The sequence below is a fragment of the Poromitra crassiceps genome (genome assembly GCF_964638095.1).
Source record: "Poromitra crassiceps genome assembly, chromosome: 7".
Lineage (NCBI taxonomy): Eukaryota > Metazoa > Chordata > Actinopteri > Beryciformes > Melamphaidae > Poromitra > Poromitra crassiceps.
Window position 1 is genome coordinate 49424200 of NC_139628.1, and position 143769 is coordinate 49567968.

General features: G+C 46.4%; 8 protein-coding genes and 3 pseudogenes across 11 annotated transcripts in view; 9 read left to right on the forward strand and 2 right to left on the reverse strand.

The window, feature by feature from the left end:
* Positions 1–5512, reverse strand: part of mllt3 (MLLT3 super elongation complex subunit) — a gene marked incomplete at its 3' end in the record, with an annotated part of 55841 nt that extends 50329 nt beyond the window's left edge. Inside the window, exon 1 of the mRNA XM_083640456.1 lies at positions 5401–5512. Within this exon, the coding sequence (XP_083496582.1) occupies positions 5401–5497 (97 nt within the window). The 5' untranslated portion in view covers positions 5498–5512. The remainder of the gene's footprint in view (positions 1–5400) is intronic.
* A 13556-nt stretch (positions 5513–19068) lies between these two features.
* focad (focadhesin) lies at positions 19069–90150 on the forward strand (the record flags this gene model as incomplete). The annotated part of the gene is made up of 44 exons (XM_083640590.1): positions 19069–19125; positions 19579–19653; positions 23749–23903; positions 25310–25408; positions 33526–33627; positions 34080–34296; positions 35848–36057; positions 36278–36368; positions 42811–43004; positions 44443–44595; positions 45178–45294; positions 53324–53428; positions 54026–54127; positions 54792–54919; positions 55677–55803; positions 56634–56768; positions 57709–57759; positions 58512–58595; positions 59830–59968; positions 65238–65426; positions 65589–65710; positions 66151–66243; positions 66788–66876; positions 67171–67212; positions 67388–67496; positions 69446–69562; positions 69735–69973; positions 70928–71017; positions 72224–72371; positions 73984–74103; positions 75862–75984; positions 76971–77048; positions 77288–77359; positions 77735–77837; positions 79413–79493; positions 80571–80699; positions 80828–80943; positions 84055–84315; positions 84923–85012; positions 85891–86068; positions 86293–86390; positions 88119–88370; positions 88852–88927; positions 89694–90150. The coding sequence occupies 44 exons, from the start codon at positions 19069–19071 to the stop codon at positions 89765–89767; spliced, it is 5430 nt and encodes a 1809-aa protein (XP_083496716.1). The 3' UTR covers positions 89768–90150.
* On the forward strand, positions 37054–39222 carry LOC310780251 (outer dense fiber protein 2-like; the record flags this gene model as incomplete). The annotated part of the gene is made up of 1 exon (XM_083640820.1): positions 37054–39222. One exon carries the CDS (start codon positions 37054–37056, stop codon positions 39220–39222), a length of 2169 nt encoding a protein of 722 aa, XP_083496946.1.
* LOC310780252 (NFU1 iron-sulfur cluster scaffold homolog, mitochondrial pseudogene) lies at positions 41283–42089 on the forward strand (annotated as a pseudogene). The gene has a single exon. The product of its transcript is annotated as an NFU1 iron-sulfur cluster scaffold homolog, mitochondrial pseudogene (transcript).
* On the forward strand, positions 46636–49976 carry LOC310780253 (cyclin-L1 pseudogene; annotated as a pseudogene). The gene is made up of 2 exons: positions 46636–46719; positions 48477–49976. The product of its transcript is annotated as a cyclin-L1 pseudogene (transcript).
* On the forward strand, positions 51016–51873 carry LOC310780254 (small glutamine-rich tetratricopeptide repeat-containing protein alpha pseudogene; annotated as a pseudogene). The gene has a single exon. The product of its transcript is annotated as a small glutamine-rich tetratricopeptide repeat-containing protein alpha pseudogene (transcript).
* On the forward strand, positions 61960–63357 carry LOC310780255 (centrosomal protein kizuna-like; the record flags this gene model as incomplete). Its single annotated transcript, XM_083640821.1, has 1 exon — positions 61960–63357. The coding sequence occupies one exon, from the start codon at positions 61960–61962 to the stop codon at positions 63355–63357; it is 1398 nt and encodes a 465-aa protein (XP_083496947.1).
* A 153-nt stretch (positions 90151–90303) lies between the features above and the next one.
* hacd4 (3-hydroxyacyl-CoA dehydratase 4) lies at positions 90304–97433 on the reverse strand. Its single transcript, XM_083640591.1, has 7 exons — positions 96954–97433; positions 95791–95897; positions 94788–94915; positions 94546–94655; positions 93980–94086; positions 92180–92290; positions 90304–90646 (listed from the first exon to the last, which is right to left on the reverse strand). The coding sequence occupies exons 1-7, from the start codon at positions 96956–96958 to the stop codon at positions 90564–90566; spliced, it is 651 nt and encodes a 216-aa protein (XP_083496717.1). The 5' UTR covers positions 96959–97433; the 3' UTR covers positions 90304–90563.
* Positions 97434–107890: 10457 nt separating this feature from the next.
* Positions 107891–114869, forward strand: cUnh4orf54 (chromosome Un C4orf54 homolog; the record flags this gene model as incomplete). Its single annotated transcript, XM_083640185.1, has 3 exons — positions 107891–111880; positions 113535–113828; positions 114645–114869. 3 exons carry the CDS (start codon positions 107891–107893, stop codon positions 114867–114869), a joined length of 4509 nt encoding a protein of 1502 aa, XP_083496311.1.
* A 13602-nt stretch (positions 114870–128471) lies between these two features.
* On the forward strand, positions 128472–134411 carry trmt10a (tRNA methyltransferase 10A). The gene is made up of 7 exons (XM_083640758.1): positions 128472–128926; positions 129578–129731; positions 130050–130121; positions 130269–130343; positions 132342–132491; positions 133405–133510; positions 133653–134411. Exons 1-7 carry the CDS (start codon positions 128718–128720, stop codon positions 133985–133987), a joined length of 1101 nt encoding a protein of 366 aa, XP_083496884.1. The 5' UTR covers positions 128472–128717; the 3' UTR covers positions 133988–134411.
* A 717-nt stretch (positions 134412–135128) lies between these two features.
* spata6l (spermatogenesis associated 6-like) overlaps positions 135129–143769 on the forward strand; it is a gene marked incomplete at both ends in the record, with an annotated part of 14337 nt that continues 5696 nt past the window's right edge. The window contains 6 exons of the mRNA XM_083640186.1: positions 135129–135176; positions 136306–136443; positions 136550–136598; positions 139777–139818; positions 140652–140776; positions 142700–142792. Of these exons, the coding sequence (XP_083496312.1) occupies positions 135129–135176; positions 136306–136443; positions 136550–136598; positions 139777–139818; positions 140652–140776; positions 142700–142792 (495 nt within the window). The remainder of the gene's footprint in view (positions 135177–136305; positions 136444–136549; positions 136599–139776; positions 139819–140651; positions 140777–142699; positions 142793–143769) is intronic.

Here is a 143769-nt window from a genome sequence, read left to right on the forward strand (position 1 = left end):
CATTAGTCCCACGGACTTCATAGGGATCGGAGGGCTTCTCATGGCATGTGTCATCCCCTGAAGACTTATGGAGGGGTAAGTATCCTCCCGCTGGGCGTGAGGCCATCTTCTCTCCCAGCCCGCACGTTACATTCATCAAGCTCAGGTTGGAGAAGAGAAGGAAGCCAAAACTCATTTGGTCCAGCTTGTAATCAAAAGGACCTTCTAGAAGGTGCTTGAGCTTTGAAGGTTCTGTATCAGCAGATAGGGGATTTTTATGTATGGAGCTGCTGCATGCCATTCCTTCAGGACCTGCACACCGCCAGGACGCTGAGGCGCTCTCGGAGGATCATGGCCGACCCCTCCCACCCGGGTCATAAGCTGTTTAAACCCCCCCCCCCCCCCCCCCCCATGGCAGAAGACTGATGTCGGGCAGTACCAGAACCTCTCGTTACAGGGACAGTTTCTACCCAACTGCCATCCATCCGCCTCTTCAATCAGACCCGAAAGCCCCCACAAATAAGGACTTTATCTAGGGATGCACGATATATCGACAATCATGACAATAATGTCGGCCCGATGTGCCAATGTTAATATCGGCGGTTATCGTATCGGCCAAAAGTTTCACGTTGAGAGGAGATTTATGATTTATGGGCTTTTCCAAATGTTTTGGAAATAAAGAAATGCATTACTTTTTCAAATTCACAGTGTTTACATGTGTTTTTCAGTATGTATGAAATTTGATTCTCATAGATACAGTATGTGTTTTTATGATACAGATCATATCGGCATCTGTAAATATCGGTTATAGGAATCGGCCAAACTTTTAGGTGCATCCCTAACTTTATCACCCCCGGCCCCGCCCCCTGAGCACAACCGGCTCAGTAATGGGCGGAGCTCCCACATTATCCCACGGACATTGTCCTACCGCCCCCATTATATGTCACTTTAAAGTTGAAAAGGACTTTATATTTTGCACTTTCATAATTTTGTTTTTCTGCATTGTTGTCTTCTTCGACTACTGATGTGACCGCTGCACTGCATACTTGCACTGAGTCAAATTGCTCGTTTGTAATCTTGATTACTGACTGTGGTTATTAAAGTGAATCTCGAATCAGTTTCCAGGGAGCGTCCGTCTCACTGCACGTCTCCCCCCCCCCCCAGATCTCTGGACAGTCGTTGGAGTCCGTCGGTTCCCCGGGCCGTTCATAAATCACAGGTTGAAGGTGAGGAATACACTCTGTACCTTCAGCTAAGTGCATTTGTCTTGTGGCTACGTCAGGTGTTCCTGCCGGGCGAGGAGATCATTTTCACATGTTCTCAGGAATTCACTGGGAGGGAACACTCTCGCCGATGGAAGGGGGGGGGGGGAGGTGACTTGGGGGCATTGGACATTAGCGACACATCATGAACTCATTGGTTAAAATCCCCCTCTAGTGTATGTTCACACGCAGAGGTGGGACGTACCATTATTTCAGATGATAGCCCCTCCCCCGTTTTCTCTCCAATTCTACTTGTCCCAATTCCCCCTGCTGTCCCCGGTCGTTGCTCCGCCCCTTCTGCCGATCTGGAGAGAGTTGTGTCGACTCGCACGTGCTTCCTCCGATACATGTGCAGTGAGCCGCACAGCCGCTTCTTTTCACCGGACAGCAAGGAGTTTCACCGGCAGGACATCGCGTGGGAGGATCACGCTATTGCCCCCCAGTTCCCCTCCCCACCAAAAGGGCACCCCGACCGACCGGAGGAGGCGCTAGTAGGGATGTTAATGATTAACCATTAGTCGATTAACTGCCATTAAGAATGTAACCGATTAGGGCTCTAATATTTTGGCGGCAAGGGACTCCTGTCAATTTAACTCTCGGGGCCCCCCTGTGGCTGTAAATAGAGGCCAGCTCTATTGCCAACTCCTCTCTGCCAGCCATGTTATTTTCTAAGCTAGAGAAGCCCGGGACTTTAAGACAAACATCAAAATTTTTGTTTTGTTATGAAAAAATCTGTCAGAGTTCTAAACCAAGTTAGGAGTGTTTTGAGCGGCCGAGCTGCGTATGTGAGCTACAGGGCCAGCTCGACGAGCTGCAGGGCGGGCGAGGCCGCGTAGCATCCGAGCTAGCATCCGAGCCCAAGACTTGTCATTACTTGGATTTTCCAGTAATTATAATATCACAAGCGCGCCCGCTCGATTCCTAGGTTCGCCCGCTGTGCCTCATTGGCAGCCGCCCTGCAGGCTGTCCTGTGTAAAAACACTGACAGGGTCTCTCGTTGGCACGCCGCCCTGCAGGCAGCCCTGTGTAAAAACACTGTGACAGGGTCTCTCGTTGGCACGCCGCCCTGCAGGCTGTCCTGTGTAAACACACTGTGACAGGGTCTCTCCTTGGCACACTGCCCAGCGCCTGTCGAGCCCAACAACCCTCAAACTCAGCAGAGGCTGAGGGGGTCAGCGCCATATTTTAATTGATCCCTTCCCTGCCAGACGCTCCATCAGGACCCCGTTACCTCGCACACCCCCAGCAGGGCACACCACAAAGACTCCATTTGGCCTTTTTCCAACTGAGTGGAAGTAGTATTAACCCTATGTATGCTACAGCCCTGCATGTGCACAGTGGAAGTAGTATTAACCCTATGTAGGCTACAGCCCCGCGTGTGCACAGTGGAAGTAGTATTAACCCTATGTAGGCTACAGCCCCGCGTGTGCACAGTGGAAGTAGTATTAACCCTATGTAGGCTACAGCCCCGTGTGTGCACAGTGGAAGTAGTATTAACCCTATGTAGGCTACAGCCCCCCATGTGCACAGTGGAAGTAGTATTAACCCTATGTAGGCTACAGCCCCGCGTGTGCACAGTGGAAGTAGTATTAACCCTATGTAGGCTACAGCCCCGCGTGTGCACAGTGGAAGTAGTATTAACCCTATGTAGGCTACAGCCCTGCATGTGCACAGTGGAAGTAGTATTAACCCTATGTAGGCTACAGCCCCGCGTGTGCACAGTGGAAGTAGTATTAACCCTATGTAGGCTACAGCCCCGCGTGTGCACAGTGGAAGTAGTATTAACCCTATGTAGACTACAGTGTGCACATAGGGCAGTGTCTGTCTGTGCATATTATGCAGACATCCGTTTGGAGCGGGTGGAGACCTCTAAAGCAGTTCACGATAAAAATCAAATTATCAGTGTAATCTTGAATTCACCGACTTCATATGTTGCAATGTGCTCAGTTCAGGAAGTTATTGGCTTGTGTGACTCAGAGCCGTATAGATAGAAGAGTCGTGACATCTCCATTCACTCCAATGGACCAGTTTTTTACTCTCAAGAGTTCCAGGAAGTGAGGTCCTGGATTAAGCAGCACTGTCTAGTGAGTTGCAGCAAAATAGACAAGTTTGTGTTGTACTCTGAAAGGGTTTTTCCCCCCTTGAATCAAATTGTACATTATCAGCTTTATTTTAGCATGCAAACGTAGCGCGAGACCCATTCCTGGCTGTTCACTGTTCACAGTTTTGGGATATACTGCTGATGTTGTAATGATACAAAGATGGTTGAAAATCAGCGGGGTGTTGCTTTAAGCTCCCAAATTAAATCGCTCTCTTACACACAAGGCTGGTCTGTCCAGTGGCCTAATATCTAATCAGTGTTCCTACACATTTTCATGGATGAAATTTTCAAAACTTTTCCAGGACTCTTCAAGGATCCATAATAGAATTCCCATGTAATGTGAGGCAGTGACTTTGAATCGTGACCAAAAATTATTACTACACTGGACAAATAGGACACACCTCTTTCTTTATATTGGATTTTAGTGCTTTGAGTCACTTGCTTCATCATATTGCATACAAGCTTTTCAAATAAAATGTGAATTTTCCATAAAAATATTAATATCAAATCCAAGAAGCACAAAAATCCGACCAATACCACATATTACGTTACTACTGTAAGTTGTGTCATCAGCGACAGAAAATTAATTTGCTGTTACCTTACATTACCGTACATGGAAGGTTATTCACAGAAAATTGCTGTAACAATTAATTTAATTAGACACACAAAAACAACGACTTTTCGAAAACTTTCAATGATTTTCCTAATTCCATGACTTTTCCAGGCCTGGAAAACAATAGAGAAATTCCACAACTTTTTCAAGGTTTTCCATGACCGTGGGAACCCTGTCTAATGGCAAAGTTAAGGATTAGAAGCAGAGGAGTAATGAAATGAAGAGGTATCTGCACGACTGACATCTCATCATTATGAGATCAACTCATCATCTCATCATTACATCAGATTTCTCAGCACCAGCAACATCACCGTTATGAAACATATGACACTTCAACAGGCACCATAAGGAAAGGCTCTTTACAGAAGCAGGGAGGAGGTGGACAGGCTCAGCTAGACCAACAGGGATCCTTGAGGGGGTTCCAGGGGGTCCCCAGCGAATTGCTAAATTGTTCAACTTCAACATTATTTCATTTAAGAAGTAAACAATTAGACAATGTAGAAGAATGACTGTTCTGATCATAGTTTCTCCATCTGTTCTACTGTTCTCCGTTCCTCTGCGATGCACTCTGAACTTAGCGTCACACAGAATTCCATAAGGAAATTGGGGGGGGGAGTCGAGTGTTCAAAATGCTCTCCTACCCGTATCCAATGTCCGATCGCAGATCCGAAGATATGGTAATCTCCCTACGGAAGCCAGTAGTTTAGGCAGGGGGGTTTAAATGATTTTCCTGCGTGAAACAACCGTTTAAAAGCAGTCTTTCCACAGCCTGTGCCGAATTTAGGAGAGGAGAATCGTCTCAGTGCTGACAGGAACCTTGGGAGTTTGATTATTTCATGACATGTTTTGCTTCCCAGGTGCGCTGGATTTGATCACTGTGCTGCCGTATCCGTGTGACTGCAATGTTGTTTGCTCGCCCCTTGTAAGCGGTGCTCCATGATAGTGAGATCAAACACACCTGACCCTGCTGTAAATTTAGTACAGGCTGTGGACAGACTGCTTTTAAAACGGTTGTTTCACACAGGAATATCATTTTAATATCTAAACTACTGGCTTTCGTAGGGAGATTATTATTATATCTCCAGCTCTGCGATCGGACTTCGAAGACGGGTAGGAGGGCGTTACTACTCTAGTTCAGAGTGCATCGCAGAGGAATGGAGAACAGCAGAACATATGGGGCTACGTTTCTCTGTCACCTATCTACCTACAAGATTACAGAAATTACACTCAGATTTGGGTTTGAGAGAGGGTTTGTTTGTGGCTCGAATGTGGACTAAATTAGGGGGTCTGTGATATGAGAATCACTGATCAAGACAACAGCAGCACCACACAAGAGCTGTTAGGGAATCTGTGTCTTGCTCAAGGGCACTTCAGCAGTTTCAAATGTGAAAAATTCAGGTTAAAACAAAGCGCCAAAAAAAAGAGCAAAAAATAGCCAGCCTTACCTCTTTTTGGTCTGGGGAAGCTTTCGTGCAGGTGAAAAACAACCTTCTCCACGAAGTGCTGAATGTTGCTGTGCTCTGGTCCTCGAACAAACACCATCCAGTCGTGGGTAAAGCCGTCCACTGTGGGCTTCTTTCTGACCTGGGCACGGTGACCAAGTTCGAGTTTCACCTGGACAGCACCCTGTGGAACGTCCACAGAATATTCCATCAAATAAGACTAGTCATCCCAAAATGACATTTCGATGACTGCTTGGATTCACCCAACAAAAAAAATGGTGTAAAACGGAGTGACAGTACTTACTAATAATATACGATACGTGTATTTTCATTTAGCACAGAATGTCATCCGGGTTTAAGAATCGAGGGTTGCGAGTGAAGAACACCAAGCCTGTGGTTTTGATATGCTTCCACCTTCTACGCCACGTTTTCCATCAGCTCTAACGTTAGCCTCGATACGCTGCGTTCTCTGTCTGTGCAGGAGAGAACCTCACGCAAAACTCCATTCAAAAATATTGAAATTCACTCTGGTATGATTCAATGGAAAATGCATAGCTACACCTGGAAGAACAGGACAAGACCCAATAGCTGCTACCAATGGTGCTGCTAAATTGACACACGAAGCAGCGCGTACTTCAAAAAACTCACATTTTATAATGAGTTCACGGGGCTCGCCATCTCCCACCATGGTGTAACATCGCGTTACTAAAGTGGATGAAGATAGTGGCAGTTAACAGGCGAACCAGTTATAAAAGTTGACATTTTGTTGGACTCAAGTCCTGCTTTGTGCAATGGATATGTTCCGAAATGAAGAGCGCATCCTACAGACTGAGCAAAGCTCTTTAGTCATGTTCTACTTTGCCCACGAGCAAGGCAGCGTGTCATTGCCTAATTTTTTGAATGGAGTCTAGCGTTCCCCTCTGCCCATACGTTACGGAGTGGGGGAAAAGCCGACTCCTGCGTGAGAAAACAGCCGAACGGGCCGACACACACACACCCCGCAGACAGTAGGCCGGGCCAGCGTGCAGGTCGTCGTCCTGGCTACTCACCGAGCTGGCCATCCTGGAGGCCGGGCAGCGCTATCTCATGGAGAATGAGTTGGAGATGAGAGCAGAGGGGAGGACAGTGTGCAGGCGGCGGACATGGTCTCTCTGCTGGACTCTGCAGCTCACACACCGCACTCTCAAAGCCTCACCGGCTGTCAAGCCCGCCGCTATCACAGACACCACTTCCGGCCGGGACTTTCAAAATAAAGTCCAGGATGCTGTATCTGTTTTCTTCATATTCCCCATACTTCTCTCATTGTCATGTTTGTTTAAACTGGACTTTAGTTTGACTTTGAGGACGTTTGAAAATCTCCTATTCTATTTCGTTCTGTTATGTTCTACTATAGGCTACTTAGCCTTAGCCCCATACCCAGCACGCTGGTATATTCAGATGACCCCACAGTCACACACACAGTCACGCACACGCACACGCACACACACACACACACACACACACACACACACACACACACACACACACACACACACACACACACACACACACACACACACACATCCTTTTTTATATAAAGTGAGCAAGTGAGTCTGTTTCAATTTTTGTCCCACTGATGATGTCACAATGTCTATGACATCATCAGTGATGTCATCAGTGACATCATTATTGACCAAAATCATCTTCTTATGACATCATCACTGATGATGTCATCACTGATGATGTCATAGGTACTGATGATGTCATAGGCATTGTGACATGATCCGTGACCGTGACAGTGATGTCATCATGCGAACTTGAGCAATTAATTGTGCGCAGCGCATGCCAATAACAGGGCAATTGTGCATTTAAGTGAAATCCCCATTCTAAAAGCCCATTCACTTTTCCCCCATAGGACGAATCAGCGTGACGTCACAGCAACAACAAATCCCCCAGAAATGCGGAAGCCCACCACACTTAGCTAGTATGAGTTGTGCCAAACAAACGTTAATATCTCAAAAACTATAGCCTACATGACATTGCTTATATTTTGACATTCTGAGTGAGAGCAGAAGTAGCTCAAGAGTTTGATGTATAATGTTGTGTTAAAGTTGTGTGAACTGTGCAGTTTTTTAAATGTACACTGCACAGCCGGGGCTAGAGTGAGCACTCCAGGCTGGCTCCATAGGGTCCCATTGCCGTTTCCCCCCGGAAACGCAGTTTGTTTATTCGAAATTGATCAAACATCAGTGGTGTATTATAAAGTACTCGAAAAGGTTCGTGGTCTCACATTCAGACAAGCCATAGGCCAGGGCACACATCGGGCTCGGGGCAGCAGCTGAACCATTAGCTGAACTAATCAAGCAAGATATTCTTGTCTATTCTATTATTTTGAAGGAGAGATCGCTTTACTTCCAGTATTTTCCCTGCTTCTTCCAGTTGGCTTTACGCAGTGAGGTGAAGAGCACAGCGCATGTGCCCGCTGGAGCCGCAGACGGAGCACGGGGGGGAAAGATCCAATGGGAGACCAGCAGACACGCACTGACTGCCAATCAAGTGGCCGTAACCTACCCGTATGTCTTCGATACGGCTCTGGTTCAAGTCCCATAGGACAAACTGTAGAAAGGAAGGACTTTTTGACGGTTCAAAGCATCGACTTGGAGGTGTTCAGGGTTCGAGTTATAATCAAACTTGTCTGCAAAGAATTACTCAAAATTAATATTACAATAAGGGTTTTATTTTCAAGCCTTTTACATTCTGGTTGTCTTATTGACGCTCATTGAGGAGATGAGAAGAGAGGAGTGCTGTAACTTATAGGCTACAACATGGCTTTTCTCCCCATTTCTGCTGATTTACGGGGCTCTGTGGGCGGACATGCTCCACCAGAAACATCTCTCGTGCAGAGTAGCCACTAGCCAGTAGAGGAAAAAGCAATTGGCAATCTCTTCCTTCACCAATGAATAGCCTGCCTAGCCTATATGATTTGATCGCCAATCGGTAAGCCTAATGGAGCACACAGATAAGGCAAACTTGATTACAAGACTGACTTGTATTGTAATAAAGTATGTTGCCTATAATCAATAAAAATGGGGTTAGAGAGCCACAGGTGTTCTTGTTCATGGGGCCTTAGGGAGGCAAGACCCCCCATAACTCGAATCCTGGATGTGCACGGAAACACCGTTCCTAGCTAGCGGCTGTAGTTCGGTCAAAAGAAAATAGTTCATACGTGAAACTGCTCTTTGGCACTTTGAGCACCACAAGCCGAGTGCCATCCAGTTCCATTGTATTGGAGAGAAGGCAGAAACTCTGCGGCCGATATCTAAAAAACTCAGGCGAGGCAACTAACACAAAACAAGATAGTAGATGGATAAATAGCACTACATGTGAAAGGGAATATGTTTTTTGGATTTTAGGGTGAGCTGTTCCTATAAGGCAGTAAATTCCTGGTTATCATTTTTAGACTACTAGGCCAATGAGACCAGCATCACTGATGATGTCAGATTTATTACATCACTGATGATGTCATCAATGGGATTTATGACATCACTGATGATGTCACAGTGGGATTTATGACATCACTGATGATGTCATAGTGGGATGTATGACATCACAGTGGGACAGAGAAACAGAGAAACAAACAGACAGACAGCGCCCTAGCTCCCATTTATATACTGATGATGATGATGATGTAGATTAATTCATCAAGGATTTGCATGGAAACGTGGTTTACTTTTCGACTACCATGTGAAATAAAATATATGATTTATTCTGACGTGACGTGAATGGAAGTCAGGCTACAAATAGCTATCCACTAAAAACTAAAGCTAATTCTAGTAGTGAAAAATGCTTTTACTGCAACCATTTTATGGTAGCCTACTTTGATGTTAATCAGTCATATCAATATCAATAGTGATTTCATAGTGACCTTATTCCATACTTATTTATTTTATCCCTTATGGGATAGGATTTGTGATATAGGCTAAATAATGTAACCTATAGGCTATGTCTAGCCCCGTTACTCCTCTTTCCGGAAAGAGGCGTATGACGTCATCGTCTAGTCTAGACGATGTGACATCATAACGTCATCATGACGTCATCATTCCTGAATAGTTAATAGGTAGTTCCTTAATGGTAGTTACTTAGTAACTGACCATTAGTTACCATGTTAACGAACCAGTAAGTAATGATTACTTCCTTAAAAATATATAGCCTATATATTTTATATTTTATTTCGCTAGTTCATGAGTAATTAATGGGTAGTTCCTTAATTACCCTTAATGGTAGTTCCTTAAAGATCCTTAAGGGTAGTTACTTAAGAACTGACCATTAGTTACCATGTTAACGAACCAGTAAGTAATGATTATTTCCTTAATTTTTTTCTGCTAGTTCATGAGTAGTTAATGGGTAGTTACTTAAGAACAGACTATTAGTTACCATAGTTGTTACTAGGGAATTAATCATTAGTTCATGATTACTTTACCATTAGTTACCATGTCTGTGCCCCCTCAAGTAAAGCAGGGCTTCATGCTTAGTTGTTACTAGGGAATTAATCATTAGTTCATGATTACTTCATAATTACTTACCATATTTGTGGCCCTCAAGTAAAGCAGGGCTACATTAGTTGTTACTAGGAAATGCATCATTACTTCATGATTATCTTATCATTAGTTACCATCACCCTACCCTATAACAAATAGATATCTCATTTGGGTAGAGACTAATAATCTTGCATTCTTGGGGCCAAGGGTTCAAACCTCACCTGGAACAACTCTTGTATTTATTTGTTATAGGTAGGGTGATGGTAACTAATGGTAAGATACCGTAATCATGAAGTAATGATGCATTCCCTAGTAACAACTAAGTATGAAGCCCTGCTTTACTTGAGGGGGCACAAACATGGTAACTAATCATGAACTAATGATTGATTCCCTAGTAACAACTAAGTATGATGGCCTGCTTTACTTGAGGGGGCACAAACATGGTAACTAATGGTAAAGTAATCATGAAGTAATGATGAACTCCCTACAACTAAGTATCATAGCCTGCTTTACTTGAGGGTGCACAAATATGGTAACTAATGGCGAAGTAATCATTAACTAATGATTAATTCCCTAGTAACAACTATGGTAACTAATAGTATGTTCTTAAGTAACTACCCATTAACTACTCATGAACTAGCGGAAAAAAATTAAGGAAGTAATCATTAGGCCTACTTACTGGTTCGTTAACATGGTAACTAATGGTCAGTTCTTAAGTAACTACCATTAAGGAACTACCTATTAACTATTCATGAACTAATCATGAACTAATGCTTCGTTCCTGACTCGTTCCTTAGTAACTACCCAATTTTTGTGTTACAGTATTGTAAAGTGTTACCACAATTTCTTATAAGCATTTTACGAAATGTCTATGGGAAAAAATCCCTTGGTTCCTAAGCCTAGCGGAAGAGGGTGTGACTTTGGCTCTCTTTTGGTCCTCGCTGCACACCGTAGTTCCATGTGGCTTGAACAAGTTTTGCAGGTGTTTGGTTTGGACCCAAGAGGTAAAGTTAGCACTGTAGCCTACTAACTACGCAAATATGCATTTAATGTAGTTTAAAGGACTGTCTGATGAGTCCGTTAAGTTATTCAGCTTGGTGACATGGACAGCAGTTGTAGCTACCTCTCTAGCTGTTGACAACTCCAGTGTAGCCATTAGCTGCTTTAGCTACATTAATTAGCTTGTGTTTGTTGTACAGCGAGTTTTTACATTACCGCAGTCACCCTTACGTTAGCTCATTTGGCAGTAGGTACATAAACCGCAGGATTTGGTTGGTGCTAGAGAGTGCTAACGTGACTGTTTGGTGTGTGTGACTACTGACTACTAGCCATGCAGGTCCAGCATCAGGACCACGACCAGGCGCGTTATCGCAGGGAGGCGACTCCATTGACAGAGGTGTCAATTTTAATTTTTGCTTATCGGCGAAATACTGGCTTTCGCAAACGGTTTCTGAATTAAAATAATTCGGCATGTATATAATCCCCCCAGCAGCACACATAGCATTTCAATCTTTTAAGCACAAGCTTTTAAAATGGGTACGTCTGTTATCCCCACATTGTTTTGAAGACATGCTGCTGAATGATATCAATGTCGAATTGAAGAGTGGCTCCTATTTGGTCCTTAAAGCATCTGACTGATGGAGTTTGGTTTGACAGTCTGGACCACGACTAGCAAGTTACCGGTAGTTGGCAACACATTCAAGTTTTTGACTTTGCATCACTGATGACGTCATAGACATTGTGACATAATTGTGATGTCTATGACATCATCAGTGCCTATGACATCATCAGTGATGTCATAAGATGTTTTTTTGTGAATAATTATGTCACTGATGATGTCACAAATGTCTATGACATCATCAGAACTTTGAACGTCACCAAGAGCCCTCCACATTAACAAAGCCGCTTGCCTGCTACAACAACAGCTGCTACAGCAACAGGTTCGTGAACACTTTATCGCACTGGCCATATGCTAGGTTACGACCTAGCCTTGTTGTAATATTGATAGTAATGTTAATGATGCTGGCTGCTGGTGTGGTGATGGTGATGATGATGATGATAATGCTGCTGTGGCTGCTGCTGCTGATTATATAAATGTAATGGACATGGTCATATTTATGGATCCATGGCAATTTGATAGGATTTGCATTAGTTTACTTTGTACATGTGATGCATTTATTACAATTTTGAATTTTTGGTCTTGCGCAGTCGGGCAAATGCTGGACTTCAGCTTGAAGTGGTCCGTTTCTGAGACGTGCAGACTGGCCCTCCCTCAGATTTGAGACGTGCACAGCAAAATAACACAGCGGCTAGTTTGACCGTGATATTTCGGAGTGGAGGCTGGCTTGACCGCAGTCGGATTGCAGGCAGTCTGCAGTAGAAGGGCATAAAAAACTGTAAATGGATGATGAATGGATGAAAGCGAACAAATCATATCTGTTTGAAGTTACAATTGCCGTGAAGTTTTCTGAAGGTTTAATCTTGCGGTTAAGGCAAAGATTAGGTTAATAAATAACTTTTTAGGTGAGCATTTTGCTAGCTTGCTAAACTAGCAGAGTGGCGTGGCGTGGCGCTTCTTCCGGTCGCGTCATGCGGTCATGGCTGTGGTTTCACCTTAACTGGGTTGCGAAAAGTATACACACCACCCGTCTATCACATGGATTTGTTATTCCCAACTCCCAAGCGACAGGACAAGCTACAAAACATCGTCCACGATCATCTACAGTGTGGGAGTATTTTAGACCGAGACCCAACAATGTGCTGCGCTGATGATGTCATACCCGTCTAGACGATGACGTCATATCCGTCATACTCCTCTTTCTGGGTATGACATCATCGTCGATGAACGGAAAGAGGAGTAACGGGGCTAGGCTATGTCCATCACTGGTCCGAGTGAAATGTCCATTTGCTATAGCTAGCTACCTGTGTGCCTGTCTGCCACATGTAGTTTGCTATAGCTAGCTACCTGTGTGCCTGTCTGTCTGTCACATGCAGTTTGCTATAGCTAGCTACCTGTGTGCCTGCTGTCTGGCACATGCAGTTTGCTATAGCTAGCTACCTGTGTGCCTGTCTGTCTGACTGCCACATGCAGTTTGCTATAGATAGCTACCTGTGTGCCTGTTTGTCTGGCACATGCAGTTTGCTATAGCTAGCTACCTGTGTGTTTGTCTGTCACATGCAGTTTGCTATAGATAGCTACCTGTGTGCCTGTTTGTCTGGCACATGCAGTTTGCTATAGCTAGCTACCTGTGTGCCTGTTTGTCTGGCACATGCAGTTTGCTATAGCTAGCTACCTGTGTGTCTGTCTGTCACATGCAGTTTGCTATAGCTAGCTACCTGTGTGCCTGTGCCTGCTGTCTGGCACATGCAGTTTGGTATAGCTAGCTACCTGTGTGCCTGTCTGTCTGCCACATGCAGTTTGGTATAGCTAGCTACCTGTGTGCCTGTTTGTCTGGCACATGCAGTTTGCTATAGCTAGCTACCTGTGTGCCTGTCTGTCTGCCACATGCAGTTTGGTATAGCTAGCTACCTGTGTGCCTGTTTGTCTGGCACATGCAGTTTGCTATAGCTAGCGACCTGTGTGCCTGTCTGTCTGCCACATGCAGTTTGCTATAGCTAGCTACCTGTGTGCCTGTTTGTCTGTCACATTCAGTTTGCTATAGCTAGCTACCTGTGTGTCTGTCTGTCTGGTAGTGGCACATGCAGTTTGCTATAGCTAGCTACCTGTGTGCCTGTTTGTCTGTCACATGCAGTTTGCTATAGTGAGTGAGTGCCATGCAGTAAAGCCACAATCCGGTCATTTCTAAAGCACTGTTGGCTCAACAATGTCCAGTCATTGTCCCCTCTTCTATCACGAATGCAGAGCTAGCAGTACAGGCCAGCCTACATTGTTGTGGCTGTAAGGTAAAATAAGCTGCAGAAACCACCGGAATAGTTTGGGATATTATAGCCACTCCAAGGGTTTAGCTGACCATTGCCAATCTTTAAATGAGAGAACGAGCTATGTGTACTGTATTTTTCCTACAGTAAAAAAAATGTGACAGAAAATGGGTTTGTTAACTTTCAAATGTCTTTTATGTGAATTCACAGGAAATGAAGTTACTACCTCCACCATTTACTACAAGCTCAATTCATATAAGACATTTCAAAGCTGTTAAGCTCGAGTATGCTACAGTACATATAGATATATGGAGTTAGAGTTTTGTAAATAGCCACATTACCTTCCAACATCAACGATTCGGCACTTTAAAAAGTTTGGCATCCGTTTGACAGCTGTATTGGGGGCCAGTGTTGGTGACTTACCTGTCTATGTGTCCATGCAGATGAGAGCGTGCAGACTGAGGGCTGGACAGTAGAGAAACGCAGCCCGGCTTATCAGTGAAATGACAGCAAGGGGGTGGGGTCGGGTTGGGTCGGGTGTCTCTGTGTGTAGTAGGCAGGGAGGGGGTTACATTGTCTCTCATATTCCCTGTGTTTATAATAGGCTTAGACCGATATATGCGTTTGCAGATATTTGACATGACAGAGGTTTCCGGCTCAACAGCGACTTTATTTGTTTATTATTTTAGCGATATTATATGATCGATATTGTGATAATGCGACTAGATATCGTCTTCGATTTTAGATATGGTAGTATGGCATAAGTGTTGTCTTTTCCTGGTTTTAAAGGCTGCATTAAGGCCCAATTATATTTAATACGAAAATAAATGTGTCCGTTTCAGACGGTGTAATCGTCACTGCCCACCAGTGTTGGGGGTCGTTACTCAAAAAAGTAATATATTACACACTACACATTACGTTAATGTAATATAACGTAATGTACTTTGTTTGATGACCAAACAAAGTACTAAATGATGTCACAATAAGAGCCAACTACTATGTAGAGGTGGAGGCTGCAGCTCCTTGGGAGAGTTGCCAAGAGCTCTGTCTGGTATCAGTATCGGTATCGACAGATATCCAAATTCAGGTATTGGAATCGGATCATAACTGGGGGGAAAAAGTGGATCGTGCATCTCTACCAGAATATCAGTATCATCCTAAGAACCCATATCAGTCGGATCCTAATTTATGGAGAGCAACCTGCCCTGGCTGGTGGCCAGCTGTGGAGTGGACCCAGACAGCTGGTCAGCCCTCATGGCATATTGTCATGCCTAATGGGACAACCTGAGATGGGCCACTTCTCTGTGTAGCAACCTGCCTGTGTTTGTGCTGGGAGCAGGCGGAGGAGGGTGACTGGTGAATAATTTAATGCAAAACTATGTGGTGGCTACCAGGAGTTTTGAGAACACATGGCCGGGCTTAGCTTTCAAAGGGGGTAGTCCCCGAATACCTCCAAGCAGTGCTTTTCAAAGGGGGTAGTCCCCGAATACCTCCAAGCAGTGCTTTTCAAAGGGGGTGGTAGTCCCCGAATACCTCCAAGCAGTGCTTTTCAAAGGGGGTAGTCCCTGAATACCTCCAAGCAGTGCTTTTCAAAGGGGGTAGTCCCTGAATACCTCCAAGCAGTGCTTTTCAAAGGGGGTAGTCCCCGAATACCTCCAAGCAGTGCTTTTCAAAGGGGGTACTCCCCGAATACCTCCAAGCAGTGCTTTTCAAAGGGGGTAGTCTCTGAATACCTCCAAGCAGTGCTTTTCAAAAGGGGGTAGTCCCCGAATACCTCCAAGCAGTGCTTTTCAAAGGAGGTAGTCCCCGAATACCTCCAAGTAGTGCTTTTCAAAGGGGGTAGTCCCTGAATTAGGGCTGTGCGATTTTGCCTAAAACTAAAATTGACGATTTTTTCTCTCAAAACTCGATTTTCGATTTCGATTTATTATACTATTATACTTCTCTAAACATTTGTTGCCCTGCAGAGCTCTTTTCCCCCCTTTTTTCCATAATTGACAATTTACGCTTTTACTCTGAAGGTAGAACAACTCAACTTCCTGTTTTAGCTTGCCACTGCTATGCTTAACTTCCTGGCTGTTGCTTGCTAACTTGACACTGGTGGATTTGCGTGTTCCTCCGTGAGATAATTATATTAGTGTCTAAGCGACCACCCGTGCTCGGAGTTATATCTGTACTAGAATAACACAAAGTCACAACAGGAATGCGTGGAACTGCGATAGCAGTTAGGGGGAAATTCAGACACACAGGGACAGGTGAGTCAGCTGAGGCAGCCATGAATACAGCCAATCTATCAGTACTCGGTGGCCTCACGTGTTGTTTTGTTATTATGTGAACTGGCAACGTTTCATCGTCCGGTGATAATGTCTGTGTTCGTGTGCGCGCGTGAGTGTGTTGTGGCAATCGTTATCTTGTAGGCTACAGCCTGCAGTGCAACAAGCTGCTTTTTGGTCGGAGGTGTTGAAATAAGTCCATTGTGCTGCTGTTTTTAGTAGCCAGTATCACAGCCTCTAGAGAGACTTTACACAAGTAGCAGCATGCGTACATGAGAGAGAGCCACCCCGCGTAACGTACTTACCCTAGTTAAAGTGAAAATTAAATTTAAATTAAAAAAAAAAAAAAAAAAGATTTTACGATTTTCATTTTTTTAACATCGTTCTAACTAATTAATTCGATTACGATTCAAAATCGATTAATCGCACAGCCCTACCCTGAATACCTCCAAGCAGTGCTTTTCAAAGGGGGTAGTCCCCGAATACCTCCAAGCAGTGCTTTTCAAAGGGGGTAGTCCCCGAATACCTCCAAGCAGTGCTTTTCAAAGGGGGTAGTCCCCAAATACCTCCAAGCAGTGCTTTTCAAAGGGGGTAGTCCCTGAATACCTCCAAGCAGTGCTTTTCAAAGGGGGTAGTCCCTGAATACCTCCAAGCAGTGCTTTTCAAAGGGGGTGGTAGTCCCCGAATACCTCCAAGCAGTGCTTTTCAAAGGGGGTGGTAGTCCCCGAATACCTCCAAGCAGTGCTTTTCAAAGGGGGTAGTCCCTGAATACCTCCAAGCAGTGCTTTTCAAAGGGGGTAGTCCCTGAATACCTCCAAGCAGTGCTTTTCAAAGGGGGTAGTCCCCGAATACCTCCAAGTAGTGCTTTTCAAAGGGGGTAGTCCCTGAATACCTCCAAGCAGTGCTTTTCAAAGGGGGTAGTCCCCGAATACCTCCAAGCAGTGCTTTTCAAAGGGGGTAGTCCCCGAATACCTCCAAGCAGTGCTTTTCAAAGGGGGTAGTCCCCAAATACCTCCAAGCAGTGCTTTTCAAAGGGGGTAGTCCCTGAATACCTCCAAGCAGTGCTTTTCAAAGGGGGTAGTCCCTGAATACCTCCAAGCAGTGCTTTTCAAAGGGGGTGGTAGTCCCCGAATACCTCCAAGCAGTGCTTTTCAAAGGGGGTGGTAGTCCCCGAATACCTCCAAGCAGTGCTTTTCAAAGGGGGTAGTCCCTGAATACCTCCAAGCAGTGCTTTTCAAAAGGGGGTAGTCCCCGAATACCTCCAAGCAGTGCTTTTCAAAGGGGGTAGTCCCCGAATACCTCCAACCAGTGCTTTTCAAAGGGGGTAGTCCCCGAATACCTCCAAGCAGTGCTTTTCAAAGGGGGTAGTCCCCGAATACCTCCAAGCAGTGCTTTTCAAAAGGGGTAGTCCCCGAATACCTCCAAGTAGTGCTTTTCAAAGAGGGTGGTAGTCCACGAATACCTCCGAGCAGTGCTTTTCAAAAGGGGTAGTCCACGAATACCTCCAAGCAGTGCTTTTCAAAGGGGGTAGTCCCCGAATACCTCCAAGCAGTGCTTTTCAAAGGGGGTGGTAGTCCACGAATACCTCCAAGCAGTGCTTTTCAAAAGGGGTAGTCCACGAATACCTCCAAGCAGTGCTTTTCAAAGGGGGTGGTAGTCCACTAATATCTCCAAGCAGTGCTTTTCAAAGGGGGTAGTCCCCGAATACCTCCAAGCAGTGCTTTTCAAAGGGGGTAGTCCCCGAATACCTCCAACCAGTGCTTTTCAAAGGGGGTAGTCCCCGAATACCTCCAACCAGTGCTTTTCAAAGGGGGTAGTCCCCGAATACCTCCAAGCAGTGCTTTTCAAAGGGGGTAGTCCCCGAATACCTCCAAGCAGTGCTTTTCAAAAGGGGTAGTCCCCGAATACCTCCAAGCAGTGCTTTTCAAAGGGGGTGGTAGTCCACGAATACCTCCAAGCAGTGCTTTTCAAAAGGGGTAGTCCACGAATACCTCCAAGCAGTGCTTTTCAAAGGGGGTGGTAGTCCACTAATATCTCCAAGCAGTGCTTTTCAAAGGGGGTAGTCCCCGAATACCTCCAAGCAGTGCTTTTCAAAGGGGGTAGTCCCCGAATACCTCCAACCAGTGCTTTTCAAAGGGGGTAGTCCCCGAATACCTCCAACCAGTGCTTTTCAAAGGGGGTAGTCCCCGAATACCTCCAAGCAGTGCTTTTCAAAGGGGGTAGTCCCCGAATACCTCCAAGCAGTGCTTTTCAAAAGGGGTAGTCCCCGAATACCTCCAAGCAGTGCTTTTCAAAGGGGGTGGTAGTCCACGAATACCTCCAAGCAGTGCTTTTCAAAGGGGGTGGTAGTCCACTAATATCTCCAAGCAGTGCTTTTCAAAGGGGGTAGTCCCCGAATACCTCCAAGCAGTGCTTTTCAAAGGGGGTAGTCCCCGAATACCTCCAACCAGTGCTTTTCAAAGGGGGTAGTCCCCGAATACCTCCAAGCAGTGCTTTTCAAAGGGGGTGGTCCCCGAATTAGTGTTTCCGCCAGAGAAAAACGGGGCCAGACAACGTGTCCGGCATGATTTCAGTTTCAAATTGCGGTCAAGATACACGCTGCTTTGAATAATCAAGTGCTCAACTCAACACCATGAGTGAGTTGCTCAATGCAAAAGTTGAAAAGCACTTTGTTTCAAAGTCACCTTTCTTCATAAAACGAGTGCTAAACAAACTTCTCAAATAATGCAAAACTCCACATTGATTGAGTCACGGCTTGCAAATTATGTGCGCACACGGATAAATCCATCCGCAGCCTGCTTTATGCCCACGATTTTACTGTGACAAAAATAACGGCTGAGTTTGAACAGGGAAAGCTGGGAGAAAGTTCTCAGACTAGTTGAGTCTAGATAGAAGATAGAACAGACCTTGTAATGTTGAGGCTGTTTAGCCCTGTTGTGTTTTCTCAGCTTCTTCTAATGAAGCTCTGTCTTTCCTTCTGCTCTCAGGTACGACCGGCAGAGATGACTGAGAGCCTGAAGACAAGATTTGACTTCCCCAACCCCGTCATCCAGGCCCAGGTGAAGTGTTGTGTACCCCCAACCCCGTCATCCAGGCCCAGGTGAAGTGTAGTGTACCCCCAACCCTGTCATCCAGGCCCAGGTGAAGTGTAGTGTACCCACAACCCCGTCATCCACGCCCATGTGAAGTAGTGTACTAAGTGATATTTGGCTACAGATTAACACTTTAGCACACATGTTGGAGGATAGCAATAGGACAGTAGAATTATCCAAAGAAGACGGACTTAGAAATAAAAAGTTGTGACATATTTTGTGTTTCCTTCATAAATGCTAGACTTATCCAGGTGTAATTTAAAATGACTTATCAGTTAAGTCTGAAGTCGAGGATCACTGGAGCCAGCTATCTACTGGGGACACATTGTAACTTATACTGACAACCCCGATAATTTTGGTCACTATAATCATGATATGGAATTTTCATATTGTTTCATCTGTACATGTGGGCCTTTCCAGACGGTGAGAAGTCTTGTTACTGCTGTGCTAAAAGAAAAAGGGCAAAATGGGCGAATCACCCAGTCTTCCACTCAGGTGAGTCCCTCATCTCCAATAACAATAACAGTTTTCTTCATCTAATAATAATAATTATAAAGTTTTATAATTAATATGATATTAACTGGCTTGTTGGGCTTTCAGGTGAGGTAGCATGTCTTCCAGAAGCCATATTGGCTGAAAACGGCTAATGTCTAAACTTACTACTCAGCCCACTTAACAGTATGGAATAGGCATAGGCATGCTTAATTAATGGGCTGTTTTTAAATTTGAAAAAAAAACCCCAACCATATCAGATTATTTGCCTACACCCAATAGTGTTGCACAGTTTACCGGCTTCCTACCGTCTACCGCGGTGCCTAAATGTGACGGTGTCTACTATACCAGCTGCTTTAAACAACACTACTACTGTGAGATACTACTGTAAACTACCGTGGAATGACAGTGCCATCAGCACAATGCTTTACTTGCATTCCCAAATTCACTGGGTTCTGTTTATTATTATTATTATATCCGAGGAGTCTATTTAATGAACAGGCGAGACAGACTGCAGATATGCTTTGGTTAACTTATTTCTGATAGTAGAACCTCAATCTGGAGCTGGTTTCCCCTCATCATTGTTATCATGTCATTTCTTTTTATGAATGATCTGAGATTCCTGTCTTCCCGTGACGTACCCTTTTAAACAGACGTCGATTCGGGGCTGATAGTACCTCCATTGGCGTAACGAAAGGCGTAACAAAATGACTCACCATTTCGTCCCTGTGACTTTTACACACAGGAGGCGAGGCGTAATAATCCCACAACGATCACGGCTTTCACAGGCTGTGTAAAAGCGGCTTCTGATATACAGCATTATATTTTCCTCTGTGGTGATTTTTTTTAAATGGCTAGGTAGATTAGGGTGAATCCAGCCTTCGTGACGTCACAGACTATGCCTGTAACGATAGCACATACTGTAGAGGTCATGTCGAGGCTGGGTTTACCCAGGCTAGATTAGGCCTACCGTATATTGTTTTGCAGCTAAACTGAATTCTTCGCCATTTTGGATGCCTTGCATCTTGTCTGAAATGTTCCTTTGCATGGCTCATTATTATCCTACCGTAATGGAACAGGTAGCCTCCTGTGCTGCTGGCTAAAATAATGAATTATCATATTTTCAAGCTGAAGCCAGTCAGTGTTGTAGCAGGGCTTGGAGAAAACACAAACTTGCCCCCCGTCAATATGTGAAGCACTTTGAGTACGGTACTTAGAAAAGCTCTACAATGACACTCAATTATTATCCCTAAGGTAATAAATCTTAAAATCCAGTGTAGCAGCAGCCTTCCCTGACTGTGTTGCTGTCCTTAGGGCCCTTGGCTGGAGACCTTCCATTAGCGCTGTGAATCTTCACTGGCCTCACGATTCGATTCGATTCGATTCAGAGGGCTACGATTTGATTCAATTACTATTATCGATGCATCTCGATGCATCTTAAATCGATGCATCACTTTTTTGATTTACGGTATTTTTTCTCACTTTCTTTTTTCTCACTGTGTGGCTACTTTTAAAATAAAAGTGCAATTGGAATTGCATTGTATTATGATCCATAATTAAAATAAACAACTGCATGTACTTCCATTATATTTTATTTGATTATTTAACACATTCACTGCCAGCCGTTTTTTTTTTACTGTAGTTAGCTTCTGCCAGAGGGTTTTTTTGAGGATTCTGGCTCATTTTACAAGAGCCGAGGATTCTTTTCTGCTTGGACTTTGTGAACACAAACTTCACAAAAGTACTAATAGAATGTGTGCTTTCTCTGTCTAAAAGAGTTAGTTTGTAGAGTTAGTACGGTAGTTATGTAGATATTAGCCGTTGAGTACAGCATGGTTTCAGTGTCTGAGACTGATCGCAGTTTTGTGAAATTCAATCAAACAGGCAGAACAGTCACTTTAACCATTTATTTTTGGCATCAGTGAGAGATCAGACATCAAAAACAATATAGTTCTGACGCCCTCTCCTTCAAACTCCTCCCTCCGTGGGCGTGTCTGGTGGCTTTCAGCAGCGTTTGTCACAAGCGAGTTTCTACTGCCTGTCTGCAGTGAGCAGCCTCCCTCCCTGGCGGCCCCCTCTCGGCGAGTGTGGATGGGGCTCACTCGCTCACTCGTGTGTGTGTGTGTGTGTGTGTGTGTGTGTGTGTGTGTCTCCTTCAAACTCCTCCCTCCGTAGGTCACAGGCGAGTTTCTGTTGCCTCACGGATCCCCAAAAAAGAGAGGGGAATCGCAGGAGCGGGGAAGAGGAGAGGAGAGGCGAGGGCGGGGGGTTGGACACGGGAGAGAAATTCCTTTGCGATCCCCTTCTTCCAATCTTGAGGCGTACTCCGCTCTCGGTGTGCTGCTGCTGCTGCTGCTGCTTGTCTGTGCTGCTGGCGCGGCCGCTCTCGGGCGAGTCTGGATGACTGTAAAATCGCCAAGCCATTTCCTTGAGAATGGCTTCCTCCCGCGGCTGTTTTTTCTTTGCTTTCTCTCGTCTGGAGTGCACTGTCGCCACTTAGTGGGTCGGTAAAATAGATTATACACATTCAATACCTCCAATATTTGTATAGGAGACGTAAAAGGGTTGGATCCACGTACCACCGTCAAAAAAAAAAAAAAGATTTTTAAGCCGAGATATCTCGTCATTGGCAGTCAACCGTTGGATTCTGTAAGCCGAGATATCTCGTCAATGGCAGTGAACGTGTTAATCTTTTTTTTCTTTTTTTTTTTTTAACACATTCACTGCCAGCCGTTTTTTTTTTTACTGTAGGTAGCTTCTGCCAGAGGGTTTTTTTGAGGATTCTGGCTCATTTTACAAGAGCCGAGGATTATTTTCTGCTTGGACTTTGTGAACACAAAGTTCACAAAAGTACTAATAGAATGTGTGCTTTCTCTGTCTAAAAGAGTTAGTTTGTAGAGTTAGTAGTTATGTAGATATTAGCCGTTGAGTACAGCATGGTTTCAGCGTCTGAGACTGAAAGCTGAGATAATCGCAGTTTTGTGAAATTCAATCAAACAGGCAGAACAGTCACTTTAACCATTTATTTTTGGCATCAGTGAGAGATCAGACATCTAAACAATATAGTTCTGAACGCCCTCTCCTTCAAACTCCTCCCTCCGTGGGCGTGTCTGGTGGCTTTCAGCAGCGTTTGTCACAAGCGAGTTTCTACTGCCTGTCTGAGCAGTGAGCAGCCTCCCTCCCTGGCGGCCCCCTCGTCGGCGAGTGTGGATGGGGCTCACTCGTTTCTTGGGTTTGAGAGCTTTGATGAAGCTTTGTGCGATTCTAGGCTTTATGCTGCGTGTTTCAAAGTGTGTTTTCCACCCAGTCTATTTTTGGAACCCCCCACCGTTGTGCGCCCGTGTGCACCAGCGTGAAAGCGTTTTCGCCTACAGTATGAGAATGAGGCTCGTTCGTTTCTGGGTTTTCGGTTGAGCTCAGCTGCAATGAAGCTGCCTGCGTGCGATTGTGGGCTTTCTGCCGTGTTTCAAAGTGTGTTTCACCCATAATCTATTATGCAAATTTGCAATCCCCCACCGCCAGCTCCCAGCGCGATAATGCGCGAAAGCGAAAGCGTTTTCGGCAATCCATTTTACAGTATGAGAGAATGGTTTCCTCGCGCGTTCCCCTGCAGTTTTGGCTGGCTTTTTCTAGTCTGGAGAGCACTGTCGCCACTTAGTGGGTCGGTGGAATGGGTTGTACACGTTCGGTGGCTCCAATATTTTTATAGGAGACGTGGGGGGCGTTGATCCACGTCCCACCGTCAAATTTTTTTTTTTTTTTTTTTAAGACGAGATATCTCGTCATTGGCAGTCAACCGTTGGATTTTGTAAGACGAGATATCTCGTCAATGGCAGTGAACGTGTTAATAATCGATTTTTGACATTTGTGAATCGAGGCAGAATCGTGCACGTCCGCATCGCGATGCATCTTATAATCGATTATTTTTGACACCCCTACCTTCCATGACTGTGTTGCTGTCCTTAGGGCCCTTGGTTCTGACTGTGTTGCTGTACTTAGGGCCCTTGGTTCTGACTGTGTTGCTGTCCTTATAACCATTGGTTCTGACTGTGTTGCTGTCCTTATAACCATTGGTTCTGACTGTGTTGCTGTCCTTAGGGCCCTTGGTTGGAGGCTCTGTGGGAGCAGTGCTGCAGCGACCGGGCCGCGGTGCGCTCCAGCTGCTGCCACGCCCTGCTGCTTCTGGTGGAGCAAGGTCACGCAGACCTGACCTACATCCTCAACTCCATCCTCAACCTACTGCCCTCTGCCAGGTACGCACACACACTTCTGAAAGTTTTCAAAAGTTTTGGTCACTACTACTGCTGATATTTGGTGCTGATATTAAGCATCTTTAAGGTAAATGTTTTTCATGGGGGGGGGGGGTGCTATTCAGTCAGAATTCATGTCTGAAACAGCATAGTCTCACAGTAGCCAGCCTTAGATAAATATCTATGTCTGGGGCACAGCTCTTGACATGTGACTAAGGACCACCCCCTGAAACCAAAAAAAAACATGTGACAGGCATATGAATTGACCAACCACAGACCTCCTTATTTGCGTGATGCAACTCGTGGGGTGGTACATTTTGAACGATGCACCAATGCATCAACCATCTTAAAATGCCCCACTTTGGACCAGTGATTAAGCATGTTTACAGAATGGCCCGAAACACAGTTTTGGCCTATATAGCTCATTTCACCTTAGCAACTGTATTCACCTTATGTAGCCACGCCCATTTGACCTGGTTGTGTGGTCTGTTGACGCCTTCCGGCAAAAAAAAAAGAAAAAGAAAATGGCTGGCTGCTCCAATATCATCTAACTCTGAATTAACTAATAATTTAGCCAATTGTATGTAACATACCAAATAAAAGCAAACGGCAATGTCTAAAAATGCAACGCCATGTAACTGGCTCGTTCAGTCTCGCATTCCAGGGAATTACGTTAACGTCTGCGGGTCCTTATAGATGTAAGTGGCTCGAGCGCTCGGAGGAGAGAAAACTATCTGAAGCTTTCTTTGTTGGAGTCCAGGTATGTTTTACAAGAAAGTGCTCGTCATTGTCGACGATAGCGTTATCTATCTGACCTGGCTAACAGTGGATACTCGCTTGCTTGCTGTGTACCGAGCTCAAAGTAGTAGGCTACGTTCTTTATTTTACCCCCTGCACTGTCCGCTACAAAAACAACTCTCTTCTTCATGACGTTCTTTCATATTTCGCGCCGTGACCGCCGGAAGTGTTAACATGACCCGGAAGAATTTGGCCCACCCCCGCGTCTGAACATAAGGTGAATAGGGGCCAACTTTTTATATAACTTGCCCATTTAGAGTCAAAAGACTAGGGTTTGGGGGTGATTGACAGGTCACCTGTCCAGTGACCGCGCAACTTGCTGAGGGCTTCTTATAGACAACCATATCATATCAGAAGGGGACTGGACCTATTGCATTTTTATAAATGGCCAATATATCAGATAAATCAGTGTAACCCCATTTTTAGGGTTTAATTTAATAGCTGTCTCTTAAAAGGTTTGCTGCGCTTGACAGACAAATAGAAGAAAAACAATAAAAATACTCACACAAATGCAGTACCTTTCTCCTTACAGTCTCTGTACAAAAATTTGTACAGTTATTTCTTGAATTATGACCGCCTTTTTTGTGTTTTCTTACTTGAACCGTGAACAGAAATGTTCAGGGGCTGATGAAGGTCATTGGAAGGCTGCTTCAGATGCAGGCAGACCAGCGGGACCTAGGAGCAGCCTTCACCTGTCCTTACTCCATCAGGTCGGTCCTTTTCACATATGCATTTACTCATAATATGTATGTGTATTGTCTCCTGTCCTGTGTGAAGATTCTGCAAATTATTTTTTTATTCAAAGAAATACAGGGAAGTACAGAGGGGCACGGTGGCCCAGTGGTAGCACTGTCGCCTCACAGCTAGAAGGTCCTGGGTTCGATTCCCACCCGGGACGCTGTGAGCACTGAAGGAGTGCGTGCTTGTGGCAGCTCTAGAAAGAAGCCCTCTTTGAATCTGGGGACTGATACAGTTCTGAGTCTGACTGAAGTTTAAGGTTGATTACATTACATTACATTACGTCATTTGGCAGACGCTTTTATCCAAAGCGACTTACAAGCGACTTACAGGTTGATGTTTTAGAATCTGACTTGACATCTGATATCTCTATTGGTAACTCAAATGTAGCTTTCTATAATTTGACAATTTCATCTGAACATCATTCTGAATATGCTCAGATTGTACTTAATAACCGTAACTCCAAGTCATGAATTATGTCATTCAAAAATAGTTTTCTTTTGTGACAACAGTTATATCTGTAGTTTTTGTCATTTTTTGCAGGATAAAGTCTGAAAAAGCCTTAACATGTATTGAATCATCTTATCGAAAGCCAAAAGGCTCTCACATTTCTTTTCTTTTGTATATTTTCTTTTGCAGTTTTCAGAACATGAAAACAAAAACAGGTTCATACTAGGGATGTTCATTTTGAAAATTTTCCAAAATCGATAATTGGTGAAAATTAACGATCAATTATCGATTATCGATCATATTAATACTTAGAAAATTTTCAATATTTTCAATATTTTCAATTTTCAATTTTTTTTTTTTTTACAAAATGAATGCCTATGGCAGAAAATACGAAAGACAACGTGTTCTCCTCAATGAACTCTTTATTTCAATGTGTCTCCTCTCCAACACTGCTGTCCCCGGCGTATGCCGGTGTGAATTTCTCATGTTTAAAACAGTTTTGTTGGCACAAAGGCCCGTGCCCAGCCAGAAAACTAGAGACTATATGAAGCTCCACCTCACGTTAGTCGGCTGTGCAATGGAGTGGGGCGAGGAGGAACGAATTCCACCCAAACCTAGTCAAAAAAAAAAAAAAAAAAAAATTAATAATTAAAAAATCGATCCAAATGCCACAGGATCGATTCCAATCCTTAACGATCAATTATCGATTTTCGATAATTGATGAACATCCCTAGTTCATACACGGGAAAAGGGAAAAACATAAATACAGTATCATCAATGTGGTGCTACCAGCAACATCAATGTACCAACACCACAGTGTGGTGCTACCAGCAGCGTAATGTGCTTATAAGAGCTGTTGTGCATGCGGGATCACATGCAAGGGGTCCAAGAAAGGTCAGCTGGGCGAGTCACCCGTCGCCCCCGACAGGCCAGAAACGGGTAGTGGAACATTTCTTAAGTGAGTTGGTCCCTCACATTTCATTTAAACTGGCATCTAAAAGGTCTTAAAATCCATCAGTGTAACTGGATGAAATTTGGAGGCACCTTGTTCTTGTTTTGAAATGAATAAAAGCAGACGTCCCATTGTAAAGTTTGGCTGCTGCTGATGTCATTTTCAATGCCTCAGAGAACAGCCATGATTTGATAATGCAAACAATATAGTTGCTAGTCGGGGCCAGGGGAATCCTTTCTGATGCAAGTCAGTCCTACTCGCGTGTGATAGCCCAAGGCCAGTGTTGCCAGATCTCACGCGAGAAACAAGCAATCAGGGCTACATGGAAACAAGCCCAATAGAAGCCCCGATACAGTATGTGAAGCACTTTGAATGCCTACCTAGAAAAGCGCTATATAACGCTTTCAGAGAGAGAGAGTGAGATAGAGCAAGCCCAAATAAGCACCTACCCTTTACAGACCAGCCCAAAAAATTGCAACCCATCTCAAAGTCGCTTGTAATAAGCGTACTTGGCAACTCTGCCCAAGGCTGTAGTCCTGTGCGTTTGGAGGAGCCCGCAGAGAGCTTCCCCCACCCCCAGGCTTTGAAGTGCACCTCTGCCAAGATCCTGGGGCCTCCTTCCTTAATCACTTCCAGCGGGGGACCAAGACACTGAGCTGCCCCCTCTCTTCTGTTCCCTTTTCTCCTTCTCCTTCTCCTTCCTCCCTCCTGCCCTGCTCTGCTCGCCCCTCTCTCTCTCTCTGTCTCGGATCCAAGCCGCTTATTATTGTTCACCAAAAGTAATGAAATCATGAAAACTAGGTGTGAAAAAATATTTTTGTCAATTAAAATGAAAAAAAGAGGTTTCAACAACAACAAAACGACAACTAACTGAAACTGTTATTATGTGTTTACAAAACTAAAATAAACTAAAAACTTGTGGATGGTTGTTCATCTGTCCTAAGGGATTTTTTTTTAATGATAGGCCCCCCCAGTTTTTATTACACAATACTCTTTCTGAGTTTCTTGAATCTCGCCTGACAAATACCCCATAATAAAAACTAAAGACTAAACTAAAACTAAACTTTGTCAAAAACAAATTAAAACTAAACTGAAATTTAAAACAAAATGTCAAAATAAAAATAAAAGCGAAGGAAAAATGAAAACGATAATAACCTTGCTCTGATCCCATTCCTCCTCCTCCTCTCCCTCCGTGTCTATACCCCCCCGCCCTCTCTCTCTCTCTCTCTCCTGCGGTCTGCTCTTCTCTCTGTCTTCCTTCCCGTCTAATGTCTGTGCTGTCTGTCAGTGTCTGTCTGGCGGCCGTAACCTCCCTGGTGGGAAGATGAATGTGTTTGGGCAGCAGGGCGGCGCCGTGGGCCTGGCAGACCCGGCCAGCCATTGGTCGGGGCGCCTGGCACTGCCGGGGCAACTGTAAGTGCTGGGGGATTAATGGAGGATCCACACTGGTCGCCCATTGTTGAGCGTCTGCCCAGCGCAATCTGCCACCCAGACACTTAAGCCCCCAGCAGGACCAGGGACGGGTCAGGGCTCTGTCCAGCAGACCCGGCTCGTTTCTCACGGGACATGATGTTAGTCTGTGAAGTATTGTAGTCCAGTGCTTTTTTGTCTTATGTACCCCTTGAGCTAGCCTGCTAACCAGCCCTAATGAATCCTTCATTAGGGTCTGGATGCAACAAACCTACCGCCAATGATTCGTTGACGTATTTTTCAGCCCCAACTCATTGGTTGCTGCCTGTGTCAATCATCGAACTCTTTGACCAATCACAGTAGCAAAGCAGGACAACTTTGACAATTCTGTGCCAAAGAACGTAAATTTAACTGAAGCCTAATAGGTTGTTCTGCTGAGTGGTTCCACTGCAACATCAAGGCGTCTCTTGCCTTCAATACTCTTTGTCTGCTGCATCCGGGTACCGACACCGGCAACGGTTTAACGTTAACTTTAGCTGCAACAAGCCACACGCAGCTCAACAACCAGCCAACGGATTTCAAAGCTGATGGGCTACTGGAAAGAGCGTGACTCAAACTCGTTAACAAGTGAATAATATAATGATAATAATCATAATAATAATCATAATAAACTTTATTTATATAGCACCTTATGCACATAACATAAGATGCAGCTCAAAGTGCTTTACAGTAAAAACCAGGTAAAAACAAAAATCTATCCGTCTATCGGTTCTGTCCATTTTCTAGTTTAGAATGAATGGCACAACAGGAACAAAATTATGGAGAGGAGTATCGATAAGTATCTGTATCTGTAGCACTATTTGTATTTAAAAAGAATCCTAACCATACCTATCCCTAACGGTTGCACTTGTCACCTGCCAAGCAGTTGGGTTGCTCTCTTGGAGAATCTTGTCAAGCAGATATCAAGCTCTGATTCAATTATTTTGCCAAACGGTGCCTCCATCTCTTATCATCGGCTGGCATTTACATTGAATCCCAATCTGCCTGCATCATTTGCCATGTTTTCCCTGAATCTCTGGAATAATCCTTGTATCGCAGATCAAGCACAGTCACAATACAGTACAAGGTCCTGAGTAGGGATGTCACGATACTAGAATTTCTACTTCGATACTCAGGAAACTATCGATACTCGATACCATTTCTGATACCACGGGAAGGGGGGATGACGACACATCAAGACGCATAAAAATAAAGTTTAGACAGATGGACGGAGAGACGCACACTTCTCCATAATCTATCCTGATAACACTTTGAATTTAGACAGCAGATTAGCCCCGCTCTAGCCATCAGCCTATCAGAACACGTTTAGCTTGTTGAAGCAACAGATACCCACCAATGATAGGGAGGGGAAAATCAGTGATTTTTCACTTAAATAAACCACTGCTGGTATTGAAACTGTTGCAAATGAGTATTATATCCATTTCAAATTTTTAGTATTGATACTTATCGGTACTATCAATACCTGTTGCAAATGAGTATTGTATCCGTTTCAAATTTTCAGTATTGATACTTTTCGATACTATCGATACTTTTGACAACCCTACTGTAGTCCTGAGTCTGCCTGACTAAAACCTGCTAACAGCGCCTCTTAAGATGGTGCTTGTGGCCATTTACACTTTACCCTCCTTGATCTGTTTCAGCCTCCCTGTTTAACAGACATGTTGGGGCCTCTGGCTACTACAGGTATGATGTCAGCCTCCCTGTTTAACAGACACGTTGGGGCCCCTGGCTACTACAGGTATGATGTCTGGGGGCCCCTGGCTACTACAGGTATGATGTCAGCCTCCCTGTTTAACAGACACGTTGGGGCCCCTGGCTACTACAGGTATGATGTCTGGGGGCCCCTGGCTACTACAGGTATGATGTCTGCAACAATTGTATCAAATGAGCTTATCTCGTGTTATCTGCTCCAAGGCGGAGAGAACAGAGAGACCTGCAGTGGGTTGCACCAGCTGTGCGTAAGTTGAAACGTAAGCTAGTTTGAACGTAAAGTCTCACTAAGTCCGAGTTTACGTACTACTAAAAATATTTGGGTTGCACCAAGTAAAATAGTTACAACGTAGGCATAAATTAGAACTTAAATTTTACACCTACGTCTTACTAGGTGTAAAGTCCTCCGTAAAATAGCAGTTGGCATGGATTGCAACTTGGCACCGTGGCGCATCGTTGTTTTGCGTCCGCAACACGCTCTCCGTGATCAATTATTACACCCGTTGATATTTATGACTCACGCTTTTGTTTCCCACAAGCTGCAGCACTGCATACAAATTAAAATAACCGCAACAATTTAGCGAGGCAGGATGGTGGTAAATTAGCCTACAATACTGATGAGGGGCTCACAGATAAACGTTAACAGTAATATGAACCTAAATGAACGTTAGTCAATAACGTTCTCATTTGGTTAGTGTTGATGAAATATGAAAGCACTAACTTGCAGTGGGCAACGTGTCCTGACTGTTTTCATTCCACTTAATTAAACAACGGTAAATAAACACCGTGCTTTTCACTGATTGGCTAGGAAGTGAAAACGTCATTTTCCGCGACACTATTTTGGTTAGTATGGACTTTAGGGTCTACTAGTTAAGATGTATCTTACGTCTCCGTGGTGCAACTAAACAAAGTCACAACTTTAGTGTCAAACTAACTAGTTTGAACGTAGCAGTTAGTGTGGACTTTACACCCCAACTTAAGAGAGAACTTACGTTCAGTTCAGCTGGTGCAACAGGCTGCTGTTCTCAACTAGCATTCACTGGTACGCACTGAAAGTTCTGCGCAGGCCATAATCTGCTCCATGTGCAACCAGAGATTGCTTTGACTCAAAGAGAGGCTCTCCAGCACTTAACAGCTACCATTCCACCTGGTTGTCACATCTTGCTGGAGTCTTTTTGGTGGCGTTCCCATCTGTATAGAGCTGAACAGTCACGTGACATCTCTTGCCCCGGAAGTGAGTTTCCCATTCATTTTCTCCATAGACATTTTGAAAAATCCTTATATAACGAGTTTCAAGGCTGGAACCAACCCAACGCCCCCCGTCACCTACTGAATTGACCCTTTTCACGGGGGCCATTTTGTGTCAAAAAGGCAGAATGAACACAGGTGCAAGCAAAACACTAATGAGGGTTTCCAAATTCCAATCATGGAAGTTGGAAACCCTCATTAGTGTTTTGCTTGCACCTGTGTTTACCCTGCCTTTTCGACACAAAATGGCCCCCGTGAGAAGGGTCTATCGTGAGTGACCCAAGTGAGCAAGGAGTTTCACCGGCGGCAGGACATAGACCGACTGACCGACCAGAGGTGGCGCTAGTGCAGTGACCAGGACTCATACCCCCACCCGCTTCCCACCCGCACACATGGCCAATTGCTTTGTGTCTGTAGGAACGTCTGACCACTGTACCACTGCCGGGAATTGAACACCGGGTCTCGGTGGTGGTAGGTGAGTGACTTTACCTCTACTACACCCCCATTACTTTCTGTTTCTATGCTATTGTCTGTTCACAGATGCTGCTTATTTCGTCTGACACTGATAGAAGGACATTTCGGTGCATCTCATCTACTCTGGTATTAAAGTCAAAATTCTGGCATCTCTTTGACAACACTAATCTCCAGTGAAGGCCCCGCTGGTGCCATTGTGTCTGAAGCCAGACTTGACTTCAGAAATGGCTGTAACCTGTTACACATCCCCAGGCAGGCAGGCAGGCAGGCTGTTTCAGCTCCACCTGACCCCTCCTTTGAGCCAGGCACTCAGCAGTGAACTTGCAGTTGAACGACAGGGCGGAAGGTCGCGCGCTCCCTTCCCTTCCTGCCTCCGTCATTGTCCGCGGCTGAAAAGTGTGTAATGGAGTGAGAGGCTGACGGATGGGAGCCGCATTGAGGCCGAGGGGCTCGGAGACGCAACCCGAGGAGGGGGGAGAGAGAGATGGTCAGACAGATTACACCAGCGTGAGGAGCGGGAAGAAAGACGAGGAGGAGGGGGGAACGCGCCCAGAAGACGAGCCTTTGTCTACCCCCCCCGATGTCTAAGCCCACGCCGCCGCGGGGCTGTCGTGTCGCAGGCACATTTAACTTCCTTCCTACACTTAAGTGATGTGATGATTGATGTAAAGCACTGGGTTTAGTGGACCTGACTGACTCCCATTGTCTGTCCCCAACACCAAACCCTGTTGTCGTAACCTCTGCCCTGTCTGTGGCCTGGAATCTCCACAATACACAAGACTTCACCTTGGATTTGAACCGATTGTTTTGTTTGGAATGGATGGGCTGGAGATTCAAACTCAAACATTCGATTCCATTGTCCGTGGCCACAAACGTGCGCTAAATGACGGCTAAACACAACGCAGTGTTCCAAATCTTCTAGCCGTCTGTATCTAGAAATCTTCAATATATCTGAGGATGCCTGAAAGTCATTTTTCCCTGTTTTGAACAGATCTCACCAACTTTTAATAGATCTATTTCATCTGGAGGTATTGTTTGTTTGTGTGTGTGTGTGTGTGTGTGTGTGTGTGTGTGTGTGTGTGCGCGCGCGCGTGCGTGTGTGTGCGTGTGCGCGCATGCGTGCACGTGTACATATCAACTTCAGTAATTGGAGAGGTGTTTGATTATTCTGAACAGAAAAAAAAGTTCTTGCCTCCTCCTGGTGTCTATTTAGTGAAGTGCACCTGTCCCTCCTGCAGCAAAGCACCCCCCCCCCATCCCCCCCCCCCCCCCCCCCCTGTGCTTCACAGTTGGGACAGTGTTCTTCAGCTTGCAGGCCTCCCCTTTTTTCCTCCTAACATCACGATGGTGATTATGGCCAAACAGTTCAATTTGTGTTTCATCAGACCAGAGGACATTTCTCCAAAAAGTCATATCTTTGCCCCCGTGTGCAGTTGCAAATGTAACCGGGCTCAGCTCTAACTTAGAATAGACACTGGGTGCTACAGAGACTTGTCTGTACAGTGAAGGGCTGTCTTAAAGTAAGAAAAATAATAAATAGTCCAAAACACATTGGAGAACTGTCATTTTAAGAATGCCATTTCTTTCTTCACATGTTTTTTCTTATAGGAAGAAACACGAGAAAAGAAAGTTAAGAAAATATATAGGAACTGTTTTTGAGAATAGCATTTCTTCCTAACCCCCCTCCCCCTTAAGACGAAAGGGTTTTGTGAATCCTGCCCCAGAATTGCAAGGCTTTGAGGTGCAGTGTGAACAGGGCCTTTGCTCTGTCCCGTTGTGTTGCAGAAGCAGCCCTCACCCGTACATCACTGCCCTGGAGAACCGGCCGGACTGCTGGCCGGCTCTGCTGCTGGAGATAGATGACTTCATCCAGCAGGCTGCTGACAGGCAAGGTCCCCCCCCCCCCCCTCCCCCCCACACACACACACAGACACACAGACACACACACACACACACACACACACAAACACCCCTTCCCATAACGACGCCCATAGCAGAGACCTTGAAGCAGCCATAAAAGCTTCCCTGCATGTATTTCGGAAGAACAGCCTGTCCAAAATAACTCATCAGGCCACCATCAGCCCCAGTGAAGAAGAGCCTTCTTCTTCTTCTTCTTCTGTGGTGTTTCATGGCAGTTGGCGTCCTTTATGTTGCATTACCGCCTCCTTCTGGATTCATCCATCCACTGTTTCCCTACATGCTGTCCTTCTACTTCCTCTCTCAGCCCGAATGCCCGAATGTGTTATCCAGAAATAACCACTGTTACTGCAACTACATCATGTTCCAAAAGCATAGTAGCAGGCATGTTGTGACTGTTACACTGTATGTGCGACATGCAGGGATGAGCCGGCCTACGTCACCATGCTGCTCCCCTTCCTGCGCTACCTGTACTGTGAACCCCAGAGGCAAACCCATCACGCCCTCCTCCGACGCAGCCTCCTCAGGGTCCTGCTGCCCCCCCGCCCCCTGGTGCTCGGACCGCGTGGCCAGGACAAAGACTCGCCCGTGTCCGACAGCCTGCTGCACTGCCTCTGCCAGCTAGTCCCTCACATGCAGGTGAGACCAGAGAGGCCACTGTCAATCAATCGCTGAAATTAGTCCAGAACTCTGACATAATCATTAGTTTCATGATTTATTTTTCACAATTTGGAAGCTCTGGCAGGTTGAATCAATGAGATGCAACCAAGAGCAAAGCTCCCGGACAGAACAGCCCTAAAAAGTCTCTGAGTTTCACCTACAAGGCTCCTAACATCAGATTTAGGGTTATTGCCTGGATTAAAAGCAAAACTACTATTAAAGCTAGCTGACTGGAAAGACAATAGAGAGGCAAAGTGACCGCCTACTTCCTGCTTCAGCACTGTACCAGAGATTTTCATCCGCCCAGGGACAGGGGTTGCAAATTAGCCTTGGCTAGAAACCTGTATGCATGACATCTCTTTTGTAGGTCATATGAAATAATGTTCTATGCATTTGTCCCTGCTCAATAAACGAATAAATAAAAATAAAAAAAATTATTTTCCCATAGACATTTCGTAAAATGCTTATAAAAATAGTTTTACTTCTTCAAACCAAACGGTTCAGCTATATTTAGAATCGGGAGATTCATAGAACATTTCATTCGGACCAAAACTTAAAAAAACAACATCGAAAAAATATTTTCTTTAAATCCGCAGTTTTATGTGGTCTCTCCTGTTTAAAGTAAAACTATTTTTATAAGCATTTTACGAAATGTCTATGGGAAAATAAATGGCGGCTGAAAATCTCTGGTACAGTGCTGAAGCAGGAAGGGACGTTTCACTTTGGCTCTCCATTAGCTGTCTGGCCAGCAAGCAGTGCTGGTGGAAAATGCTGGACATACAGTGTTGTCTGTTTCCAGGGGCACTATTGCCGCTGCGCGGTGTGTTTTTCTTTGGCTGCTAGCTCAGTGAATTTTCGGTCGTAGAGTGATGAATCTGGAATCTGTGGATTCTCAGCTTTCATTGTTGGCCATCTTGTTGGACACTTACTGGTGCAAACAAACAGAAAACAAGTGCAAATTCACAATAGCTTCGACCACATTATGCGAATTGCAGCTAAAAATCAACCATTACTGTGACCACTGTGGCAGTACTGTGGCAGTACTGTGACCACTGTGGCAGTACTGTGGCAGTACGGTGACCACTGTGGCAGTACTGTGGCAGTACTGTGACCACTGCAGCAGTACTGTGGCAGTACTGTGGCAGTACTGTGACCACTGCGGCAGTACTGTGGCAGTACTGTGACCACTGTGGCAGTACTGGGGCGGTAGTGCCATTGGAAACAAGTAACATCTGTATTAACCCATTGATACCTGATGCAACATTTGCGTGTATATCCCTCATTTGTGTGTGTATCCCTTTAAGACCGCGTGACGCGCTTCGCGGTCTTAAAGGGATACACACCCAAATGCTGCATCAGGTATCAATGGGTTAAGATAGAGAGCTGGGTACAACCAAACAGCGGATGAGATTGTTTTTTTTATGACTCCAAGCACACTATCTGTCTCAAACTTGAAAGATGCATACTGTACAGTATCAAACCGTATCACTCCTCTATACCTGAACACTATCAAATGACCTCACTCCTCAGGTTGACGGTGTGGAGGCGGTGCTGGAGCTGCACTGCTTCGTCGATGCCTTGCTCCAGGGCCTGGGCAGGACCTCCGGGGAGCGCTGGAGGTCGGAGCGCTTGAGCCTGCTCCTGCAGCTGCTCTGCGCCTGCCAGCTCTGCCTGCAGCTTAACGAAGACTGCCGGCCACTCCTCCACTTAATGCAGCAGCTCCTACCTACCTGCCCACAGGTGAGACTTAATGCAGCAGCTCCTACCTACCTATTTCGCCCGCCCGCAACCCATCCGCTATTAATCAGAATGTTCATTTTTATGACCCGCCCCGCAGAATAACTGCAATCAGTGCATCTCTAGTGTATGTATATCCATATAGTGTGTGATTGTGTGTAGTTTGTGTGTCATGTATGTGATTATGTGTAGTTTGTGTGTCATCTGTGTGGTTGTTTTGCAGGATGAGTTGCCAGTGGACGAGCTGCTGCTGGGTGTGGCCCTGCTCCTGTTGGAGGCCCCGGCAGACCAGCAGACCAGCCTGCTCAGCCTGGGTAACTACCATGCTCTACTACTACTACTACTACTACTACTACTACTACTACTACTACTAACTAGTACTACTACTACTTATTTCTTCTTCACTAGGTACCTTTTTTGTGATTTGATTTCATGTGTTCTAATGAAAATACTTAAATTACCGCTTATACACGTTTTAACACAGGAATACATCACATGATGTGTCACATGATATCATGCCCTACAATCGTCGAGTGGTGGCCAGGCCAGAGCGCGCCCAGCCTGAGCAGAGTGATGCTGTCATAGCAGACATTGTGACATCAGTGTTGTCATAAATGTGATGTGATTGGCAAGTGATGTGTGGGAAGAGGCTCCGCCCACACTGTGATTGGCAAGTCATGTGTGGGAACAGGCTCTGCCCACACTGTTTGATTGGCATTTGATTGTTTGGGAAGAGGCTCCTCCTCCTACACAGTGTGATCGACAGTGCGAAAGGTGTGTTGGGCTTTTATTGTGAGGGGGCTGTGTGTGAAGTGTGTGATCTGCTGTGAACAAACCTGTCACTCAAGCAATTGTGATGTCATCAGTGATGTCACCCGGGGTCTTCCTCTCCTTAAGTGCACTCTTGTTTGGTATGAACGTCTGTAAAGAATGAAAAGCCAAAATTCGCTGTCGCCTGTTCACCTCCATGTATCAGAGAAAACACCTGTACATGTTCACATGAGGAGTCCCAACCCGCAGAAGAGAATTAAAGATGCACAGATGAAAGGAGACGGAGAGAGCGTTCACTCCCCTGCCAGACCAAAGCCCCCATGGATCCCTGCAGGAAGAACCCCGGCCCGGAGAGACCTATTTGGCTCCTACAAGATGCAGGCTCTGCTGCAGACAAAGCAGAGCAGAGCGCAGCAGCCGGCAGACAGAGTCCCTGGCCTCCAGCGGGACACGGAGGAGCAGGCGGCGGCGAAAACACTCGGCCAACGTTTAGGCAAGTCGGCTTGTGGCGGTCAGCGGCGGGAGTCAGACCTGCTCCGAGCGCTGGTGGCGGCGGAGATCGACGGCGTGATCGTAGCCAATCATCTGTCGGCTCTGAAGGAAACCGTCGACAGCCTGGCCAAGGATAGGCGACTATCAAAGACGAACGCGGAGTCTCTGGGATGGCAGCAGCAGTTGCTGATGGAGAAGATTGAGATGTTCGACCACACAAACCACAGCCTGCGCGAGCTCCTCAGAGAGTGGCACGACCACGTGCAGGAATCTCTCGTGTCGTCGTCGGAACCGGACGATTCATTAAGGAAGAGTTTGGCCGACAGTGAAGCGGAGAAAATTCGACTTTTTGCCAAACTCGATAGCAAAAAGAAAGAGGCTTCCAAGCTGGCCGAGCTTTTGGATTTGGAAAAGGACAACGTGAAAACGACCAAAGAGTCGTCCAAAGCCCTGGAGTCGACCCACGGCCGTCTCGAGTCTCAACTGAGCAGGACAGAGGCCGAGAAGAGCCGACTGACCACCCAGACTCAGGCTCTGCAGGATGAGGTGCGGGCTCTGAGGCAGCAGCGAGGGGAGGAGCAGGAGAGGCTGAGCTGCCAGGCCGCCAAGCTCCAGGAGAAGGAGTCCCAGCTGACTCAAGCTGTCTGCACATCTGACGACTGGCGCTCCCGCCACTCTGAAGAGGCGGCGGCTAGAGGCCAGCTGCAGGAGGAAACCACCGCTCTCAAAAGCCAGCTGAGCGAACTGAGCTCACAGCTTCACACGGCGGAGGAGAGAAGCCAGTCGGAGAGAGAGGAGCTGGTGGAACGACTCCACAGTCTGAGTGCCGACAACGCATCTGCCAAGCTGGACAGCCACATGCTGAAGGTGTCTCTGATCTCCTCTGAGGAAACACTCGTCGCTCTGCAGTCCGAAACCCGCCACATGCAGACGTCGGTGATACATCAAGAAGGCCTGGCGGTCCAGTACAAGACCCAGGTCCAGCAGGCTCGCGTGGAGTCGGAGGAGTGCCGCCTCAGACTGGAGCTGACGCAGAAGGAGGCGCAGGACCTGAGCCTCAGACTGGAGCTGACTCAGAAGGAGGCGCAGGACCTGAGCCTCAGACTGGAGCTGACTCAGAAGGAGGCGCAGGACCTGAGCCTCAGACTGGAGCTGACTCAGAAGGAGGCGCGGGACGTGAAGGCGAGCCTGGAGAGGGAGCTGGAGCGGCTGAGGAGGGAGCTGCAGGGCCAGCTGGCGGCGCTGGAGCCGCTGCGCGACCGGCTGAGGAGGGCGGAGCTGCGTCTCAGAGAGGCCCAGGATGAGGCCGACGCCCAGGAGAGGAGGGGCACCGCACAGAGCAGCGCCCTCTCTGAAGTCCGACACAAGGTGGAGCAGCAGGCCACTCGTCTGGAGACATTTCAGCAGAGGAATCTGCTGCTACTGGAGGAGAACAACGGACTGAAAGAGAAAGTTGAGAGTTCGGAGAGGAAGCTGGAGGAGATGAGCTTGGAGAGCGGAGAGCTGTGTCAGGCGGTTGCGGTGAAGGAAGCCTCGGTCCGCAGCCTGCAGCAGCAGCTGGACGAGCAGGGATGCGAGTGCAGCTTCCTGTCCAGACAGCTGGAACAAACCCTGGCCAACACCAAGAGACAGCTGAACGACAGCCTGCAGAGGGTGCTGTCTAAAGAGAGAGCTTCCCAGTCACAGTCTCTAGACCTGGAGAGCCAGCTGAGCATTGCCAAGACCAAGCAGAGTCAGCTGCTCCGAGGCAAGGAGGAGATGGAGCGGCATCTGCAGTGTCAGCTGAAGAACATGAAGGACAGGCTGGATCAGTCGGACTCCACCAACCGCAACCTGCACAACTACGTCCATTTCCTCAAAGCCTCCTATGGGAACATGTTTGGTGACTCCTTAGTTTCAAGTTAACGGCGAGATGCGCTCTCCAGTCTGACCAAGCATCCATCCATCCACAGACACAGAGCATTTTAATGTCCCAGGAAGAGAGACACTATATCCACTTTCTACTTTCAACTTTAAATTCCTGCAATAACTATGAAGCTGATGAAGCTATTTTTGGCTGGGCTCGTAAGAGCGCGGCACTACACGAACCAATGTCTGCTGGTAGGTACATGCAGGTAGGTAGGTAGGCAACTCTGTAGACATTTCGGGTGACAAGTGCAGTTGGCGCATGCGTGGAACTGCAAGCTGGCCAGCCACACAAACCACAAATGAGTTGGGAAAAGGTCGATGCTTAAATGGATTGCCCGGGGGGGACATGAGAGATGATTGGTTGGGTTTAGGCATGGCGAGTGTTGATTGGTTACACTGGAGCTAGAATGAATCGGCCGGGGGGGACATGGGGAGTGACCATTGGTCATGCTGGCTGTAGCGCAGATGAAGCTCTTCTGCAGCCATGATGTTGCAGTGAACAACCACATGAAGTGGAGCCGTCTCGTCCGTTTCTTTCTTGTTTTCTCTTGATTTCCTTATCAGCTTTAAAAGTAAACCAATGTATATGGGTGTTGAGTAGTGTTTGTTGTTTATTGATTTTGGGCAAAATCTCGACATTTTCATGCAGCGAGACTGCCCTCTAGTGGTCGAAACCCACTTGTTCCAGTAAATTTTCTTTGAATCTGCACAACGGCTACTTAACCCCCCCCCCCCCACACACACACACACACACACACACACCCCGAAAGCAACTGCTCTGGAGTCGACATCGTTTCATTCATAGGCCCTTTTGACAGTAAAGGTGCGTTCACACCGACCTATTAAAGTTGGTCGCTGGCGTCGAGTTTACATACAAAGTCAATGCAAACGAGCTATTGAGCGTATATTCGCCTGGGAGAATAATCGCTGGGCGTCCGAGCGGCAGAGACAGAGCGACAGGGAGAAAATACACTCGTCGCTCAAGATGAAATATTCCAACTCGAGCGAAAATACGCTGGCATCAGTCGCTCGCTGTTCAATGCTGATTGGCTGCTGTGTGAGAGCGAGTCAAGGATCACTCTGGCTTGGAACAAACCGCTGGTTTATTGTGTGGCAACAAACCACATTGACAGGCTGACAGCTGACATGAAGTGAAGTCTGTACTACCGGTATGCAGCTCGCATTAGGAGCACGCTGATAGGCTTAGCTTGTAAACAATGACGGTGGCTCGTAGTGGACAAACAGCATGACATTGCGTAACGTTATATCCCCCACATGTCCATCATTTCGTGTGCCTGTTGATGAGCGATTTAAACAGAGCGACAGAGCGATTCCAAAGGGTTGACGAGCGACAGAGCGAAAAATAAATATCTCGGTGTGAACGCTCCTTAACCGTTTTGATGTTGCTTTGACTTCCTGATTTACCACCTCAAAATGGTTGCTGTGAAAAGGGTCCATGTAACTTATAGTCAGAGCAGTTGAGCGAAGGCCAGCGATTGAGTCGAGTGGGAGCTACAGTAGATTGTACTGTTAGCATAGATTATTTTATTGTAAATGTTATAGTTGTGTGAATTTATCGTATTTCTGGCAGGCTAATGTGTGATTTAAGTGTTTAGATTCACTACAACCGTGTTGTTAGCTGTTGTGTTCCAGTGTGTTCCTCAGCTCCAGCAGGCAGGCTGGGTGTAACTTCGGTTCCCGAGAGCTATGACACAGGTCTCCTGGCATACAGAAACCAAACAAAATGAGATGGCTTGGCTGGCTGGCGCTTACAGTAGTACCAATCCTACTTATACTCCCACCATTTCTCACCTTTATGACATCGCTGATGATGTCCCAACGTCATTAAACTCAATTGTGATGTCATCAGTGATGTCACTGTAGCCATCAGTGATAAGGTCTATGACATCATCAACGCATTATGACATCACTGATGACTCCTCTGTGGCCCTCCACAATCATTTATGCTGTATTACGTATTCTACGACTTCACAGTGACATCACTGATGACATCAGTCATTGGAGTTCCACATGGTGATGTGTGGCAAGGGGTCCTCATTTTCAAAACAAACAAAATGGCGGCCCGCATGAGATGGGGTCTTCACCAGTTGCTCCGGTCAACAAATACCTATCAATTCAGGTTTCCAGTCAAATCCAGAAGCCCATACCACACACAATGCACTGGCCAGAGCTTCAGAAATGTTCAGCTGCCGCCCGTGACAGCAGCCACACACTTCTCCATACAACACCGGTCCATCCAGACACAAGATACTCCAAACCCTCGGAGCATGAAGTTCCTCCCTGGTAAACCTGTGCTAGGAAGTGGGACTTTGGACTTTCCCTCTCCGAGCTCGGCTGACTGTTCCTCCTTAGCCAGGGGCCTATTTGAAATCGAAGGAGTGAAAAGTGTTTTCTTCGGCCCTGACTTCATAACGGTCACTAAGAGGGACGATGTGGAATGGACGGACATTACGCACCATGCGTTGGAGGCCATTGCGAAGTTCTTTGAGAGTGGAGATCCCATAACAGCGAGGGCGGCACACCCTGAGAGCAGTCATTCTGAAGCAGATGATGCTGTTGTATCGATGATAAAGGAGCTGCTGGACACCAGAATCAGACCCACGGTGCAGGAGGACGGAGGCGATGTCATCTTCAAGGGTTTTGTAGACGGCACTGTCCAGCTGAAGCTGGTGGGTTCCTGCATGGGATGTCCCAGCTCCACGGTCACCCTGAGGAACGGTATTCAGAACATGCTGCAGTTTTATATCCCAGAGGTGAAGGATGTGGAACCGGTGCAAGACGAAGTGGATGACATCAACGCAAAGGTGTTTTCAGAGCTGGAGCGAAAATTACCTAAGGACTGAAAGTTCCTCCACTGTAGTGTAGACAAACATGGTTGGTTGCACTAGTAGTTACCAGACTGCAACCAACTATAAGATGGAATATTATCCCCTGCTTGTATTTATGCACTGTTACTGTTAGTGTTCAAGGTGTATTTGATTTATGTACATATTGTTAAGGTGTGATCCAACAGTTTTCTGGCAACAGATATGTCCCCTCTGTCAAGAGACTGTTGCACAGCTGTAGGGAAGTTCAGAGAGCACTCAGAGCAGCTGAAGATGATGCGTTCCGCCTCCGGCTGAAGGGTTCTTTTGTAGGCCTTAGAGGACCAATCAAACATTTTGGCCCAGAATCCTGTCGGTGAAGGGCAGAACCAGAAGGCATGAGACGGGGTGCCCCCTGACACCTGTCACACAGTGGTGAGACAGAGGGGAAAATCTTGCGCAACTTATGCTTAGAATAGTGAATAATAAACACAGAACAGGAACCTTTCTAACGAGCATACTTTCTTTAAAAAATAAATACTCATGTTCTCTTCTTTTATAGTTCACTTCTCTTCATAGTTGTTCATTGTTTCATTCTTTCTCACAGTGCAGTTTCATACAGTATTTTCATATTTGACATAATTTTTCACTTGTTTTTCTCTGTATCTCTGCTCTCTGCACTGCTATTCATATATCATACTCTTAATTATATTCTATTTGTGTGGGTGTGTTACCTGTGTCCCCCCTCTCCTGTACACAGCACTGAGTTTATCCCCTGAGCAGGCCGAGCTGGCTCCCTGGTTGACCCCGGTCCTGCTGCTCCCTCTGCTCCAGCTGCTGTCCTGTGCCGACGTCACCGAGCCGCTGGCTGAGCCGCGCACACACAGCCTCAACCAGCGCCTGGCCCGCAGCCTGCTGCACTGCACCAGCAAGCACACCCACACACCCACTCAGGTAACACACCCACTGAGGTAACACACCAACAGACCCGCTCAGGTAACACACCCACTGAGGTAACACACCAACAGACCCGCTCAAGTAACACACCAACACAACCATGCAGGTAACACACCCACTGAGGTAACACACCAACAGACCCACGCAGGTAACACACCCACTGGGGTAACACACCCACACACCCACTCAGGTAACACACCCACGCAGGTAACACACCCACACAACCACGCAGGTAACACACCCACTGAGGTAACACACCCACACACCCACTCAGGTAACACACCCACGCAGGTAACACACCCACACAACCACGCAGGTAACACACCCACTGAGGTAACACACCAACAGACCCACGCAGGTAACACACCCACGCAGGTAACACACCCACACAACCACACAGGTAACACACCCACTGAGGTAACACACCAACAGACCCACGCAGGTAACACACCCACTGAGGTAACACACCCACACACCCACTCAGGTAACACACCCACGCAGGTAACACACCCACACAACCACGCAGGTAACACACCCACTGAGGTAACACACCAACAGACCCACGCAGGTAACACACCCACGCAGGTAACACACCCACACAACCACGCAGGTAACACACCCACTGAGGTAACACACCAACAGACCCACGCAGGTAACACACCCACTGAGGTAACACACCCACACACCCACTCAGGTAACACACCCACACAGGTAACACACCCACACAACCACGCAGGTAACACACCCACTGAGGTAACACACCAACAGACCCGCGCAGGTAACACACCCACTGAGGTAACACACCCACACAGGTAACACACCCACACCCACACAGGTAACACACCCACACACCCACTGAGGTAACACACCCACACAGGTAACACACCAACAGACCCGCTCAGGTAACACACCCACTGAGGTAACACACCCACACAGGTAACACACCCACACACCCACGCAGGTAACACACCCACCGAGGTAACACACCAACAGACCCGCTCAGGTAACACACCCACTGAGGTAACACACCCACACAGGTGACACACCCACACCCACACAGGTAACACACCCACACACCCACTGAGGTAACACACCCACCGAGGTAACACACCAACAGACCCGCTCAGGTAACACACCCACTGAGGTAACACACCCACACAGGTGACACACCCACACAGCCACTCAGGTAACACTGAGCCCCGCGTACACGGCCTCATGTGTGCATGAATATATTTGATTACTCGGTGTTGTTATCATTTTGGGTTTCATTGATTTCAATGTTCAAGTTTTAGTGTCTCATACGGTTTCTGTAGACATAGATAACCGTAGACCTTTTGTTTCTGCATTTTGCTCCTTTGTTGGTTTTCAATCATGAATCTATTAATTGATGCACGTAAGCATTCACGAATTAATTCCGTGGCTTCTTCCCTCTCAGCCTGCTCCACCTCTGGCCTTGCCCCTCTCGCCGTGGTACAGCGACCTGCAGGTGGCGCTGTCCGTGCTGCGGAAGGTGACGGGCGACCCGGCCGCGGCCAGCAACTGGCTGCTGTCTGTCAGCTCCGCCCTGTCCCCTGGCCACCCTGCAGAGGTGGGTGGTTACATGTACTCAAGTTTTTTTTATGGAATACTTTTTACTCTTGCAAGTACATTTTTAATAAAATATAGGTACTTTTACTACAATGGGACATCCTGACATCTCTCCACAGCTGCCCACCTCAGAGCCCCCCTCCTCTGGTCCCTTGTCCCATCTATCCCAGCATTGTGTGAAAAGGTGCAAGATGGAAATGTCCCTGAATGTAGCGCATGTTTGAATAGGGAAAATCACTAGTGGTCCCTGAGCCTATCTCTGCAAGGAGCAAGTTAACAAGTTAATGTTAGAATGACGGAGGGACTTTCTACTGGAATTAATCCAAACCCATCTCTTAACCTAACATTTGCACGATAATGCTCCAGGGTTAAGAAAGGGATGACAACGGACTGTTAGTCCTAGTCTAGTTACTCATGAAGTTACTTACTACTGTACTACTAGTTTTTTTTTCCCACGAGATACTGTTTTCCTCTTACTTATTTGTATGGGTGCTTTTTACTTCTACTTGAGTAAATATTATAAAGTAACGATATACTTTTATACTTGAGTACCGTTTTTGTTCACTCTGTCCACCACTGGCAGCCCGTGCCCCGCTCCCTCAGCCTCGTCCTGACTCATCTCATCGTCACCGGCCGTGAAGATGTCTGCAGGCTGGCACTGACTACCAGCCAGGCCATCGCCATGGCCGACCCCTCCCAGGTACATCAACCACACAAGAGTGTGTGCGTGTGCACGCGCGTGTTCGCGTGTGTGTTAGGCCTGAATCACTCAATCTTTGTAATTTGTCGGGATTATATTTTTAGATTTTTGTCGTTTGTCGATTTCCCCGCACCTCTGTGAAGCGAGAGGGTTAAAACCACCGACAGACCTTCATGGAGTCACTTGCTGCAGAAGGTCATGTGAAGGTCATGTGAAATATCACAACGTGTTATAGGCTCCTCATTACGCCTCAGAGTCTTCCCCTGCTTTTCTAATTGCTCCCCGAGTGCCACTTGCTCCGGGCGTTTCATGCGTCGCTAGAAGGTTATTGGCACATTTAAACCCATTGGATTTCCCACCTCGCTGTAGCTCCTCACCTCGCTAACCTGGATTTATTTCTCTCAGCGCTGCTGCTTTGCAGTCCGATGATCCCCCTTGGCCCTCGTACGTCTTGGTAGCAAGAAGATGCAGGTTAATAATAACGCATGGCCCTGCCTGCGCCGCACTGTGTAGATAGATGCATGGGTGGCGTTGACAAGCGGATTGAACAGCAAGTTAACATACCCCCGGCAATGCAAGTCCCGCTCTTCACCTTGGAGGTTGCAGCAGAATCCATCCTCGCGTGATGATAAACTACATTTTTGTTTGTTGTGGCTGATTTCATAGGACTGTGTGAGAGGGAAATATGGGATGTTTGGAGGTGGAAGGACTATTGAACAAGGTTCTCACGGGTCCTTAAAAGTTTGTAAATTTAAGGGGGGAAATCAGGTCATTGAACGTTTTTGAAAATAGACATGGGTCATTGAAAGTGATTGAATTTACATATTTATTTGCAAGAATACAAACTGAAATTAAGTCCTTTTATTTATTTATATATATATATACAGTATATATATATTATATAATGTAAAGATATATATATATATATATATATATATATATATATCATCATCAGTATATAAATGGGAGCTGGGGCTCTGTCTGTTTCTCTGTTTCTCTGTCCCACTGTGATTGTCCTACTGTGATGTCATAAATCCCACTGTGACATAATTCGTGATGTCATAAATCCCACTGTGACATCATTCGTGATGTCATAAATCCCACGGTGACATCATTCATGATCTCATAAATCCCACTGACATCATCAGTGATGTCATAAATCCCACTGTGACATCATCAGTGATCAGTGATGTCACAAAAAAGAAGTGGGAGTCTGCCTTCAGACCCCCCCGTCTTCAGCCATGGACAGCTGAATGTTCCCAGCTCCAGGACAGGTGATCCAGCAGCCCTGAAGTATGCCATCAAGTATGCCGCGTAGCAACTCCTGTTTCTCGGGTGAAGATGGCCGCAGGTCCTTTGTCTGTCGCTTCTAACGCATCCACAAACAACGATGGCATCCTCATCGGTGACAAAGTTTACTCTGAGGTATCCCTTATAGGGATGTCGAAAATCATAATTTTTCTTGACCGACAACCGACACTCATTAGCCGACAAGTGTCGGTTAACCGAGAAGATTAAAATGCGCTATTTGACTGTCTGTGACCCATTAAAGAATTACCACAACAAATGCTTTATTTTTTTCATTAGAAATTGTTTATTTTGCAGCAGCAACAACCCAACAACATGTAATGAGGAGGACTCACACATAGCCTACTGCTGTGAAAGGATTATAATTAAATACAGCCCGACATGAACTAGCCTATAATGAAATATTCTGCCTTAAATGTTTAAATAAATGATATAGCCAGACTTTCTTATGAACAAAAATAATTAAACAAAACGGAAAATACTATTAATAAATCGAAAAAACACATTGACAAAACGAAAACACAAATTGAAGCCAAATTGAATTGAGCGAACTCAGCTCCCTGCTGCCGCATGCTGCAAAGAGTAGGCCAATAGACGGCACGGCACACATGCAGGCCGACATTGAAACTCACTCCTCTTTTTCTTATTTGTACTCTTAACAAATGTAGCCTACTCTTAACAAATAAAATAAATAAATCCCACCATAAAGGGGAGAGAAAGAAAACACACAGCCGCCGAGGGGAAAGAGAAAACACACACACGGCCCGCAGCCCGCACAAGATAAAGCCGTCCTATAGCCTATTAAACAGTACGTAGCCTATTAAAATAAATACAAAAATAAAATATTCGATTTTGTAGGCTAATATGAGAATACTGTAGGCTACAATATATATAAAATAGTAAAGGCTATGGTGAAAACAAAGACTTTTCAAATCCTAAAATTAAAATAAACGGGGCGGGCCCGGCCTACCTCTCTCCTCACATGCACAGGACAGTCATTTGTTTTTATTCAGGAAAATCAGCATGTCAACATGCTCTGGGGTCAGCCGGGTACGCAATCTATTAACAATGATGCCCGCAGCGGAGAATACCCGCTCAGAAGGGACAGAAGTCCCGGGAATGCAGAGGTAGCGCCTCGCCAGACTGGCCAGCCTTGGGAAGCGTGTGTGGTTATTCTTCCACCAGTCAAGGGGATCGCTCTCCAATGAGGGGAACACTGTCTCTCAGGTAGGTGTCCACCTCTAACTGTGGATCAGCGGCCTGGGGGTTGCTGTAGCCTTCTCCCAGAAGCATCATCATGGCAGATGGACGGCCTCCATCTGCAGCCTGAGAAGGACCCGCTGTATCCCCGGTCTCATCTCCCCCTGTAAGTGCCGTCCAGCAGTCGGTTGTGAGAGCCACAAACTTTTCAGGACCAAGGCACGCTTTCAGCTCTTCTTTTTTCTTTTTGAAATGCGTTTCAATTCGAGTGGTGACGGTCGACCTTGCTGGGACTTTGTAATTAGGCTCAATATGCTGCATCAGCTCCAGAAACCCCCCCCAGAGACCATGCTGATGGGCATCATATCTTTTTCCACCATTGAACATATTTTCTGGGTTATCCCCTCAGACCACCGTGCATCACATCGTCTCCCCATTTTTTTGGGTGAAATGATCCCACACGCTGCTCTTTTTTGCTCGCTTCATTTTGGTGCTCTGCTCCTCGCTTTGCCCTGACGCGTCTCGCTGCATTTGCTCCGCCCACCCACATGGCATGCACGTTAAAGGGCACGTGCAACATTTTTTTTGACCATTTAACTGATAGTATTAATCGGTTAATGTCGAAACGGTCGGTTATCGGTTAAACGGTTATCGGTCGACATCCCTAATCCCTTACGATTGACAACTCCCTCATACCCGATGAAAGGCTCTCTCCGACACCGTCCATGATAGACGGCCTCGACCTGAGCACGGAGACCGACCTTCGTATCCTGGGATGCGAGTTGATTCAGTCGGCGGGCATTCTGCTTCGGTTACCCCAGGTCGCCATGGCGACGGGGCAGGTGCTGTTTCATCGTTTTTTCTACTCCAAGTCTTTCGTCGAGCACAGCTTTGAGATTGTTGCTATGGCTTGTGTCAATTTGGCCTCCAAGATTGAAGAAGCACCACGACGAATACGAGACGTCGTCAACGTTTTACACCATCTACGACAGATTAGAGGCAAAAGGAGTGCAAGTTCATTGATACTTGATCAGAACTACATCACTACCAAAAACCAAGTCACCGAAGCAGAACTGTGGGTCCTGAAGGAGCTGGGCCTCTGTGTACACGTCAAGCATCCACACAAGATCATCGTCATGTACCTTCAAGTCCTGGAATGTGAGAAGAACCAAACGCTCGTCCAGACTGCGTGGAACTACATGAATGACAGCCTGAGGACAAATGTGCATGTGAGATTCCAAGCTGAGACCATTGCCTGTGCCTGCATATACCTAGCTGCTCGTGCTCTGCAGATGGTCCTGCCATCCAGACCTCACTGGTTCCTGCTGTTTGGAGCCAGCGAGGAGGAGATCAAAGAGATCTGCATCACCACCCTCAGGCTCTACTAAGCCCAACTATGATCATCTGGATAAGGAAGTGGAGCGGAGGAAGATGTTCTTGGCGGAGGCTAAGCTGAAGGCTAAAGGTCTGAACCCTGATGGCACCCCTGCCCCTTTGCTCCATGGGCGGCTTCTCCCCTGCCTCCAAACCCTGCTCCCCTGTGGTAAAGGTGGAGGAGAAGTCTCCGAACCCCCAGACCCTCAAACCTGTAAAGAAGGAAACAGACACAATGGCTTAAGGAAGGGGAGGCCAAGATTGGGAGGAACAGCCGGAGCGAGAGTCGATCTCGTTCTAGAACACGGTCTCGCTCCAGATCCCGCTCTCCTCGCAGACATGACTGACAGCAGACGCGGTCGCTCGGGGACCTGCAGCTCTCGCTCATGTTCTCGCTCTCACAGTCGCAGCCCATCGCCGCGGCGACACCAGCCCTCACCCCTTCTCCCCCACCTCAAGCAAAAGGCTGGGGTCACCATGGCAACAGCAACTGCAAGCCCAGCGGTCGCCACAGCAGCAGCAGCAGCAGCAGCAGCTCCGGCCACGAGAGGAAGCGCTCTCGGTCCCGCTCGCGTTCCCCAGTCAAAGGAGAGCGGGAGAGAGAAAGAGGCCGCAGCTCCTCGGACATGTCCTCCTCCAAGAAACACAAACACGAGCGTGGAGGTCATCACCCACGGGAACAGGAGGTCTCTCGCTCCTACGAGAGGGACCGAGAGAGGGAGCGAAGCCACAAGAGCAAACAGCACGGCAGTAGCGGGCACTCAAGACACGGACGTCACCGCACGCTGAGACAACACTGATGGACTGACTCTGGGTCTGGTAGAGTCCCTTTAACAACAAAACAGCTGGGTTTCCCAAACGCATCCCAGTACAGATTATCTTACCCATTTAATTAGCCGTAGTAGTTTCTATTATGTACATCTGAAAAACATTGGTTGGGGGGGTTTCCATAGTTGATTGAGAGAGTAGCAGCATCCACACCTTTAAGAGGATGTTAAAGTCATGGCTCAGAACCAACCAAAACTGTGACCACTTTTAAGCCCTTTTTGTTCTATATGCTCATTTAGCCAATGTCCCTAATGTCTCCTTTGTTTATTTTGTATATGCATACCCCTGAAAGTCCAATGCCTCCTTCATGTATATGTATGTCTCTGTAAGTCTATATGTCTCCTTTACGTATACACTATACTTTATCCCATATTGTACGTATGTGTCACTTAGATTGTATTTAGATGCACTTTACATCTACCTGTCGAGGGACTACGGATGGAAATTAGCTAAGGCTATAATAATCCGCCACATTTACATGTAAATGTTCATTAATGCTGCTCTGTCCCTATGAAATAAATAAATAAAATGAGGAGCAGCTAGGGTGATGCCGCGCAGCGGCCGAGCTGTGTATGTGAGCTGCATACCCTAGGAAACCTAGGTATCGAGTGCCCTAGTATATATATATATACACACACACACACACACACATTTAAGCCTGTCTTTTTAATTGTCTGTGAGCTTCTGTAAAGCCTGCTAGTTCTCATTGTAAAAGTTCTCAGGGTTGTAAGTAAACCGTAATTAACCTTGATTCGTGTCTTAAACTATGTCGTGCGTGCCATTGTGACATCATCAGTGATGTCATAACATCACAGATGATGTCACTGTTTAGCCACTGATGTTGCAATGTCAATGTATGCATAGGTGACCTCATCAGTGATGTCATAAATCCTTCCCTGCAGAGGCTATAAGTAGTCACTGATAGTAAGTAGTGGCTAAAGACATTAAATACGTAGGCCGTTCGCTTTTTTTTCCATCAGAGTGCAGTAATTTGAGCCTCCATCCACCACAATGACAGACACCAAGCGTCTGGCCTTCTCCATCGTCCAGTTCCTCCACGAGCAGCTCAGCTCCGGGTCCCTGAGCTCAGACGCCCAGGAGAGTGTAGAAGTTGCTGTCCAGTGTTTGGAGATGGCCTTCCAAGTTTCCACCGACGATCAGAGCCTCGCCGTCACCCAGACCTTACCGGAGATCTTCGCCTCTGCTACACCGAGGCACACCGCCCCGCCCCAGGTGAAGGTAGACACGCCCCTCGACTCCCCCACCGAGGGACAGCTGGTCGAGGCGGAGCAACTCAAAACCGACGGTAATGACCAAATGAAAGCGGAGAACTTTGCGGCCGCTGTTGAGTGTTACTCCAAGGCCATCGCCATAAACCCTCAGAACGCCGTCTTCTACTGCAACAGGGCCGCAGCGTACAGCCAACTCGGCAACTACGCGGGAGCCCTGCAGGACTGCGGGCTGGCCATCGGCATCGACCCCAACTACAGCAAAGCCTACGGCAGGATGGGCCTGGCTCTGGACAGCCTGAACAAACACACAGAGGCAGTGAGCTACTATAAGAAAGCTCTGGAGCTCGACCCCGACAACCACGCATACAAGTCCAACCTGAAGATCGCAGAGCAGAAGATGGAGACGCCCGGTCCCACAGCGGGGATGGGAGGAGTAGACCTGGCCGGTCTGCTCAGTAACCCTGGCTTCATGAACGTGGCGTCCAGTCTGATGACCAACCCCCAGATGCAGCAGCTGATGTCGGGGATGATGTCAGGAGCTCCCGGAGCGGGAGCCACAGGAGCCGGACTCGGAGACATATCAGGACTGATCCCAGAGGTCATCAAACAGCTGAGGAGTCAGCCTGGCCCTCGATAACGAATGTGTCACGATACAAAGATTCTGTGATCATCGATACATTGCAGGCGATTTCATGTATGATTAGGGATGTCACGATACTAGAATTTCTACTTCGATACCGATACCTAGGAAAATATCGATACTCGATATACCATTTTCGATACCAGGGGGAAATGTCAACACATCAAGAGGCATGAAAATAAACGAAGACAAATGGATGGACAGACATACGCTTCTCCATAATCTAGGTCTGATAAAACTAATTAAAAACTGCACTGATACAGCAGATTACAGCTGCTCTAGTCATCAGCCTATCAGAACACTTTGAGCTTGTTGAAGCCACTGATACCCACCAATGACAGGGAGGGAGAAATCTGTAGTATGTTTGATTTTTCATTAAGAGAAAGCACTGCTGGTAACCATACTGTTGCAAATGAGTATTGTATCCGTTTCAAAAATTTTGTATTGATACTTATCGATACTATCGATACCTGTTGCAAATGACTATTGTATCCACTTCACATTTTTAGTATTGATTGTTATCAATACTTTTGACAACCATATGTATGATACCTCATGATATCTGTCTGGAGAGGAATAAATACCCTTAAAAAGGCAAAAAGCAGGAATGATGTATTTATTCAATGAATTGACAAGGAACAATGTACAAGAAAGTGCATAGTGGCTCTTTAGCACACGTCCTACACAGACTGCAACTTGCCACAACTCCACGATAATGTCTTGCATGAGGATCACGAACAATATGCAGTGTCTATTACAACTAAGGAGGTCTAACTATCCATAGTATTCCCATGATGTCACAGGCATTTTCCTACCAATATGGCGCTACAATACACACAGCTCATTGGCTGGTTGTGTCACTTGATTGTAATCACCTGTTAATTGATTACAGTCACCTGCTATTTTCCTACCAAGATGGCCGTGTGGTGCTGTAACAGAATACTATCAATAGCTGTAACAAAGCAAGCGGCTTAGATCAAATCACTGCAGAGCATCTTAAGCTAGCTTAGCCCTAAGGTTGCAGCTCTTCTTGCCATTTTGCTTTGTTGGCCCATTATGTTACCTCTGACTCTATGTTGGCTGTTACTCTTGTGCCTGTTATCAAGGACAGAGCTGGTCAGGTTGGGAGCCTGGATAACTATAGGCCGATTGCTCTGGCCAGAGAGTCAAAACGTGCTCGCAAATTATTTCTCCTTCATCCCAAAACTAAAAAAATCCCGTACCCTGAAATGCAAAACACCTTGGTCGTCGTGTTAAGCGTGCTTGGATGAATACTTGAAGTACTACTTTAAGGTTGATAACGCAGTAAATCCATTCTAGATCTCTACCAGTTTAGCACATCTGGATTCAGGAATCCTCAGTGCATTGTCCTAAAAATATGTGCTTTATCTGGCTGTGCCCGCTGTGTCCGTTAGCCAAGCTCTCAGTCTGCTATGTCTGTGTGCAGGTGCCATCGCTCGTTCCCGTCTTGTTGTTCAAGCTGGGGAGGGAGAAGAATCCGCTGGTGTCCCACGCTGTGCTCAACTCCCTGCCACACTTCGGGACCCATAAGGTACTGAGCATCTCTGGACCTGTTGAGAAGCACGCCAAAATGTCCTTTCAAAAATCCAATAAGTCACCTGGGACAGAGAAGCACAACGAACGTTTCAGCGTCAAACTTAATCAACATGACATGAAAGAGTTGAGCCTCTGTAGGGCTGCCTATTCTTATGACAAAGCCGAGTCATGAGTGTGATCCTGGGGGGCGCGTGCTGTTAGAGAGAGATCGAAAAGGTGACCAGATGCTACAAAGTGTTGATTAAAAGCATCACACATCTTAGATTTATCTCTTTGTTCTCAGCGCTATTCTGGGGAGGATTAGCCTGGTTTTTAGTGGTTTTACAGTTTTCCAAAAGCTAGCTGTATTTCCTCGAGTATTAGTGAGAGAAGTTATAGAAAAATCGGATTGAGCTTTTCTGATTACGCTAATGCATTTATTCTGCATCTTCCTGAAATGTAGCAGCCAGTCTGCTGACTTAGCAGTGAATCTGGCTTTCGACCAGGCGGAGTCTCTTGAGTCGTCGGGCTTTAGTGACATCCTCTGAATAGAGCGTTCCACTGTGTCACCATGAGTCTGATCATCACAATGTGTTTGTTTGGCTGCTGCCAGCTCTGTGTCCCCCAGGTGCTGCAGACTCTCCAGATGCTCGCCAGCACCCCCAAGCTGAAGGCGGTGGCAATGCGCCTCATGACCGCCCTGTGGAAGAAACAGGTCTGAGAGTTTTGCCTTCACCCGTCAAGCTTAGTTTGCATTGCATACTGATAAAACATCATATACCAATATTTTTAATATTCACTGAGGCTTCTCATAAATTAACAATCCTCTATCTGTCTTTTTAAAAGTTGAATATCACTTTTACTTTTACTTTGCAAATCAACAAATGGAGCACAATTTTTTTTTAGAATTCGTATCCAATTCCGGACACTTTTGTCCATGTCGGTGTATTCATATACTCAATATTTACCATTTATGATCCCTTCCTGTACCTTCACAGTTATACTTGTAAGAAGTGCAGGCTATGTACTCAAAGCTCTTATTTTTCAGGGCGTCCAGGTAGTGCAGCGGTAGATTTCCTGCCTACCAACATGAGGGTCGCAGGTTCGAGCCCCCGTGTTACCTCCGGCTTGGTCGGGCGTCCATACAGGCACAATTGGCCATGTCTGCCGATGGGAAGCCGGTAGTCACACTCTCCTGCGCTGGTACAGCTAACAGAGACTGGTACAGAGACTAACTTAACCCCGGCTAAGTATAGTGTGAAAAGCCCCAAAGTGGGCTAACCCCCGACTTGAGCCCCGGCTAGCTGGCCCTGCTCTGGAGCAGGTTTATCCCCGACTTTTAAATTGGTTATCCCCAATTTCTGCTCTCTCTCCATAAGGAGCGAGTGTACCCGGAGCTGCAGCGTGTGCTGGGCCAGCAGGACTGCAGGGTGCTGGTGGGGAGGGATGCCCAGTGGGAGCAGCTCCTCGCCCAGGCCGCCTGCCTCAGGGACATCTGCAGAGAGAGGTCAGCACTCCGCAGCACCCACTCACTACCTCTGTACAGAGAGGTCAGAGGTCACAGCACCCACTCACTACATCTGTACAGAGACACCATGTGACTTGACCTGACCTGACGTGACTTGCATCGTGACCTCATGTGATTTGGTGTGACTTGACAGGATTCAAACGGGTCCTTGAAATACTTGAAAGTTTGAGGAAAGAAATCAAGGCCTTGAAAGACATAAATAGACATGGCTCGTTGAAAGTGCTTGAATGTATCCCGTATATTTTGTGCAAGAATAGAAATTGAAGTTCTTCTAATTTTTTCAGTTAACAAAACTTGTAACAGCACAGTTGAGAAGTCTTCACACATTCAAGCTTCTCTCTCTTTTTAATAGTTGTCTGTGAGCTTCTGTAAAGCTGCTAGTTGTCATTATAAAAATGATCAGTGTTGTAACAGTCATTAACCTTGATCAATGTCTCAAACTATGCTGTGTTGGGTCCTTGAATTTGAGGGAATTGGGCCTGGAATTTGAATTTGATATTTAAGGTGTGGGAACCCTGTGAGCTGACGTGACTGACAGCGATTGTGTGAGGCCTCATTATCACAACACAAAGTAAGAGATGTGAAAAGTGAAATAACATACTGTCAACTGCCCATAATGTTAAAATTATTGTTTCTCCACTACTTTTCTCTGTGTGTGTGTGTGTGTGTGTGTGTGTGTGTGTGTGTGTGTGTGCGCGCCCGCCTGCGTGCGTGTGTGTGTGTGCCTGTGCCTCAGGCCTTACCAGCATGGAGGTGACATGTTGGCTGCAGTCACACACACTCTGAACCAGTGCACCAAGCCAGACCTGGCACCCCCTGCTGCTCTCGCCCTGCAAGGACTACAGGCGCTCTGCCGGGCAGAGGTCAGCCACACACTAGGGCTGTGCAGTTAATCCAATTTTAATCTCAATTACAATTTTGGCTTCCCACAATTATGAAAACAAGATCATCAAGATAAAACAATTTGCATATTTATTAGCTATGTCCAGGGATGACATCACACATATCTGGCCGCAGCTATATCCTGTGTATGTATATAATACTGTCATCATTATCGGCCGATAAAGGCGTTACAATGAAATATCGGCATTCGGCACCGACCTGAAACTAAAATTTCTGCCAATATGACCGATATATGGCCAATATGGCCGATAAAATGGCACTTTACTGTAATTATGCCCAAATGCTCAATGTTTGGATATGGCATGTTTGACATAAGATAAGTTTAAGTAGTTTTCTTGTTTTGCCCAGTGAATGTGTCCATTTTGAAAAGCATTGTGCTGTATTTGTCTGCATCTGCCAGTGGGCCGTCACCAGAAGAGTAGGCTTAATAATGTGTTAATTGAGACTCGATGTGTTCTCTGAAATTAGGTGGCAAAAATGCACACACATAAAGAGTTGGAAATTATCGGCATATATCTGATATTGGCCAAAAATAATGAAAAAGAAAAATCCAATATCGTGCATCCCTAACATATTGACTATGAAATTAGTTTAAAACAAAGTTCCTAAATTCTGAATCTTTTTGTTGCTCAATCTGCAAAGAAGTAATTGAAAACTCAATTACGGTATGTCACAAAGTGCTGTGTCAGCATTACTGCAGTCACAGCAAATGATCTATGCGAAATCCTGAATGACAAAAATACAAATGTTAATTGTGATCAGGAGAATTGGCTAACGAGGTGTTTGGCAGGTAGTGGACATTGTGTCAACATGGAGGACTCTGGGGCCCAATCTGAGCTGCGACTCCCGGCCGCTGATGATCAAAGCCACAGCCGAGCTCCTGGCTCTGGTCCCCCAGCTCACCGTCAAGTCAGAGGAGTACCAGGTACCTGCTCTACTTTGTTACAAACTCCCAGGAACTGAGTTTCCATAGAGACACAATTGGCCGTGTCTCCGGGTGGGAAGACGGTGGGGTATGAGTCCTGGTCGCTGCACTAGCACCTCGTCTGGTCAGCCTGTCCGGGGCGGGGGGAGGGGGGGGGGTAGTGTGATCCAGAGCCGTATAGATAGAAGAGTCCCGACATCTCCATTCACTCCAATGGACCAGTTTTGTTACTCTCGAGTTCCAGGAAGTAAGGTCCTGGATTAAGCAGCACTGTTGAGTTGCAGCAAAATGGACCATTTGTGTTGTAGTTTGAAAGGGTTTTTCCCCCCTTGAATCAAAGTGTACCGTATCAGCTTTATTTTAGCATGCAAAAGTAGCGCGAGACCCATTCCTGGCTGTTCATTGGCTAATGAGTCTGGCATTTTGGTCCTCCGCTGACGCCACTCTCTCTCTAGAGGACACTAGCGTGATCCTCCTATGCGCTACGTCCTGCCGATGAAACTCATCTCTGTCAGGTGAAAAGAAGCAGCTGGCGACTGCACATGTATCGGAGGAAGCATGTGCTCGTCTACAACTCTCCCAGCCATCGGTTGTCAGGTTGTCAGTCGGTACACGGCGCGGAAAGGAACGGCGGAAGAGGACAGAATGTAGTGAAACAGTGGATGGATAAATCCAGAAGGAGGCGGTAATGCAACATAAAGGATCCCAACTCAAAATCGGAGATGGAAATACCTTTTTCAAATAAGTTTAACTCAGAAAAAACCCGAATGTTTTATGGTTACTCAGGATTCTCTGGAAGACTTTTTGGCTTGGTTCGAGCCTTAAAACTCGTTATATTTGGATTTATCGAAATGTCTACGGAGAAAATGGACGCGGTGAAAGTTAGAATATTATTGTTGCTCTAAATTCTTCAGATATACATTATATGTTTTTTCCACAGAAACTGAAAGAGGAGGTGGTCAGCTTTCTCTGGAGTTACGCTTTAAGCAAGGTCTGTAAAGGCATCACATCTGCTGTGCGTGTGTGCGCGCGTGTGTGTGTGTGTGTGTGTGTAACACCTCTGGTGTTATTGTTACACTTCTGATCATTTTTTTCTGCATGTTTTTTTTTTCCAATATTTTAATTTAAATTTCTCAGAATGAACAGACAAATCAAACGAACACGCTCAGATACAGAAAAGAAAAGAAAAAACATACATATATTATTGACATTCGATATAACGTGATTACCAGCCACATAACAGGCTTATGTAATTGTGAGAGATATTGTGCCCGGGATCCCACGCAAGGGGTCCATGAGAAACCAGCCAGGTGAGTCACCCATCACCCCTAACCTCATCAAGGTAGGCTAGAAACGGTTCCCAAATGGTTGAAAACTTTTAAAGTGAATTGGTCCTCAGGAACCTACAGTAAGTCTCTCCATCTGTATAACAGAGGTCATGTCCGTCAACCACAGTTGGAAAGAAGGTGAAGAGGAGAATGAGTTTTTTGGCAACAGTTGTCCCCTGTGTCAGAGACTGTTGCGCAGCTGTAGGAAAGTTCAGAGAGGACTCAGAGCAGCCGAAGATGGCGAGTTCTGCCTCCGGCTGAAGGGTTATTTTGTAGGCCTTAAAGTACCAGTCAAATATATTACTGTATCTGTAACTGTATCTCCCACAATGTGCTGATCTTCCCGTGTGTGTGTGTGTGTGTGTGTGTGTGTGTTTGTGTGTGTGTGTGTTCGTGCCTGCGTGCTTGTCACCAGGATCCAGAGGTGTCCAGCTGTGGCTACAGAGCTTTGGCAGATTTTCCTGAAGAGGTCCATACGATATTTCACCTCCCCGAGGCAGTAAGCACCCATCTCACTCTCCTAACCGTCTCACTCTCCTAATCGTCTCACTCTCCTAACCGGCTCACTCTCCTAACCGTCTCACTCTCCTAACCGTCTCACTCCCCTAACCGTCTCACTCTCCTAACCGTGTCACTCTCCTAACCGGCTCACTCTCCTAACCGTCTCACTCTCCTAACCGTCTCACTCCCCTAACCGTCTCACTCTCCTAACCGTCTCACTCTCCTAACCGTCTCACTCTCCTAACCGGCTCACTCTCCTAACCGGCTCACTCTCCTAATCGTCTCACTCTCCTAACCGTCTCACTCTCCTAATCGTCTCACTCTCCTAACCGTCTCACTCTCCTAACCGTCTCACTCTCCTAACCGTCTCACTCTCCTAACCGTCTCACTCTCCTAACCGTCTCACTCTCCTAACCGGCTCACTCTCCTAACCGTCTCACTCTCCTAACCGGCTCACTCTCCTAACCGTCTCACTCTCCTAACCGGCTCACTCTCCTAACCGGCTCACTCTCCTAACCATCTCACTCTCCTAACCGTCTCTGCTTTACACCTTTACACTCTACGTCATGAATCAATGTGGCTAAAATATATGTTTGAGATAGATTATCCATGGAGAGAGCAGTCGCATATTCACTCCAAAAAAGAGACACAAAGACACAAGCGCTACGGTAGCCTATAATGCAGCACGAATTGTTTAGAGAACAATAAGCTAAACTCCGTACTAACCCAGAGAGGTTAAATCCAACATTATGCGCGACATTAGATAAGATCGTCCAGACCGGCCGCAGGCACCGTGCTGCTACAGCAGCCTACTGTAAATGATGCTGCTCGCGCTGAAAGTGGAACTTCACCGCAACAAGTTTAGACCATAGGTTTAAACTTTAGACCTTTAGACATGCAAAGAGAAAGCATGCTGTGTGTTCGATCAAAAAGGCTTTGCCAAAAACACGAGTAGAATCCATTTTTCTCAAGAACAGATTAGAAACAGTGACGTTAAAGTCCAGGAGGAGGCCAGCTGCACATGGAAGTAGTCTCAGCTCGCAGAGGCCCGGGCCCGGGCCCTAGCTAGTGACGTGAAAGCCAGCCCAAGCCTCGGGCCCCCTCTGGGCTCAGGACAGAATGCAGGGCTCTACCGTAACGCTCCCTGACCAATCATGTCTGTTGTTACTGCGGCTAGGCCCGACTGGACGTAAAGCTCCCTGACCAATCACGTCTGTTGTTACTGCGGCTAGGCCCGACTGGACGTAAAGCTCCCTGAAGGCCAGGAGGACCAACAAGGAAAGGAGGAAGAGGAAGAGGAGAAGGACCTGTCTGTCCCGGGCTGGTCTTACGTCAAGCTCGTGGCTCTCACCGCTGTGTCCGCCCTGCCAGGTACTTTCTGCTCCATTCTAGAAGACCCTGCACTTCCTGGTTGTTATGTGTAAAAGTCAGAAATATATATATATATATATATATATATATATTTATAAAACGGCTCTCTCAAATCAAGCAATCTGATTGGTTCACAGCCATTGTATAATTCCAGTAACCGAGTTCAATAACCCATGGCCATGGGTTATTGGTTGCCATGGCAACTCTCTTACTAAGAGTAATAATAAGGCTTACCTCAAATGACAACGTAGAAAAAAAAAATGGCGGAGACAGCTGTCAGATCCTTGTGAATCGATCTTCGCTTATAACTTTACTAATACTTCGCAGAAAATGATGTTTTGTACAAGAATAGATACGGGCTAATGTCTTCTTTGCAAAAGAAAGGCTGTTAACCCCGCATTTAACCCCGCATTTAACCCCGTAACGTTAGTTGGTGTCGGCTTTGCAGAAAGCATTCAGCTTCTCAGCAAGCGCTGAGAATGCAGCGCTGCGGCTCGAGCTGCCTGTCGGGGATTCCAGAAAGCTCTCAGCTACTCAGCAAGCGCCAGGATTGGCCAATGTCAACTTCAGTCTCCAGAACGATCCAATCAAATCACCCGCATGTTCCCGCATGTTCTTACTTGGAAACCGTTTTATAAAAGCAATATAGCACTCGAGCTGCGTGTGTTGTGCCTGCGTGTGTTGTGCCTGCGGCCTCGTGGGATAACAGCTGATCAGGGGGATATATTCTTCACAACACACTGGCTCTCATGCTATATTGCTTAAATATATATATATAGCATATATATACATATAGATAGATAGATAGATAGATAGATAGATAGATAGATAGATAGATAGATATGATTACTGTGCAGCTTTAATATAACAATCCAGTAGGTGGCGGCAATGCAACACTTAAGTCACTGTGCAAAATAGTAATTAGTCTACAATTTTCACTGCAATTATATTAATTTTAAAAAGTTTATTTAACAAAAATAATCATAATGTATTCATATGTGAATCACTCTCTGTTTCTCACACTCAAAACAATAACAAAAGACAGGGTTTGATGACATTGTGTAGCATGTGGTTCATGGGATTTGTTGTCTTTGGATTTATGACATTACTGATGATGTCACAATGTCTCTATGACATCATCAGTGTCAATTTCACCTGCCTCCTCTCCTCTGGCAGCAACATCCAGTGAGTGATTGCCAGCATGGCTCTCAGCGAGGACCAACATTATGAAAATACTAGGATCTATTCAACAGAGCATGCATGAAATGGAGAAGCCGAGAATGGAGTCGGAGAGGGAGCTCTTTGCTTACTCCTTGTCTGATCAAATGATCTCACAGATGCGTGCCAAACTGCACCGTTATCTCAAAGAAATCTGTGAGAGGGAAACACGAGCGAAAATGCGAAACCTTGAGCTTCTGAGAGATGTGGAGTGCATAGAAATGAGCATGAAGGAACAACTGCATCGACAAAAGGCTGAGTGCATGAAACAAATTCCCAGATTGATGGCAGCAAGGGGGAAACGAGAGCAGGTGTTTGATGCTGTCCACCGACGATACCAGGATGACTCCCTGCCTCACCCAACTGAACATTTCAAACATCCAACAGTAGTATTGACCTGCCGCCATGCTGCTGAAGCTGTAACCACAGCTGGCTCTGCTGCTGAAGCTGGAGCGTTGCATCCTGCACCCAGTGGCAGCATGCACTCCCATGAACACCAACCAAGTGGCCTTTTGAAGCCCTTCAGAGTTTGCGGAGACGCTGCCGCCCACAACCCAGCGCATTTATCAGACCTAATTTCAGGCTCAAATGATGGCTGTCATTTGAGTGACAAACGTGAAAGGACTGTGGCGGTGGGGCGGCTCCCATCGGTTTGTCCCTTAACAGGCACAGCTGGCGGTGGTGTGCCTTTTGGAGGTGACGATGGACGAGCACCTCCAGTGACCTTGACAAGGCCTGAGAAGAATCCTTCGTCTCTCACTAGCATTAGCCCCATGTGGGCCGAGAAGTCCCCTGCTGCATACACTGACTCCCGAGACGTTGTCCATCAGCTGCCCATAACGGAAGAAGCAGAGAGAGGTGAAAAACATTTGATGCGTGAAACCCATTTTGGAAACGAATCTCAAGATTCACCAGGTGGATGCGAGAGCATCAGCACACCAAGCTCAAGTGAGAATTTGTCGGTTAGCAGTGCTAGTGACGTGTCCGTTTCGCTGACACCATCTGAGCTGGACGAAGATCTACCCGAGGATGTGGCTCACCTGGACGCCAGCGGCAACACTGGAGCACCGGACACTTCTGGAGGGAGTGATCACCGCAGTCGGCACAGCCAAGAGTCATCCTTCCACTCCGAAAAGTCCAAAAACGGATTGCAATTAAACCGAGATTCTGCATCTCCAACAGCGACGTGGCAAAGACTCTCCTGCGAAGGACTCTTTCATCTGATGGAGAACATCGAACGGCGACTCAATGGTGAACAAACAAATGTCTATCGGGACTCTTCGACTGATAGAACAAAACTCAACAAAATTATCAGCATTTGTAACAGCGGCGCGGGCTTCAATGACGAGGACCTGGCAGCGTGTGGAGCGGTCGTCCTTCACGAGCTTCAGAGGTTGTCGTGGAGCACATCAAAGGGCTGCCTGCTACCACAGGACCTAGTTAGTGCTCTCCAGTCCAGCACAGAGCCCGAGGACATCAGCTCCAGACTCCCCGCGGACGCCGCTCGGCTGTGGGATCGCTGGTTCGAGCACGCCCTTCTGCTCCAGGAGAAGTGCGTCCTCAGAACTGAGCGCCTGGTCCAGCTGTTCACGCCGCTGCTGCTGGAGCGCAATGCCACCTACAGCCACCAGGCCAAAGTGCTGCTGAGGACACTTCTGTCCCGGTCCAGTGAGGAGTGCTCCTCAGCAGAGGAGCTGACAGACTCATCTTCTTTGTGCAGCCTGACCTCTCACCTGGCTGACGGTGGAGACCTGAAGCCTTCCAGACCAGCACAGGAACAACAGATGCAAGAACTACAAAGTAGTGAAGAGGACAGCCTGGATGAAAGCACTGTGGAAAGTATTCCTATTAGAGAGAGCAAAGCATATCAGCTGCTTAAACAGTCTGCCTTGCAGGAGAGGCTGCAGAGTTCTAGAGAGGAGGAGGAGGAGGAGGAGGAGGAGAATGGTCTGTCAGGAATAAATGGTGGCCATGAAGAGGACCTGGGGAGGACCAAGTGCTCCTCACATCAAGAGCCTTATCCTCAGAAGGAGAAGACAAACTCAAAGCCTTGTTCTGCTGTGCAGTCAAAAGCCTTGTGGGGCGAATCAGATGACAGCGACTCAGAGATTGAAGCAGCCTTGCATCCTCAACCTTTCAACACAAACAAACGTCTTCGATTACTCCTATGACTGACATTACCCGCGAGAGATTGCTTATGGCACATTATATCATACCTTTCAGACAGTTTGGCTCATGGTAATTTACCCCACGACCATTATTTTAGTAAATGCTGGGTCTACATCGTAAATCATATCATACTGTATCATACAAATAAATAATAAAGTTGATAGCTCTCAAAAAAAGGAGAAAAACAACATCATTAGTGTCTGTCAAAAATCACTGATGATGATTCTTGGTGTTTTTATGGCAAGTTGGCATCCTTAATGTTGCATTACCGCCTTCTTCTGGATCCATCCATCTTCTTCTTCTTTGGTGAATCACTGATGATGATGGTAATGTCATCAGTTATGTCATTCCAGGAATTGTGATGTCATCATGTCACCAGTGATGTCACTCGAGCGATTCCAATCTTACTACGCCGGCTTTCTGAGCATGCTCAGTCTTAGCCTGGGTAAACTCAGCCTCCACGTGACCTGCTCTCAGACCTCTGGTTCTCAGTCACTACAGTGACTGGGAACTCTGAGAGCAGGTCACGTGGGGGCTGGGTTTACCCAGGCTAGCTCAGTCTAGCCATTGTGGGAGGCAAAAACAAGCTTGTTTAGTGGAACTACGTTGATGGTTCTGTTTGCCCCGTGTGATTACACGGGCGGCTGTAGCTCAGGACGTAGAGCGGGTCGTCCACTAATCGCTTTGGATAAAAGAGGTGGGTGGTTCGATTCCCGGCTCCTCCAGTCTGCATGTCAAAGTGTCCTTGGGCAAGACGCTGAACCCCAAATTGCTCCCGTTGGTGTGCGAGCACCCTGCGTGGTAACCTGCCGCCATCGGTGTGTGAATGGGTGAATGTACCTACTGACTGTAAAGCGCTTTGGATAAAAGCGTTGTATAAATGCAGGCCATTTACCATTACATAGCAGTCCGTGCAGCTGCCAGCCAGCTGACAAGCTCCGAAATTGTTGTTCAGATTAGTCACTTAGACACAAAAAGTTGGGAAATTAGGGTCCAGATTAAAAAAACGCCAAAATGTAATTCATGTCTGGTACTCACAGTCTCTCACGCACAGTAAAGTTTATCACCATGCAGAGTCCTCCACCAATTGAGTTCCTGGTTTTCACTGGGTCTCTGTAATAGAGAGCCGCAGGGATGACGTATTTTTGTAGGCTGAATGCGGAAGTCCCGAACTTCCTGGTTCTTCACTGTTTCTGTCTATGGGATTTTTGAATGGGTTTTTGCCGCGATGCTTCAAATACGGTCTCTGGGCAACGCAAGATTAATCAAACGCGAACCAGAGTTCAGTCGGATAATTTTCACACATGAGGACCACTTTCATGAGTTTTGTAGCGTAAATGCGAGCCCTAGAAGGAAAAAGCTCGAGCTAAGCTAATCCAGAACTACACTGTCGCATAGGCTTCCACGTCACGTCAGCACTCAACCTGGACTGTTGTTGATGTGCACTGATTACCCCGGGCTGAACGGGGCTGAACCAGGTGAGGGAAAGAGAATTTCCGTGTTCGTCCTTTGAAGTGGACCATCGACTCAACAGTGTAGTCTCATTTAGCCGTTTGCTAGCTAGCTGCCCTTTTAACGGCACGTAAAAGCTTCAAAACTCGTAAAAGTGGTCCTCGTGTGTGAAGATGATATTACTAAACACTGGTTCGCGTTTGATTAAGCCAGCGTTGCCCAGAGAGATTATTAGAAGCATCGTGCCAAAAACCCATTCAAAACTCCCATAGGCGAAAACTGTGAAGAACCAGGGCTGTTAGCATCGATGATTTCCGGACTCGTTACTGCGGCTCTCTATGACGTCTTTGTGAAACGAGAGCCTGGTGCGTCGGTCATCCCCATCGTACTTTATCAGCCCATCCAAAGTGATCTGATCTTTTCTTCCCAGCGTATGAGCTCTTCTTGACATCGCTGGTGAAGCAGGAGATGAGCCACATGCCCCGGGGGGTGTATTTCTCTGCCCTGAGGGGGGGCAACCTGCGCTCAGACCAGGGCAAGACGGTGGCGGGAATCCCCTCGTTCATGCTGAAGACCTACGAGAAGAACAAGCAGCCTGGGCTCAAGCCTGGACTGGCAGGTGACCCACTAACACTGCCCTAACTAACCCCTTCCTAGAAATACAAAGTTTAGGAAATTAAAAATATATATATTTTGGGGGCAACTCTTGACCCAACTTTCTAAGAAAATATGGGCATTTACAATATTGAAAAGGGGCTGTGTGTGTGTGTGTGTGTTGCAGCTGGCCTGCTGCTGTGTTACGAGCTGCCCGTCCAGACAGATCGTGACGGCAGACCCATCAGTCGCTTCCTCCTCAGCCGCAGCCGCAGCTTCCAGCAGACCCTGACCGCCCTCATTCATGAAGTAAGCTCCAACTGAAGACCAATGGGCCTTTTTCACAACGGCGATTTTGTGTAAAAAAAGAAAAAAAAAGGGCAGGGTAAACACAGGTGCAAGCAAAATATTAATGAGGGTTTCCAAATTTCAATCATGGAAGTTTGAAACCTTCATTAATGTTTTGCTTACCCATACTGTAGAACCTAGAGAATGGGTTATATGGGTAGGGTTAGGGCTACACACCTTGAGTTGAATGCACTTTCTGTCAGAAAGGTGTCTTTTTTAAATTTTACACAATCAATCTAATCAATCACATCAATCTAACTTTAACTCTTAACAGATAAAAGAGTAGTGCTTTAATTAATCTGAAGATTTATTTTAGATTTAGAATGTAAATTGTCTATAAAATATAATACCTTATTAACGTGATTATAATTTCTCCCTCTCTCGTTGTTCTTGGTGTCTAGGTGAACATCCAACCATCTGAGTGGCACCGGGCCCTCCTCTTACCTCAGGCATGGCGGGGGTTCATGAGTCGAGCTTTCCACGCCGTCCTACAGGTTTGTGTTTGTGTCGCCAATTGACCTTTTCAAAGTAGGTTTGGGTACCGAAACCCGGTAGCACTATGATACCGGTACTTCTCCAACCGGTACTACCGGTTGGAGAACGGCCGCTAACAAACCTAGGGCCCTTTGTCAAGTTACCGGAAACAACGCTCTCTCCGTGTTAGCCTAACCTTGCGAGGCAGCTGGATTCATCTGAGATCATGAGATCACCATCACATGACAAACCATCCATCTACTTCCACTCTCCAATCTATTGGTTTCCATCTGAACCACCAGTGGTTCACACCAATCAGCATCCTATGAGGCAGCCAGGGGCGGGCTTTGGTGTAACGCCAGCGAGTGCGAGCCCGTCATAGAAGTGATAGACAGATGGTCCAATCACCTGCCAGGTATTCTTTGGGGGAGGTGGCTAAAACCTCTTTGAAGGGGGGGGGGGGGTCAAAAATCCCTCTCTGCAGGAAAAAGCCTGTGAGTTTGACTGAGTGATTTAGAGGTTTTTAACAGGGTAACTAATGTTGGTTGTGTTGTTTGTGTTCAGGGTCGACGTGCCGATCTGGAGATGCAGCAGAAGCAAGGCAAGGAGAGCCCAGAGGATCTGCAGTACAAACAGCACTGTGCCTGGCTGTGGTGAGGAACGCACACACACGCACGCGCGCGCACGCACACACACACACACACACACACACACAAACAAACACGAATACTAATGGAACACAGCAAGTCACCCTCTTAGTAGTGGCAGCCATCTGCTGTGGCAACCAGGTGACCGATGCACCAGCTTGAGATGAAAAGTGTGTGTGTGTGTGTGTGTGTGTGTGTGTGTGTGTGTGTGTGTGTGTGTGTGTGTGTGTGTGTGTGTTCACTGCACGAGGAGACGAAAGACCCACTCCTTCGATCATAGTTCCTCTCTCTCCCTCTCAGGACCCGGGACCAGCTAACAGACACCATCAAAGCTGCTACAAAGTGAGTCTCTCACTATGTTGTGTTAACATCCTTGTGTGTGTGTGTGTGTATGTATATATATATATATATATATATATATATATATATATGTATATATACACATATACGTAGCTGCAGGTGTGTATATATATGAGCCTGTGATGTGCTGCTGTTTGATTGATAGTGTTGTGTTCAGGGACAGTCCGGTGGTTCAAGGTAACTCCATCCTGGCTCTGAGCGGCCTGGCTGCCGTCCTCGCCAAATACGAGAGCAACCTGCCCCCCGATGCTGACGGGGGCCTGGGGGTAAGAGCTGGACTCTCCTCCATACTTTGTCACTCCATCGCTGCTGCGTTAGTTATCATATCAATGTACGCTGGGCAATTAACTGAAAATGTATCAAAACCAACATTTACAGCCTGAGCCTGAATTAAATATTGGTTTGGTTTGGTTAATTTTACCAGCTCATTTAAAATGGAAAGTTGAATGTTGTGTTGTGATTTAAAAAATTTGATTTAAATAATCATCATCATCATCATCATCATCATCATCATAATTAAAATTGCCTGAGTGGGCGGGTGGTGGTTAGTGATGATCTTGCGGGCTGTGTATGTTTGTGACATCATCAGTGATTATGATGTCATCAGTGATGTCACTTGAGCAAATGTGATGTCATCAGTGATGTCACTCGAGCAATTGTGATGTCACTCGCACAATTGTGATGTCATCAGTGATGTCACTCGAGCAATTGTGATGTCATCAGTGATGTCATAAATCCTTCGTGGCTGAGGCTATATAAGTGGTGGAAGACGCAAGCATACAAGTCAGTGTGGTACAGTGACACATCTGAAGGAATGGATGTTCAAGCAGGACATGGCAACATGCGGCAAGCCGCCTGGGCAGGAGACCTGGACAAACTGAGGAGCCTGCTGCAGGATGACCACTTCAGAAGGCAGATCAATGAGCTGTGTATTTATCGGTGGTGTTGGATGACCCCTCTGGTGGACGCAGCCTCGCGGGGTCATGCTGCCTGTGTGGACTACCTGATCACACAGGGAGCACAGGTAGACCTAGCTGCTCAGAATAACTGGACGCCTCTCTACTGTGCCGTGCTCCACGGTCACCTGGACTGTGTCCGGATCCTCCTGGAAGCCGGGGCCGACCCTAACAGAATCATACACGACTCACACACCCCTCTCTACCTCAGTGCTGTACACAACCGCCTGGACTGCTTCCACCTGCTGCTCCAGGCTGCTGGCGTTCTGACCCGTGATGTGGCTTCTCACCTGCTGGAGGTGGTGCTGTATAACAGGTGCAACATGGCCTTCGTCCAGCTGCTGCTGGACCACGGCGCCGACCCGGCCCTGGTGACCACAGAGCAGGAACAGCTGGAGTGGAGGGCGGATCCTGAGGCTCTCAGGGTCTTTCTGGAGGCACGTAATCGTAGTCTCGCCCACGTGTCGGATCCGGATCCAAGTGCTGGGCACACATCGCCTGAACCAAGTCCACTCCCTACCACTAACACAAGTGATGAAGGACTTCGTGCCCTACCAAATCTGATTTGAAACTCAAAATGTCTGTTTCTCTGTCTCTCTGTCCCACTGTGATGTCATAAATCCCACTGTGACGTCATCAGTGATGTCATAAATCCCACTGTGACATCTTCAGTGATGTCATACATCCCACTGTGACGTCATCAGTGATGTCATAAATCCCACTGCCTGAAACGCGTTGCGTCCCTTGTGCCCTTGTCCTATCTTGAAGATGTACTTTGTATTAACTGAATAACCTGTACATTACTTCTTTATTAAATTCTTCTATAAGCATCAAGAAGCTCCTTTTTTCTATTTACTATAAATCCCACTGTGACATCATCAGTGATGTCATAAATCCCACTGATGACATCATCAGTGATGCTGGTCTCATTGGCCACACAGCAGCCGAGTTGCGGGCAAGGAGCTGCGAATGCGAGCTGCAGGGCCAGCTCACTGAGCTGCAGGCAAGCCTGCATAGTTTTGTAATTTTAGCATCACCTAAACTGCATTAGAAATGAATCCTTTCAATGAACATTATATGAATATTATGGCCACATTATGATGACAGTACCTGGGGTGATTTCTCAGAGATATGAGTGGATTTTCTGCTCATAACAAACCAGTGTGTCTCCTGGTGCCTTGTGTATAGCTTGAATGACAATAAAGCTGAATTTGAACTTGAACTATACAGGTATAAAGTTGCCTGCCTTGTCCCTGCAGGCTGGACCAGAGTTCATCCCCACAGCCAGCTGGTTGGCCATGGTGCTGGACACTCTCCTCAGCATCAGCAGCAGCAGCCACCAGGCCACAGGACAAGTCTTCCCCTGGTTCCTGCATGTAAGCTTCATCTGGCTTTTCCTCCATCCCTATGGCTGTGTATGAAACGCAAGGAACCGGCCTGAAAAGGTTGGGACCTGCAGGTCTAAGCCCATATGAAACGTTCTTCTTTACTATGAAATCTCCACACAGTACGTTGTGTCAAATAATATTTCCCAAAACTCCTCCTTAGCGCTCGTACTCCGGCGAGAACACGGCAAGTGGCATCGCTCGCTCCTGTGCAGGGCTGGCCTTGTCCCTGCTGGTGCCGGTCCTGGTGGTGTGGCAGCGTGCCGGGCTGGCCCTGGCCGTGTCCAGCCTGCGGGGGGCGCTGCCCGGGGAGCCCACAGCCACAGACTCCCAGGCCGTCCAGTTCAGCTCCGGCCTTGCCCTCGGCATGGTGCTGGCCAGCCTGCAGCACCAGCGCCTCAGGTAGGCTGTGTGTGCACAAGGTGTGCTGCTCGCTCGTAGCTCCGTTTGTGAAGCCAACGCAAAAGTCACTTAAACCTGCATTCTGTCGTGTGGCCTGCAGTGGGCGACGCCACTGGCTGCAAAAGAAGTCTCGATTGAATGGAAGTGATTGGGCAAATGACCATACTTCTGTTCTGACTTATGGTCCCAGTGAACACTTTCCTAATGTGTTTATAGTCCCAATCGCTAGTTTCAAGTCTTCTTCAATACAGCATGATGTTCATTTAGTCAATTATGGTCCCGTTATAGACGTTAAAGCAGACTATGTTTTGGGGTGTTAAAGGAGAATTCCGTTGTTTTACACCCCGGACCTTATTTCCAGCTTAAAAAAGGATGTTTTACTCACCCAAATAACTTTGGTTTCATTCTGAGCCCCCTAGAAGATATCCAGATCCGAGTAGAGTCCTTGAACTGGCCAATTAAACGGGCGTAAAGGGGGCATACGTAGTACACACTGTAAACAAATATTTTCTGTTGCGCCGCGGTTCATTATGGTTGTTATATAATATCGATAACATGAATTAGCGATGTAATGAACCTCCATGCTGCCGACAGCCTGCTCTGTTTGCTGTCCGAGTGTCCGTCCGAGTGTCCCTCCCACTCCTTGTGTAATCCAGTATATACGTTATTCCAGACCGGCTCAAATAAATACCATTGAATTCATCGTCCATAATCTCGAGATCAGATATTTTCAGCCAGCGGCGTAGCATGCTACAGATCGGCTGCTCTGAGCTCTGAAATCTGCCTTGCAGGGCAGAGTTCGAACTCGGAGCAGTCGATCTACAGGTACAGATGCATCTCTGTCTGGCTTCATCTGTCCAAGCCTAAACCCCCCCCCCCACCCCCTCGGGTGCAAGGTTTTGTGTCATGTGTTTTTGGTTGTGCTTTTCACCTCACTGTCCCTGTGTTCTCCAGTGATGTCTCTGCTCAGAAGGACAGTGACCTTCTCCTCAGCTCTCTGGAGGCCTTGGAGAGCTGCGCCTTCAAACCCAACCTGGAATACAAGTCAGTGCTGTGTGTCTGTGTCTGGACATGTTGATGCTAAACTCTATATACATGTATTTATTTCCTTTAAAAAAGTCACACATAGCCCACACAGATCACACATACAGCTCACACTGCCTTTCTAACTGTCTACTTACTCATTTGGGTTGCCCTTTTGTTTCCCTTCTGTGTTTTTACTGTTGCTTTTCTTCTTATTTATTGTTTGCTTGTTTCTTTTCTCCTCTCTTTGTTTATATTGTTTACTTTGCAAGGATTATTATCAATATTGGTTTAATTTCTGAGGTAGAGACCCAAATAAGCCCACCTAGGGTTTCCTGTGCTCGGTACTGGCTGTGTGTTGGGTCTGACTCCCTGTGTGTGTCCCCTCCCTCAGTACTGGCTGTGTGTTGGGCCTGACTCCCTGTGTGTGTCCTCTCCCTCAGTACTGGCTGTGTGTTGGGCCTGACTCCCTGTGTGTGTCCCCTCCCTCAGTACTGGCTGTGTGTTGGGCCTGACTCCCTGTGTGTGTCCCCTCCCTCAGTACTGGCTGTGTGTTGGGCCTGACTCCCTGTGTGTGTCCCCTCCCTCAGTACTGGCTGTGTGTTGGGCCTGACTCCCTGTGTGTGTCCCCTCCCTCAGTACTGGCTGTGTGTTGGGTCTGACTCCCTGTGTGTGTCCTCTCTCTCAGTACTGGCTGTGTGTTGGGTCTGACTCCCTGTGTGTGTCCTCTCCCTCAGTACTGGCTGTGTGTTGGGCCTGACTCCCTGTGTGTGTCCCCTCCCTCAGTACTGGCTGTGTGTTGGGCCTGACTCCCTGTGTGTGTCCCCTCCCTCAGTACTGGCTGTGTGTTGGGCCTGACTCCCTGTGTGTGTCCTCTCCCTCAGTACTGGCTGTGTGTTGGGCCTGACTCCCTGTGTGTGTCCTCTCCCTCAGTACTGGCTGTGTGTTGGGCCTGACTCCCTGTGTGTGTCCCCTCCCTCAGTACTGGCTGTGTGTTGGGCCTGACTCCCTGTGTGTGTCCTCTCCCTCAGTACTGGTTGTGTGTTGGGTCTGACTCCCTGTGTGTGTCCCCTCCCTCAGTACTGGCTGTGTGTTGGGCCTGACTCCCTGTGTGTGTCCCCTCCCTCAGTACTGGCTGTGTGTTGGGCCTGACTCCCTGTGTGTGTCCTCTCCCTCAGTACTGGTTGTGTGTTGGGTCTGACTCCCTGTGTGTGTCCTCTCCCTCAGTACTGGCTGTGTGTTGGGTCTGGGTGTGGTGCTGTCGGCGCTGTGCAGCAGCAGTCAGTTGGACCAGCGTTGCCGGGTCACCCTCACCCTGGACAGACTGCTGGCCAGGCTGCACGACGGCAGCGACCAAGGCCGCATGCTACAGGAGGTACTACAACACTCAGGAACATGTCATTGATGTTATTGAATAATAACTGTTTAAATGAAAGAAAGTGTCGCACACTCTGGCTCCATATGCATACTTTAATGATGCCGTCCGGCCTTCTTCAAAATCAACAGCAGTTTGGAACAACAGGTACTGGAAATGTTTTAAAGGCTAGGCCACACCCTATTCACACATCTGGTGGTGATTACATGATCATTGGGGTGAGGCAAACAATCAGTGACTGACTAGTCAATCATATTATACAGTATACAGCAAACACCATACAATTACAAAGTTAGCTAAACCAATATATATATATATATACACTAACCAAAATACATGTTTCTGATAGATATAAAGAGAATTTATACATCAGCTCTATATGAACATCATAAATAACTTCATCTAAATATCCAATAATAAGCTACTTTAAAGGAAACATTTTAAATCAAAATCCACATTCAGTCCATGAAGGGGACAGGGTTCTTAAATGGTGGATCCAAAAGTGTTCCCTCCTAGAAAGTGAGACCTCCAAGTTACCTCCTCTAAGAGGGAGCGAGACCCTTTCAATACCAATGTATCATAGGATGATTCAATTCAACAAAATGAGCTGCCACTGGATAATTCATATTTTTGCACCCGATAGTGCTTCTGTGTTCAGCAATATTGAATAATAACTGAACAGAAGGGCTGGGCGATATGGACCAAAAATCATATCTCAGCTGAATGGGCGATAGACATAATACTGTATCTCTCGGTATTTTCTACCAAGTGGGCTAAAGGTTCAGTTGTAAGTCAAAGCCAGTTTAAAGGTTTCATGTAGGGATTTAATTTGAACGTTAAACGTGTATGGCAGGGTTCTTTTTATAGCCTACTTCCTGGTATGGTCACAGTGACTACTGACTACATAGAGACAGTCCGCATGTCTGGGAACGCCCACAAAATGTTAAACGGCTGGCGCGCGAGTGGGGGTAAAACAGCCCATATATCTCATGGGCTGACTCACCAAAAGACGGTGCTGCGGCTCTAAACTACAGGTTTGGGGGTTCTAGAGCAGAACACAAGACGTCTGCTCAGATGTGCGTTTACTGCGGTGGTTAAATCCCCGATCGTGTCTGCCTGGGCTGGGCTATCAGCTAAATTCTAACTTTGCCGAATGGATAGAACGGGGGTTTTTACCCCACCCTGACCACGCCCCCAGCCAGGCTGAGCCAGCTAAACCAGCGTCTATGACGAGACGTGGCCTCAACCTATACAGCACCCAAGTCACGCCGGCTAAAGTCACGTCCTCTCCTGCATTCGACATACAACCAAGGGATTTCATCCGCCATTCATTTTCCATCTACAATTTGTTAAAAGTTATGCGTGTTAATTTTAAAGTTATACAAACTGAGGGCAGATATGCGGTCGCTATGACGACCAGTTGTGGGCGGAGGTGGGCGGAGCCGAGTAAACTTTGGAAGCAGACGGTGGATCAGGTCGAGACGAGTAAAGCCAAGTTGAGAGATGAGCCGAACTATGCAGTACCATGTGGTGGAAATGAGCCAATAGACGCCAACTGGCTGCTGTGGAAAAGGCCCATCGCTTACAGCACCTTATCTCCTCCTTCCTGCAGGTATTGGCCTACTCCGTGGCCTGTGTGGGGGTCTCGGCCTTCAGTGGAGGCCTTATTGACGCAGCCAAGGCCGAGGAGGTGCTGAACGCCCTGCGCACCTTGACGGAGCAGAGCCAGCAGGTCAGCAGGGGGAACACATTATGCACTGCAGGGTGGGAGGATTTTCGTACGGTAATTTTGGCTAAATGCATGAAATAAGGTCTGTGGTTAACAAAAGTTTATGAAACGGCAAACTTTATGTTCAGCAAGATCCAGGACCACTTTTATGACTTTTGAATTGTAAAATTACAAAATTGTGATTTTCAGAAAAAGCTTCAAAAGTGAAATGACCAACACCCCTCCAGGTTAGATCATATTTACTCCCTGAAATCAAGCAGTTGTAGGGAATGACAAATGAGGAAGGTAAAAGTTGATCCAGCATGTCGCTGGCATCATTTATTCACAGATCCCTATCTAGAGATACAGCACGTTGGTAGCTATAGCTAACAGAGTGACAAGCTAGCTAGTAGCTGCAGGCTGTGTAGAGTGGTCTAGTTGCCTCCTGTGCTAGGAGACGTAGACTGAAGAACAGAGACTTTGATTAGCTTAAATAGCCCCAGCTGCTCAATCCACCAGAGTCACATGACTGCACTTGAGGTTTCTGTCCCAAGTCCGCTATAGATCGCTAGCAGACTAAATATGCAAGAGTAGTCTTACATGTCACTGTCTTACATGAACAGGCCACTTGAAAAAAAAAAAAAAAACTTTGGGGCATAAATTAAGAGTATACCCACTTCTACAGGCACCACTACACCACTGAGTAGGAGGTGCTCTTCCCTATGGTTTCATGAATAATATCCCCAATGCCCCAGGGCAGAGACAGGGACTCTGTCTGTGAGTGAGCGCTGTCCTTTGGATGAGATGTTAAACTGAGATCCTGACTCTCTGTGGTCATTAAAGATCCCATCTGCACTCTTCACAAGAGTAGGGGGCCCGGTGACCTGGGGGGTGTAACCCCGGTGCCCTGGGGGGTGTAACCCCGGTGCCCTGGGGGGTGCAACCCCGGTGCCCTGGGGGGTGTAACCCCGGTGCCCTGGGGGGTGCAACCCCGGTGCCCTGGGGGGTGTAACCCCGGTGCCCTGGGGGGTGCAACCCCGGTGCCCTGGGGGGTGCAACCCCGGTGCCCTGGGGGGTGTAACCCCGGTGCCCTGGGGGGTGTAACCCCGGTGCCCTGGGGGGTGTAACCCCGGTGCCCTGGGGGGTGCAACCCCGGTGCCCTGGGGGGTGCAACCCCGGTGCCCTGGGGGGTGCAACCCCGGTGCCCTGGGGGGTGTAACCCCGGTGCCCTGGGGGGTGTAACTCCGATGCCCTGGGGGGTGTAACCCCGGTGCCCTGGGGGGTGTAACTCCGATGCCCTGGGGGGTGTAACCCCGGTGCCCTGGGGGGTGTAACCCCGGTGACCTGGGGGGTGTAACCCCGGTGCCCTGGGGGGTGTAACTCCGATGCCCTGGGGGGTGTAACCCCGGTGCCCTGGGGGGTGTAACTCCGATGCCCTGGGGGGTGTAACCCCGGTGACCTGGGGGGTGTAACCCCGATGACCTGGGGGGTGTAACTCCGATGCCCTGGGGGGTGTAACTCCGATGCCCTGGGGGGTGTAACTCCGATGCCCTGGGGGGTTAACCCCGGTGCCCTGGCTAAATTCCCACACAGGCTAATCATCCCTCAATACTTAATTGGCACATTCAGTCCTCAACTCTCCACCCTGATCGCTGATGTGTGGTGCTACCTGACTGCCGTGCATATTAACCCAGGTGGGTGCTTCACATCGGTGTAGCAGCCACCAACGTGAAGCGCTTTGAGTATTTATTATAATTATTATTTGTCTGTGTGTGTGTCCAGACCCCAGGCTTCTCCCTGGCTCTGGGCTTGGTGGTCCATGGTCTGTCGACCTGCGGCCACGGGAAAGCAGAGGACCTCCACCCTCGTCTGTTGGCTGCTTGGATCAAGATCCTCCTGGCTGAGGTACACACTTTTCCACGCCAAGTCTATATTTTTCATATATATAATTATATATACATATATATAATTGTCGCACGTTTGAGAATAAATATGACCTCATGTTGTGTCACTCAAGTTTAAATGAGGTCTATTGACCATAAATTCCAATAGGAAGAAGAAAATGTGTGGTAGTAGTTTGGAAAGAAGTGGGTTAGAAAGGTGTAACAGAGAATTGGGTGATGATGTATAGTTTATGCTTCATAAACAGTCAAACAATACCGGGTCAATATGACCCTGGAGGACAACAGGAGCAACAGGACATGAAGACAATACGAGGGTTAATCCTTTACAGGCTATTTTTGAGACCTTTTCGATGAGAATTTATCATTTTTATTGGATGAAAATAATATATTTCCTGTGACCTGTGACTTGTTTGGGAGTACCGTAAATTCCGGACTATAAGGCGCACCGGAGTATAAGCCGCAGCAGCAAAATTGCCTGTTTGTTACATATATAAGCCGCACCGGACTATAAGCCGCGGGTGTTTTAATGTTTTTTTTTTTATTGTGTTTTAATGTTTAATTACCATATGTAAGGGTTCATGCACAGAGGGGATTGTCGGGAAAGAGATGGCTGTTTGAGGAAGCTCCCATTTATTAACATTTCAACAAAACAACATAACACAACACCACCTGTGTTTTTTTTTACAGTGCACACAGTGTCCGCGGTGTGGTGAAAAGAGGGCAAGAGAGGAAATTAAAACAGAAGTGGATTTATAGTTAGAAAGAGTGCTAAAGAAGAGAGAATTCCGTTTTTTATTTATTTTTTTGCTGAAAAAATCCATAGATAAGCCGCACCGTTATATAAGCCGCAGGGGCCAAAAAACGGGGAAAAAGCCGCGGCTTATAGTCCGGAATTTACGGTAGTTGATGACTACTAAAAAGCAGTAGTGGTGAATGTCCTGTGTTGAGTGGTCACTCAGGAGCTGACTTTGGCACATTGTGTTTCAGGGTTGTCCAACTATGCAGCGCCTGGCTGCCCTCAGCGGCCTGGTGGCTCTGGTGGGATCTGAGAGTTACCTCATGCAGGTAAGACATCCAGGCAGCTGGGATCAGTAAAAAACAAACCAGTTTAAAACTAAATTACAAATTCCAATTGATTAGACCAGTGGTTCTCAAATTGGGATCCAGGGACCCTGGATTCAACACCTCTATTCCATAGATTGAAGAGTTTATCCATATATTTATAATATGGTCATTTATAATATTTATGTTATACATGCACCTTCACTCATACTGTTGATTGAAGTTGTCGTCCCGTGTTGCAGCTGAAGAGTGAGTCGGAGCTTTCCTCTCAGCAGCAGGGCAGACTGAATGAGGTTATTCGTGCCGTGACGCAGGTACGTGAACACATTTTACTCTGGATCTTGTCTTTTCATAGGTCAAGAAAACAATAGTTTTAAATAATATACATTTAATTTGATTGGGCTGTGTCCATCAAATCCAATAAACCAAGAATTGCTTGACAATTTTTCAAAATGGTTGCCAATGGCAACCTGGCAACCCTTAATGTCGAGCCCTGCAGTCATCTGTTTTGATTTGGATGCATGCTGAAAGTAATGATGTATCTTCGTTCTGTGTTTTGGTCTTTAAACAAATGCATAGATTGGGCTTTTGGGGGCGCTCTAATCAAAGTTAACCAAAAGGCCAGTCCAATTTCGATGAGCCTTAGAGGAACGGCCCATCATTTTTGGCCTGTTTTGTGTCTGTTGTAGATCATAACGTTCTCAGGAGCCATGGGTCTGCAGTCCAACAGTGCCTGTTTGCTGGCTCATTTGCATTTGGCCCATATGTCCAGCAGTCACAGTCACACAGCAGGTACAGTCACACAGCAGGTACAGTCACAGTCACACAGCAGGTACAGTCACAGTCACACAGCAGGTACAGTCACAGTCATACAGTCACAGTCACACAGCAGGTACAGTCACAGTCACACAGCAGGTACAGTCACAGTCACACAGCAGGTACAGTCACAGTCACACAGCAGGTACAGTCACAGTCACACAGCAGGTACAGTCACAGTCACACAGCAGGTACAGTCACAGTCACACAGCAGGTACAGTCACAGTCACACAGCAGGTACAGTCACAGTCACAGTCACACAGCAGGTACAGTCACAGTCACACAGCAGGTACAGTCACAGTCACACAGCAGGTACAGTCACAGTCACACAGCAGGTACTGTCACAGTCACACAGCAGGTACAGTCACAGTCACACAGCAGGTACTGTCACAGTCACACAGCAGGTACAGTCACAGTCACACAGCAGGTACAGTCACAGTCACACAGCAGGTACAGTCACAGTCACACAGCAGGTACAGTCACAGTCACACAGCAGGTACTGTCACAGTCACACAGCAGGTACTGTCACAGTCACACAGCAGGTACTGTCACAGTCACACAGCAGGTACAGTCACAGTCACACAGCAGGTACAGTCACACAGCAGGTACAGTCACACAGCAGGTACAGTCACACAGCAGGTACAGTCACACAGCAGGTACTGTCACAGTCACACAGCAGGTACTGGCCCAATTCCCCCTGCTGTCCCGTTTGTTGCTCCACCCCCTCTGCCGATCTGGGGAGAGTTGTTGTTGTCCTCGGATACATGTACAGTCACCAGCCACTTCTTTTCACCTGACAACGAGGAGTCTCACTTGCAGGACGTACCGCGTGGGAGGATCAAGCTATTCCCCCCCAGTTCCCCCCTCCCCCGAACACCACCGACCAGAGGAGGCGTTAGTGCAGCAGCCTGGACTCATACGCCACCGGCTTCCCACCAGCAGACAGCCAATTGTGTCTGTAGGAACATCTGACCAAGCTGGAAGTACCGCTCCCGGGAATTGAACCCGGGTCTGCGGTGGTAGAACAGTGCTTTGACCTCTACACTACCCAGACGCCCCCTTAGCACAGCAGGGTTTAGCTCAAAATGGAGGCAGCAGGCTGAGCCTCCACGTCACCAGGTTTGACATATCCAATTTGAGCAGAACCTAAACTAACACTGTTACTTTGCATGGAAAGATTCACGTCCCTAATATTCGTTTTGTGAAAAATTAGTTTGTTGATAAAGACATTTTGCAGTAAATGGCAGTGGAAGCGCATTTGTTAAAGTTAGAGTTGACATTAGATCACACATCTTGTTTCTAACATATAGGTCTCCATCCTGTTTGTATGACCATTAGTTGGTACATCAGAACATCATACATGTTGTACTGTATGGATAAGTGTCGCTGTTGTTCAATTGGTACTGTAGTACATTGGAATATCTTCAAGTGCATTTGTGAACATTAGCCGACACTAAAGAAAAATAACAACCTGCCCATTGCCCAAATACAAATGACTTGTTGACAGAATCTTTGGTGTGATACGTCTCTGTCCTCCTGTGCTCCTCTCAGTTCCTCAGGACTTCAGTTATCTGTCAGAGAGGAGCGTCATCAGAGCGCTGGTCCACTTCATCGCAGAGGCAGGAAAGAAAGGTTTGTCCACTGTTTACCTAACCCTAGATCTCTGCTGTCACCTGTTGACCTAACCCTAGATCTCTGCTGTCACCTGTTGACCTAACCCTAGATATCTGCTGTCACCTGTTTACCTAACCCTAGATCTCTGCTGTCACCTGTTTACCTAACCCTAGATCTCTGCTGTCACCTGTTTACCTAACCCTAGATCTCTGCTGTCACCTGTTTACCTAACCCTAGATCTCTGCTGTCACCTGTTGACCTAACCCTAGATCTCTGCTGTCACCTGTTTACCTAACCCTAGATCTCTGCTGTCACCTGTTTACCTAACCCTAGATCTCTGCTGTCACCTGTTTACCTAACCCTAGATCTCTGCTGTCACCTGTTGACCTAACCCTAGATCTCTGCTGTCCACTGTTGACCTAACCCTAGATCTCTGCTGTCCACTGTTGACCTAACCCTAGATCTCTGATGTCACCTTCACCCACATCTACAGCACTCCTTCAAAGAATTATGTATTAATTCCTCATGGGAAGCACACAGTGAAAAAAGTTAGAGAATAATATTATTTATTTAAGTGTCAACACGCGATACTGGCTTGTCAATATATTATTATATATTACTTCCAATTTCTATAATTGGGAGCATGCCACAAACTTCAACATGTAATTCTTATTATTTTTTTATTTTATGAATGAATATATAGGTTAGTCATTTCAATCTATGCATTGAGTCCCCTATCCTCCCATAATCCTGTTAAAATAATTACTAATAGCGCATCAGTTAGGGCATTGCATGTACCTGCTTCTTACATCAGACTCCATAATCCTAACCTGACGCTGCCAGATGCATGTGTTTGTTTCACATTCTGTCTCTCGTGAGATTTAGATCTGGTGAGAGAATCCAGTTTGCTTGCAAGGTTACCCTAAAACCATCAAACTCCCAAAAATTCAACTTCATCAATATTGACATAAATTGCCTGTATTTGTTAGAATTAAAATATTAGTAAAGGCAATTCATTTCATTTTCCATGAGTTTTCACTGAAATGTTTTTATTTTTATTTTATTGTTGAATCTCCTCTCCTCTCCTTGACCCAGGTCCGGAGTTTGCCAATCCGGCACTGCTTAAGACTGTGCTGGCCCCCCTGGCATCAGTCGGGGGGAGTTTCCAGTACCCCCCCATAAACTGGAACGCAATCCTGTCACCGCTCATGAGGCTTAGCTTCGGTAAGGGTGTCCATATATTCATATTCATATTCATATTCATATTCATATTCATATTCATACATTTGTACACAAAGGCTGCCAGAGTCAAACCATCAATATAAAACGTGTATTCTCTCTCTGTCTCATAGGAGAGGAGGTACAACATCAATGCATAGTGCTGGCAGTGTGTCAAGTTCAGTCCTCCCAGAGTGCCTCTCTCTTCCTGGGCTCATGGCTGTCCCCTCCCCTTGTGCACAGTCTAAGCGTAAGTTCTCCTTTAACCTATTGATACCTGATGCAGCATTTGCGTGTATATCCCTCATTTGTGTGTGTATCCCTTTAAGACCGCGAACCGCGTCACGCGGTCTTAAAGGGATACACACACAAATGCTGCATCAGGTCTCAATGGGTTAACCTTCAAATGGTCTTGGCTGGTTAATGAAAGGTCCCTGCGTCGAGGTTTATGGTGGTTTACTCCACTGGAGCACACTCCTGTTATTGTTCCAATTGTTGTTATTGAGTTATTTGAGAGAGAGAAATCAAGGCCTTAAAACGTTTTTGAAAATAGACAGACATGGGTCATTGATTGATTTCATATATTTTGTGCAATAATAGAAATTGAAGTTCTTTTGATTGTTTTTTTCTTAACGTGTAACACAGCACTGTTGAAAAGTGTTCACACATTCAAGCTGCTCTCTTTTTAATAGTTGTCTGTGAGCTTCTGTAAAGCTGCTAACCTTGCTTGCAAGATGGATAACCTCGCGAGATCAAAAGAGATTCTCTCGACGTATCCATCTTGTCATGCACAGGCAGTTAAGATGATTGGTCGAACCATGCCGGCCCGACCAATCAGCGGCAGCCGTAGGTGGGCTCAGGCTCGTCTGGGCAAGTAGTGGGTACATGGTCTTTGTAGTTCTTTTCACTCGTCAACATGGCTGCCGCCGCGGAAGTGACAGGCAGTCTGAATGAAATTGAATGTAACGTTCCCAATTCTATGTATTAAATTCTAAAAAACGACCCTCAACATTTGGGAAGGCTAAGCCTACTAGTTCGTTATAATCTAACTACCGTAAATTCCGGACTATAAGCCGCGGCTTTTTTCCCGTTTTTTGGCCTTTTTTGCCCCCTGCGGCTTATATAACGGTGCGTCTTATCTATGGATTTTTTTCAAAAAAAAAAAAAAAATCTCTCTTTTTTAGCACTCTTTCTAACTATAAATCCACTTCTGTTTTAATTTCCTCTCTTGCCCTCTTTTAACAACATAACATAACATAACATAACACAACACAGGTAAGCAGAAAGAAAAAGACGAAGCAATCACGCCATGAATGAGGAAATGACTCACCTGCTGGAGGCTGGAGATACACGCTTGGGCTAAACTTTTACTCCGTGAAACACTATCGATTAAGTCCGACATCGCTCAGAGGTTTTGAGCAGCTTGAAAACAAGTTTGAAAACGTGCAGAAGTCCATCCACTCACTCACTAAAGAAACTAAGGCAACCGTGAACAGAGTTTATAATGCGGAAAAGCGCATCCGCGCACTGGAGGACAAAAACAACACAGTGAGTCCGAAAATGGATAAAATGCAAAATCGAAAACCCTGCACACGCAGGTTGATGACTTAATCAGCAGGAGTAAAAGAAATAACATTCGCCTGATCAATGTAAAAGAGGAGCTGAGATTGGTGACATGGACGCTTTCGTGGCAAAATCCTGTGTTACATCCTGGACCTGAAGGAAGGCGAGAAACCACCAGAGGTGGACAGGGCACACCGGGCGCCTCGGCCACGTCCAGACCCCGGCCTGCCACCGAGGGCCATCTTCATCTGCCTACTCCGCTGGCCCGACCGTCAACTCATCCTCCAGGCTGCGGGGAAGAAGCCCCTCACCTGGGAGGGTACGCGCTTTTTCGTCCGGCAGGACCTCTCCGCGTTGGTGCAACAGAAACGCGCAACATACAACAGCATCATCGAGTCAATGGATATCGCTTTGGCGTACTGTACCCAGCGAGACTCGTCATAACCAGACCGGACTATCTTTAGCACTCTTTCTAACTATAAATCCACTTCTGTTTTAATTTCCTCTCTTGCCCTCTTTTCACCACACCGCGGACACTGTGTGCCCAGCGGCGGAACAAGAGCTCAAAGTGAAACTGCCGAATATCTTTTGAGTTGGACTGGTCAATAGTACTGTGAGTAACTAAAATAAAAAAATAAAAAACGGAATTCTCTCTTCTTTAGCACTCTTTCTAACTATAAATCCACTTCTGTTTTAATTTCCTCTCTTGCCCTCTTTTCACCACACCGCGGACACTGTGTGCACTGTAAAAAAAACAAAAAATACCACAATGTGTGATTTTGTCTGGGGATTAGTGACCTGACTTTTGTTTTGTTGAAATGTTAATAAATGGGAGCTTCCCCAAACAGCCATCTCTTTCCCGACAATCCCCTCTGTGCACGAAGCCTTACATATGGTAATTAAACATCAAAACACCCGCGGCTTATAGACCGGTGCGGCTTATAGAAGAAAAAAATAGTCACCTTTGAAGGTGCGGCTTATAGACCGGTGCGTCTTATAGTCCGGAATTTACGGTAAATGCTTCGAAGGTGACTTTATGACCGTGAGGACTCAATCAATGAATACCACGGAGATCAGGGCACAGGCACCTTCGGCGATCTGATTGGTTGAAGTTAACACCCACCAGCGGTGATAGACAGATGGGTCATCCAATCACCTGCCAAGTAGCTTGGAAAAAGTGCCCGCCTCCGTCAGCGGGTCTGGTTACTGCATTCCCAGATCGACTGGTTTAGTGAAATTATGTGGAGCTATACCGTCCATCTGGCAGCGTCAGGTTATAAAGCTGCTAGTTCTCATTAGAAACATTCTCAGTGCTGTAACAGTAAATGTAATTAACCCATTGATACCTGATGCAGCATTTGCGTGTATATCCCTCATTTGTGTGTGTATCCCTTTAAGACCGCGAACCGCGTGACGCGGTTGCGGTTCGCGGTCTTAAAGGGATACACAAACAAATGCTGCATCAGGTATCAATGGGTTAACCTTGATCCGTGTCTCAAACTAGGCTGTGTTGGGTCCTTGGATTTGGGGTCATTGGGCCTGGAAGGTCCTTGAAAAGTCCTTGAATTTGATGTTTAAAGGAACACGCCAACGTTTTGGGAGATTGGCCTATTTGCCATATCCCCGATAGTAAGACGAGAAGATAGATCTCTTCTCTGTGCGTGTACTAGAAAAGTAGCGACCCGCCCCTCCCGCTAGCTAGCTTAGCACAATGAATGGTAGTCATTGGTCCTGGCTAGCCTACTGTAATGTAATGTAATGGGGGTAGGCTACTTCACTGCTGCCTTGTGTCCCTCAGTATGGGACGCGCGGTCACCTGTACGAGACGCTGGGCTTATGGATGAAGCATGTGGCCGAGGACAAGCTGCAGGTGTACCTGGAGAGCCTGGGGCTGCAGCACTTCCAGGAGGAGGCTCGAGCCCGGCAGCCGGCCCTCTGTCGCCCCCTGCTGCAGGGCCTCGCACGGGCCATGGCCCTGCCCAACCCCCCCAACTCCTGCTGGACCCTCCTCTGCTCCACCGTCCAGAAGGTCTACACCCTCCTGCCAAACCACATCCAGGTACAGCGTGAATAAAGAGACTTCCCGAATGTCGAGAGAAAACACTCAAGGTCGTCCAGCTAGTGCAGCGGTAGATTCCCTGCCTACCAACACAAGGGTTGCAGGTTTGAGCCGACGTGTTGCCTCCGGCTTGGTCGGGCATCCATCCAGGCACAATTGACCGTGTCTGTGGGTGGGAAACCGGTGGGGTACTGCACTAGTGCTTCCTCTGGTTGGTTGGTGGCGGTGCACCTGTTCAGGGGGGAGGGAAACTGGGTGGGAATAGAAACTCCTCGCTGTCAGGTGAAATGAAGCTGCTGGTGACTGCACATGTATCAGAGGGGGTGGAGCAACGGCCGGGACAGCAGGGGGAATTGGCCAAGTACATTTGGGGAGAAAATGTGAGATCCAGAGAAAAAAATATTTTGACACCCCTGTTTTGCATATCTAGCGAGTACAGCCAGTGCTGTGATTGTACCAGGTCATTCACGAAAGAACACAGTCTTATTTCCAGTAATGGCTGCCCTGGGGGGGTACTTACTGCCCTGGGGGGGGGGGGTACTTACTGCCCTGGGGGGGTACTTGGTGAAGACGTTCTGTCTGCTGATCACTGTTTCACTTGTTGTAGGATACTGAAGTGGATTTGTACGTGGGAATCGCCAAATGTCTGTCTGAGCTGTCCGATTCGGAGATCGACCGAATTGCTCAAGTCACAGAGGTATATGACGAACAAACACACACACAAGTACACACATACACATGTATGAACACACATACACACAAAGTACAAAAATCTCATCAAATAAAGGAGTAATTAGTAAGGTAAGATAGTTTGGTTGGAGAAGTACTAGAGTCCTGCACAGGCCTCAGATTTAGGCCCTAGTCTGGCCCGGGTCAGATTATTATTATTATTATTATTATTATTACATATACCCCTAATGTGTTTGATCAATTTCCAATAGCTTATTAAATCAACACCATACAAAACACTTCCAAAGCATTACCAGTATTAAATGTGTCATTTCGACATTTATCAGAAAAATAACTTTTGAACTTGAACTTTTTAACAGGATCAGAGCTGCAACTCTGGAGATGCACATGACACTATTTGTTGATGGACCACTACATCTATTCCGTATTTTATTAATGTATACAAATAATAGTTTTGCTTGTCGTCATTTAAGATTATTATTTCATTATTGTTATGAAAATGTTTAGTCACACTTGACAGATCATTGATGGCATGTGCACGCGCTCTGGAGCCCTGTGATGAGTGGAAGAGACTCTGGCTTTGTCTTTTTTCTGTATAGGGAGAGGAAAGTGCTTGTAAGTTGTGAAAAGTAAAAAGAAAAAGGGAAACTTAACTAACCCTTTTATGCAAGCTGACCAAAGGCAACTGACAATTTACGTCAACAACAGTGGTGTTAGGTGAATCCGTTTGGAATGTAGGCGCCTTTTGTGATTGGCTACGCCCATTGCGCAAATCCATTCATAATGTTTTGAGATGTCCTGCTGACAGACAACTTGAAGATGCGGTCACTGTGCAGGTGTAGCTGTGTGTGTGTGGTGCTGAGCTGCTGTGTGCTCTGTGCCCAGGCGGAGATGGAAAAGACCTGCTTTGTCCTGGCCTATCTGACCTCCCAGGGCAGAGTTCCCCTCCTGGGCCTCAACGACGTCATCGCCGCCGTGCTCCGCGGCTGGCCCAGCCGCCGCGTGGGCTGGCTCCTCCTCCAGACGTTCTACCAATGCTGCCTGGCCGCCAGCCCCAACACAGGTCAGACAGGAACCCAGTAGGGCCATATGAGTTCCACAATGCAGAAAAAAACAGAATCATGGAAGTCTTTGGTAATAAAAATGGAATCAACAAAACCATCAAAATCAAAAGTCAACCTAATTATTGTAGTAACCTTAAATTATTTCATAATTGTAAAATAGGCCTCGAGAACTGATTCAGTTTTCGAATCCATATATTGAGAAGGTTTCTTCACTGTGTCCTAGATGTCTCCAAACGGATGGAGTGGCTCCTGGAACTGATGGGACACATCCGAAACGTGGCGTACGGTGCCACCTCCGTCTCGTGCGGGGACACCAGACTGGTACGCTATCTGAGCCATGTTGGGAGAAACGTGACGGGGTTTTGCAGACATGCTGCTGTTTTTTGACACATGGCTGCAGATGACAGAACGTATGTTGAGAAGTCAAAGCATTCTAACATGTAGGTGAGAGTCGAGGGTGGAATGGCCGGCATACCTGAGGCGGCTTGGAATGCAGCCTCAGACAGGTTGGGCGTGTGCACACAGTGCACTAATGGGAATTCATGTGCAGACAGGTTTGACACTTGAGTCGGTCGTATTGAAGAGCTTACATGCATCAGAGTGCCTCATTCAAATAGGAAGTCCAGTGTTTCCCACCACAGGATTTTGAGTATTTGTGGTGGGGGACCGCAGACCCCCCAGGGGGGTGCGGGGGCATGCCTCCCCCGCGGGATTTTTTGTAAACATTTTAAAGTAAAATGCATGAATTTGGTGTACTTTGAGAAAGCTTAGGAGCAAAATTAAAAGGCTAGATCTATGAAGAACATGTCATCATTACTGTGCTGTGGGTTTACAATGACAAACTAAATTTCTCCCTATAGGTCAGGGATACTCAACTTGCTTTGCCACTTTCGTGAAATGATAGAAGGCGAGGGGCCAGTTAATAAACAAACAATATACATTTTTCTGTAGCGGATTGTAGGTTTTTGGGGTGTCAGCCGGAGTTTAGGCTGACAATGTTGTGCACACCGGATAGTTAGTTAGGTTAAGTTAGTTAGGTTAAGTACATACATAAGTGCCTGGGTAGCGAGCAGATGGCGGTATTTGACAATTTAGCAGCTAAATCATAGATTATTGAAAGATATTCCATATTCCAGACTGAAATGCTATAACAGAAGTATTGGCCAGAATGACATGAACATTTGGACACTTATTCAGCGGGTATCTTGCATGTTGCGTTCAGGTGCACTGTAAAAAAAATATATATATATACAGTATATATATATATTTTTTTTTGGTCAACATCTTGTTGTGGCGGTCAAAATCCTTTTGTGGCGGTGCGCCATAAATTCCTTTATGTATGGGAAACACTGAAGTCATCTGCTTTTGTTAAAGAGCCCCTAAAGTCAAAAACATGTTCTTCTTCTCGTTCCTTCAGTTGGATGTTTGAGCTCCTCTGTGCAGAATGATGTCTGAGCAGAGTTTGACACTAGAAGGTTGTTTTCACATTCATCTGCTGAAAGTGGAAAGTTTCTCTGAGCTCATTGAAAATCACATCTTTTGCTGGCGGGCCTACGAGCATCATGTGTGACATCACAATTAGTTTGGAGCCAATCCCTGTCCAATATTCAACTGACACAATGTGTATGAAACTTGAAGTCTCCAGTGCACATACACCGAGAATGGACTTCACAGTGAAGTAGGAGACATCTTGTGTCCAGCAGGAAAACTTTGGATATTAAATATTTGCATATATTCAAAGATTCTAGAATTTTTAATGAGGGAGAAGAAGCAGAGAAGGAGCATTTTAAGGATTTGAACAGGATAATTTAAGTTTTTGTGTGGGGAAAAACCATATCAGACACAAATTATTATTTCTGTCCATTTTATATACATGACTACATGACATCACTTTAGGGGGGTCTTTAAATTAATTTAGGGTTGCCATTAATAATCCAATAATCCAACACCAGGTAGTTCGTGTCATCCACCTCTGATATGACGGTTACGTTTACATACATAATATTTTCCATAAGTAAGCAGGACTTCATTTCCCATGCTCCTTTGCAGGCCACAGACTTCCTGTTCCAGGTGTGGGCTGGTGCTGTGGTTGCCTGGGGCGACCGCTCCATGCCCCTCCTCCTTGGCCTCAGGGCTCAGTGGTTCCCGTGGCAACCTGACTCCAGGCCCCCCGTGCTGCATCATGGTCTCTACGGCGACGAGTCGCTGGCCGACCACAGCCTGCCGCAGTGCATGCTGGGACTGCCCCACAGCCTCACCCAGCTGCTGTCCAAGGAGCCCTGGAGGAGCCAATCACAGAAGGTAAGGAGCCATGGACGAGCCAATCACAGGTGGCACACACTTGCTGTAATGTAAACTGAACAACAACAAATGGTAACACTATATTATGGGGCACATATTCACTATTAACTAAAACAGCAGCATATTAGATGTTTATTTTTGTTTGTTTCCTGTTTTGTGTGCTTTTGTATGCTGACAACCATTTTGTTATGCAAAAAATATTTAATAACGTCTAAATGTTAAAGATATTAAGGAAGTTGTTGTATATGAATTACATTAATCTTAATATACTATACTAGCACCTTATACGGCCTACACTAAGCAAAGCATATTAAGATCATAAATGCATGAACTTCCTTACTCACTATCAATATGCAGTGATGAGGTTGTTGAGGGAAAACTCTTAATTAATGGCCTAGTAGTTCTAGAATATGATCGTGTGTGTGTGTGCGTGTGCGTGTGTGTGTGTGCGTGCGTGTGTGACTGCGTGTGCGTGCACCAGTTTGTAGACTGGCTTCTCAGCATCACAGAGGGTCCTGAACAGAGTCTGTCGGCCGCGTCCTTCAGCACAGCCAAAGGTGAAACTAATCTAAACACAACACAACACTACCATACAATACACATACAGTACACAATACTGGAACCTGCAACCTTCGTGTTGGTAGGTTAGGGGATCTACCACTGCACTACGTGGACGCCCCACAACTTGTGTTCTTGTGGCATGAAAAAACATCCAGGCCACCTGTGTGTTGCCCCAGCACCAGATTCTGTCCAACTCGCAGTGACATTTGATGATGACTGATCTTTGTACATTTTATGTATTCATTTACAGTAGATGTGTTTGTGAAATCCCTTTCAATTTAAAGAAAGTACTCTATCCCAGAGTTTCCCTACCATGTCAAAAAGTACTCTCTGGGTCTCTATGGAGAGGTTTAGTGTCCCACGACAGCCTAAAAGCTGTTAATACCACATCACTATGGGGGAACACTGAATTCTCATCTAGATTTGGCCTAAAAATGGTTAAAGATATTTCAATGTAAACATGGTGAATATCAGCATTAAATATCAGTATATCAGTCCAACAGTCACTTGAAGCCCTCCCTAGCAAGCGAATGTCAACATTCACAAACCCAACATTGAAGTCCCCTTGTTGTCAAAATGCCACGTTTTAGAAACGTCATAGCCAACGTATTTAGGTTCAGAAATGTTCATATTTTACATTTCCAACAACGTACAAAGCTGCCATTTTATTCTGGTGATTGGGTTGCTGTGAACGTGAAAATGAAATGCATTCTGCTGCGTTGCTTTTCTGACTGTCTTGTGTGTCTCCTTGTTGCCGTGAAGCTGCCTTGTTGGCCCTGAAGACCTCCGCTGAGTTCAAGAAGAAAGGCGTGTGGACCAGAGCTTACGGCTGGTAGCATCCCCTCGCCCACCGGACCAGTTCACTTCCTCACTGTCGTCGTTGGAAGATGTAAACGGTGGTGGGCTCTTGATGGCTCTTTCTGTGTGGAGATGGTCACCACAGACTGTTGAGATGAACTGCTTGAGATGCAGTCTCAGTATTCATGACCACGTTACAGCTGCTCTTCTCCCATTTACTTTCCTTAGATCAGTGGTCCCCAACCGCTGGGCCGCGGACCGGTACCGGCCGCAACGCATTTGGTACGGGGCCGCGAGCCGGTAAAAACAAATTAAATAAACATAGGCTATAATATTATAGGCTGTGTGTGGTAGTTGAAACATAGTTTCAAGTTGACGTTTATTTATGTTTGTAGTTAAAACAAAAACATAAATACTGTATAGGCTACATACAGTACAACACAAAAGGCTGTTATTTACCCTTTGTCGCATTAAAATTGACAACCGGTCCGCAACTTTTTTTCCCATGTATCTACCGGTCCTTGGCACAAAAAAGGTTGGGAACCCCTGCCTTAGATGAATTAAGACTTAGAACTGCCATTTCAGCCAGCTTTATATTGACATTGTAAAGACGGATGTGCTTTGTCAAAACATATGCCCATTAAATGTACATACAAAAAATACCCTCTCTGATTTTAAAGATTCTTATAGTAATTGTAAAACGAAAACATACATACATAGAATGGTACAGCAATATATATATATATCTTGACAACATTTTTTGGTCCATTGATGTTGAGAACTAGTGACTGCTCTCTTAACCCGTCCAAACATGCAGTTCTTTGACTAGAGGTGTCATTTTCTTTTCAGCTTCTTGTCCCACTTGTCCAGGTGCTGTTTTCTTTCCTTCAGTAACTGCCAGACTGTAACACAAGCCCCTGAGAAGAAAGCATTGCTGTTAGCATGCTACTCTTTGGAAAGACAAAGAAATACAACCACAGGTCTTTGCCTAGAGAGGCTTTGCAGTCGCATCGCAAATCTATCAAATGTCTAAATATAGGAATAACCAGGCTAGAAAAAAAGAGAGATACCTGGAAAAGATGGTTGTTGTGTGAGTGTTGGGAAATTCAGTAGCTGTAAGTAAAAGTGAATCCAGTAGTCTGATAAAAAAGGAAGGGGGCAGGGCTACGCAAAAGAGGCCATAGCTAGGGATAGGAAGGTCATAGAGGGGGGTCATCATCAGGATTGCAGGGGTGGGTAGGGCGGGTGGGGGGGGGGGGGGGTGAGGAAGGGGGTGTTGCTAGGGTAAAGGGGTGTAGCTAGGGATAGGAAGGTGGTAACATGTAGAGCAGTGGTTCCCAACCTTAGGCTGGGTTCACACCGGCGACCCAAGCCTTGCCTATGCCTTGCCTTTACCCACGCTTTTAAATAGGCGTCCGTTTTAGTCAACGAGGCTGTGTACACATGGCGCCTGAGTGTGAACCCTGCGTGTACCCACGCCTTGCCTGTGCCTTGCCGATTTCATCGTTTAGGCGTGAGTTCTATTTTCAAGCCGACAAGGCGTGTGCAGGCAGGCTTCTTCTGTCAAGCCATGAAAGAAAGACGCGACAATATCCGTGGGAAATGGCAAAGTCAACTGAATTTCAAAATAAAATGGAGTTACTACAACAGTGTTGAGCAGAGAGAGAGAAAGAGATTGACGGGTGGCTATCACGTGGGGCTTTCTCCCTGTCGGCAAACAAATCTTCATGAGAGAGAATAGCGACCGAAGAAGCAAGATGGACAATGTTGTTGTGCCAGCACATATTCTTGCAAGATCACCTCTCTAAAATGTCCGACTATAGTCAGACCTGGATATACATATCCAGCATCAATAGAACATTAAATATATCCGATTTATTTTACCTATGATAATTCGGGACCACACATGAAAAAATACAGTCGGGAGAGAGGAGAGGCGCTTGTGACTCGGCTCCAGGTTCAGCGTGCAAAGGCGTGCGGTGTGATCGAAAAAGCATGTAATAGGTTCACGCCCAGCTCAAGGTCTGCAGGCGTAGGCGTGGATTGAGGCAAGGCAAGGCGTAGGTTCTCTGTGTGAACTAAGTGTAAGGTCGCGACCCTAAGTGGGGTCGCCTGCAATTTTTGTTTTTTCTCTTTTCTTATTAGTGTAGATTCTTATTAGATCTGGAAGAGGGGAGCGAGGGAGAGGGGGTCGACCTGCACAAACCTGCACTGCTTACTTCAACATCTGGGTGTGATTTTTTTTTTTTTTTTTTTTTTACTTATGGCCAAACTTAGGTTGGCGTTACGTCGAGTAGTAGTACACAAGGCAGGTTGAGGGAAAGTGCGTATTATTGATATCTAGCTGCGTAAGATAATCCAATGTCTTTGTCCTTTAAGTCACACACAAAGTATTTCCTGCTTAAGTATTGATAGGACAGACATCAGTAGAACATCATAAATCATCTTACCAACTGCAAGAACAGGGAGGCAGGCCAGCAGCACAGAGGGGAGGTGGATGTGTGCAGAGCCTGATGCGCTCCACAACTCACCGTAAGGCAGGGCCTGGTAAAGAGTCATACCTGCAACACACAAACCTTAATAGTCGTCACCAGAAACACAACACATTCAAACTAGGGGAGAGTGGGGTGATTTGAGCCTGTGGGGAAATAGAGCCCCCCTCCCCCGTTTCTAGGCAAGATAGAAAATATACCAGGGACCCCCTCATTCTGATTTGTGATTTTGGGCTAAGCTTAATTGTTTCCACGGTAACGTGCTTGACTTTTAAATTGATAGGTTTGTTAGATTAGAATGTAATCCATGAACCATTTTAGATTTAAAGCATAAAATATTTTCGTTGAACTATGAAGCTTTTGCAAAAAAAAAGTTATTTTTATTTTCCTGAAAACTTTTCGCGGACCCCCTGGCAAAGTGCCACGGACCCCTGGGGGTCCCCGGACCCCCATTTGAGAACCACTGGGCTAGACAAAATTGGTAATCGGAAGTTGAGCCCGAGTCTCAACTTGCCTCCACTTATGATTATTAGCCTATTAAAGTATTATTTTACTCTAATCCATTATCCTACTAGAGTCAGTCAGAGTCAGTTTATTTACCATTTGCAGTCAAAACTACATTGGAATTGGGGAAATACTATTAGGCTACATTTGACATTTTGAATTTTAGACCAAAAACCACCATGCCACGCCTCTCCCTATGCTCAATGTACCCCTCATCGGGAGCAAAGAGACCACTCTTTTTTTCTTTTCTTTTTTTAAATCCAAAGTGATTATTCCCAGGGATGCACCACCACATCCTCAAATATACACGTGTTAGTTGGAGACATTACTGTCAATGCCCTCACTTTAAAGATGCCTCAAGCAGAAACTGTCTCAACTCGCCCCGTTCTTCCCTACTGCATGGTTCATAATGTCCTTTGCCTGTGTGCTTATCAGTAGACGTAAGCTTCCTAACTGTGTTGCTGTGGGTCTCATATCAGTAGACGTAAGCTTCCTAACTGTTGCTGTGGGTCTCATTGCACTTTTCTGCTGCACGTGCTCGTCTTGAGGCTGGAATGCTCTTTCCTCACTTCCTGCCATGTTATCACTCGCTTCCTGTACGTTACGCTTGGCCAACTCACTTCCTGTACGCTCACCACTTTCCTCACAGCATACCATTCTTGACACAGCTGGAAAAAGGCTGATGATGTGAAGTGTCTGTCATGCCCCTTTTCGTTGTCCAATTAATTAATTAATTAATTATTAATTAATTAATTAGCAGCCCAAATGCAGTGTCAAACAGCCAGATAGGATAGGCCTAGCTAATGTTCTATGATCATTTGTATTTTATTTTTGAAACTAGTGTTTTTTCCCCCTTTCACAGTTAATGATGATAGAAATGAAAGGAGTGAAAGCAGAAATGCACAGGGTTCCCATGGGTCCTCGAAATCCTTGAACGTTTATGAATTTGAGAAAAGAATCAAGGCCTTGAAAGTTTGTGAAAATCGACACATGGGTCATTATTGAAAGTGCTCAAGTTTATATTATTTTGATGCAGCGACATGTTAAGGGTTCTCCCAGTTCTTCTCAGTGTTTGTCACAGTAATTGACCTACAGTATATCCATGTCTCAAACTAGAGAGAGTTTATTTTTATTTTTATACCATGTTGGGTCATTGAATTGAAGGGAATTGGACCTGGAATGTTGTTGAAAAGAGAACCCCAAATGCAATGTTTCATCCCGTAGGTCTTCTCATTGCTCTCCACGATCTCTCACCTTCTGTGGCGACTGACAGGCTGTAAATGGGGATCCACAGTGTGTAGCGACTCCACAGCTGCTGGAAGGAGGGCGTGTCCAGAACACACAGCAGTTCATACGGGTACCTGTCGGTGAAGGCAAGACATCACCATGACAACTGAGTCAACACAAACTGCACTTCAACCAGTAACAGGCAGGAATTGCATTGTGTCTTTCTGTTACTGTACATTCACACCAAGGCAAAATTAACGCTTCACTCGCACATGAGTTGGGGAAAAAATCTATTCGGGCAAACGGGTCATGAGAAGAAAATGCACGTCATTCACACCGCCCGTGGCAAAATCTCATCTACTCACGCGTTTGCAAACTTTGCATTGACTTTGGATGTAATCTCGTCGCGCGAATATCTGATGTCATTCAAAAAAAGTTATTGCAGGCACGGCCGTTTTCGGCTTCCGTACAGCCTTTTTAAGAGCTGAACTTGCCATATTTTCCCGTATTTAGGGGAACATCATCTCACCAAGCATGAATACAATGATGGGACTTGGATGAAGAGATGAGCCTCACAGTGTGTAATACCATACCGTAGTAGATCTAGTATGTTCCACAGGAAGAACAGGACACAGACCACTGGTTTACTCTGCATGTCCTCCAGTACTATGACCATGAGCAGCAGGAAGTTCCTCTCCATAACCTGAAAAAGGAGCAGTCCTATATTTAAAATAGTGGCTTATACAGAATGTACTCCACATATTTGACATGGACCGTAAACTCATTAAACGTCCACGTGGTATTAAACAGGTTAACAGTAGGTTGTGATGCACACCTGGATTAAGCGAGGAAGAAGCCTGGCCTTCTCAATCCCATCCGCGATATGGAAAAGCTCCAGGATGGAGAGCAGCTGGCACAGAGTCATCGCAACCCCAATAGAGTAAAACGTGTCCGCTAAGGCGTCTGGAAATGAATAATGCTTCATGTAAACAAGACGGTAAACAATCATGCTCATATGCCATTTGGCGGAGGCTTGTATCCTATTCCTACTCAAGGTTTTGAGGACTGTTTAAAGCAAATGAAACGAGTGTTACTTTGTGATGTCACAAAATCACCGAAATCAAAACGGCTCGTTTTGGAGGCACTTTTTCCTTCCATGGCGGGTGGGGCTTTATCTGGGGACCGTGTGTTTTGAGACTTCCATGATGTTCATATAGCACGCCCAAGTCCTTTCTAAGCAAAGAAGCAAGGAAGTCTTGTTTTACACAAGATGGGACCTTTACCAGTGGCAGCGTGGGAATTTTGTCATTTTAGGGCCAAGGCCATTTGGCCTTTAACATCGCATTTCTCTTAGGACACAAGGCCACATGCCAGGGCACAAAGGCCATTGCTCTAGGCTATTGACACCGTCAGGAGTGATTTTTCATAAATGTGTGTTAAAATGAACCAATGACACATGCTTTGCACAGGGCAGGCTACATTAAACTGAGACCACTGACGCTTTTTTTTTTCTCCCCATTTTTTCTCCCATTTTTTCTCCCCCATTAGTGCTAATTTAATTTATTTATCCTGGTTGCTGCTCCACCCTCTGCCAATCTGGGCTGAGGCGACAGCGCTGACCACTGCACCACCGTACCCCCAACCACTGACACTCTTAATGTAACTGACAGTATCAGGCCGGTAGCAGGGCACTGCCAAGGTGGCCTTAGGGATCTCAGCCAGGGCATCACGGCCAGAGGGAGGGGCAACAGAGGCCTTGGCCTCTGTAATTCCTGCCCTGACCAGTGGGGCCTGGCTGTTTCTGAACTGCTTTGCTGTAAGACTCTGCTCAGGCTTACCTCCACCAAATGTGAGAAACCTGGTGGTCATATTAGTCAGGATCCATGTGTGACAACAGAACTGGAACAGGTTATATGTGAAGATGTAGGCGAGCCTGATGCTGAGCCTGCAAGAAAGACAACATCACACACACAAATGGTTTTCATGTCATGAAAATTAGAAAAAAAATTGACACAAATTAGGCCCGACCCCCGAGATTTGAGTTGCTGTCTACTCTGTGTGTGACAACAGATACTAGTGGTGCTGACTATGATTAAAATACTCATTCTCATACATTATAATGAGATAGATTAATCTAATCTTTGCTGGGGAGAGCCCTGGAACAGCTGTTTCAAACTATTGTAATTCCCTTTTTACTGGATTACCTAAGAAGACTAGCCTACCACGGGTTCTGCATTCTGCCTGTCGCCAGAGTCTTAACCAAAACAAATAAAGAAAATTATATTACCCCAGTGCTTAAGACACTGGAATGACTACCTATAGTTATTTGACTGGTTATAAAGCTTGAATTGACCTTGCTACTCCCTACATCAGATCAGTCATGTTGTGTTCCAGCCAGATCACGGATCACCTCTACCGCTTTTCTTTAAAATCTTCCTGATCATCGTGTCCCATAAACATTCTGCTGAGATAGTCTTCTGTTTTTAAACTGTAGCTGCCTCTGGATGTTAGAATGGCAAGCTCTCTCTGTATTTTTAAAAGCAATTAAAGATCTACCTTTTTAATCTGGCTTTTAATTTGGAGTAATGTTAGCCTTAGTTTTTTTTCTTTCCATTTTTTCATTTTTTTTTTTATTGTACTAGGCATCTCAGGTAGCCTGGCTCCAGACCTTCGAAGCCACGCCCACTCCACAGTTGTGAACTTCTTGGTTTCTTCATGTACCTACAGTAGGTTATCCTACATCACTGCCTGTCTGCCTACAGTAAGTTATGTAACTATCATATGCCCTGCAGCATATAAACCCTCTGCAGCTCCTCAACGCGCACTGAATACATTCCTTCACCGTCCACCAGACTGTTACAACACACTTCATACACACAGAGACACACACCGTCTGCACAGCACAGCACGGCACTCGTTCTCTACCGCGAGTTTTCTCTACAGTTCTATCGTCTGTCTCATAACCGGTCAATAAATAAGGACGCGTGTCTTTCTTTCTTACCTCATCTTCGGTGGACTGGATCAGAACATGCGCCCTCTCCCTCCTCCTCAGCCTGCTTCAACAGTAGGAAGTCCACAGGTCCACCATCATCATGACTTTCTGACGTGAGGGAAAGACACTTTTGACGTCAGGGAAAGACGCCTGCAGCTATGCATTCCTTACAGACGAGGAAAAGATAAAACAGGGCGAGACAGAAAACAATACTTCAAATAATAGCCTGATTTTTTTTTTTAAAGGGACCATCCCAATGGCCAAGGATTAGCGTGCTCGTCTTGTCAACCCGGGTTGAGAAGTAGTGGTTACACTACCTCCCCCTGTAGAGCTGTGTCCTGTTGGTAGCCAGGGGGGAATCGAACCCGGGTTTGAGTTTTCCCTTCTTTTGTTAAAGTCGAGCACGCTAACCAGTCGGCCAAGGAGACGATCCCAAATAATGTAGCCTCTGATATCAGACTAAATTGTCATCAACGCGTACACTCCATTCAGCAGTCAAACTCTACTTGGTGGAGTGGGCGTATTCGATTCCGAGGCAACACCAGACACACCCTGTTTACTGATATTTTAAAGTGTGCTTATTCTAGGACATTTTTCCTAAATATATTTATATTTATTTCAAATAGCTTGCTATATTTTTCACAATGTATCCAAGTGAACTGGGGTCCATTCATTACAAGATGATTTTCTGTCACGTATACTAATACATTGAGAGGAAGGTAGCCTACATTTAGAATTTAACGTGTATATTTTTAGATCCACAATTGCACGACTGACTGTAAACAGTCATTCTACGTGCTGGGGTCCCCAGCCCCAGAGAACCACTGAGGTAAGATGACAGAAGCTGCTGCGGTTTCATAGCCATTACAACCACTGCCCTCTAGTGGTTGATAGAAAATCTGTCTTGTTTTATTCTGCCTTTTTTGCCAGCATTTCAACAGCAGATTTCATACAACAGTGTAGGCTAAGTCAAGCCCGTTTTATTTATATAGCACCAAATCATAACAAACAATTTTATTTATAAATATATATATATAGATCTTTTTTTCTGTTTCCCCTTCGTTTTCTCCCCAATTGTACTTGGCCAATTCCCCCTGCTGTCCCGGTCATTGCTCCACCCCCTCTGCTGATATGGGGAGAGTTGTAGACTAGGACCATGCTTCCTCCAATCCAAGTGCAGTCGCCAGCCGCTTCTTTTCACCTGACAGCGAGGAGTTTCACCGGCAAGACAGCGCGTGGGAGGATCTCCCCCCCCAGTTCCCTTACCCCGTGCGTGGGAGGATATTCCCCCCAGTTCACCCTCCCCCCTGAACCGACTTTTAAGGACTGGTGCCACTGGATATAGGCCTACAGTAATTGTGCAGTGGCCAAGCCAATTCCATTGAATGAGCTGTCTGAGGGCACTGAGCGTTCCACAGAGTCAGAGAGACGAGAGAGTGCTGCACACACTCCCACATAAACAAGTTTACATTGCAACAAGGCTGCAGTTTATAGAATGGCTCGTCTGTGATTTGTGCATTATTCGGCTGGCAACACAACATAGACAAATGACAGAAGGAACTCCATTTACTCACCGTGTGTGGCCAGATGTTGATTGCACTGCAGAATATAACTAGAGAAAGGTTACACTTGAAATTTCCCTTCGTGGCAATAATAGGAGCCACGATGGTGTGTTGTTCATTTTGTTTTAAGCAGACAAACTATGCCCAGAAAAACCCATGCCAGAGATGCTCACAAGTCATCTTTGCAAGTCCAAGTCTCAAGTCTTTGGTCACAAGTCCAACTCAAGTCTCTTATGGATGAGTGCATCTGGTCAGCTTAGACATAGCTCAAACTAAGGAATTCAAAGCATGTACTGTATTATCCTCACTCCTTTATATATTAACCTACAGTATCAGCATTGATTAGTTGGCAATTATTAGTAGGCATTTCCTTAATGTTAATGCGGAAAAAAACAAAATACAGATTGTCCAAGTCTTTGATTCTAAAGTCCAAGTCCTCATCTCTGGGTCATATGCCTAACATTCCAGCATGTCAGCAGGCTTGGTGTACTATAACCTACAGATAGCCTACTGCAGGACCGTGCATGTCTGCATGCTTGACGCCACAAAGTGTTAAAAAAGGCATCGGGTTAGCAACCGCCATATTTTTAGTGGACCGTAACCAATGAGATGGACACTGGCACAAACAAATGCTGCATTCCCTCTGAGTAGGACAGCTGTATGTAGAAGTGTAGAAAACAGCCACAAATACCTCAGCAGCCCAAAGACAACCAAACAACAACCGCAGAAAAGCTCAACACACTAGGTCACTCTAAACAATACAACACACTAGGTCACACTAAACAATACAACACACTAGGTCACACTAAACAATACAACACACTAGGTCACACTAAACAATACAACACACTAGGTCACACTAAACAATACAACACACTAGGTCACACTAAACAATACAACACACTAGGTCACACTAAACAATACAACACACTAGGTCACACCAAACAATACAACACACTAGGTCACACTAAACAATACAACACACTAGGTCACACTAAACAATACAACACACTAGGTCACTCTAAACAATACAACACACTAGGTCACACTAAACAATACAACACTAGGTCACACTAAACAATACAACACACTAGGTCACACTAAACAATACAACACACTAGGTCACACTAAACAATACAACACACTAGGTCACACTAAACAATACAACACACTAGGTCACACTAAACAATACAACACACTAGGTCACTCTAAGCAATACAAAATGAATGAACAAACTTTTGCAGCTATTTTAAGAATTTGAGTGATTTTGTTACTTTCATCTCCAGAGTCATCATGGTGAAAAATTATTTTTCTAAAACAAAATGGAAAGTATTTTTTTACAGACTTTATTTTGGTTTTTCCAAATTGTCAAATTTGCACCATGGGGTTTCTGCAGGCCACCACACATATCATCAGAATCAGCTTTATTGTCCATGTATGTAGACATACAAGGAATTTGACTCTGTTATACCTTGCTCTCAATATACTTCCAACAAGGGGGGGGGGTATGCAAACAAGCTAAAACAACAAACAAGGACATCCATCAAAGATCAAGTTGGCTGCTATTTATATTATACACAATAAGTGTGATGTTGGGTGACCGTTATAAATAGTTGAATACCTATGTACAAACTTAGGCCATGTTTAGACTAGAATTCTCAACGGGCCTGAAAATTCAAACCTGACCTGACCTGGCCCTAGTAAGTTGAAGCCCGAGCCCAAACCCGACCCGACCAATTAGCAAAAATTGTCGGCCCGAGCCTGTTGGGTTTGGTCTCGTCGGGCTCTGGCTGAAACTTAGAATTCTGAGCTGTGTGTGTGTGTGTGACACAGGAGCCCAATCGCCATATTAAAATGTTGGCATGTACATGTTTAGAATCCAAAGAAATGTAACATTTGGACATTTCTGAACAAAAATACGTCGCATTTTTTCATTTCTAGGTACGTTAACACACACAGCGACCTCCACTCTATGACGTAGTAACAGCGATGTGAAATCGTGTTGCAGGGGTTTGCGCAGGCACACAGATCGCCCGTGTTACTGAAGGAAAATTATTTTTGGTAAGATATGAACCGCGTGATGAGAAACAGACGCCTGAGATACATGGATTAGCCATTTAACACTGTGCTGTTGCTCATGGATGAAGAGAAGTGAAACTAGAGTCTTTATTGGCTGCTGAAGATCTCACCATGAGTAATGGATAGCTTTTACATGGCATTTTATAGGACAACTTTTAGCACGCTTTTACCACAATGTTTGTGGTAACCTGAAATATATACTATATCCAGGACCATCTGTATGTCTGTATGTCTGTCCTTTGCGTATTACGAGAACCATTCGTCATCGACTTCAAACTTGGGGGCGTGCCCCACATACACACGCACACACACACACACACACACACACACACACACACACACACACACACACACACACACACACACACAATTCAACACATTTATTTGAGTTCTGACTTTAAGTCAGAATTCAGAGAATAAAGTCCAAAAAAGTAGTCAGAAGTAAAAAGGTAAAAAATTATGGGTATAATGTCAGAATTCGGAGGAAAAAAGTCTGCATTCTGATTTTAATCTCAAAATTCTAAGATTAAAGTTAGAATTCTCTTCCGAGATTAAAGTCCCAGAAGAGAATAAGGTCAGTATTCTGAGATTAAAGTCATCGCTGATGTCACTCGACCAATTGTGATGTCATCAATGAGTGACGTCATCAGTGACGATGTCACCGGTGATGTCACTCGAGCAATTACAATCTTACTACTACGATGTTCTGCATCTATGGGCTCCCTAGATCTTTGTGATGTCAATGTGGGGTCACAACTAAAAAGGGCTTGGTAGCCCCTGGCTGGGTCACTTGGTGAAAAGAGTGGATAGATCGTAGAGGAAGGGTGTATTTTATGCAGTGCTGCAGTGTCTCAGCAGCTCCTCGTTAACCACTTGAGTTGGCCGCTTAATCCTTTTTGACTAATGGCACAACATGATTGACCGCCTGCTGTTTTAATGTGGACTCCAGAAGTAACCGTATCTTCTCAAGACCTGCAGTCACCAGGCTAAGAGGCTATCCAACTAAAATAGTCTGCTAAATATATCCTGTTTGTGCCGCTGCGTTTACACTCATTCAGCCCCAGGCAGGTTTCAGAGCAACGACTGACAGTCTCATACTCGTAGGGCCGGCCGGCAGACAGTACAAGAATCTGACCAGATTTAACGTTTAAAAATGGTCTGGGGTGGCACATTTTGAGCTGGAATTGTTTGGGAAAATTGAATCAACTCAACCAAAGACAAAAGCCAAAGTTGCGACAGACCAACGATAGACTAGAATCATAACATTTAAAATAATGTAAATGGTACCAAATGTACAGGGTATCATTACAATTCTAATTCGGCAAATAAGGCACATGTAACGTGTTCACACTGTAGCTCAAAGGGTCCCAATTCTCTTTTGTTCCCTCGCATGTGACACAGATCTGATGTTTAATCAGTGTGAACTTTTTGAATTACCCCCTCCACCAATCTTGATCTGGAATACATACTCTACAAAATCAGATCCTGAAACATTCAACTTGTATTTGAACGCAAAGCATGAAAATTGTCACCGTTGTTACCATGCAAAATGCTAATTTGAATGTACTTGGCATCTCGCCCACCCTGCGCCTCGCTGAGCTGGCCCTGCAGCTCGCATACGCAGCTCGGCCGCTGCACGGCCTCGCCCTGGCTGCTCCTTGATGGCATACTTCAGGGATGCTGGATCACCTGTCCTGGAGCTGGCAACATACAGCTGTCCATGGCTGAAGACGGGGGTCTGAAGCCAGACTCCCACTTCTTTCAGTGTCTGGCCCCGGGACTTGATTTTGCTCTTATGACATCCCTGATGATGTCATCAGTGGGATTTATGACATCACTGATGATGTCAAACAGACAAACAGACAGAGCCCCAGCTCCCATTTATATACTGATGATAGATAGATAGATAGATAGATAGATAGATAGATAGATAGATAGATAGATAGATAGATAGATAGATAGATAGAGGACGACGTGATTGCCATTAGGGGCGACCCGGGCGAGTGAGACATTTTTGTTTTGTTATCGTTACTCTGTGCATACGTGTCTTTTGGGCATGGCAGTCAGTTCATATTGATATCAGATACAGGTTACATCCCAGAATAGATGTGAACAAGTCATCCACAATATCACAGAAGCAGCCATTTGGAATTGAGCACGAAGGCGTGTAGTGTGAACGTAGCCTTTGATACAAGTAGAGCAAGGTTTCACCCACTTAAGCCCAGGCCCGGCCCATCTCCGGTTTCCCAGAGCCCATCTACTGTGCTGCCCTGCTGGCACACTACAACACAGAGATTTAGTTGCTTACCAACAGCAGAGATCACCCCCCCCTCCCCTCCCCTCATGGCCTGGTGGTGAGTTCAGGGCCTTTGGCAGCCAACCATCGCCATGCCCTGTTATTCATTCCAATTAGATTGGATTCCCCGACACTCGACGGGTTTCTTGAACCTATATAGTGTAGTGATACCAGTAACACGAGAAACTAAGTCCCTATCTTATCCTATTCACACCAGCGCTATAATGATTTACTCACAAATGTTTGGTTATTGCAAGAAATAGGTCCCCGAGGATCATCAAGGAGCCAACTCACGCACACAACAGCATGCTCTCCCTGCTGCCCTCAGGGAGGAGATACAGGACCCCCAAAACACAAAACACGCACCAGCCAGCTGAGGAACACCTTCTTCCCACAAGCCGTAAGACTCCTCAACAAATGTCTCTCTCTCTCTCTTTCACACACACACACACACACACACACACACACACACACACACTTCGTACAAGTTTGGAGTGCAATATGACTGACTGATTGTAATATTGGCTAAGTGCAATATCTGATACATAGAATGTATATATTATATAGAATATGACATCTCACACCTTTCAATTCATTGTAGCACCTTGCACTGCCATTGCTAGTGTTCTTCATTTTAGTTTTACTTTTCAAATGTATATTCTTGCTTTTGTGTGTTTCTGCTCTCTTATGGTATGTTTCATCACATGTTGCTTTTCCTTATATTTTTTAGTTGGCCAAAGAATTTCACACGAGTGTACTTGTGCAACCAGAGTGATACATCTTGAATTTTGAAATCCTGAAATATATTTTTAATTGAGTAAAATATTTGATTCGGTGGATCATGCTATTCCCCCCAGTTCCCCTCCCTGTACCAGAGGAGCCACTACTGCGGCGACCAGGACACATACCCTACCGGCTTCCCACCCGCAGACACGGCCAATTCTGCCTGTACGGATGCAACACAAGGTAACATGGGGGCTCGAACATGCGACCCTCGTGTTGGTAGACACGGACTCTAACGCTGCACCACCCGGACGCCCCACTAATGCTCGATTTAAGAATGAACCCCGATTTGTTTTTTAACGGGGACTTTTTTGTTATTATTTCCAACCCAAACGCACTTGAAGGCACCACAAGTTGTATTTTACAACTTCAAAACTACTGTAGAACATACAAGCTTACAAGACACGCCTGAATGCACCATCGCAGCCAATCAAACAGACACGCTTAATGTAGTGTTGAGATGGAGAGTCTCCTGAAGTCTGGAGCAATGTCCAGCTGTTGTTCTGGAATGGATGGTGATAATGTCTAGTCATCAACACTTAACTGTCACATGACAAAACACACACACACACACACACACACACACACACACACACACACACACACACACACACACACACACACACACACACACACACACACACACACACACACACACACACACACACACACACACACACACACACACACCAGCATAGCAGCTTAAGCCATTCCTAAACATCAGTGGTGAAAGAAGCATTAACATCCTTTAAATGAGCCCAGATGCCAGTCCAGATACACTGCTGATTTATTTGACAGTTATTGAGAGTTGAGTTCAGATGTGGACCAGTGATGTCATTTGTGCATGAATGACATCGCTGGTCCACAACTTAAGTGGCCGAACCGGGCCAGTAGCCGCGAGTCACAGTAGCCGAGGCACACACAGTGCCAGGGAGAGGGGGGTGGGGGAGAAAGGTCCAACCTGCGCAAACCTGCACCGCTTACTTCAACTCCTGGGTGTGATCCTTTCAAGTAAAAGTCCTGCATGAAAAATCCTACTTACCGGTAATAAAAGTACATAAGTATTAACAGCTAAATGTATCCTCTTTTTAGTTAAAATTGGCTTAGTGGGTGTTGTGGTGTGGTGTGTGTCACGATTGTGATGTCATAAGTGATGTCACTTGATGTCATTTTAAAGCAGCTCTCCCTCTCTTTTCCCAGTATCTCAATGGAGTCATCATTTCTGGCCATACAGTACAGTGGTAAATATTCTTTGGTGAACACATTCTGAATGCTGAACTGGATACTGTTAAACCATACTTACTACAATATCTTTGATGCTAAATGGGTCTGCTGGCTAGTTGGCTAACTAACTAACTTCCCAAATTACAGCTTGGAGTGTTTTGGAGTAGAGACTAGAGCTAAAGACATGACAAAACAACAAATCCACCTGATCACACTGTTAACTTATTGACTTGTATGTTTTTAACTGAGGTTGGTGGGAGTTTTGTGAAGAAAAATGATTTTCTAGAGAAAAGCCGAACCATCTTCTCTTACTACAGAGTATATAGCCTGTGAATAATGAAACTTTATACTGGAAGGCAAACAAAACATAGGAGCTAGCCATGGTCCTGAAAGGTCACATAAGATTTGTTTTGTAGACCAAATACTTTCTATTCAATAAATTCCCCCAAAATGCTGCCTCAGTGGAATATGCAGCATTTATGGAATAATACTTTACATGGTTACAAACTATATAGTATTATGTATGCAAGGAAATTCAGCTCAGGCCATGGTCCATTCACACTGGGAGCTGTTCACACTGGGAGCTTGTTCACACTGGGAGCTGTTACTGATCTTGGGAATCAAACCTCTTTACTTCTGTATAGCTCATTTAATACCTTACCACTATTCTAAATATGCAATTAGCTTCTAAATCCTACAGGAGAGATCCCCATACGCCCCCATATAAGAGTTTGTCCTATAAGGAACGAAATCTGACAGGGTTTTTGTCTTAGATGTGATTATTTACAGAATTAGGCTACATAACAGCACTGTAGAAACGTCTGATTCCAGACCCAGAGATGCTCAGAAGTCACTTTTGCAGTACAAGTCAAGTCTCAAGTCTTTAAGGGACAAGTCCAAGTCAACTCTGGTTGATCTGGTCTGCTTAGAACACTGCATAGCTGTATTACCTAGCATACACATTGAGTCGTTGACATTATTAGTAGAGATGTCCTCAATGTTAATGCGCAAAAAAAGATTAAAAATAAAAAGTAAATAAATAAATACCGTAAATAAAGATATATTATCAATAAATAAATAAAGTTTGCTCACAAGTCCCAAAAAAGTCTCAAGTCTTTGAGGATGAGTCTCAAGTCAAGTCTCAAGTCACTGTGTGTGTGCGACGTGAGTCCACAAGTCTCAAGTCCAAGGCTCCAGTTGGACACCCACTGATATTTTTACGAGTCGGGTTATTTTGAAGCTAAACTTGCACAGCAACTCACTCCTCATGCTGCTCTGTGGGGAGGAGGTGTGTTGTGGCTGATGTGTTGTCACTTGGGTGTTAAGTCTGCCAGACACCCTCATCTGAGTTGTCACCAACTCCGCCATCAGTGTCGGGGAGCAGTGCACTACGTGTAATTAAACTAGTAGTTTAACTACATTTACAGTAATTCAATTACTTTCATATTTGCAGTGATTCAAGTATAGTAAATTACTTTTTTTCCTCATTTTTGTGTAGTCAACTACTGAAAGAACAAACTACAAGCACTTTTGGGCCATGGGGAATGGAGAGTAAGCATTCCATTGTATGTTACATGTGGCAATAAATAATAATCATTATTAACAAATGTTCAGATAAGTTGCTGCATGCTATTTTATAAATGACCTGTCTAACTTCACCTGCACTCTGTCGTGCTGACTGATGGACTTGTATACAAAACCAAAGCAGACATTCCTTGCATCCCATGAATAGTATTGGACTTTTTGGTTTATGTAAGCTATGACTTTTTGCAATAAGCTCAGTTGTGTGGCCTTTTTTTCTACAACTTTTTGTATTATATTTTACATTCATGTCACATGTAGGCTATATTTGTATTTTTTTTACTTTACAAAGTTTGAACTACTTTTTCTAAGTTATAGTTTACCAAACTAGATTTCTCCCTATGGTATATAGCTTTACTGTGGTTCAACTATTCCATCCGTTGTGAAAGTAATTGGTAGCTTGCAAAGCTACTTTCAAAGCTTCCCCAACAACAACACTGCCCATGCATTCTCTCCTGTAGTTTGAACATTTCCTCGCTGCGTCTATATTTGCACTCCTGTATTTTTTTTTAAACAGCCGGTGAGGCATGTGTGTCTCCGTAGAAATGTTATTTGTTGTTCAAGCACAAAGGGCAATGGAAAGGTCAGTGGGGCCTAGACTCACAAATATTTCATGTCACCACCCGAGCAGGACATTAGACCAGGGGCCCCATTTGATAAGAAGGGGTCCTATGGAAACCCCATGCATCCTCCATACTTCAGCAAAGGTGAGTCTGAATTTGATCTAGTCGTTTTTCTCATTATAATGGAGAGCAAAAATCACAGTTCCCTAAGATGATAGTTTGGTGACGTATTACTCATATTCATCACATTGATCAAATCATATGTGATATCAGACAAACAGACTTAGTGGACTAGTGGATATCAGTGCAGCAGGTTTGGAAGACTTGGTGCTAATGATATAGATGACTTGAGATGCTAATGATATTAGATGACTTAATGCTATAGTGATATTAGATAACTTGATGCTTATGATATATTAGATGATATCAGGTCGATATCTCATTTTGCTCAGACCGACTGGACCCTCTCAAGGACCCCCTTGGTGGTCCCCTGACCTAGCCTGGCTCCAGACCTTCGAAGCCACGCCCACTCCACAGTTGTGAATTTGGCTCTTCTTGAAGAGGCAATGAGTTTGTGAATTGACGATGCAGTTTGAAATATCAGGCTACCCCCTGACCCACTTTAGGGAACCAGTAGCTAGTGATGTCTCCCCCGGTCCTATTTAGGCTTCCTATGGCGGTGAACTGGAATGTTTGGAGCGCTTCCGTGTCATCTACCGGCCAAACAGCATCTCTACACTGAGCGTCTGTCTGCGGCTCTCAGAGCGGAATCCCAGCCGGGAGGCTCCATCTCCCTTTCTCTGCTGTCAAATGTCAGATGGAGACTTGAAGTCGCGCGCAGCAATGAAGACGAAGGAAATGTTAACACCGCCACACGGCGGAGAGGATGCCCCGGGAAGGCACGACGAAAACAATTACGTGGAGTTGGACTTACTGGACTTGAAGACGGGGGCAATGCCGGGCAAAGAGTCGCTCCTCGGCGAGGGAAACCAAACGTCTGCCCCCGGTGCGCTGTGCGTAATGGAACCGAATCCTGGGCACGGAGGGTCGTCGGCGAGTCAAAACAACGCCGACAGGAGGGACGCCGACAGAAGTGGAACATGCGCGGGGTGCGACACGGAGGGTCGCTGTGATGCCGCCCCAGACACAGAGGAGCGCGCCATAACGCAGCCCGACGTCTCCAAACAAGAAGACGCCAAAAACACAGAAGAATCACAACATACAGACAACTATCTGAGCAGGGGGAGTGGGCCTGATGATGAAGATGGTGATGATGATGAAGAAGATGATGATGATGTGAGTTTGGTGCTTTCCGATGACACATTGGTCCCGTGCGTAACGGAGGACGAGTCCCATTACATTACCACGCACGAGATCCAGCTGTCTGAGCTGTCTGACCATGAGGGCGACTACGACCTGGGGACGGGCTCGAGCTGGGAGGACGTGGAAGAGGACAACCAGCTCTACTCTTTTGTCGATTACGCGTCTGTTGACGGTGAAGGGAGAGGGAAAGGCGGCCGCCCGGCGCGCACTCGCGCCGCAGCAGCCGTCAGCACTCTGCTGGAAAGTGATCTGCGCGACGCGGCCAAGCTCACCAGCTCTGACGAGAGCGCGTCAAAGCCGCAGCAGCGCAGCGGCAGCGCCACAGGGCAGATCCACCTGTCAATCAAAACCACTTCCCGAGCTATAAATGACACGCGCGGCATCCAAGAAAAGGGGAAATTTCTGTATCATTCCGGGCGCACGGGAGCAGACGGCAAACTGTGCGACAGCGCAAAGTGCTTCATCGCCGCGCCGCGCCGCTTGCACCTGCAGGGCGGCAGGTTAGGAAAGGGCAGAGAGGCCGGCTCCAGCGGCACGTCCAGCGCAGTCAGCGAACTGGACGACGCTGACAAGGAGGTGCGCAACCTGACAGCCAGGGCCTTCAAGAGCCTCGCCTACCCCTACTTTGATGCCATTAACTTCAGCACCTCCAGCGAGTCATCTGCATCAGAGCTAGGAATCAACAGGTGGTCCACGTTTGTCGACCTGAAATACGGCAAGGTGATGGACCAAAGTATGGTGTCCCATAGAAATGCAACGTCCTCATTTGAAATGGCCAAAAATATAGACAATAAAGGTTATAAGGGTTTGGCACTGGCGAGCATCAAACCGCCCCCGAGCGAGATGTTTACTCTGAATGGCAATCTGAATCCCCACAGCGCATCGTCATCCACTAAGAAAATTGAGCTCCTGGGGAAATTTGGACAGGGGCGCAGTGGAGTGATCACACTCACAGAGACAGTGAATTTCAGTTGTAATGTGAAATCGGGAATGTCTGCGGGAGAAAGACGTGGGAAATTTGCACAAAACGCTGCGGGATCACGTTCCACAGATGAAGTTACCAGCTGCAGCTTGCCAGGCGGCCAGAGGAGAGGGGCCAGCAATAAGGCGCCCTGTAATGCGGGGGAAAGCATGGAAGACACACACAAGAAAGCCATCTTCGCCTCCAGCGTGATTAAAAATGTGATTTCCAAGAAGATGCAGTTCGAGCAGGAGCGCAAAATGGAGCGGGGGGAGATCAGGGAGCCCCATCACACCCCGTCCCCCTGCCTGGTGCAGCAGGAGGGAGACAGCCTGCACAGGGGCAATAAGGCGCAGGCGGGCAGGGAGCTGCACACACAGGGCTCCAAATTCTCCGAGGCGGGCTCGGACTTTGCCATAATGTGCGTGGATGAATTAGGCGACATAGTGGACAGCGGCTCATGTGAGACCAAGAGCGACTCCCGGAGACAAGAAGCGTTGACTCCTGCGCCCGAAACTAATTTGGAGCCGACAAATGAAGCTGGAATCGATACTAAAAAAGGCGCAATGGAAGCTTCCAAAAGCACGTTGCTTCGCAGCCAAAATAGCGCATTCAGATGCTGGAAGGACGGCGAGCTAGAGTTTCAAAAGGAACATAAAAGCGATAAAACTCCAGAGGGGAAGCCGCCTTCATCCGAAGACGACCTGGCCGAGGGGGACCTGTGCGCAGCGGGCAGCGGTAAACTCACTAAAATGTCACATTTGTTTGTGCCAAGTATCCAACTGTTGTCCGGTGACGGACAGGCTGGAGAGCAGCTGGCCAGCAGCAGGGGTGATTCCCCGTGTGGAGAGGCAGGAGGACTCAAACTGCGCTCTGACAACACCTTATACGTGGCAGACTCCAGGAGCGTCGGCACATCCAAATCTCCAGAAATCAAGATTAATTTAAGGAGCGTCAGAGACAAGAAAGCCGAGCCGTTCGGCGTCTCCAAGCTGCGGGCTCCCAGTCTGGGCTGTAACGCAGCAGCAGCCAGCTCGACCAGAACAGATCATGACTCCAGGTGCCAGGCGCTCGCTGCAGCCTTGAAGGGTGAGTGCTCAGACAAAGTGCCGCATTTCATGGTTCGAGACATCAGAGAGAATAAGGGCAAATTACAGACGCCCATACACCAAGTGAGAGACGTGCGTAAATTAGTGAAAAGTTCTTATCACTTTGTCTCTCTGGATAACAACGACAATAAGTCCTGCTTTACTGCCGAGCCTCATTCAGAGCCAAAGAAGCAAATGCCTCATCGAAACCCCGCGTCTGTGTCCCCCATAGTGATCAAATGTCAGTCTGTCAATACCAACAACAGCGGAAAACAATCTGCAAACCTCATTGACTTATCCAAGCACAGGCTGATTGAGGAGCCGTTTGACATTACAGACAGATCATCTCCAGAGGGCGCTAAAAGCGGCTCGGCTGCACTCCAAAAGCCACAGGGGCGAGCAGCACCCATAGGGAACTCGAATAAAGGAGACGCCTCTGAGGGGGCCATAGGGTTGAGAATTGAAAGCAGGTCAGCTTCTAGGAGGCAGGAAAAAACATGCGACGGCGGCGCAGAGAAGAAACCTGAATCAAAGATGGCCAACCGGGCGGCCTTGGAAAAACTCCAAGCCGCGGTGAAAACCATGGAGCAGCTTTATGTGTTTGATCGGAACGAATGGAAGAGGAAGAGTGAGCCACACCCGCTGATGGACAGCCACGTGCTGTCCCTCATCAGCAGGGAGGAGCACCCCGAGGACGAAGGCGGCCGGGTGTCCAACGCGGACAAGCTGGTGAGGAGAGACTCCTATCCCACAGACAAGACCCCCCCAGCAGGGGCAGCGTCCCCGGGTTTGGACGTCCTGTTCAGGAGAGAGGAGAAAGACCCGCCCAAAGCCTTCCAGACCCCCGGCCGCGACGAGAAGCTCAGTGCCAGTGCCAGTGCAGCGCTTCTGATGCAAGCTGGGAACAAAAACATGTTCAACCTCAGCTCCAGCCAGAAGGCCTCAGCAAACAGTGGCAACGCCAAGACCCCCCAGCCGAGCGCGGCCGTGCAGTCGCCTTACGGCATGAAAACCTTCTTCGCCCCCAAGTCTCCCAAATTGCCGATGTCGCTCAAAATCACCCAGACGAAGCAACGAGTGGTGGAGTCGCAGGAGAGGCACGAGGCGGAGAGGGCTGCCCAGAACGTCTTCAGCGCCTTTTCGGACAACGAGAACTACCTGACCATTCCCGTCAAGTCTCACGCCAACGGCGGCAAACAAGCCACGGCCGCCGAAAAAAGCTCGATGTACACGTTCAGCGCCCAGACGCAGCCGGCCAGCCCTCCAGCACCGGTAGGGGCTAACAGCAGCAGCAGCAGGGGCCGAGAGGACTACAACCAGTCCCCCAAACGCTCCAGCGTGGTGATGGAGACGCGCTCGCCAGACATCCCGGCCGCCACCATCTACCACTCCCTGCCTCTGGGCATGTCCACTCAGCCTCAGGTCTACTGCTTCTCCCCCAGCATCACCCCTGCTCCCACCATGGACCCCTTCCAGGTAGGCCTGGGCAATATGTCAATAGAGTCATATCAGTCACGCGCCCTCTTCCCGGGTTAGGCATACGAACCAAGGCATTTCATCCGCCATTGTTTTTTCCATAGACATTTTGTAAAAAATACTTTTACTTTGTCAAACCAAGCAATTTGTTTTCTCTATATCGTTTTTTAGTTTGTCCGAGTGAAATGCTATCTCTCGTGATTCTAAATATAGCTGAATCGCTTGGTTCAATCAGGAGAGACTAGAGACCAGTGAATGAATGCAATAATATTGATTTACAAATGCTTAATGATAAAGCATTACAGAAATAGGATGCGAGTAAGGTATTTGTTAATAGTCTTTGGCGCATAGACACCACAGGGAGATATGGAGAGAGAGCTGCATCAGCCACGAGCAGCAGCCAGACCTATCCCCCTGCAGAGTCTAGATACTGGTGGTGATGATGGTGAAGCCTCTGAGACTGATGAGACTCTGGAGGACTGAAGAATCGGATGACTCTGATGGGTCTGCGAAGACTGGGTGGGGAGGGGGAGGTGGAGGGAGCGAGACTGACAGCAGGAGTGGAGCAGGCTGAATGGGATAAAAAGAGGCACATATAAGCAGACAACAGCCGTGTGATAGGCTTACAATGAAGGGTGAGAAGCAATGTGATAGGCTTACGATGGAGGTGTGTGAGGTGAGGTGATGTGACGCTATGCTATTGGTTAAATGAAACCAGGAGGGAAACAGCTGATTATTCAATTGAAGCCTGGAAGTTGACAGCTAACTTTGAGCGTGTGAAGGGGTGGAGAATTAGGAGTGGACTGAGGTGAAGTGCAGATTATAGTCTTCCTGGTTGAACCTTCATTAGAACTTCATTTCTACCAAGTAAAATGGTTTATATCAGCATTTTACGAAATGCCTATGGGTCTTCAAGAAGATCCTGCACACTGCTCTTGCTCAGCATCACCCTTTTATTAAACAAACACAACGTTTCGGTCCAATGGACCTTTGTCAAAAAACACTTGAGAGCAGATCTTCTTCAAGACTCAAGTGATACTTTCCAACGCACCTGCACCAGAGAGAATTGGATGTGTGAAAATCTCCTTTAAAAATGAAATGCCTATGAAAAAAAGAATGACGGCTAAAATCCCTTGGTTCATATGGCTAACCTGGAAGAGGGCGTGACTTTGGCACCCTATATTGATATTGTGATATGAGACTTGATATATCATCTTAGATTTTGGATATGGTAATATGATGATATGGCATAAGTGTTGTCTTTTCCTGGTTTTAAAGGCTGCATTACAGTAAAGTGATGTCATTTTCTCAACTTACCAGACTGTTCTAGCTGTTCTATTATTTGTCTTTACCCATTTAGTTATTATATCCACATTACTGAGGATTATTTATCAAAAGTCTCATTCATTTGTGAAAGCACCAATAGTCATCCCTACAATATTGATATTGAGTTATTTGGTCAAAAATATTGTGATATTAGATTTTGTCCATCACTGAGCCCTAGTAGGCTACGGTTCAGTAACTTGCGAAATAATCTTAAAAACCATAATGAAAAAGAATCGTGATAAGATCGTGGATCCTGATCCTGCCTGAAAATAAAATAAAATAAATTGTGATGTGATATTTTTGCCATATCGCCCACCCCTACTTCCAGGCCACCCAGAGGAAGATGCTCTTGGATCCCACCACCGGGAACTACTACCTGGTGGACACGCCCGTGCAGCCGGCCACAAAGCGGCTGTTCGACCCGGAGACGGGCCAGTACGTAGACGTGCCCATGCCCCAGGCGCCCATGACCCCCATGCCCATGCCCATGCCCATGTCTCCTCTGGCCCTCAGCCCCGGGGCGTACGGCCACACGTACATGATCTACCCGAGCTTCATGCCCGCGCCCTCCATTATCCCGGCCCGGACGCTGTCGCAGTCACACATGTCCATGCAGTCCGAGGTAGGGATGAAACGGTTACTGGTTTAATGATATGCTATGATGATATGCTGTGATGATATGCTATGACAAGCCATGCTGCAGACTTGCACTAAGAAAAATTCCCCCTTTGTAATCTGATTACTTACTGTGGCTATTAAAGTGAATCTTGAATCTTGCATAAACTGTGATACAATTCTTGACGGTTAGATTACCGTTTATTTTTTATTTTTTTATTTTCGGATTTCCCCCCATTTTCTCCCCAATTGTACTTGGCCAATTTCCCCCCTGCTGTCCCGGTCGCTGCTCTACCCTTTGCCGATCTGGAGAGAGCCGTAGACTAGCACCATGCTTCCTCCGACACATGCGCAGTTGCCAGCCGCTTCTTTTCACCTGACAGCAGGGAGCTTCACCGGCATGACATAGCACGTGGGAGGATCACGCTATTCCCACCAGTTCCCTTCCGCCCCAACAGGTGCCCCCGACCGACCAGAGGAGGCGCTACTGCACCGTTTCAATTTTTAATTGTCATTAAAACCGTGTTACCGTGATTACAGCGCTTTGAAAAAATGGTAAATACTGTCCATCATCATCAACAGTCTCCCACTGGGTCTGTTTTCAAAATAAAACTTGGTGAAATGATTTCAGTTAGTGTATCCAGTACTTTTTGGGTCTGAGTTTTCAATAAAACTTGGTGATATGATTCCAGTAAGTGTATCAGTACTTTTTGAACATTTTCAGCACATTTGAACAATACCGTAACAATACTGATAACTGTGGTCATTTTGGTCACGATAATCGCGATGTGAAATTTTCATACCGTTGCATCTCTAGTTGGAGGTTGAGAGCGGAGAGAAAGCGCCGTCGCAGCAGGCTGAGGGAGTCTACATGGAGAGTCCATACTTCATGGCCACTGGGAGGTCCCCCCAGGCGGCCCCCGCCAGCAGGGCGCCACAGGGCCACAAGCAGCCTCTCATCAGCATCACGTCCCAGCAGGGCCCCCGCATCATCGCCCCGCCCTCCTTTGACGGGACCACCATGAGTTTTGTGGTGGAGCACCGGTAAACAGCAGCTCACCTGGACAGGTAAATTGGCTTTAATGTTTGTCCCCTTATCACAAGCATATAGTGTATCTACACACAATATAGGTGACATAAATACGACACAATTCTGCCAGATTACATTATTACACAAACACGGCATTATCTTTAGACTGTGGGAGGAAACCCACGCAAACACGGGGAGAACATGCAAACTACACACAGAAAGGACTGAGGCGGAGATTCGAACCCCCAACCTTCTTGCCGTGAGACGGCAGTGCTAATCACTGAGCGAGCATCTTTGACGACAATTTGTTTGGTCACATAGTGTTAGATTAACTTTTCACTTTGTTCTTCGTCACATTTACCTTGAAGCGCAGTGATGCTTTATGTGGAGACTAGAAGACCATTAAAATAGTGGTTCTCAAAATGGGGTCCGGGGCCACCTATGGGTCTGTGGGGGGGTTCCAGGGGGTCCGCAGCAAAAAGGGGGATAATTTATTTGAGCTATAATTCCATCCATAAGTAAGACAATGATAGAATGTATTACTATTTTGGTCATGGGTTTCATACACGTTCTGTAATAAAACAACAAAAGCAAAAATCTTATCAGATGGGGTACCTGGGACAAAATCGTATCAAACAGGTGTCCGTGGTCTAATTTGTGTCTGTTTAGGAGTCCTTGATGTGAAAGAGTTCTGAGAACCAATGCATTTAGAAGCACAGATAAACTTGTGATAATACCATTCACACCTAACCTTTACAATATTAGGTAATTAACGATACAGTTCAACCCCCAAATGTTTGCTACATTGTTTATATTATATAATTCTCTGACTCTAATAACGATCACATGCTCACAATGTGCGTTATAATGTGCGTTATAATGCCTTACGAGCACCACGTCAACGACACCTTATTTTGCCTGTCATGAATCCACACTTGTGGTTCTAAATCTGTTGCAGGTGGCTAGCAGCATCACTCAGTTTACACTGCTGTCTGCATTCTGCAGCAGTAAATGGAGTTGGATCACTCACTTCAATGTAGTGACCCCGCCTTAACAACTTTGACCTTTCACCTCTAGCTGGAGTACATACCGTATAATAACGGTTCCATTTTAAACGAGTGAAACTCACACAGACAGATGCATGTAATTCTGTCAAATAATTATGATACTACTATCACTACTACCACTAATTCCTACTACGGCTACTATTAGTGCTGCTGCTACTACTACTGCTACTCTTACTACTAGCAGGAACAGAGCTGCAACCATAACGCCACATGGTCTCTCCATTAAGGAGGACATTAACTAGGGAATATTAACAACAGGGTGTTTTGGCCAAGGAGGCCTTCATCAGACAGCAGCCAACAAGAAAATGCAGAAATATCATCCATATATTATATTCACACGTGTGTGAATTTCACACCGAAGATCAGAATTAGAATCAGAAATAATTTATTGACCCCCAAGGGGAGATTGCATAATGCTGCAGATGCTCACATTCAAGTAGGGAAATATATAAGCATAGAGAAATTATGTGAAGAATAGAAATAAGACAATCAGGGGGCAGAATAACCTAGTTGCACAAATTGCAGTATTGCATAATTATTGCACATTGCGATATTGCACAGTTAAGATGCACATTATGAAATATAAATATAGTTAAACTTTATATAGTTGCTGACGGGTGAAATACTGTAAGTCTAGTATTGACTCAGTCTCTGACACTCTCAGGGAGGAGATAATGAGAGAATCTGACCACCAATTTGCTGCTGTCATGTCTATTTGATGGGGGGCATAAAGCAGACAACTAATCAGTAGCATCCAAACACTCTACGTGCATGTAGTCTGGGGCCAAAGGCTTGGCATCTGGTCATCTGGTAAAAAGCAGAAACGGGAGTTGCAGATCAGACAGGATACAGAAACGGTCTGTGCTCCAAAAAACAATTTCGCTCTGAAAACAGAGCGTCATAAATGTGATGCGAGTTATCTTGCTATGTCACTAATACACAAAAATAAGATCAATTAAAAAGCAAATAACACAATAGAGCGATAACACTGCAGCACAAATTGGAAACAAATAGCCAGATACAAGCGGTGAGATCTCAGACTGGAAGACTAAAGTGAGCAGTAACAGATTCCAGGCTCTTCTCCTTTGAGAGAGACCCTGGGGATGCCAGGTTAGCCTGGCAAAGCCAGGTTAGCCTGGTGACATGAGGTTAGCCTGGTGACACGAGGTTAGCTTGGTGACGCCAGGTTAGCCTGGCGAAGCCAGGTTAGCCTGGTGACATGAGGTTAGCCTGGTGACACGAGGTTAGCTTGGTGACGCCAGGTTAGCCTGGCGAAGCCAGGTTAGCCTGGTGACATGAGGTTAGCCTGGTGACGCCAGGTTAGCCTGGTGACACAAGGTCAGCCTGGTGACACCAGGTCAGCCTGGTGACGTCAGGTTAGCCTGGTGACGCCAAGTTAGCCTGGTGACGCCATGTTAGCCTGGTGACGCCAGGTTAGCCTGGTGACGCTAGGTTAGCCTGGTGACGCCAGGTTAGCCTGGTGACACGAGGTTAGCATGCATGAAGAAAGAAGAGACGACATGACTGTAATGTTGGCAAATGAACACCTCCACACAGCGCCCGCTAGCACTCACAACACTAGTTTAGGAATTCTGATATGACACCAGAGATACTGAGGAGTACATTGATGATACCAGATTGTTAGTGGGTCAGAGCCGTATGTGTGTGTGTTGATGATACCAGATTGTTAGTGGGTCAGAGCCGTATGTGTGTGTGTGTGCACTGCAAACATCCAATGTTTCTGCAATCCATGGATATGTAGACTATCACATGTAGGCTATATCAAAGTGATACACATCATAGCGTGATAGCGTGTGCTATTGAAATAGCACGGTGGCTAGTAAGGCTGTTGTGGCTGGGGTGGATGGAGGACGTAAACACTTGTCTTTCACACCAGAGAGCCGCGTGTTCGATCCCTTGGTCACATGGTCACAGTGTTTCCATAGTCTACATTTCAACCCTGAGTCACATTTAACGTTTTTTTGTTATTTAAACCCAACCCAAACCATAACCCGAACCTTAACCAAGTTGTTCTACGTGCCTAAATATAACCAGGTTGCTTTACTTGTCAAAACATAACCAAACTGCTGTTTTGTTCCAAGTTTACGTATCTGCGGATTGCAGAAATGTATACAACGGCGACCTTTTATTCTGGTGATTGGGTTTGTTTGTGTGTGTGTGTGTGTGTGTGTGTGTGTGTGTGTGTGTGTGTGTGTGTGTGTGTGTGCGTTGTGTGTGTGTGTGTGTGTGTGTGTGTGTGTGTGTGTGTGTGTGTGTGTGTGTGTGTGTGTGTGCGTTGTGTGTGTGTGTGTGTGTGTGTGTGTGTGTGTGTGTGTGTGTGTGTGTGTGTGTGTGTTGAATGCAGGGGAAGAGGCGTGGCTGGCATAGTCTGTGCAGGAGTGAAAGGTCATGCGGTGGGAGGCATGCTGTGTGGATACAGTGAGAGGTGCAGCTGCTGCAGGCTGTCAGGACAGGACAGGGGGCTGGCAGGCAGGGCACGGGGTCAGCCCGCCTGGGGGCTTTTTATAGGAGCAGTCATTTAAAGACACCGATCAGCCATTACATAAACACAGCAGCAGAGCGCTTCAGCTGCAGGGACCTGCAGGGAGTTTCCCCTTCTCAGCTTAACCCTTCAACAGGCATGAAAAAAAGAGTTGTACAATAATTTCAAGTTTACTGAGCTCATTTGCACCCAAGTAAAACAGTTCCACACATTATTTTCTAGCTGCGGCCAGCAGCTGTATAAGGCTGGTTGGTTTGTTAGAACACAAAATCTATGTCAATGGAGGGGATGACATCACAATGGAGTGGATGACGTCACACTCTGACTGACATCACATATCTGGTTGCAGCCACTGCAGGGGTTGCTGGTTCAAATCCCCAAGACCAGATGGGAAAGTGCATAGGGCTAGCTCTTAAATCTCATTGTGCTCAGTGGAAGACACCCAAGTGACAGCAATTAAGCAACAACACACCTCTCCAAGATGGCAACTGATCACAACAAGCTGGAAACACACTCGTCATTATACAGTTACAGAGAGCTGTGGTGAGAAAGTTTCCTCTTAAGACAGTTCTAGCCTCCAGTCTGTAGATGGCGCTATAGCTGGTTCTCTGGAATAAATACCATAGGCTGAGGCCACGTCTCGTCATAGACGCTGGTTTAGCTGGCTCAGCCTGGCTGGGGGCGTGGTCAGGGTGGGGTAAAAACCCCCGTTCTATCCATTCAGCAAAGTTAGAATTTAGCTGATAGCCCAGCCCAGGCAGACACGATCGGGGGATTTAAACACCGCAGTAAACGCACATCTGAGCAGACGTCTTGTGTTCTGCTCTAGAACCCCCAAACCTGTAGTTTAGAGCCGCAGCGCCGTCTTTTGGTGAGTCAGCCCATGAGATATATGGGCGGTTTTACCCCACTCGCGCGCCAGCCGTTGAACATTTTGTGGGCGTTCCCAGACATGCGGACTGTCTCTATGCAACCTTTATAACTTTGTAATTATTGATATGATAGCTTAGTCTCACGACAGAGCTTTGCCTCGTTCTGACAAATGTTCAGTAGAGCAGTGAACACACAGCATCATCCTGCTGCATCCACACAGTTCCACATGCACTGTCCCAAAGAACCTATAAAGAAGGAAGGGACATCACTCACGTCACAGCGTTTGAATTTTGATTTGGGGCCAGTTCTATTGAAGTGAATGGGCGGGCAGGGTAAAACCCACTAACCATATCTGTGTCGTTTCACCTTTGATTGAGAAAAGCTCCCACCAGATGTTGACCGATGCCTCGTACTCATGTATCATGATGTAGTTAGCTCATCTAGCTATCTTGGACCAAACGGGGGCCATGATCTGATTGGAGATAATAAGGAAAACAAACACACACATTTAGATTAAAAAAAACAAAAAAACATCAGTCATAATCAATGCAATTTTCTTTAATCTGGTGGAAGCATTTCTCAATCAAGGGTGAAATGACACAGATATGGTTTATAGTGGGACTTTCCATGCCCGCTCCATTCAGTTCAAAAAGAACTGCCCTCAAAGAAAAATGTGAACGCTGTGATGTCTTTTCCTCTTTTATGGGTTCCTTGCATGGTCCTGGGAGCTGCCCAATAGGCTACAATCACTGCCCTCTAGTGGTGGCCACTTAGCAGCTCTACTGGAGCAGTTGGAAGTGCAGTCTCTAGCACAAAGCGACAGTGGCAGCAGTTACTTTAGGGAGGGGAGGCTGTTACTTCTTCATGTTCCTCAACCACATTTTCCCAGCTGGTCTGTGGACTCAAACCAGCAACCTTCCAGTCACAAGCCCCCTTCTCCAACCTCTAGTCTAGACTCAAATAGATCCACATTAGACCAGAGACCCCCAGGATTTAGTACAGACCAGTTTTGCTTCCTTATGTTGGATTGTTTCCAGATGTGACTCTGTGCAGAATTACATATTATAGAATTATAGATTATTAATATATTGGCATCCAACGCCCTGCACTATTGTGGTATAATTCCTATCTGTCAGATAGAACAGTGTTCCCCAACCTTTTTCCATATTCTATCACTGGGTAAACAGATGAACTCTGACAAAGTGACATAATTCATATTATATTCAATGCATAACAGTAACAGCACATAACAACTGATACCTGGACAATTAACCCAAATAGAGAGCCAAAGTCATGCCCACTTCCGGGTTAGGCATACACACTGAGAGATTTCATCCGCCATTTATTTTCCATAGACCTTTTGTAAAATGCTTATAAAAAATAGTTGTACTTAGTCAACCCAAATGATTCAGCTTTAGAAACAGGAGAGACTATAGAAGATTTCACTCAGACCAAAATGTAAACAAAACAGCCGATAAAAAAAGAAAAACTTTTTTCGGTGCTTTGAGCCTCTGTTGTTTTGGTTCCCAACAGGGCTGAGCTGTGATTGGATGCAGGACTGCTCCGGGTTTTGGTCTCTTCATCAGGCTGAGCTGTGATTGGATGCTGGACTGCTCTGGCTGAGCTGTGATTGGATGCTGGACTGCTCTGGGTTTTGGTCTCCTTCATCAGGCCATATTACAGGCTGGAGTCGATGGGTTCAAGGCGCTATGAAGAAAGCTGCTCCTTCTGCCTCTTCTCTGCAGTGTTGGTTCTGTTTTGACGTTGAAAATATTCACCTTTTCTCTCACTGATGAATATTTTTTTACAAGATGTGTACAGAAGAGATATGTGTCTGCTTGTTTTCTGAAATGTTATGCAATGTCACTGTTGTTGCTTAGAGATGCAAGCTCAGGATTTATAGTCATATTTTTTATATGCCTACAAAACTGGTTATTTAGAAATGGCCTCAAACACCCTATGCATATTACATTAGCATAACCCTATTAATAATATTATGCATTATGCTGCTGATGCTGTACAGTGGTAGCCATCTTAGAGGTCCCCTATCATGCACTTGACCTGCATCTATATCTGATTAAGATTGCTCTTAATTGTAATACAACATTTGTGTTTTTGTGATTGGTTGCCAGATCATTCCAAATCAGAGTTTTAGTTCTACAAACATTTCTCTGAGGCAGAAAATGATCTCATTGGTTGAGTTAAACGTCGGTTTGTGGTGCACAACGTAGCTATCCGGCAAATGTGAATGGCAAAGAAGGAAAACTCTGGTCAATATGTGCCAGGGATTGGTGTTTTGGGTAACATGTAGGCCAAGGTCATTTTTCAGTTTCTACAGATTATGAAAGTGCAGATTGTAAGCTTTGAAATGATGTGTCATACATTGAAATCTGAGAAGAATTGAAGAAGATATGCGTATTTCAACGTTCATACTCCTAAAGTAACTTCAGAGAAAATCGCCCTGAAATGTGGTGAACAGGCTCGGTTTGGCCTGAACAGGCTTAGTTTGCTAACAAACTATACATTTTTAGTGATCCTAAAACTGCTGTTTGTTACATTGAGTGCCTTCATCAACATCTAAACTCGCGTAATATGAAAAAAAGTGAAAAACTCCACTTTGCCATATCATTCCTCGTGCCTTCTCACTGGTAGCAGCCGCAGGTAGTAGTAGACTTCTATAATAATAACTCCTGAAAATGGACTTTCAGTCGTTTGCACCATATATTTAGCTGTCATTTTGTTTGACTTGAATTTCTAAGTGTGTTTACTGTTTCTAAGGTTGTATCACATGTCATATACAAACATTGATCTGTTGTTTTGTACACAATGTAGTTTGAAGACTGTGGAACTGCTGGTCAGTCCATCTTTATATCATTTTGGAATATCTTTACAGTAATGAACCTGGAAAACTATGAAACTGACGTAACCTGTTTTAATTTCATAATGGTTGCCACATTAATTATGAGAGAATGTAACATTTCTCCAAAACTTCTTGTGAAAAGTTACTTTAAATAGTCTTATTAAGAAAGGTTTGTATAGAAGTTAGAAGTTATTCTATTATATTCAAAAGATGTACATGTAACATTATATATTGTGCCAATGGAGTGATTGCTACTGAAACTGTGTACTAGAAAAGCCAAGCTGTGGTCACTTTAGGTCTGTTTTGAATCATAGAATTGCTTCAGAATTTGCTTTCAAAGTGTCCCTCACTTTTCCTTGACCGTCTTTCTGTACAGGCTGATATTAGATTTTCAAAAATCACACAAGGAAATTGCAAAGAAAAACACTGGCCTTTCTAGTTTTTACACATCAATGTGTGTCAACTTTTGTTTGTTTGTTTTGTTATTGCTGCACTTTGGAGTCATATCGCAGAATTGTTTTGGACGTGCATTGGAGAACTGCTCTTATTTTGTTAATTTTTGGGAAATAGGGAAGGAGCACAACCTTAACCATTTGCGTTAGTTTTTTTTGCTATGGTCTGCCAGAAATGTGTGTGCTGCTAATGTATATGATTTTGATTCAGAGTTGATGTGCTGTATGACTGTAAATAGGTTTTCCACTGGCAATATGATGCTTAATTGATGTGTGAACTTACTGGACAAGACAAAGATGATGAAGGTATGACTGTACGTTCACACCGGACAGATTTTCAGATCTACCTGCAAACGTGCAGGTAGATGAGATTTTGCCCCGGGCATCGTGTATGGTGCGAGAGATGCATTTTTTCGCGGCACAAAGCGATTTTCGCCTCATCGCCCGTTCGCTTGAGATGAAGCGTAAGGGTGTATGCCCACCAAAATGTCAGTCACATATTCAGTCACTTGGACTCGTTTTCGCCCTGTCAAGCCCTGCCCCACTGCTGCAGCTTGGTTGGCTGCCTTGCTGTATTTCCGTCTTCTATTGGTCTATTTTGATTTTGGCCCCTCCTCTCGTGTTATCTTTCGCGATGTCCTGACGCCAGGTATCCCAGCATGCTTTGCAAGGTGATGAGCGACGGACGGCCGCGACGAGAGGAGGGGCCATTTTGAAATCGACCAATTGAAGACGGAAATACAGCAAGGCAGCCAACCAAGCTGCAGCAGCGGGGCGGGGCTTGACAGGGCGATGGCGAGTCCATCGCCCTGTATCGCTTTCGGTGGGCATGAACGTAACACGTGTGAACAAACTCGCACGAGTGAAGTGTTCCTTTCGCCTTGGTGTGAACGTACACTGAGCAAGTCGATGTGGCAAGGAGAGAATGAGTGAGACTTTTGGAAAGAAGGGACCTTTTGGATGTAGAGAAACGTGACTTTAGATGGGTGAGAGAAATCAAACGAAGGAGCTGTCCATAACAGGTGTCAATGTTTTGTCCAATATGTGAACATAATGGCTGCTGCATAAGACACGATGGAATGATATATTTTTTGAATTTAGCGTGTTTTGCAAATGTACAGTGTAGGTGCGAAATTAATTAAACGTCACCAATAGTGCAAGAAGTGTTTAGATCAGGTCCTATTGGTGAATGTGTTTGTGCACTAATGAGAAATCAATAAATATGAAGCCCTTTTACACAACTGTCTGTCATGTTTTTTAGTAGTTGGATGGTGTTAATAGAGTACTGCAGGGATGACAGACAACAGACCATCACACTGACCTACAGACAGACAACAGACCATCACACTGACCTACAGACAGACAACAGACAATCACACTGACCTACAAAAAACAGACCATCACACTGACCTATAGACAGCATGGAGCCTGAGTTTGAGCGTCTGACTCTAGCCGGCTGACCGTGTTTACAATTTAAAAACTGCGACAGTTCACACAACTTTAACATACATGACATGCATCTATTATACATCAAGCTCTTGAGCTAATTCTGCTCTCACTGTGAATGTCAAAATATAAGCGATATGATGTATAGACGGTTTTCACCAGCTGCAACCCCACAGCACTTCCTTTTTCTCAGCTTCTTCTTCTGTGTTTTATGGCGGTTGGCATCCTTAAATGTTGCATTACCGCCACCTGAATTGTATCAGCTTCACAGTGCTAACTATTGACAGTGTCCACTTTCTCAGCTATTCAGGGGAAAACACTGACATAGCCTACTTCTATTTCTATTTTTGCTATGTAAACGTTTAAATGTAAAGATAGGCCTATGCGTGCAATAACGTACTGATAGTCAGCTTACTCTGTAACATGTAGCTTTTATTAGCCTCTCAGGCTAGCTCCGGGACGCAATCTTTTTTTTCCCATGATGGCGAAGGCATGACCCGCCCCTCTCTGCCTCTAATTTGCTGACTGCACTCGGCTGCTCTCGGCTGCTTCCCAGGCGAGCCAGAAGTCATCTCAAACGAGCCTATACTTTCATTCAATGTCACGATGCTGCGGGGGGAAGTAGGCTACTTCATAGCTTAACTACGAAAATAGTGTCCGCTGTTTATCTCCCTTTCTGCTGCAGCATGTTGAAGAAATAAATGTTCAGTTTGAACAACATCCATTCTGGTCATTATAGAGCAAGATGATCGCTTCCACTACCAGGGCCGCCCAGAGGGATGGCAGTGCCCCTGGAGGGGTCCAGCCCCTCTCCTCTCCCTCTCCCCTCCTCTCCCCCTGGTTCCCCCCTCCTCTCCCCCCTCTGGTCCCCCCTCTCTCCTCTCCCCCTCCTCTCCCCCTCTCTCCCCTCTGGTCCCCCCTCTCTCCTCTCCCCTCCTCTCCCCCTGGTTCCCCCTCTCTCCTCTCCCCCTCTCTCCCCTCTGGTCCCCCCTCTCTCCTCTCCTCCTCTGCTCTCCTCTCCTCTGGTTCCCCCTCTCTCCTCTCCCCTCCTCTCCTCTGGTTCCCCCTCTCTCCTCTCCCCCCCTGGTTCCCCCCCTCCTCTCCCCCTCTCTCCTCTCCCCCCTCTGGTCCCCCCTCTCTCCTCTCCTCTCCCCCTGGTTCCCCCCCTCCTCTCCCCCTCTCTCCCCTCTGGTCCCCCCTCTCTCCTCTCCTCTCCCCCTGGTTCCCCCCCTCCTCTCCCCCTCTCTCCCCTCTGGTCCCCCCTCTCTCCTCTCCCCTCCTCTCCCCCTGGTTCCCCCTCTCTCCTCTCCCCTCTGGTCCCCCCTCTCTCCTCTCCTCTCCCCCTGGTTCCCCCCCTCCTCTCCCCCTCTCTCCCCTCTGGTCCCCCCTCTCTCCTCTCCCCTCCTCTCCCCCTGGTTCCCCCTCTCTCCTCTCCCCTCCTCTCCTCTGGTTCCCCCTCTCTCCTCTCCTCTCCCCCTGGTTCCCCCCCTCCTCTCCCCCTCTCTCCCCTCTGGTCCCCCCTCTCTCCTCTCCCCCTGGTTCCCCCTCTCTCCTCTCCCCTCCTCTTCTCTGGTTCCCCTCTCTCCTCTCCCCCCCTCTCCTCTGGTTCCCCCTCTCTCCTCTCCCTTCCTCCCCCCTCTGGTCCCCCCTCTCTCCTCTCCTCTCCCCCTGGTTCCCCCCCTCCTCTCCCCCTCTCTCCCCTCTGGTCCCCCCTCTCTCCTCTCCTCTCCCCCTGGTTCCCCCCCTCCTCTCCCCCTCTCTCCCCTCTGGTCCCCCCTCTTCTCCTCTCCCCTCCTCTCCCCCTGGTTCCCCCTCTCTCCTCTCCCCTCTCTCCTCTCCCCCTGGTCCCCCCTCTCTCCTCTCCCCTCTCTCCTCTCCCCCTGGTCCCCCCTCTCTCCTCTCCTCTCCCCCTGGTTCCCCCCCTCCTCTCCCCCTCTCTCCCCTCTGGTCCCCCCTCTCTCCTCTCCCCTCCTCTCCCCCTGGTTCCCCCTCTCTCCTCTCCCCCCTCTGCTCTCCTCTGGTAAGCTTACTCTGTAACATGTAGCTTTTATTAGCCTCTCAGGCTAGCTCCGGGACGCAATCTTTTTTTTCCCATGATGGCGAAGGCATGACCCGCCCCTCTCTGCCTCTAATTTGCTGACTGCACTCGGCTGCTCTCGGCTGCTTCCCAGGCGAGCCAGAAGTCATCTCAAACGAGCCTATACTTTCATTCAATGTCACGATGCTGCGGGGGGAAGTAGGCTACTTCATAGCTTAACTACGAAAATAGTGTTGGCTGTTTATCTCCCTTTCTGCTGCAGCATGTTGAAGAAATAAATGTTCAGTTTGAACAACATCCATTCTGGTCATTATAGAGCAAGATGATCGCTTCCACTACCAGGGCCGCCTAGAGGGATGGCAGTGCCCCTGGAGGGGTCCAGCCCCTCTCCTCTCCCTCTCCCCTCCTCACCCCCTGGTTCCCACCTCCTCTCCCCCCTCTGGTCCCCCCTCTCTCCTCTCCCCCTCCTCTCCCCCTCTCTCCCCTCTGGTCCCCCCTCTCTCCTCTCCCCTCCTCTCCCCCTGGTTCCCCCTCTCTCCTCTCCCCCTCTCTCCCCTCTGGTCCCCCCTCTCTCCTCTCCTCTCCCCCTCTCTCCCCTCTGGTCCCCCCTCTCTCCTCTCCTCCTCTGCTCTCCTCTCCTCTGGTTCCCCCTCTCTCCTCTCCCCTCCTCTCCTCTGGTTCCCCCTCTCTCCTCTCCCCCCCTGGTTCCCCCCCTCCTCTCCCCCTCTCTCCTCTCCCCCCTCTGGTCCCCCCTCTCTCCTCTCCTCTCCCCCTGGTTCCCCCCCTCCTCTCCCCCTCTCTCCCCTCTGGTCCCCCCTCTCTCCTCTCCCCTCCTCTCCCCCTGGTTCCCCCTCTCTCCTCTCCCCTCCTCTCCTCTGGTTCCCCCTCTCTCCTCTCCTCTCCCCCTGGTTCCCCCCCTCCTCTCCCCCTCTCTCCCCTCTGGTCCCAGTGGTCCAGTCATGTTATGGTTACCAATGACAGTTCCCCCTCTCTCCTCTCCCCCTGGTCCCCCCTCTCTCCTCTCCCCTCCTCTCCCCCTGGTTCCCCCTCTCTCCTCTCCCCCCTCTGCTCTCCTCTGGTTCCCCCCACCCACCCCCATCTGCGGTCGCCTTTTATACACGTCTCAAACAACGCAGGACAACGTGATTGGCTGGCTCAGATTTGAACAGATCTGAGCCAGCCAATCGCGTTATCCTGTGATGACGTAATGTCCTATGACCCATGACCGGATGGACCATATATGGACTTCCTCCCCCCCTGGCTGCGCTATCATAGCTGCTGACTGTTACTGCACTATCCGTCAGATCCGTGACATGGACGTTACTCTGCAGAAACTACAGTAACAAAATCACGAATTGCTCTGTTTTTTTAGCTCTGCATGTCTGTGTTTGTCTAGTTAATGTGTTAACGTTAGCTAACGGCTAACATTCGCTAGTTAGCCAACCAACCAGCAGCTAACATTAGCTAGCTAGCTAGCTTACCGGAAGCGATATTTTTTTTGGATGACGGCGAAGGCATAACCCACCCCTGGCCCTCTCTGCCTCTGATTAGTGGCAGCGTTATAAACCATAGATATGACTATATTAAAAACATAAACACACTGGCGTCTTTCATGCAGGCTAGCAAGCGTAACTGCTGTATGTCTGAGTCTGACCCACTGAGTTTGACGGTCTGACCACAGACTGTAGAAAGAGATGTAATGCAGGATAGCCAAGCGAATGTGTTTGGATGGAAGTTTGACGCTAGGCCAATCAGAGGCAGAAAGGGGCGGGTTATGCCTTCGCCATCATCCGAAAAAAGAATATCGCCTCCGGGACAACAACGCTTCCTACCCAGCGTGTGCACGTCTTTCCGACAGGGGTGGTTGTTATGGCAACTATCAACAACAACAACAACAACTACTACTACTAACTACTACAAGACATAAAGACCGAAATAGGCTACCTTGTTAATGTGTCTGTCGGAGACACGGCCTAACGTTAACATTTAATATGAGCCGAATATGAGCCTGCGCTCAGCTATGTATACAGGAAGTAAACCGGATATTCAGGTGGGTTGTGACGGTTGTTATTGTTGTCAAGTTAAAACTGTCTATAGTTAAGATATTAACGTTTGTTTGGCACAACTCATACTAGTTAAATTATATAAGAAAAGGTGTGGGAACAAGCAAATAAAACATGTTTGGTTTGCTTTCCTCCAGCTGATACTACCTTCAAGTGCTCTTCATCAAGTGAAACACACTCCCTTTGTGCAGCAGCAGCAGCAGAACGAGGGGAGAAACACAGAATGCCAAAAACTGAGAAGAAAGGGAAGAAGACGACGATGAAGAAGATTTTCTATTTGCATTTTGATTTTTCCGACAGCACGTGAAGGCAGCAACATCGCGGTGTGATGACGTCAACTATGCGCCATCAAAATATCATGTCATGCGTGTTGAATTGAATTCGGTTGAATCAGGTTTGAATTCTGGTTGAGTCTGTGTGGCTGTATTTGAGATAAATCGCTTTGTTTTTGGTTGAGTGATAAACTGCTGAAGCTGAGATTGATTTCGTGTTAAAAGTTTCCCGTTAGCCAACAAGCTAACAAACACCTAGCTAAGGTAACGTAACGGAGGAGAAAGTGAGTGCATGTCCTTTTCATACATGTCTAACGACAGTGTTAAAGGCGTGTCGTCGGCCCCGCAGGAGAATAATGCAGTAAATAATAATAATGTTAGCATAGCGTCTAGTGTGAGCAGCAGTGGAGACACGGCAGCGCTGATCCAAGATCTGTCCAAAAGGCAGAGGAAGAAGTTGCTCAAGCACCAGAGATGGGAGGAAGAACGGGAGCTTCGAAAGTAAGCTGCGTTAAACACATTCTGGTTCAGACATGATATAGTCCATTATGACACCATGCTGTGTTCATGGAATATTTCATTCATTTCAGGGTTCATACAAGGTCCTTGAAGTGCTTGGATTTTATTTATTTATTGGGGGCGGGGGGGGGTCAAGTAGGCCTACTGGAATACATTGACAATAACAAAACAATTTAACCAAGTGAAAAGTGAAATGTCATTTAAATTCAAAAGAACCACATGGCACTGTCTTAAATTTTGATCAAAGTTTTGTTCATCAAGTGATTATAGCAACTTTCTCAGAATCAGAACTCGCCCAGCTTTTTTCGCCATTTTTCTTCTTCTTCCCTGACAAAACTATACTCACATAACAATAAAGTAAAGTACTCAGCTACAGTTACACATCTACTACTTTACTTCGATATATTATATATATATATATATATATGCATAATGCTCTCTTTTTCACGAGTACCCTCTTCACATTCACACACACACATTCATACCTGGAAGCTGACCAGTACAACCACAGTCTGATCTGCTGGCCACTGATCAGCTCCACTGGAGTGGTTGAGGGGCCTTGCTCAAGGTGTTAATGAGCTATCATGTGGTTTTCCACATGGCCGTGATGTCTTCTCCTGCATTGTGCTGCAGGCAGAAACGAAAGGAGAGGAAGCAACAGCGCCGCCTGCTGGAGAGGCCAAGTCAGTGTGAGGAGGGGAACAGGAAGCGGCGGCGCAGCGATGTGACGCCCAGCTCGGTCAGGCTGGTGGTGGACTGCAGCTTCGACAGCCTCATGATGCTCAAGGTAAAGGTAAACACATCCACATGTGAGATGTGTCACAAGCACCTCGACAGCCTCATGATGCTCAAGGTAAAGGTAAACACATCCACATGTCAGATGTGTCACAGCCTCATGATGCTCAAGGTAAAGGTAAACACATTCCACATGTCAGATGTGTCACAAGCACCTTGACTTACAATATTGTGTGTCGCCATTCAGCCTACAAACACAGAGATATGCTTTTTGGTCCATGTGATGTCACCCAGCCCTACGCAGAGTAGGAATAAGCGGGTACAGACGACGGAGGAATAAACAAATGAGTGTATGTTATGTTGTCCACAGGACGTGCGAAAGCTTCACAAACAGATCCAGCGGTGCTACGCCGAGAACAGACGAGCACTCCATCCCGTACAGGTCAGTGTGACACAGCAGCCACAGCTGAACTCAGGTCAGTGTGACAGCAGCCACAGCTGAACTCAGGTCAGTGTGACACAGCAGCCACAGCTGATCTCAGGTCAGCTGATCCTGTCTAACATGTGGCTGCTCCTCTCTCTATCCCAGTTCTATCTAACAAGCCTCGGCGGACAGCTCAAACAGAACATGGATGAAAACGATAAAGGATGGGTCAACTGGAAGGTGAGCAGCTATTAGCATAACATTAGTTAACCGTGTGTTACTGTTACTGCTGCTGCTGCTACTACTACTGCTCATACTATCACTCTAATCACTGTGTTTATGTATAGGAACCTGCCCCCATAGGGCTGCACAATGAATCGAATATGAATTCGTGATCAAGATTTTGGCTTCCCACAATCATGAAAATTGAGATAAAACGTGCCGCATTCCCTTTGAGCAATGTTGCTCTGGTTTTATCTTATGTGGTAAATCCAGCACACCCCCCTGTCCCTCACAGTGGTGCGCCCCATCCCTCCTCCAAAGGCCAAACACACTGCGGTACGTGTAGTTTCCGCTCACGTCGAGTCGAGAGCGTGTTTGTCCCTTTTTAAACCTTCCTTGGTGGAAGATCACAGTTCAAAGAAATCCAGTGTGATTATTATGTTGAGGTGCGTCCGTCTGTTTGAGTCGAGATGTGCACACAAGATGTAGCCTAGGCCGCTCCCCCCCCCCCCCCCCCCCCGGCTCTACAAGGAAGTGAGAGAGTGAGGTTGACAGTGACTGGAGAGAGAGAGCCGGTGAAAGCAGACTGTAGGATGAAACGCACACACACAGTGCCAGGGGGCTGGACGCTGACGCTCTGTGGGCCGGCAAGTGGAACGCCTCATGGCAGTTGCCATGGTGAGACTTTGGCAAAGAGCGGCTCAAAGCTGCTGAAAATATCACGAGTTTCAGGCAGGTGGGTCAGAAAGTGACAAAGTGGGATCGAAGCAATCCTGACACCGCACGACCAGCACGTCACCGCACTTGTCCAGTCCCGTTTCCTTCAACTAAGAAATATTACAAAAATCAGACACATTCTATCCCCCTCAGACCTCGGAACGCCTCATCCACACATTTATTTTCTCCAGATTAAATTATTGCAACTCACTCTACTCATGTCTCAGTCAAGCTGCACTAAACCGCTTACAACTGATTCACAATACAGCGGCCAGACGATTAACCAGAACCAGCCGTAGATCCCACATTACCCCCATTCTTGCTTCTCTCCACTGGCTTCCTGTCAAATTTAGAATACAGTTTAAAATCCTTCTGTTTGCCTACAAGGCCCAACATGACCTTGCCTCTAGTTATCTCTCAGAACTCATTGTCCCTCACTCCTCTTCACGTCCACTCCGCTCCTCAAACTCTGCTCTTTTATCCATCCCCTCCTCCAACTACAGGACAAAAGGTGACTGTGATTTCACCGTTTTAGCCCCTCCCCTTTCGAACCAACTCCCCCTTTCTGTTAGGTCTGCTGTTTCCTTGAGCTGTTTTAAACGTTCCCTAAAAACCCACCTCTTCTTATAGATTTTTCTCCCCTGTTTTATCCATTTCTTTCTGGCTTGTTTTCTTTATTCATTGTCACTTTTATCTCTGTATTGTATTATGTTGTTTTTATAATGTTACTTGGTTCATATGTGAAGCATTTTGTAACCTTGTGTTTTAAAAGGTGCTATATAAATAAAGCCTTAAGGTCCTTACACATCGGGAGCGTTTTTTTCGTGTGATTAATTTGCACGTCAATAATATTTTCCGGACCTATATCAGTCAATGCAACCGTGCGCACCAATGGCGAAGTTTCGCCGAGCGTTATTGCGGTGTTTATGTTTTCGAACCACGGTCGATTTTTCAGAAATTCGCTTCCGACGTGTACACATCTGTGGCTGTGATTGATAGGTGGGTCAAAACTCGCATCGCAATTTCGTGCCGTATATTCGCATCGCTCTTGATGTGTAAGGACCTTTACTTACTTACTACTGTGGAGGGCCATTATTTTTCTACATAGTGCAGCCAAACACTAGGCTACAAATATAAACCTACACATGTAGGCTACTCGATTATTTTGTTCAAATTCACCATTAAGGTGTGTGTGTGTGTGTGTGTGTGTGTGTGTGTGTGTGTGTGTGTGTGTGTGTGTGTGTGTGTGTGTGTGTGTGTGTGTGTGCGTGCGTGTGTGTGCGCGCGCCTTATGTGCAGGACATTACAGTTAAAATGGAACCCTACCATGAGGTTTTGGCCAAGGCGGAGCTGGTGTACCTGACGTCAGACTCTCCCAACGTGCTGACGGAGCTGGACCAAAGCAAGGCCTACGTCATCGGAGGCCTGGTCGACCACAACCACCATAAGGTCTGTTCTGCCTTCAGAGTTACATGAGCTCGGTTACTTCCCTACCCACTCAACTGTCCTCGGGTGTTTTGAAAGCCATCCCAATTTTCCCCACTTACAATTACTGTTTTAGTCGCACAAACTCTTACTTCTCTTCCAGCCCCTTTTAATAATTTGAGTGCATTCATTTTCCTTATTATATGCCATGCTCTGGGTGAATACCCTTTTCTGATTGGCTGGCACGTGTGCGGTTAAAACCGCGTATTGCGCACTTACTTGGGCTCAAGTTTAATCACTGTTCTTCTCTCCCCAACCTGTAACAAAGATTTCTCAAAACGCCACTGAGTGACCAAAACAGCTGACTAACATGTACATTCCATGCCGATTTCAATGGTGAAATCAATTCTCAATTGTGACTTACCAAACTTGCTAGCTAAACCGGAGATCGCAACAACGCTAGCCTGTGTACGGCGATGGAGCCAACCTCACCCTGTTGTAGCTTCGTTGTAAAAGGCACTAGACTTATACCTTCTTGTCATGACAACGTTAAGCTCTTGCTTCATAACCTTTCAATTATGAGTGCAAAACCTTCACCAAAAGTGTGTGACTGCTTTTTATTTGATATGAGCATGGTAGAAGAGGGATAATCGACGAGTAGGTGCGCCGTTAAACGGTTAAGACACTTCATGTCTGGAGGTTCTTCGCCTCCACGTCGTGCCTTATAAGCACTTCATGTCTGAAGGTTCTTCGCCTCCACGTCGTGCCTTATAAGCACTTCATGTCTGGAGGTTCTTCGCCGACGTCGTGCCTTATAAGCGTTTTAACGGTTAAGGCACTTCATGTCTGGAGGTTCTTCGCCTCCACGTCGTGCCTTATGAGCGTTTAACGCACACCTACGTATTGATTATCCCTCACTTGTGGGTTTGCTTTGCAGGGAATCACCTTTGAGAGGGCGAAGGAGCTGGGGGTCGAACACGCCCAGCTTCCCCTGAGCAGCTTCGTCAAGATGAACAGTCGCAAAGTGCTGGCAGTCAACCACGGTGAGGACGAGGGTTCCACTGATATGGGGCCGATATTGGTGTTTTTTAACAATAAGGTCTGTTTCAGTCTGTGTTTTCCAAATGCCCATCCCTAGTGTATGGGCCCTTAGATGCTTTTTAAAGCGTGTGTTGTCTGTTGCAGTGTTTGAGATCATCCTGGCGTACCTGGAGAAGGGCACCTGGCAGGAGGCCTTCTTCAGCGTGCTGCCTCAGAGGAAAGGAGCCGTGGCTGTTGGTCAGGACTCAGACAGTGACTCTGATACCAACACACCACACCACCAGGAGAGAGGAGATACCAACACACCACCCCACCAGGAGAGAGGAGATACCAACACACCACCCCACCAGGAGAGAGGAGATACCAACACACCACCCCACCAGGAGAGAGGAGATACCAACACACTACCCCACCAGGAGAGAGGAGATGATCTGAAATCATCCCAAACAGACAACTCCAAAGAACCATCGGACGCGTGACGTCATGCCAATGAAGATTGTATGAAAACGTTTGGATTTAATGAACTTCCTGCTGAGATTGATGCCCCAGCTCTGTAGGATTTTTTTGGTTGACAAGCATCTAATTTTTATTTTTATTTTATTTTTTAGAATAATATATGAACAAAACAAACAGGCTCAGACACAGGAAAAGAAAGTACGTAAGATAGGAAAAAAACAAACATACATCATGAACATTCAACATTACAACGTGGTGCTACCAGCCGTACAAAGTGTTTATGTGCTTGTAGGAGATAATGGACAAGGGAAAGCATCCGATTCTTTCTGATAATTTTTTTTGTTTTCTTTTTAAAAAATAATGTATTTATTGATACCCTTTCCCAGGTAAGAATTTAGTTAGTTGCTTATATAAAATGGAAAATGTTGACTTTTGCTGTGAACTTTGGCAGGCAGATCATGCAGTTCTTTTCATTCAGATTAAAAAGTTTTATTTAACGGTATTGAGCGCTTCATGAATCGTCATTGCCTTGCTTCTACGAGGTCACACTGATTTTGATGCCTTGTCAAGCTATTTAGCAGAAAACCAGACAAATAAAGATAAATAACACGTACAAACTAGAAAGTTATGTCAAATGCCCTGCCTATATATCTGGAGTCAGATATGTGCAGTAATTAGGGTATTTACTTTACCTTAGCATGAAATAGCTTGGATTTTTTTCTACAATGGATTTCTCCCTGTATGATTATGGGTTGTAGGCTACATGTTGTAACCGACAGCTGAATGCAACACGTTCACACCTGTTATCTGACTGAGCGTTGTTGAAAGGCATTTTGGGAAATGTAGGAAATCACTAATTGAAGTAGAAGTGGACAGGTGGGAAACATCAGTGTTTGTTTGTTACCTTTATTTATGGTGAGTGTCACTGAGAGCAGTGCTCTCTTTTTCAGGAGCGCCCTGTTCATAGACACCTATTTGAGACCAACATTAAATGTATAGGCATTACGACGTAGATAGTTGGTTGGGTTCATTGTTGGGTTTGTGTGTAGCTTCTCCCATGTCTCTTCCTTCTGTTCATACGAACCCCGGAAGTTGTCGTATCCATGGTAACAAGTAAAGGCGACGCTGAACTCGAGAGGGTGGATATTTTTTTAGCATCTCCTAATGTCGCGGAAAGCACTGAAAGTGGTGGTTGAAGTCAAGTTCTGGGCGGTAAGACTTGTGATTTTCTTAACTATTAATTGTTATTTTAATATTATCTTGTTCTTTAGAGCAGCCCAGATACGTTTTGGTCCATTCAACAACAGAAAAGACATTTCATTTATAGAATGTTTCTTGCTTATCGGCAAACAGCCTACACATCCCACAGAACGATGGTTAAAACGTTACGAATAGTTTAACGCTAGGAGCTACACTATCCAATTCGGCATGCATCAACCAGCACTTTGTAACAGTCACAAAATTTGCTACGGTACGCGATTTCTTCCCCAGGATGGCGAAGGCATGACCCGCCCATCTGCGTCTGATTGGCGCAGGAAAGCACTTTGTTCACATAAACATACATGACATATAAACTGTTGTGGTTTTGTATGGAGTCTGGTGTGTCTGGTAATTAATGCAGTAGAAATTAGCACAGTTAAATAATGTATAAGAATAACTATTGTCCTGGTTTCTCTCTCACCATTATCTTCCTGTGTACAGTAGCACTGGATCAACAACTATAGAATTCCCTCACCATGTCTAAAATATGGGAGTAAAGTGGGGGTCCATGGCCCTCATGTGGGTCTATTTGGGGTTCTCCAAAATGCTTGAGAACCCCCGCTGTATTTGAGACTGGAATGTGTTGAAACAGTGATAATAGCTTATCTGCACTGGTGTGAGCTATGGTTCTAGTAGGCTTGGTGGTATTAACTTTTGGGGTTACAATTTCTTAATTTAGTTACTAGGTAGCCTACTAGAAGTGTAAAATATCATGTAAATGTGACATAATTTTAACTCACCAAAATCTACACACAGCCAGGCATTTTTGCAAGGCACAGTAATTGCCCTTATTAACTGTCTTCAGGTGTCTTGTCCTGGAGTTTATGTGTTTGTCCCTTCACTTGCCTGCAGGTGTCTTGTCCTGGAGTTTATGTGTTTGTCCCTCCCATGTCTTCAGGTGTCTTGTCCTGGAGTTTATGTGTTTGTCTCTCCACTGCCTTCAGGTGTATTGTCCTGGAGTTGTGTTTGTCCCTTCACTTGCCTGCAGGTGTCTTGTCCTGGAGTTTATGTGTTTGTCCCTTCACTTGCCTGCAGGTGTCTTGTCCTGGAGTTTATGTGTTTGTCTCTCCACTGCCTGCAGGTGTCTTGTCCTGGAGTTTATCTGCCAGCCAAGGATGATATCTACCTCAGCATGTGCTTCACGGGCCAGTACCGTCGGTCTGACTGTCTCCCCGCCATCTTCCCTCTACTGTTCCATGAGAAGATGACCTTTGAAAAGGCAGGTCTTCACTGCCAGATATGCTCTGTAGTGGCTAGAAATAGGAGTAAAAATCTTATCGCCCCTTTAAATATAATAAATATAATTCAACTTTCTGTCTTTCTAGATATTCAGGCATGCAGTCGACCCTGGAGACATCGCCATAATGCTTGAGTGTATGTTGGCCCATAGCCCCCCCCCCCTTATTATAAATACATATATATATATTTTTAATCTATTGCTACATCATTATTATTATGGTTGTGGTTGTTGTTGTTGTTGTTGTTGTTATGATACTGTTGCTTTTGCTTCACTAGTTCAAGATTGGAAGAAGTGACACTCTAACTGCCCATAAGGCATTATAAGGGTACTTATTAAATTAATAATGCATTAATATTATGTATGCGCATGCGGCAGTAGTGTATTTGAGAATATAGAACCCTGGCTTGCCTCTGGCCAGTGACACTTAGGAAAGACTAGGTGACAACCAAGTATAGTTTGGTGACGAGCTGGAGAGACAGTTGACGGCCGGAGAGACGGCAACCGGTACGGGATGGGATTAGCACCCCATCTTGGCTCTCTCGTGAGGGAGAAATCCACAAACGCTACGGATTAGCCTCCTGAAAATCTGCGCAAAGATCGGCGCGGCCTGGGGTCCTTCAGGCTAGAGCGAGGTGCTCGACGCAGGTAAATGACGTGCAGCGCACAGGCCCTCTTGAGGCGTCCTTGAGGCATCCTCTCAGCCTCTGGATTGCCTTTGCCACGGGAGGGTCTGGTGAGACGAAGGAGGAGCACGGCCGGGAGTAACCCACAGAGCCTAGATCCTCCATGCACCGAAGGGCCAATACTGCGGCGTAGCACTAGCTCTATTGCAGCGGATTGGGTTCTCTTTTACCCCTCCCGCGGGCAACGTTGCAGACAGAGTAGTAAGGCTGATCCGTGAGCGGCTTCTGGGACGCGAGTCGGGGTCTTAATTGGCCTCGGCTGGGTCTACTGGGCGAGGGTGTATGATGTTGACAGACCCGAAACACCTTACGACCCCAGATAACATCACTGATGACGCGTCCTAGCGCATGCGGCAGTAGTGTATTTGAGAATATAGAACCCTGGCTTGCCTCTGGCCAGTGACACTTAGGAAAGACTAGGTGACAACCAAGTATAGTTTGGTGACAAGCTGGAGAGACAGTTGACGGCCAGAGAGACGGCAACCGGTACGGGATGGGATTAGCACCCCATCTTGGCTCTCTCGTGAGGGAGAAATCCACAAACGCTACGGATTAGCCTCCTGAAAATCTGCGCAAAGATCGGCGCGGCCTGGGGTCCTTCAGGCTAGAGCGAGGTGCTCGACGCAGGTAAATGACGTGCAGCGCACAGGCCCTCTTGAGGCGTCCTTGAGGCATCCTCTCAGCCTCTGGATTGCCTTTGCCACGGGAGGGTCTGGTGAGACGAAGGAGGAGCACGGCCGGGAGTAACCCACAGAGCCTAGATCCTCCATGCACCGAAGGGCCAATACTGCGGCGTAGCACTAGCTCTATTGCAGCGGATTGGGTTCTCTTTTACCCCTCCCGCGGGCAACGTTGCAGACAGAGTAGTAAGGCTGATCCGTGAGCGGCTTCTGGGACGCGAGTCGGGGTCTTAATTGGCCTCGGCTGGGTCTACTGGGCGAGGGTGTATGATGTTGACAGACCCGAAACACCTTACGACCCCAGATAACATCACTGATGACGCGTCCTAGCGCATGCGGCAGTAGTGTATTTGAGAATATAGAACCCTGGCTTGCCTCTGGCCAGTGACACTTAGGAAAGACTAGGTGACAACCAAGTATAGTTTGGTGACGAGCTGGAGAGACAGTTGACGGCCGGAGAGACGGCAACCGGTACGGGATGGGATTAGCACCCCATCTTGGCTCTCTCGTGAGGGAGAAATCCACAAACGCTACGGATTAGCCTCCTGAAAATCTGCGCAAAGATCGGCGCGGCCTGGGGTCCTTCAGGCTAGAGCGAGGTGCTCAACGCAGGTAAATGACGTGCAGCGCACAGGCCCTCTTGAGGCGTCCTTGAGGCATCCTCTCAGCCTCTGGATTGCCTTTGCCACGGGAGGGTCTGGTGAGACGAAGGAGGAGCACGGCCGGGAGTAACCCACAGAGCCTAGATCCTCCATGCACCGAAGGGCCAATACTGCGGCGTAGCACTAGCTCTATTGCAGCGGATTGGGTTCTCTTTTACCCCTCCCGCGGGCAACGTTGCAGACAGAGTAGTAAGGCTGATCCGTGAGCGGCTTCTGGGACGCGAGTCGGGGTCTTAATTGGCCTCGGCTGGGTCTACTGGGCGAGGGTGTATGATGTTGACAGACCCGAAACACCTTACGACCCCAGATAACATCACTGATGACGCGTCCTAGCGCATGCGGCAGTAGTGTATTTGAGAATATGAATATGTATGTATATGCATTAAACACCATCCTGGTAACACAAGCTCACATTTTGTTCTCTCTAAGCTCTACATATCAATCTGGTTACATAGAGAGCCAAAGTGAAACGTCACTTCCTGCTTTCTCCCTGTACCAGCGCTGCGAAAAATATGAATGGCGGTGAACGGAGAATAAGGTTACTTTTTTTATCCCGTTTGAATTGTGCCACGGGGTGCCAACGCTAATTTTGTCAATTTAAAACGTAACTTTGCATGTCAAGAAAGTCGCAGTTTGTCGCCAAACTGTTGCACTAGAAGTTATAAATCAGACAGACTACATACACTGTCGCCTAAGTGACGTCACTTGCTCTACCGGCAAAGCTGAAGACCGACGAGCTTTCACGAGCTATGTAGTTTTTATACAAAACTAACCCCTACGTTTCAGTTTGACGACAAACTGTGACTTTCTTGACATGCAAAGTTATGTTTTAAATTGACAAAATTTGCGTTGGCACCCCGTGGCACAATTCAAACGGGATCAAAAAAGTAACCTTATTCGCCGTCCACCGCCATTCATATTTTTCACAGCGCTGGTACAGGGAGAAAGCAGGAAGTGACGTTTCACTTTGGCTCTCTATAGTAATTTCTGGAAATCTTTGTGGGCGGCTGGAAGTCCAGACTGATATGGAGAGAGAAACGGAACGTGAGGTCACATGATCAGGATGGTTTTTTAATAGGCTCTTAAACAGCATTTAGAATGAAATACAATTATTGATAATGATGCAATATCTTCATGCATTAGAATCAACTGGGGTTAAAGGTTTGGCATTGGCATTCATCATGTTCCTGTTGATTCTGTTTCTCTGTCTGTATTTTTATAACCATGAATGTCCTCATCATGTGAGTGGTGTCAATCTCACTCTGCTTGTGTCTTCTTTCTGCTCAGATGAGACAGTCAGAATTGAACTGGTGCAGCTGATTCCTCCAGGTGCAGTAGTTTGATTACTGTATAACTCACTAACCATATATCAAGTTTATTGTTATGCCTCCGCCGGCGATAGCCAGGCCGGAGGCATACACTTAGATATATATCTAATCTAACTGATTAGATTTTGGTGGTCAAAGGTCAAGGTCACTGTGACCTCTCGAATAGCATTTTTAAGCTCGTTAACGCGATATCTCAGGAACACCGTGACGGAATTTCTTCCAATTTGGCTCAAACGTCCACTTGGACTCAAGGATGAACTGATTACATTTTGGCGGTCAAAGGTCAAGGTCACTGTGACCTCTCGAATGGCATTTTCAAGCTCGGTAGCACCATATCTCAGGAACACCGTGATGGAATTTCTTACAATTTGGCTCAAACGTCGACTTGGACTCAAGGATGAACTGATTACATTTTGGCGGCCAAAGGTCAAGGTCACTATGACCTCACGAATGCCATTTTCAAGCTTGTTAATGCCATATCTCAGTAACGCCTTGACGGAATTTCTTCACATTTGGCACAAACGTCAAAGTCTGGACAGACATGGATGTCGACTGCTCACTTGTTGGCGGAGGCATATATCCGCGGTGTGGTCATTCTAGTTATTGTTATTATTATTATATAACATGTCTGCTCAAATGAACTGGAAAATGCTGTCAGGGCCTCGACCTCAGCCTACCTCCTCTGTCCCATCTGCACACATAGAAGAGGAAGCAATCAGTTACTGTAGTTAACGTGTTGTAAATACTTTACATTCTGCATTAGCATGATTACAGTTTGTAACAGTGGTTTAGCATGATTACAGTTTGTAACAGTGATTTTGCGTCTCCGTGCAGCGGGCGAGGCTCTGGCCTGCTTTGAGGAAAATGCTCGCCATTTCTTGTTCCCGGAGCCCAAACTGGTTCCGTCCTTCTCTGGAGTGGACCGAGAGGTTCTGATGACCCGAGCACCTCACTTTCCTGTAAGTCCAAGTACCGTAAATTCCGGACTATAAGCCGCGGCTTTTTCCCCGTTTTTTGGCCCTGCGGCTTATATAACGGTGCGGCTTATCTATGGATTTTTTCAGAAAAAAAAAAAAAATACAAATAAAATCTCTCTTTTTTAGCACTCTTTCTAACTATAAATCCACTTCTGTTTTAATTTCCTCTCTTGCCCTCTTTTCACCACACCGCGGACACTGTGTGCACTGTAAAAATAAACAAAGGTGGTGTTGTGTTATGTTGTTTTGTTGAAATGTTACGGTAATACGGTAAATGGGAGCTTCCTCAAACAGCCATCTCTTTCCCGACAATCCCCTCTGTGCGTGACCCCTTACATATGGTAATTACGGTAAGCAAACGGCCACTCGGCCAACAACTCCCTCCCCCGACTACCAGGAGAAAATCACAAACTTCGGCGAATTCACACAAAGGAAGATCAAGGAATATTCCATCGAACCGGAGCAGATCATAAATATGGATGAAGTGCCTTTGACGTTCGACCTGCCACTCACTCGGACTGTTAACAAGAAAGGTGAATCGTCGATCACATTGAGAACCACTGGGCACGAGAGAACGAATTTCACTTGTGTTCTGGCCTGCTCTGCATCTGGAGTAAAGCTGCCGCCAATGGTGATTTTTAAGCGGATTACGATGCCGAAAGAGAAAATTCCCAGTGGGATATGCCTCAGAGTCAACAAGAAAGGGTGGATGATGGAAAGTGTCATGAAGGAGTGGCTGGCTGAGTGCTACGTCAAGCGCCCTGGAGGATTCTTTCACCAAAAAAAAGCTTTGCTCGTTCTCGACAGCATGAGGGCTCATATAACAGATTCCGTGAAAGCAGCCATCAAGACCACAAACTCCATTCGGGTTCCGAAAGGCTGGACTGCTGCGTGATGATGACGCCGGCACAGCTGGGCGCCTTCAGAGGCTGTTCGATTCCGACACCGACAGTGACGAAGAGGAGTTCCTTGGTTTTGAGAGTGACAACGAAGGAGAGAGGAGAGTGGTTGACGAAGCCACCCTGAACCTGTTCGTTTCCGACACTGAAGTTGAGGACTTTGCTGGTTTCAGTACGGAGGAAGAAGAGGAAGACGAGGATTAGTGACTTGACTTTGACTCTGACTCTGTTTTTGACGCTGCACCTTCACCTAAAAGATGAAGACAAGGATTACGGTACCTGGTTTGATTGTTGACAGCACCTTTTGTTGAAATGTTAATAAATGGGAGCTTCCCCAAACAGCCATCTCTTTCCCGACATTCCTCTCTGTGCACGAACCCTTACATATGGTAATTAAACATCAAAACACCCGCGGCTTATAGTCCGGTGCGGCTTATATATGTAAAAAACAGTCAATTTTGCTGCTGCGGCTTATATACCGGTGCGCCTTATAGTCCGGAATTTACGGTAGCTTAAAGGTGCAATGTGCAGCATCGTAACGTCAATACATAATGTGCCACATGTAATAACGGCAGTAAACAAACAAGACCATCACTGAGCAGATGGCCAGGCTCTACCAGCTCTACACTGCATTTTATGTTGTGCCATCTGGGCCTAGCCTGATATCAGACTGATTAGAGCTCACCAGTCACATGACGTTTCCGGTGATGGTTTACAGTAATTATACCAAGCCAAGGTATTGCAATTAATATGCCAATAAAATATTAATGTTTAAAATGATACACTGCAAATTCTTTAACACATCTTACAGTACAGTACAGATTTGTGCTATCATTATTTTGCAGTTGTAAACACTTAATTGACAATTTTGTAAAAATAAATAAAAATCGCTCCATCTTTCTTGATTTTTCTCCTTATACCTCCTCAGTTCATGGCTCTATGGCGATTATGAAGTGTTGTTGGATGTGATCACCAGATGATATCCTGTCTGCTCTCTGCTCCACAGGGCATTGCTCCCAGGCTGGAGTTTTCCACCAAAACTACCATCAGTGAGTGCTCAGTCGATGCCGAGACCAACATTCACCCCAATGTGCCCATGGTAAACACTATAATGACAGTTAACAGCTCTATTCCTCTCCTATACAAACTCAATGTACCCATGGTAAACACTATAATGACAGTTAACAGCTCTATTCTATTCTTGATTTGTATTGTGTATTGTGCTTTTAATGTGTTGTTTTCTTGACCTTTTTTAAACCCCCCTGTAAAGCGTCTTTGAGAACCTTGAAAAGCGGTCTATAATTTTTGTTATTATTATTATTATTTATTATTATTCCTAAACTCAAAAACTATTATGGTGCCCACTATTATAGGCACACAATGACCCACAGACACAGTATCGCATCAGTTCTCTCGCTCTCTCTCTTTCTCTTTCTCTAACTCTCGCTCTCTCCCGCTCTCTCTCTCTCTCTCTCTCTCTCTCTCTAACACACACACACACACACACACACACACACACACACACACACACACACACTACACACACACACACACACACACACACACACACACAGTGTACACATTGTACAGATTTGGCACATCACATCAGGAAAACAGTGTTGCCAGCCAGCCCCTGGCCCGCACAGTCCAACCCAAAACGTATTACACATAATGTTAGCTTTCTCTTTTTTTTCTTTCTCTCTCTATCGGCACCTGACCAGTGTCTCTTCATTATGACTGACCGTTTTAATGGCTCTGTGCTCGCTGACTGCTTAGCTGAGCTCTGCTTCATCAGAATCAAGGGAAGATGCATCACTCTGCTCACAATATAAGTCCATTTATTTTTTTCTACACGGTTAATATCATTCCATTGTCGTTTTGCCAACAAAGTCCTTTACATTCTACCTTTGTGGGCCAAAACGTCAGTGGAATGATTTGCAGAACACGCACGCGCGCGCGCGCACACACACACACACACACACACACACACACACACACACACACACACACACACACACACACACACACACACACACACACACACACACACACACACACACACACACACACACACAC

Coding starts and splice junctions, on each gene's coding strand:
- hacd4 (XM_083640591.1), bottom strand. Junction 94,916..95,790: donor GTTTCTCACATTTGGTGGAG/GTAAGCCTGAGC, acceptor ATTCATTTCCAG/ACGCCTTAGCGGACACGTTT. Junction 90,647..92,179: donor CCTCCCTGTTCTTGCAGTTG/GTAAGATGATTT, acceptor CTTTCTTCTCAG/GGGCTTGTGTTACAGTCTGG.
- trmt10a (XM_083640758.1), top strand. CDS start 128,718: ATGTCCTTTTCATACATGTCTAACGACAGTGTTAAAGGCGTGTCGTCG. Junction 128,927..129,577: donor GAAGAACGGGAGCTTCGAAA/GTAAGCTGCGTT, acceptor ATTGTGCTGCAG/GCAGAAACGAAAGGAGAGGA. Junction 133,511..133,652: donor AGTGCTGGCAGTCAACCACG/GTGAGGACGAGG, acceptor TGTCTGTTGCAG/TGTTTGAGATCATCCTGGCG.